The 117,741-nt window shown below is 38.6% G+C and overlaps 6 protein-coding genes and 1 long non-coding RNA gene across 8 annotated transcripts; 5 read left to right on the plus strand and 2 right to left on the minus strand.

Annotated features, from left to right (window-relative positions):
• Positions 1–1,063: 1,063 nt before the first annotated feature.
• LOC121190612 (solute carrier family 22 member 5-like) lies at positions 1,064–6,084 on the minus strand. The gene is made up of 11 exons (XM_041051496.1): positions 5,515–6,084; positions 4,842–5,024; positions 4,558–4,661; positions 4,083–4,237; positions 3,794–3,965; positions 3,400–3,526; positions 3,158–3,264; positions 2,633–2,847; positions 2,218–2,400; positions 1,908–2,043; positions 1,064–1,744 (listed from the first exon to the last, which is right to left on the minus strand). The coding sequence occupies exons 1-11, from the start codon at positions 5,719–5,721 to the stop codon at positions 1,675–1,677; spliced, it is 1,659 nt and encodes a 552-aa protein (XP_040907430.1). The 5' UTR covers positions 5,722–6,084; the 3' UTR covers positions 1,064–1,674.
• A 1,260-nt stretch (positions 6,085–7,344) lies between these two features.
• Positions 7,345–12,376, plus strand: LOC121190614 (sodium-dependent phosphate transport protein 2A-like). The gene is made up of 12 exons (XM_041051497.1): positions 7,345–7,480; positions 7,622–7,765; positions 7,924–8,035; positions 8,121–8,316; positions 8,834–8,929; positions 9,272–9,323; positions 9,643–9,810; positions 9,991–10,107; positions 10,899–11,023; positions 11,361–11,473; positions 11,647–11,930; positions 12,066–12,376. Exons 1-12 carry the CDS (start codon positions 7,345–7,347, stop codon positions 12,374–12,376), a joined length of 1,854 nt encoding a protein of 617 aa, XP_040907431.1.
• Positions 12,377–17,128: 4,752 nt separating this feature from the next.
• On the plus strand, positions 17,129–21,314 carry LOC121191165. 2 transcript variants are annotated; one of them, XM_041052272.1, is made up of 5 exons: positions 17,129–17,205; positions 17,355–17,416; positions 17,757–18,080; positions 18,844–19,119; positions 19,913–21,314. In XM_041052272.1, the coding sequence occupies exons 2-5, from the start codon at positions 17,362–17,364 to the stop codon at positions 20,164–20,166; spliced, it is 909 nt and encodes a 302-aa protein (XP_040908206.1). In that variant the 5' UTR covers positions 17,129–17,205; positions 17,355–17,361; the 3' UTR covers positions 20,167–21,314. The 2 variants fall into 2 exon arrangements, with proteins under 2 accessions (XP_040908206.1, XP_040908207.1); XM_041052273.1 differs by lacking the exon at positions 17,129–17,205 and having other exon boundaries at positions 17,220–17,416; positions 19,913–20,056; positions 20,307–21,307.
• A 3,635-nt stretch (positions 21,315–24,949) lies between these two features.
• Positions 24,950–33,787, plus strand: LOC121191164. Its single transcript, XM_041052271.1, has 5 exons — positions 24,950–25,052; positions 25,344–25,667; positions 32,651–32,989; positions 33,271–33,372; positions 33,627–33,787. The coding sequence occupies exons 1-5, from the start codon at positions 24,965–24,967 to the stop codon at positions 33,689–33,691; spliced, it is 918 nt and encodes a 305-aa protein (XP_040908205.1). The 5' UTR covers positions 24,950–24,964; the 3' UTR covers positions 33,692–33,787.
• Positions 33,788–44,170: 10,383 nt separating this feature from the next.
• LOC121191167 lies at positions 44,171–46,890 on the plus strand. Its single transcript, XR_005895069.1, has 4 exons — positions 44,171–44,227; positions 44,386–44,441; positions 44,827–44,934; positions 45,149–46,890. It is a non-coding gene; the product is annotated as an uncharacterized LOC121191167 (long non-coding RNA).
• Positions 46,891–49,353: 2,463 nt separating this feature from the next.
• On the plus strand, positions 49,354–53,780 carry LOC121191166. The gene is made up of 6 exons (XM_041052275.1): positions 49,354–49,427; positions 49,675–49,732; positions 50,210–50,530; positions 51,347–51,622; positions 52,544–52,687; positions 52,934–53,780. Exons 1-6 carry the CDS (start codon positions 49,416–49,418, stop codon positions 53,023–53,025), a joined length of 903 nt encoding a protein of 300 aa, XP_040908209.1. The 5' UTR covers positions 49,354–49,415; the 3' UTR covers positions 53,026–53,780.
• A 13,653-nt stretch (positions 53,781–67,433) lies between these two features.
• Positions 67,434–111,935, minus strand: pdlim4 (PDZ and LIM domain 4). The gene is made up of 7 exons (XM_041051901.1): positions 111,696–111,935; positions 102,116–102,267; positions 92,147–92,228; positions 80,143–80,402; positions 78,624–78,781; positions 71,781–71,919; positions 67,434–70,050 (listed from the first exon to the last, which is right to left on the minus strand). Exons 1-7 carry the CDS (start codon positions 111,795–111,797, stop codon positions 69,846–69,848), a joined length of 1,098 nt encoding a protein of 365 aa, XP_040907835.1. The 5' UTR covers positions 111,798–111,935; the 3' UTR covers positions 67,434–69,845.
• Positions 111,936–117,741: the final 5,806 nt, after the last annotated feature.

Consider the following 117,741-nt stretch of genomic DNA (forward strand, 5'->3'; position numbering starts at 1 on the left):
ACCCAGTCTATATCTGTTGAATCTGCTCATCCCCCGTTTCCCACTCACGGTCACAGTGACACAGATTTTATCAGTGAATTTGGCACATTGAGCAAGCATAAATACCAAGTAAGAAAGTGTATTAAAATTGTGATGCAACATGCCAACCTTAGGTCAGGTTAACCTCAGGAACCAGGCGGTGGTGACTGGGAATGTCAGTCGGAAGAGTAAACATCAAATCGATTGGGAAAGAATCTGGCACCGAGCAGGAAGAAGACAATCTGCTGGAAACGTCCCTACTGACCCAGGAAAGCTGGGTCATCATAATCCTTCATAGTTTCAAAATCTTGAACTGAGCCCTCCAGTCTTTTATTTTGTAGACAACTTTTTCTACTGCAAAAGAAAAAAAAAGCCATCTGCCATCACAACACCTGCCCTCTATCCACTTCCTGTACCAGATAAAACTATTCCTGAGAAAACATTTCTCATGCAATGCTGCAAAGACCACTTATGACTGCTGTTTACCGCTGTGAACAGGACACAATAGAAACTTGTTTCTGTTCAGAGAGTTCTCAGATTGCCTGTCTTTTATTTTTTATGGTCACTGTCGGGTTAGAGATTCCACAAGTAACAGACAGTTACAATTGGACTCAGCACATATTAAGTATCCACAAACATATGAACACACAGATACTCTGATACTATAATTCATAGTGTGGTAAACACAATATAAAATTTCTTGTGGTGAGTCCAACCGACCACCAGAGGGGGTGGTAGGCTAAGCTAGGCCAGGCAGAAACAAAGCTATTGAGAGCAAAGATAAAAACCATCTGAACTGCCATGGTTGCAAAATAAGTTTCCAAATTTGTGAAGAGAATTTGAGTGAACCAAGTACAAATGAGAAAAACTAAATGCCAAAATACAAGAGCAAACCATCTTGAAATCAAAAGGCCATCTGATGCACCTCAGGATGAATTGTGTGCAGGCAAAAGGGTTCATTGCCCATAAAGTAGTCTACGTTTCTCTTCAGCTTTTATTTATCCATTGACAAGAAACCCTCAAGGTAGGCAGGTAGTTTGTGTGCTGCCTTATCTTTTAAAAAAGCCAAAACAAACAAAAAAGAATTCTGAAAATAAAGCAAAAACAGCAACTATCTAGAATAAATCACACAGAATAAATACAGTAATAGATCATTTCCAGAACACCTTTTAATCATGGTTAGTCCATGCTCCTGTTTTACATGATCTTGTTGCAAACTGAAGACCTGTTTAAAGAAGAGACTTGAGAGAAGAGAATATTTTTCATCTGTTAAAGGAAATAAGACAAATGAACAACTATACAGGTGCAGCGACAGGGGTTCTTGCAGGGATTTAAATAAAATGTAGTTGTAGCGGTAAATAACTACAGTATTTAAATAAATACTACATCCTAAACTCTAATCTCTTTTCTGCAAATGTGCACAGTAAGAGAAAGAACCAGTAACTTCTATTTTTTACTGTCACTGTCAGGTTACAAATTACAGAAATTATAGTAGAGGAAAATTTCACCTAGAACTCAAATTAAATGAGAAAATGGAAAATAAATGATAATACTTTAGTACTTGGGTTTAATTACACGTGAAAAAGTAAGAGTAAGGAAACTGAAAGAAAAATTACACAGTATCAATATGTAATGACTGAGTAATGTGCCTTAGAATCACAGTTGACTTGCGAAAAGCACCACAGGTTTTTGTTTTTCATTTCGAGAGATGCAGGGACAATTCATCCTGTTGTGAAAGACAAAACATAATAAACATTTTTGTTAAGGGTTTACTAACAATTGTAATAGCTGAATCATTCAATCAGATAAAAACGTATCTTTTGATTTTTCAAAAATCATTGGTCTGTAAGAAGATTCAGAGTAGTGGCTTCATGCCCTGAACATCTCACCTTTCTCTCTGATGCATCTGTTGAATAGTTTCAGGTAGAGGTTGCCCAAAACTCTCTGGAAGGAAGAGGATGGCAAGGGCAGACACAACAGCCAGAGTTCCCAGTGTGATATAAGGCAGGTATCTAAAGTATATACCTGCAGGAGGAGGGTAAGGTAAATTAAGATGGATCCTGTCCTAGAATTCTGGCTAGCATGCATGTACTGTATGTACAGACTGTGTGACACCGTAGATGGGTTAGGCTTAGGAAACCCCACCTCCTCAGTTTAAATCAAACACTGGTAAAACCATTTTAAGACCAGTTTACTCACTCAGCTGTAACAAAAAAGGTGCAGTGCAGCTGCCCACTCTGGAAAATGTACAGCACGTGCCTGCTGCTGTGTTCCTGAGCAATGTTGGGTAAAGCTCTGCTGTGTAGGCAAACATCAAGGCTGTACCGGTGGCAAAACCATATTTACCCAACATCTCCAGGGTAATAGACAACTCTGGTAAAGCTGAAGGAGATACAGTCAATATGCAAGAACACATGAATTAAATTAAATTAAATTAAATTAAATTAAATTAAATTAGAAAGATAAATAGATAAGTAGATAGATGGATTAAACAAAGATCAAAATGTTGTATACATGTTAAGACTGTGATATGTTTAACAGTAGACCAAGGAAATCTGCATGTTCTATGATATAATTCTACACATTGCACCAGGTTGTCATACAGCTTTCTTACTTTGAGGCACCAACTGAATGAAGAACAGGGACAGTCCTCCCAGGAGCATTGTACAACTGGCAGACAGTCGTCGTGGAAAGTATCGCAGTGCGAGCCAGCTGGAAATGTAAGATGGTACCTCTATAGCTGCTGAGATGAAACAGCTGATATAGGGGTCCGCACTGAGCCGTGATGTGTTCAGGGACAGGCCAAAATAGCCAGTACTGAGACTGAACCTGGGCAAAGCAAAGATGCAATTCAGACCGTAGGAAACAGAAGAACAGCTGATACTACTGCATGGGTAGAGTAAACAGAATTAAAATATGAATACCCTTCATTACAAAACATACAGCAAAACCGGAGTCCAGTTTCCAAAATACTGTAGACAAACTTCCCAGAAGAGAGGAGGATGTGGTTTTGGAATGAAATGTTCAACAATCAAATATGGGTGTAATGTTCGAGTGTCCACATGCTTTTGGCCATACATGTACTTAACTCTATGTAACATGCAGTGTGAGAAACACTTTAAGAAGTTCTCAGACTCACCACACGAGGCACAGAATGAGTGTTGTGGCTCTAATGTTGCTGGTTCTTATAAGGTCAAAGACAGTGTGGCGTTCTTCATTTTTAGACAGCATCTTTATGTCATCAGCCTGCAAGATGCAAAACCATACTCTCAGCTCGCTGGGTTTTGTTTAACTCATAGGCACATATTCAAGTCCAGCTAAAACAGACTTGAACAATCCTCACTTCTGTGCATTTAGTTTTGGTCCTGCGTGCTAGCTTACACTGTAATCTTCAAAGATGACTTGTGGTGCCTCAACTTTGTTCTTTTCAGCAGCATTTCTCAATATGGCCTCAGCTTCCTCCATTCTTCCCTGAGAGAGCAACCATCGAGGAGACTCTGGGATGAACCTGCCTCAGTATTCGACACAGACAGAAAGGTTCAGATGAGACACAGAAAAAAAAACCTTAAAAGGAAACAACAAAGCGTGGATTTAAACAGTACGAGTATACTCCGAAAAAAAAAAAAGCTGGTAAGTGAATTAGTGAATATTAAAATCAATTATGATCACAAAACTGTGCTAATTTTTATATTCATCCTCTGTTCATTTCAAATCTGTGACTTTCCTGCATCCTATTAAAATTCTACCACAAGTAATATGAATGAGTGTAACCCACCACCAGAGGGGGATGTAGAGCACCCCAGGCAGAGAGACAGCCAGCAGCAGAGACTTCCAGTCCCTTAAGAAGTAAGCAAAGAGAGGCAGCATCATGTAGCCAATGGCAAAGCACAGACACACACCAAGCGATGAGAACAGGACCCGTACATTGCCGGTCAAGATCTCCGTTCCTGCAGGAAGAGAGAGATAAAAAGAGAGGGGCATAAATGAATCAACAGATTAGCAGATATGTTAAATTTAGATCAAATATTGTGGCACTAGTTACGGCAGAAGGTGTTAACATGTACCAAGCACAAAAGCAGCTATGTAGTTGCCTATTTGTCCCAAACCACTGAAGAAGAGGAGGATGGAGAACACCACCCACGAAGGGGAGAAGACTTCAGCAACAGTAAAAATTGTCTGAAGTGCCATGGTTGCGAAAAATACAGGCTTCCGTCCATATCTATATTGAGAAAAGCAATAATAAAAAAGGAGTAATAATTACACAAATTATTTCTATAGAACATATTTCTACTTGTATCCAATTTAAAATATAAAGTAATTTACTGCACATTTACTAAAAATAAGGCATAGGCTTTAAACATCAACAACAGACCGAGACGAGGTCTTTTGTTTCGCCATCTTATTCAGGATGAAAAATGATGTTTGATTTTTGTTCGTTTTCTGAATTAAGTTCCATAAGAGAGTATTATTAGTAATGTTGATTGATCAGATTAGATCAACCATAGCACATTCTATATGCTATGGTTGTGCTTGCACTACCTGTCTGAGAGCTGTCCTGAGAAGAAAGATCCAACAAGAACTCCTAGGAAATAAAGTGTGGTGGTGAATGGCTGCTTCCACTGCTCACCACACACCAGGTCAAACTGGAGTATTCAGCCGTTCAACAGACATTTAGGAAAAACCAAAGAACAGTCAAAACACTCAAAAATCTTTCATACAGTATTGGAAAAAAATTCAATACGCTGACAAGAAGGAATCTGTGTTACTGTTAAGATCCTTATGACAACTATTTAATGTATGCACACAAGCACACACACAATCACCTCAGAGACTATGGTGGATTGATAGATGTCTCTGCTGTAGCTCCATCCGTCCACACAGCCCTCCTGCTCCAGGTCAGTGAGGTTGATGTCTCTGCCAGGAGCGTAGCCCTGAGCAGAGAGATTTCTGACCACATCCAGCCTGTATCTGCTGCATCTGCTCAGCTCCTGTTTCCCATTCACCACCTCACAGTCACAGTGACACAAACAGTGTTGGTGACACTTCGTTTGCAATTTAATTTGTATAATAATAACACAAACAAAGCATGTAATTACAATTTAACGTGGCAATCAGCTCAACGACGGCAGCTCAACACGTGACATGGTTGTAACCTTGTTACCTGCTTTGAACTAACTTGAACAAACAAACTTACAAAAGATACTCTTATGTACCATAACACTTTTTATTTAGAGCTGAATTTAACTATAAAGAAAGTAAGAAGGGAACACTCTTAGGATTGTGTTACCTTATGTCCACAAGTCGTAAATGCCTACAATGATACAGCATTTTAGGGAGTAATAACATCAGTTCAAATTCACTGGTACCAAAGAAATATACCTTTAGGAAATTTGATCAGAATTTTGTAATGATTTCTTGGTCAGGTGGGACAACTGTCATAATGTACTGTATTTGTCCTAAATTCAAAACTGCAGTTGTTTTTGGACGCTGATTTACCTTTATTGGGATGACAGCACTGAGCCATTCTTGAGTCAGGTTAACCTCAGGAATCATGCAGTGGTGACTGGGAATGTCCGCCACAAAGACAATGGATAAAACTCCAGATCCATTGGGGATAGTGCTGACACAGAGCAGGAAGAAGACAATCTGCTGGAAACGTCCCCAGTGGCCCAGGAAAGCTGTAGTTTCTTCATAATCCTTCATAATCCCAGGTTTCTCTTCTTTCTACTACAATCCCATTTAATGGCTCTACAGTCGACTATGCCCTTTGTATTACATAGTAATCGCAGAGAATCTTTTTATGACGATAAGCACGAGGAGTATTTCCTCATGCTGAGTGCACTGATTTCATCAGATGAAAGGAAATTTAATTATTGTGATGATTCCAAAGTTTCAATTAAACAAACAAACAAAAGAAACACCTTCTGAAACAGAAACTCATGTTTCACTACTTATTAACTAGTGGGTTATAACTGCAGTTCTGCTGAGTCAGCAGAGGGGTCACAGGAATTTAACCTCTGTGGGCTGTTCGAGGTCATACAGGTGAGCTTTTATCTGTACTGATAAAGACTTCTCTTTTTTTTCTCAACACCTCATCCCTGTTAACCTACTGCAGTTCATTGGTGCTTACTTTTCCAAAAGCACTGATGAGTTCTGTGGGAATTAAAAAAAAAAGTTAATTAACTTATGTTTACAGCATTAACATAGCTCTCAGTGTCAATGGAAAGATTAAAAGCTTACACAATTTAAAATGTATAAACAATTGCATGATTTGACCTGCAATAGACAGAGGAGATACTGTAGATGTGTGCACGTTAACTAGGTCAATGACTTCTACTTAGACCATGAAAATAATTACATATTTTACATATAATACAAAACATATAATACAGAAAAATACATATATTTTTCACACAAACAGTTGTTTTTTTGAGACCACTTTGCCTTTCGACACACTTGTCAATTAGTGACTTTGACTTTATGCAAGATAAAAACTTTTTTTTTCAGTTCTATGGCAGTCCAATTGGTAAGTAGTAAAGTGAGAATTAAAGTTAAACCATGAAACCATGATATACATAGTTTAGAGATGAGGTCAGAGAGAGGTTGAGAAAGAAAGAATGAAGAGTCTTTGCTTTCCATTATACAATCAGTCATCCATGCTCAGTTAATCTATACTACACAGTAGCGCCTCCCCTTCATTTCCTGCCATGTCTCTCTTTCCATGTCTCATTCTGTCTCTCTAATCCTTTTATTTTACCATATAAAATTAGAGTATGAGGTTATGAATAAAATCCTTTGATTCTTGTCTTTTCTCCTGTTTTTGTTTCTTACTTATTCTTACTTTTTCTCCTGTTTAGTTCTTACTTATTACTATCAGCTGCAGTCTGAGGCATTCACTTTCTGAGGCAAACGCACTATTTCATCAAAACCCAAGGTATGTTAACATGATGTTATTTGTGTAAAAAAAAACAAAAACAACTATATGCTGACTGAACGTAAGCACTGACTGAAAGTCATTTCTTTTATGCAATTAATGTGTTTTGAACATAGTATTGGTTAGGTTAATTTTGTATTACTAATAGCAAATCTTTGCTTTTTGTTACATTGAAATACAGTACATTCACATATAGTAATACTGTTACTGTAGTCTTTCATCAGAGTTCTGTAGTAGTGTTATAAATCTTAAAATAACAAAACAACTATCACAAGTACTTCCACCACTACTAATACTACCACTATTTGAACTACAATTACAGCTCCTGTAAGTTACTGCTAGCACAAATTCTGCTTTAGTTACCCTCAACTGATGACCTCCAGAACCGGAACATGGAAACTCAGCTGCGATCAGAGCAAATGAAGACAGCTGCATCAGCTCTCTGCAAAATCCCACTCCTCTTTCTGCTTCTGTACTTCTTCGTGTGCTCCCTTGACGTATTAAGCTCTGCCTTTCAACTAGCTGGTGGTGAGCACTGACATCCGTCTGTTTTATTTACACTTATACAATATTCTGTGTGTTCAGCTTGATTTTGAATGATATAGCAGTCCTCATTTCTGTCTCTCTTTTTTTTTTTTTTTTTTTTTTTTATCTATCGCTTCCTTCCAGGCAGGGTAGCAGGAGATATCTTCCAGGAAAATGCCATCCTGTCTAACCCAGTGGCAGGGCTGGTGGTGGGGATACTGGTGACAGTGTTAGTCCAAAGCTCCTCCACCTCTACATCCATCATAGTCAGCCTTGTCTCTTCGGGTTGTAAGTTGGTCCTTCAACAATGCTAAATACAGATAATATATGTTTAATGCCAGCACTCTGACAAGACCTGGCAAACTAAATATCACATATTTCTGATAAACTAATTTATCTAAAAACGTATATATACATATTTTATCTAATTATGTCTTTCTGTGTAGTGTTGGATGTTCAGTCAGCCATTCCTATCATCATGGGCTCCAACATTGGAACATCAGTCACCAATACCATCGTTGCTCTAATGCAGGCTGGGGAAAGAGAGGAGTTTGAAAAGTACAGCTGTTGTGTGTGTGAGTGATATATGAAGTATAATTGTATGTTTATTTATAAATAACATCTGAAATTGTGCTTATTCCAGGGCTTTTGCTGGAGCGACAGTCCATGACTGTTTTAACTGGTTGTCAGTTTTGGTGCTTCTCCCTCTGGAAGCTGTGAGTGGTCTGCTGAGGCATCTGTCACAGGCCATGGTTGACGGACTACAGCTCAGTACCGGAGACGAAGCTCCTGAACTTCTTAAAGTCCTCACAGAGCCACTTACTAAACTGATTATCCAGGTACTGCTTAAGCAAAGGAAATATTTTCTTTCACTGCTCTCAGATAGACAGAGGCAAAGCGGGTAAGGAGCAGACACCTGAGAAACAAAAGCTGTGATAACAGTCCATACGAAGCCCTTCAGACTGGGTACTAGAAAACTATGCTGAAAATAGTGCCAATTAATTGATAAAAAGCACAAGTGAAAGCAGAGAAACAGGGAGGAACACAACCTGTTAACCTAAAGATATAAGAAAGAAAATTGGCAAATTAGCAAAATGGCTCTTTAGACACACCTTCTACAGTTAGACATTGTGTGCACCCCATTAAGGGACACAAAGGTCTATTATTTTATAGTTTAAGGTCAGAGGAAACTATCTTGGCCCTGGAGTTTGGAATGAAAAAACTCAAGAGCTGGCAGATAATATTCCCATACCTAAGGTTAATGTATAACCTCTCTGTAGAAAATCAATGGCGGCAGGAAAGTGTAGTTCTCACATAGTGTAATAATCATGTAACACCATGATTCTCCCTTTGTAGCTGGATCGATCAGTAATTACAGCCATCGCTACGGGAGACCAGAACATGAGGAACAAAAGTCTGGTGAAGCAGTGGTGTGAAACCACATCTGTGGAGGTACTGCTACAATAAAATATGTCCCATGTTAATGTGAAATTATTGTCTGTTGCTTCTCACGTCCTATTCCCTGGATAACATATTTGTCTTGCTTAAATTAGAGAAAGTTTAGTGCCAAGAGACACTGTGCTAGTTAAAAACAACAACAACAAAAAAAAAAAAAAACATGACACCTGATTGGTTACGCACGTCACACTGCCTACATGTATGTTCCATTATCTATAATTTAGTGTTGCTTATATACTGAATGTGCAAAACTAGAAGTACATATGTTACATTTTGAAACTCTCCCACCGTCTCTTTGCCTCAGTCTGCACTCTTCCTGTTTATCATTGCTAACAGGACAATGAAACATCCTGGGGAACACACAACCTTTCAGAACATACACAGAAATGTATGCAATTTTGTCACTTTTTAGTGTTTATGTGATTTTAGGTTTTTTTGATGTGTATAGAATAACATATCTCCTATCCTCTCATGCATTTTCCCTTCTGCTTGTGTTTTAATGACTAGATTTAACTTGTGCATCAATCATCAATCATCAACATGCACTGCACTAACACAATGATTACTAAGTTTGAAGTTTTGTCAGTTGTTCCCAAAGAGCAGCTGAATTTCCTTCCTGTACATTTTGGTAGTTTAAATTTTGTTTCTCACTCAAACAATCTCTACATCAAGCCCTCATGATATCATATCTGTGTCTCTCCACTCAGGCAGGCATCTCTTTGTGGATTGCTCTCTGTCAGACTTGGCTATAGGTCTGATCCTCCTGGCTTGCTCCCTGTTGGTGCTGTGCAGCTGTCTGATACTACTGGTTAAACGGCTCAACTCCCTGCTGAAGGGCCAGGTGGCCGGTGCTATTAACAAAGTTATTAACACAGGTAACAGGAATATGACAGCGCTGATCCCAAATGCAATACAGCTAAATCTACAGCTTTTCCAATTATCCTAACCTTAACTTTATCTAGGATTGTCATCTTAATTTTAACAATGACAATGTACAGGAGAATATAGTGCTCACTTTTTGAAGATTCTCCATCTTGTCTTGTCATGTCCTGTAGATTTCCCTTACCCTTTTACCTGGCTGGCAGGTTATCTGGCTCTACTAGTGGGAGCAGGCATGACCTTTTTGGTTCAGAGTAGCTCTGTCTTCACCTCTGCCATCACTCCTCTCATAGGTAATTCATACAAAAAGACAAAAATTAAGGGTAAAAAGAGAAAATATACTTTAAATGAAAATATAATTTAAGTAATTTGTATGCCTGATTTATAATTGGGGTCTCCTAGACATCTGCAATATACTTGCTAAATCGTAATTTAGAACATATACATCAAATGAGCCATTTGTGGCTGGAAGCTGTAGCAACATCTGTTTTGCTATCCACTTCCAACAGTTAATAAATTACCTCCACAGCATTGTTACAGTTCAGCATTAACAGGACTGGCCAGATCATGGTTAAGCACATTTGCTAAAAATCCTCCTCGGGTAGGAGATTTGTTCAGTTGCAGACTTAACCCATATGTCCATTTCCTTAAAGTGTATTAATTAATTGCAGTGCAGAAGAAAAGCCTCACAAAAAGCAGATTGGGATTACTTGCCTTGCACTTGAGTGTATTTTGATTATTTTCTTCCCTCTTACGACTGCAGAGTACTTAGACGTCCTGCGACTGGAGGTCTAATTGGCTATGACTATGCTAAAGCTAAAGGATAACTTAATTTTTGTCTCTGCCCCTGAGACTGTGTATCAGCAGTTTCCTTGAAATTTAAGTTAACCGTTAACAATTTTAAAGATGTACTTCGGCCTTTTATAAAACCAATTACCTTTGGGTTTTACTTGCTCACAGCTCACACAGTTGATGCTTCTTGTGTCTTGCTTTCTTGTTTTGAATCGACCTAAGAGTAGATTTCGTTAAATGCAGAAATGAAGTGATTGTACAGACTATTGCTAAACATACTATGAACCCTCAGGGATTGGTGTAATCAGTATTGAAAGGGCCTATCCTTTAACCCTGGGGTCCAATCTCGGAACCACAACAACAGCTACACTAGCAGCCCTGGCCAGTCCAGGAGATAAGCTAGCAGCTGCGACACAGGTATATGCTAACACACACATACACACAGAGGGGGAAAAAACACAACAAAAAACTACATACATGGCCTTTACAACTTTCCCAGAAGTCAGACCACTCAGAATACCATAGTAACCATATATTAATTATAGCCTTTGTCATCTGATTTATATACATTTCCCTGTGAAGACAGATAGTCTGCGCTGGGTATATGTTCACAGTACCTATTGGATCTCCTGAGCGATTTCTGTCATCTGTTATATATATTTAACCTTTTCTCATCTTCTGACTCCCCGTTTGACTTGCTCTTTTGTAGTGTCAGACTTTTGCAAGCATCTTTTATCCTCCATGTTTGTTTCAGGTTGCTCTATGCCACTTTTTCTTTAACCTCCTTGGTATCCTGCTGTGGTATCCCATACCAGCCAGCCGCTTACCCATCCGTATGGCCTGTGCCCTTGGCAACTGCACTGCCAGGTATGAGAAGCAATAGTTTCTGTTTTTACTCACAACAGACAAAATAGCAAAAGACAGTAACTGGACCTTCAAGTGAAAGCAAAATATCCTATTATTTAAAACCAGAAGTTGTTTTAATTTTGAATTTCCACAGTGGTTGAAAAGATAAACTAACATAACTCACACATGCACAGGTACCGCTGGTTTGCTGTTTTGTACCTCCTCCTCTGCTTTCTCTTACTCCCATCCCTCGTGTTTGCCCTCTCCATGGCTGGCTGGAAGGTGATGACTGGGATTGGAGTGCCAGTCATTGTGGTGATTGTATCTGTTGCAACAGTAAACATGGTCCAGGCACGCAGACCTGAGTGTTTGCCACATACACTGCAAAACTGGGACTTCCTCCCTGTTTGGATGACCTCACTCCAACCCCTGGATAACCTCATCACCAGGATGACCCTGTGGTGCAGGCAAATGAGAGGTAAATATCACAGCTACTATTATGATACAAACTCAACCACTTTATTTTCTGTTGCTGGCATTACAACACTGATTTACCTCTTACTTGTCTCTTGTACCTGACGTTCTTACCCTCTGCTTTGTGTTTTGCTTCTAGGTTGGAGTTGTAAGGGAAATGATGGTCCAGTAACATCACTGGAGGCCGTCACTGTCAACTCTGGGAGAAAAACAAGAGAGGAACGGAAGCAGAACGGGGAAGAACAAGAGACTGATGAGAGCTGGCAGAAGCAAAGAGGACTCAGCAAACCTGGATGTTGTGATCTACAACATAATGAGGAAAACAACAGAGACAACACAACAAACAGCATGTCTTCAGAGAACATTTGTAGTATGGGTGCAGTGTGGTCCATCAAGGACATCACAAGCTCCAACAATCAGGGCACTCAACTGACCAGCACTCACCTGTAGTGCTATTTTCTTGTGTCTAAGGTGCCAGATGTTTTATGAATTTTATGGCCTGTAAAGAACTTGAGAAATGTTTGACAGTCATGAGCTAAAAAAATGTAATTTCCAAGCGATCTGTAACTAGGTGCAATAACTCATTGCACTATGAGGGGAGATACTGTACTGTAAAAGGAAGATGGCATGCATGAGTAAGGCATTCATAGTTAATAAATAACACGTTGGTCTCTTACCACACTACAAAGACACAAGTATTAACAGGCTAGCTTTTATTTAACACAACTGATGCAAGAGGACTTTCTAACTGTGATAACTAACAAAGATATGAACACAGATAGCAAAAGTTAAAAGTCTAACATTGCTTTAATGTTGTTTTCCCCTCATTTAAAAACAAAACAAATATATGTTGGAAAAATGTGATGCTACTGAAGATAATTTTTACATATGAATAAGCATTACTCTACATGGCTAGGCTGGGTGAAAGGAGGAAAAGGAGGAAGATACGACAGCTGGGAATGGAGGAGAGGAGGAGAAGGACATGCAGCATATAAAGCATGTTGCAAATATAATGTTGATTCAGAAAATACATCTTTAAAAAAAACATTAAATACACACTCCAAAGACTTAAAATGGACACCGATTTAATAAAGAAACCCTGGACACCCAGGAAGAAGGCAACCATCTCAGTCCAACACCATGTTTTCAGTACTACAACCATTGCACCTAACTTGCACTCAGTCTCACTGTCTGCTTTTTTGACTCCTGCTGTGAAGAAATGAAAGATGAACAAGGATTAGCTACAGAAGTGGGTTATAGAAGATACAAAAAAGGAAAAGAATTATTTAATTAAAAAAAACTGTACTTGTCTGGACCATCATAGTATCTAATTTCATCTGTATTTTCTTTGTTTTTTTTTTTACAGCTTTCACTATAAACTTCCCTGTTGTGACTGTAGGAGCCGGTGGTATCGTTCTATTTATTTTGGCTCTGTGTCTTGGTGTCTTGTTTAGTTTTCTCTCAACTTTTTCAGGTATTTCCAAAGAAGCCATTCTCTACTCAGAAGTTTTATACAGAATGTAGCACAATCTTCATTTAAAACCATTAATCTTGTAATAGCTCTGGCCTAAGTTCCTGCCTTCATGCATTTGCTTTCCAAATGTGACAGCATTATTTTTCAGTCATTTGCGCTATAATTGTGTCTGGCATTGTGTATGATTTAAGAGAAAGAAAAAAAGAAAGAATCTATTAAAAGATTTACTTGTGCACAGATCAGCAAAATCAACAGATTCCCAAGACACGCCTTTAAAGTAAAATAGAGCTGAGATCAGATCAACCCTTCAGGTTAATACTTCATCATCTCCTTTAAGAACAGCAAGTAAAACACTGTAAAATGTGAACATTTGACAAATCGAATTTGAGTGACATCTCATTATATTTAAAAGAAATAGGACTATTCTCTTCACTATTCAACTCCTCAGCAACAGCACAGAGAACGTGTAGTAACTGTGATTCAAGACTGAGCTGCAAGCATGTTAGTGATCATTACCACGAGGTGGAGCCCAACATCCCCACATGTAAACAGAAAGTGTCACGGTTCTCACATTAGCTCCCATACCCTGCCACACCTGCCTGCACAGTTCTGACTGTGACCTCTCTGTACTGATACCTGTCTGGTTTGTTTGAACATTTCAGTAAAGACTCTTTACCTGTCATCACTGACTCTGTTGTGCTTGTTGATGCTGAGTTTTCTCAAAACATGATAGAAAATAACTACACTACACAAGTACAGTTTTGAGGTACTTGTATTTTGCTTATGTAATTTAACTGAATGCTGCTTTATAGTGCAGCAACAATTCAGAGAAAATTATGCTTTTTACTCCATCACTGCTATAATAGTAATAATAATAAGCCAAAAAACAAAGCATTTGTCCTACACATCACAATGCATGAAACAGCACTTATGTTATATAACAATCAGAGTTACTTACACTGTTACAGCATACCATACTTGGTTTTCCAATATTACCATTATACAGCTGACATAATTACCACTAATATTATATATACTATTTTTGATGCAGCAAAAACAATTTTGGGACAAAAAAATTTGCAAAACCTGCTTCATAAATGTAATGAAATGAGAGGAAAAAGGAGAGAGACTGGGAGGAAATAAGAGAAAGAACGACGGAGTTCAGTCAGAGGCTGGGGTGAAAACAAACACACAAACCCATTCCCACTGAGCATGAGTGGTGCATCAAATGCTAGCAAGCCTGCAACTGAAATACAGTTGGTACGTAGGCTCTTGAAGGCAAATAAACATCAGTGGCCCAGCAGTGAAAAGCTGTGCCAATGATGTGGCACGACACCAGACCAACAATCTTGTAACAACTCCAAACAAACTTAGTACCTAACAAACCTAACACATTAAAAACCACACACTTTGTAATGACTTAGATACCAGCAGGGACACACTAATAACCACCCACTGAGTACTGATTAGTAGTCACACAGAATATTGTATCCACGCTTTCCCAGAAACATAGAACATCATCACAACTACCTAATAACAACCCACTGACAACTTAGTAACTGTAACTGAAAAAGCAGCTACAGTCTGGTAGAAGCCATGTCCATGAATGCCTTTGTGACCATATCACAGTACTTGGTACATTAGCAGTGACAAAAATGTGAAAATGATTTGGTCTTTATTCATTTATATAAGAAAACAAAACTTAAAAAAGCAAGTGCTTGCCAGTCTGCTTTGTTGCAAGTTTGAATGCAAACTAACAGCACATTTATCTCAAGCAAAAACAGCTGTGTCTCTATATGTTTACAGCAGAGACTGAGTCTCACCAAGGCCTGTGAGAGTGAGAGAGATCAAATGAGGTATTGTGGCGATGGCAGCAAGAGAAAGGAAAAAAATGTGGTTTTTAACTGTCTGTCACACTTAGTCTAATTTCACAGCGCCCCCGTTGCCTGTGCCTACCACGTCTTGGATTAAGATGCAGGTTTTGTTTTTTTTTTTTAAATAAAAGCTTGGCTATACAGTACATTAACAGGCAAAAAGGGGTTTATTCCTACATGTGAAATTTGCAGAATACAACCTCCAATTTTCATGTATGTTTGGTCCTTTAAAAAAAAAAATGGAGGAATACTTCTCCCCCTACTTCCTGGACCCTGCACCCATGCTTTTATGAACTGCACTTAAATCCTTTTTTAAAAAAATCATTTTAATGACATCTGAATTGGGATGACAAAAAGTGTCCTACTATTATAAATACTATTTATCAGAGAAGCTGGTATCATTTGCACAAATCAAACTGTACATTGCCTTAGTATACTGTATGAAATTCATACAACATGGTAAGGAAAATAAACTAGTTTACTTTAGAGACTGAGAAGAAATATTCACACCTTGAGGCTTTTGGGGCTGCAGCAACGTCTGCTGCTGAAATGAAAACTCACACCTCAGAGTAAAGACATCTGTCCTCTGACAACTTTGTTCTTGATTCAGAAGAAGTATAGGTATGATGGAGCTTTCCTTTCTTTAGGTCTTTAGTTAAGGTTAAGGCCTCTAAGATGACAGAATTCAGCTGGGTCATTCTCATCAGCAGTGGCCATAGCAAACAAGACTGTAGTACAGGTCCTATGCATATAGCAATATAGATATGATAACCAGAGCCTCTGGTGGAGGAGGTTAGAGCCATAACAAAGAGCCTGTGTCTCTGTTTCTCATGGTTAGTTAGTTATACAAGGTCTCTCTCAGTGGGACAGACGTGACTGCGTTATACAATGTGAGTTAGTGTTTAGGGTTTGTGTGATGCCTGGTGCAAACCACTGTGGACAAATGTGCAAATTTCCCCCCATTTCATCTATTTACTGGCCTATGTGCAACACTGGCCAGCACATGTCGGAAACTTTATGGAGAATTTATTGTTCTTTACATTTCCCTATTTTCACTGACAAGTTCTTTACATGTTCAACTGTCCTGTTCCTCAAGACTCTACACTGAGCTGTCAATGCAGAGAATAATGTAAGAATTATTTGGTATTGGTCTCTGCAACAAAAAAGAAAGCAACAAGACTGAAGTGTTTGACCTCAGTTCTGAGCATCATGTCAAGGCACTGCTTATCACCTGCTCAATACCATCCTGTCTGTGGAGCATGGTGGGGACAGCATCATCCTGTGGGACTGGTTTTCAAATGTATGGACAGGTGGAGCCAAGAACAGAGATATTCCTTAATGAAAACCTGGTCCAGAGAGCACAGGATCTTAGACTGGGCTGAAGGTTCACCTTTCAACAGGATGATGTCCCTGATGCACACAGTCAAGACAATGTAGGAATGGCTTAGGGACAATTCTATGAATGTCCTTGAGTGGCCGAGCAAGAGTCCTGATCGTGATATTACAATTTTTCCATTTAAATAAATTTGCAAAACTCTTTTTACATTGTCATTATAGGATATTAAGTACACATTTGAGGAGAGAAAAAATGAATTTAAATTATTTTAGCACAAGGCTGCTCCATAATAAAATGTTGAAAAAGTGATGAATGGGTCTGAAAACTTTCTGAATGTGCTGGTTTTTAGCAGATTTTATAGGAGTATTGTCATATTTAACATGTTCACTAAGTTCACCATTGCAAAAGAAGTGAATATCTGTGTTCTGTTCACTGGCTCATTGTGGGTGACAACACAGTAACCGCTTCCTTGATTTGCATCACAAAACATAATGACAAAAAGACAAGAGGAGCATAAAGCCCCCATCTGTCAGTGGAAAATTCACAGGTCAGCCTTAAACAGCCACGAAGTCGACATTGCATCAGTGTGAATGTGGTGAGTGACAGTTTTGAATTTGTTGAAGTACACTCGGTGAAGTGAGCATGATTTTATAGTTCTGTAGTTGGAGGTTATAAAATCTGAGTAGCAATAAATTCTTATCTGTAATTTAGCTTTCAAAATGACTGCTGATTGTTTTACAACAGACAAATAATGAATTCCATCTACATGATCATCACCTCTCTGGCAGCAGCAGCTCTGGGAAAAGGTACGTTTCACTGTAAACATATGTTACTGAAGTTAACAGTATGGTGAACAGTCAATAATTCAGTGCAGAAAAAAAGAAAGAAAAATTAAGGCAGAAAAGTTCACAAAGACAAAGGAGTTTAAAAAAGTTTAACATTTATTTAGAGTAAACTTACATGACTTTCACAAGAAATTATAATGATATATAATAGTATGAAAATATAATGATAGCACAATAAAATGTCAGAATGACATTATTTCCTTTTCCTACTGAAATGAATTGCTTTAATAATTGATACCAATTTGTTTTCATTTGTATTTTACATTAAGCATTTAACTGGTTTTGTGTTTGTGGTTTTTAGGGTCGTTTGAATGTAATTTCTCTGAACCTAATGCAAGTCCGCAGTGTTTTGGAGCAGTGGGACAGCCATTGATTTTTCATCTGCCAGATACAGTAGATAAAGATATTAAGTTGACAAAGGACAACAAAAGTCGGATTTTAAAAGCTGCCAAAAATCAGATACAGTCTCTGGATGAGGAATATGTGTATAAGGATTATAACTTCACCAGTGGAACACTCAACCTCAGAAACGCAATGAAGAGACACTCAGGAAATTATGTGTTGGAACAACATGGACCTGATGGTGCTTTGCTGAAAAAAGTTCAAGTTCATCTAGAAATACAAGGTAGGTGAATTATTAATAATAATAATAATAAATGTTTTTCAAAGACTGTTCAGAGCTGATATTGAACACTATCTTTGTTTCAGTTCTATATATGTGTGTATATATGTGTGTATATATGTGTGTGTGTGTATATATATATATATATATGTCTCTGTAATGTAAATCTAATGAGGGTTAAAAATATTGAATTTTTAACAATCTTTCTTTAATAATTTCTATGAATTCAAAATTTATTGAATTACTTATTTTTTTACAGCTACATGCAGGACATTTAATTTCAGGGTTTTACCAGTATATATAGCAAATATATAATAAATGCAAATGTGAAATAAATGGGTTTTTTTTAGATTTTGTAATAAATAAAAATCTAATTTGACAAAACATGTTTGTTGTTTTATGTTTATTATTTTTTCAGGAACATTATGGTTTTAATTAATAGCACAGCACAGCAAAACAGGCCCTGCTGATTTGTCTTATAAGTAGTGACTGGATTTATTTGTTTAAACCTGCTGATGAAAAACAGTGGTAGAGGCAAGCTGATACAACGGCCAAAGTATAATCATTTCACAGGTCATCGTTGTTTCGTCATCATCTATATCAGACTTATGGTGAGCTGACGTTATACATATCTAACACAAAAGATGGTGAAAGTGTGTTGTCGCTATTGGCTTTGAATGTTGAATTCTATAGACTCAGTTACATTGATAGCCCTAAATCATGCAGTGAGAATTATCCAATAACTGTGACTATATTTGTCTTCCAGCTCCAGTGTCAAAACCAGCTGTGTCTCAGATGTGTTTGTCACCAGAAGTGATGAAGGTCAGCTGCTCCTCTGAGGGAGATGGAGTAGAGTTTATTTTGACTTTGGACAGTAACTTACTGATACCAACCGGAGCTCGGAGCACAGATGAACAACACCAGCCCAGTGTTTCAAACGTTACCATCAGCTTACACGGTCAACTGATAGGAAACTTGACGTGTACTGTTCAAAACAATGTCAGCAGAGAAGAAACAGTTATCCACCTTACAAGCTGTAAAGGTAGTGTATTTTAATAAATAATCAATTTTTTTTTTATTTCCTTCCTTGCTTCATATAATCTACTCAATGATATTTTACATTTTTTAAACTCATTTAGTAAGTAAGAAAAAAAAAATGTCCTGTTGGGTGGGGCAGGTTATTTGTTAGCCTCACACACCCATTAAGCCTAAATCCTAAGAACATATCTAGGATTCTGACTTGTGGTTTGTCCTTCAATCTTAGCAGCCTTAAGAATCATCATCTCAACTGTGCCGTAGTCAACCAAAGAAAACCTTGGTCAGCTGAAATCATATTATCTCATCAATAAATCAATTGGTTGTGTGGCAAAAATAAAAAAAATAAAAGAACTACTGAATTGACCACCCTACACTGAGTGCACTCTACCTGGTAAACACAAAAAAGTAGTAGTTGCAGCATAACATAATGTGCCAATTCTGATATGTTCAGACTCAAAGCCTCAAGCGTTCAACACAAAGGTCGACAGAGAATCTAACCACAGACAAATCTCCATTAGGTTGGAAGAGTTCAAAGTTGAAAATAAGAGGTGTGCCCCCTCTACATCCCCCATAAACAGGCGGACTGTCGCTCTCATCACAAAAAATAATGGATTACTTAAGGCTATTGTTGCTGCACTTCTTATGAAAGCAACAATGGCGATTTCCAGCCAGTGAGACTTTGATCGAACGAGAGCATTTTGACCAAACACTCAACCAATCAACCAGTCTGTAGGTCAGCAGGGAAACTACAGCCTTTGATTTCAATATCTAATTTGTATTAATACTTGTATTTTTAGGTTCCACTTCTCACCTCTCTCTTGTGACTGTGGCTGCGATAGCAAGTGCTGCCACGCTGCTTCTGCTTCTCCTTCTCATTCTGCTTTTGTTTTTTGGTATCAAATTTTTAAATAAGAAAGCAAGACCCATGAAGGTTAATAAAGGTAAGAGAAAGATGTTTTCCCAGTTCCCATGTCTTAACCTATCCTCTGTCTCACTGAGGGGTGTACTGATATTTATGAAAAATGTCGCCAAATCACTACATGAAACATAGTACAGTATATATGGCACATTCCTGAAAATAATTTTGCATGAAAGCATGAAAGTCATGTCTATTTTGATAAGTCCTTCCAATTGTGTTGAAGGACAAATGAAAGCTGAAACATTTCAAGCATCTGTTTTTACTCCTTTCAGACAACGCTGAAGATGAAATTGTCTACTCAGAAGTCAAAGTGAGGAAGCTTACAAGAGAAACCAGACCCAAGCCACATCAAAATACAACTTAATTTTCGCCTAAAAAAATATTCATGAATAAGCCTTAGCCTAAAACTTAATCTTACCCTATCAGACCTGGGGTTTTCACAGTCTGATACTGTTCCTCTTGTATGGCAAATTAGCACCAGTTCAAATGAGATATTAGCTGTTCCTGTTTGCAAAGTGCTTGAGCTATTTAATTTTTGTCATGTATTCATGCACTTGCTTCTAAAATGTTATATTCTTGTTTTCATTAGACTTTTTTGTGTGTGACACTGAAGACTTTAAATCAAATTATATTGATGCAATTCATACATTCATGCATACATTTTATGTAACTCTGGAGTTAAAAAATAATAATAACTTGCACTTGCAGACATAACATTGTGTGTGCAATTGAGATAGTTGTTACCACAGCTACACCCAGTGGACATTTTATTTGGTGCACTGTACTGAGAGGTGTTTCAAAATGTTATACTTCCTATTTATATAAATAAGGCATGCTAAATAACAGAAACACCTTTCAAGATAATTAAGTTCAGCTCAACACTATCACTGACTATGGGCTAAATGCTTAAATGTAAATGTATTAACATTTTTATTGGATAGCATTAGAGTGTACAGGTGTACCTAATAAAGTGGCCATTGACAGTATATTGCTCATAGAATGTAATCAGTACATTTTATATGCTCTTGATTTCTGGGTTACCGTGTTAAATTGTGTGTTTTTTAAAGCATTGTTTCACATACAAGTGCTTTTATTTTGTTGTTTTATTTGTTATGGTTTGTTCCATAATTGTGTGACAATAAAACATTTTAAATTTTACACAGATTTTCAAGGAAACTATTTATATGTTGCATGTAATTTCATTATTTTCAGTTTTCTTTCATGTAAATTTTGACCTATCAGATAAATAGAAATTTTCCAGTGAGCTGATCAGTAGCCTGTAGTCGGATCTATAAAGTTACTGTACCCAATAAAAACACTTTCTGTAATCATTTCAAATTAAAAGCCCTCTAGCATTGCACTGACTGACTTGACAGACTGAGCTCTTGATATGCAGCTACTGCCATCTATTGGCATTTCTGCGCTACTATAAACTACACAATTCACCCACATTGATTGAAATACAGTGTGCACAGTTATTAGGCAAATTGTATTACTCAGACTTAATTTTACTGTTTACCAAATACATCACTCTCAACCAATCCAACATGTTATTGAACCTCAAACTTGAATGCTTAAAGGAAAAGTTTTGTCTTTATCAGGGTAACAAACAAGTGTGAAATGCAAAATTATTAGGCATCTATTGGTGTGCATAATTATTAGGAAAATCAACTGCTTATTCAATTTTTTTTAATTAAGTGTAAGAAAACTAATTCAAAATGAAAATTAGATAACATTTTTTCTTTTCAAAATTATTCAACGACCAATATAGCCACTTTTCTTTTCAATAACAGCCACGAGCCTTCCATCCATGCAGTCGCCTTTCGCTGAAGAAACATCCTTCCTAACAATGTTCAAAGAAGTGTAATGTCTTAAATGTGAGATTTATTACATTTAAGAAGGGCCCACATGTTCTCAATAGGATTTAAGTCAGATGAACAAGGGGGCCATGTCATGATTCTGGTATCTTTGAGGCCTTTGCTGGCTAACCAAGCAGTGGAGTACTTGAAAGCACGTGATGGAGCATTGTCCTGCATAATGATCACTGCCTTCTTGAATGCTGCAGACTTCTTCCTGTACCACTGCTTGAAGAAAGAATCATCCAGAAACTGGCAGTAGGTTTGGGAGTTTATATTTAGGCCTTCTTCAACCTGAAAAAGGTCCAACTAGCCCACCCTTCTCCTCACCTCCTCACCCTCCTCCACCTTGCTGGCACCTGACTCCCAGTGGAGATATCCTGTGACTGGAGGTCTTGTTGCTTCTACAGGTTATGCTAAAGGATGGCTTAGTTTTTGTTTCTGCCCAGAGACTGCATATCAACAGTGTTCTTGACATTTAAATTACCCATTAACAATTTTAAAGTTGTACTTTGACCTTTTATAAAGCCTATTACTTACGGGTTTTACTCGTTTGTAGCTTACACAGTTGATGTTTTTTGTGTTTGTGTCTCTGTCCGTGGTGCTGACGAACTCAAAACTCTCCCTTTCTCTCTTACTATAAAATGCAGCTGTCACTTCTGCTACTGCTGATATTAGCATTATTAGTGGTATTTCTATGACTGACTGTGTGTTTTTTGGGGACAGAAAAAAAATTTCTGTGCACCCCAGAGCTTTTTAAACCTGCTTCATGATTGTAAAGAGAGGAAAAAGGACAGAGACTGGGAGGAAATAGGAGAAAGAACTCAAGTTTCTGTTAAGTTCGGAGTTCAGTCGGAGGCTGGGGTGAAAACAAACACACAAACCCATTCCCACTGAGCATGATCAGCCCATCCAAAGCTAGTAAGCCTGCAGCTGAAATACAATTGACATGTAGGCTCTTGAAGGAAAATAAACATCAGTGGTTCAGCAGTCAAAGTCGTGCAGATGATGTGCCACGACACCAGACCAACAATCTTGTAACAACTCCAAACAAACTTAGTACCAAACAAACCTAACACATTAAAAACCACACACTTTGTAATGGCTTAGATACCAGCAGGAACACACTAATAACCACCCACTGAGTACTGATTAGTAGTAGTAGCAACTAAGTATCCACTCTTTGCCAAAAACACAGAACATCATCACAACTACCTAATAAAAAAAAAACCTGTCTGTTCTGAACATAAAACATTGTTTTGGTGTTGTTGAAAAAGTGTGCTACAATAGTTTCTCTTAATTCCTGCTGTTTGTTAATGCTTAATACTACGTTGGTTTCGGCCTCTGATTATCCGTTATAACATTAGATCAAAACATTATCAGCAATTGCCATATCAGTATGCCATGAACACATCATTTGTCTGCAGCTAAAAATTTAAAAATGATTTCGTTCTTTACCGATTTATATGAGCAACAACAAGTGGTTGCCAGTCTGTTTTACTGTAAGTTTGAATGTAAACTAACTGCACATTTATGTCAAGCAAAAATAGCTATGTCTCTACATGTTTACAGTAGAGACTGAGAGTCTCACCAAGGCCTCAGAGAGTGAGTGAGAGATATTGTGGCGACGGCAGCAACAGAAAGAAAAAAACTGTGGTTTTTAAGTGTCAATCTCACACATTGTTTAATTTTACATTTCCCCCATTGCCTGTGAGAAAGTTAAGTGTTACACGTTTCTCATTAAGATGCAGGATTTGTTTTTGTTTTTTTAAATAAAAGCTTGGCTATACAGTACATTAACAGGCAAGAGGGGTTTATTCCTACATGTGGAATTTGGAGAATACTAGACATGTTTTAAAAAATGGAGGACAACTTCTACCCCCTCCCTTGTTTTTGATTCAGATTTCAGTGCGTCACAGAAGTAGAGGTATGAGGGAGTTCTTTCTTCCTTTCTTTCTTGCTTTACATCTTTTGTTAAGGTTAGGCCTGTAAGACTTATCAGTAGACCATAAAAACAACAGTTCATTGCCTTTCTCTAAGATGACAGAATTCAGCTGGGTCATTCTCATCAGCAGTGGCCATTGCAACCAAGACTGTAGTACAGGTACTACGCATTTAGCAGTATAGATATGATAACTAGAGCCTCTGGTGAAGGAGGTCAGAGCCATAACAAACAGCCTGTGTCTCTGTTTCTCATGGTCAGCTACTTATACAAGGTCTCTCTCAGTGGGACAGAAGTGACTGCGTTATACAATGTGAGTTACAATGTGAGTTACAATGTGAGTAACACAAATGTGTTAATTTCCCCCCATTTCCTCTATTTACTGGCCCGTGTGCAACATTGGCCAGCACATGTTGGAAACTTTACAGAGATTTTATTGTTCTTTAGTTAAAGACATTTCCCTATTTTCATTGGCAAGTTCTTTACACGTTCAACTTTCCTGTCCTTCAAGACTCTACACTGAGCTGTCAATGTAGAGAACCATGTAAGGAGTAATGCAGGAGAGGCTTAGGGACAACTGTATGAATGTCCTTGAGTAGCTGAGCAAGAGTGCTGACTTGAGGACTGAATACTTAGATCAATGTGATATTACAGTTTTTCCATTTTAATAAATTTGCAAAAAAATCTATATTATAGAATATTACGTGTAGATTTGAGGAGGGAAAAATGAATTGAAATGATTTCAGCACAAGGCTGCAACATAACAAAATGTTGAAAAAGTGATGAAGGGGTCTGAAAACTTTCTGAATGCACTGGATTTATAGGACTACTGTCAGATATAACATGTTCAGTAAGTTCATCATTGCGAGAGGAGTGAATATCTGTGCTCTGTTCACTGGCTCATTGCGGGTGACAAGACAATAACCGCTTCCTTGATTCGTATGATGAGATAAAGCTGTTGTCTGTCAGTGGAAAATTCACAGGTCAGCCTTAAACAGCCACGTGAATGTGGTGAGTGACAGTTTTGAATTTGAAGTACATTTGGTGAAGTGAGCATGATTTTATAGTTCTGTAGTTGGAGGTTATAAAATCTGAGTAGGAATAAATTCTTATCTGTAATTTAGCTTTCAAAATGACTTTTGTTTTGTTTTACAACAGACAAATAATGATTTCCATCTACATGATCATCACCTCTCTGGCAGCAGCAGCTCTGGGAAAAGGTACGTTTCACTGTAAACATATGTTATTTAAGTTAATAATATGGTGTACAGTCAATAAATCAGTTAAAAAAAAATAAAAAATACAGCAGAAAAGTTCACAAAGACAAAGGATTTTACAATGATATATAATATGAAAATATAATGGTAGCACAATAATACATCGGAATGACCTTGTACAGTATTATTTCCTTTTCCCTACTGAACTGAATTGCTGAACACGAATAATACCAAATTGTTTTCATTTGTATTTTACATTAAGCATTTAACTGGTTTTGTGTTTGTGATTTTTAGGGTCGTTTGAATGTAATTTCTCTGAACCTAATGCAAGTCCGCAGTGTTTTGGAGCAGTGGGACAGCCATTGATTTTTCATCTGCCAAATACAATAGATAAAGATATTAAGTTGACAAAGGACAACAAAAGTCGGATTTTAAAAGCTGCCAAAAATCAGATACAGTCTCTGGATGAGGAATATGTGTATAAGGATTATAACTTCACCAGTGGAACACTCAACCTCACTAATACAATGAAGAGACACTCAGGAAATTATGTGTTGGAACAACATGCACCTGATGGTGCTTTGCTGAAAAAAGTTCATGTTCATCTCAAAATACAAGGTAGGTAAATTATTAATAATAATAAAAATAATGATAATAAATGTTTTTCAAACAAAGACTGTGTTCAGAGCTGATATTGAACACTATCTTTGTTTCAGCTATATATATGTGTGTGTGTGTGTGTGTGTGGTGGTGCATTAAACATTACTACTAATCAGAATAATTATATGTGTGTGTGTGTATTATTTGAAATTGTCACTTTTTGTTAAGGTTTGCAGTTGGCCTCTGTAAATCTAATGAGGGTTAAAAATACAGAATTTTTAACAATTCTTCTAAAATAATTTCTTGTCTTGTAAATATTTCTTGAATTAATTATTTTTTACAGCTATGTGCAGGAAATTTAATTTCATGGTTTTACCAGTATATATAGCAAATACATAATAAATGCAAATGTAAAAAATATTTTAAGATTTCTTATATTTTTTTAGATTTTGTAATAAATAATTTGTTCTAATTTAACAAAACATGTTTGTTATATTTTGTTGTTGTTTTTCCAAGAGCATTATGTCTCTCAAGAGTATTATGTGTCTTAGAAAAGAAAAAAAAAGTAGTGACTGGATTTATTTGTTTAAACATACTGATGAAAAATGGTGGTAGAGGCAAGCTGATACAACGGCCAAAGTATAATCATTTCACAGTTCAATATTTCATCATCATCTACATCTGACTTATGGTGGCCTGACGTTATACATATCTAACACAAAAGATGGTGAAAGTGTGTTGTCGCTATTGGGTTTGAATGTTGAATTCTACAGACTTAGTTCAATTGATAGCCCTAAAATATAAAATGAGAATTATCAAATTACTCAAATCTTTTAAACTGTCTGTCTTTTAAACTGTTTTCAAAGTTACTGCATTTCTCTAAATTGTTTTAGGCCTCAAAATATTTTTGTGCATCTGAAATAGAAACTGGCATAAATATCACGGCTCCATGATTTACAGGGTTGGCAGAGGCACTTAGCATTAAATCATTTATTTGCTGTATATGTGAGTGTACAGTGCGATTATGTTTGTCTTTCAGCTCCAGTGTCAAAACCAGCTGTGTCTCAGATGTGTTTGTCACCAGAAGTGATGAAGGTCAGCTGCTCCTCTGAGGGAGATGGAGCAGAGTTTATTTTGACTTTGGACAGTAACTTACTGATACCGACCAGAGCTCGGAGCACAGATGAACAACACCAGCCCAGTGTTTCAAACGTTACCATCAGCTTACACGGTCAACTGACAGGAAACCTGAAGTGTACTGTTCAAAACAATGTCAGCAGAGAAGAAACAGTTATCCACCTTACAAGCTGTAAAGGTAGTGTATTTTAATAAATAACTTTAATTTTTCTTTCTGTCTTTATTTCTTTCTTTCCTTGGATGATATTTTATGTTTTTTAAACTTTATATTTATCAAAAAAGAAAACTAACTGTCCAGCTGGGATGGGACAGGTTATTCTTTAGATACAGCCTCACATACACATTGACACTAAATCCCAAAAACACATCTAGGATTTTGACTTGTGGTTTGTCCTCAGAACAATCTTAGCAGCCCTAAGAATGACATATTCCCATCGTCTCAATAGGACTGTAGTTAATCAAAGAAAACCTTGGTGAACTGAAATCTTATTTTCTTTTCAACAAATCAACTGGTTGCAGGGCAATAAAAAAATCCACACCTTATCTCTAGATTTACTAAATCGGCCACACTGCACTGAACGCATTCTCTCTAGTAGCAGACTGTAAAGGTACAGTGTTTAAAGAAAGGTCAAGTCCTGTTTTTTTGATTCCCTCTGCCATTTCACTTGTTTTTGTTATATAAATAAATATAAATAAAACCACGTTTAAATCATCATAGTGTCTAATTCCATCTGTATTTTCTTTGTGTTTTACAGCTTTCACTCTTTACTTGCCTGTTGTGACTGTAGCTGTGGGAGCTGGTGTTATCACTCTATTTCTTTCTTTCCTTGGTATCTGCCACTTATGTAACAAAGCAAGACCCATGACTGCTAATGAAGGTAAGAGAATATAATCTCTATGATACCTGGTGTTGCTATTGTCCTACTGATTTTGGCTCTATGTCTTGGTATCTTGTTAAGTTTGCTTTCAACTTTTCCAGGTATTTCCAAAGAAGCCATTCTCTACTCAGAAGTTATATACAGAATGTAGCACAATCTTCATATAAAACCATTAATCTTGTAATAGCTCTGGCCTAAGTTCCTGCCTCCATGCATTTGCTTTCCCAATGTGACAGCGTTACTTTTCAGTGATTTGCTTTATAATTATTTCTGGCATTGTATATGATTTTTTCAAAAATAAACATCTATTGAAAGACTAACCTGTACTCACTGATTAACATAATTAACAGATTGCCTTTTCACTCTAGTGCTGAGTTGTTTCCTGTCTGTGGTTCACCATATAAACACATGTTCAATGTGAATTTGAAGACATCTTTAAAGTGAAATGGAGCTGAGATCAGATCAACCCTTCTGGTCAATACTTTATCATCTCCTCTAAGAACAGCAAGTTAAAACACTGTAAAATGTGAACATGACAAAAGTTAAACTTGTGTGACATCTCATTAAATTTAAAAGAGAGAGAATAGGACTGTTCTCTTAACTATTCAACTCCTCACCAACAGCACAGAGAACATGTAGGAACTGAGATTCAAGTGTGAGCTGAAAGCATGTTAGTGATCATTATTTAACCACAAGGTGGAGCACAACATCCCTACATGTAAAGAGAAAGTGTCATGGGTCTCACTTTAAATTTATGTTCTGTCAGTTCCGAGTTTTGTCTGTTCCTAACTCCCATACCCTGCCACACCTGCCTGCTACACAACAGCTCTGACTGTGACCTCTCAGTACCGTTACCTGTCTGGTTTTATTTGCCATTGTTTGAATATTTCAGTAAAGACTCTTTTGCCGTTGACTCTGTTGTGCTTGTGGATGCTGAGTTTTCTCAAAACATGAGAGAAAATAACTACACTAGACAAGTACAGTTTTGAGGTACTTGTATTTTACTTGTGTAATGAAATGCTGCTTTATACTACAGCAACATTTCAGAGGAAATTATGCTTTTTACTCCATCACAGCTATTTGACAGCTATAGTATAGTATTTGTTCCACACACCACAATGCATGAAACAGCATTTATTAGGTTGAGAAAGGGTTTAGCTAATACTAGTAGCGCTATAATGATAAACCAACACAGACATCACTATAGTGATAAACCAACAGAGACATCAGAGACACTTACAGCTGACATAATTACCACTAATACTATATAACTACAAGCACCACCATGACTACAGCTACTGTCACTACTAAAAATGTTAATAATCACAATTCCATTTATTTTATTTACAGTTATGGATGCTCAGCTTTACACTGAACACAAAAGCACTTTCCCTGCCTATATTTCACTTCCAGGATTATAGTCATTCACCGTGTGTAGCTGGATGGACATACTGCAAATTTAGGTAAAACTAGAAAAGTAAAAATAGAGCTGGATCGACTGCATTCTCTTTGTGTCTCTGTCCGTGGTGCTGATGAACTTACCATGATGATCGCACTATAAAATGTAGCTGTCACTTCTGCTGCTGCTGACATTAACATTATTAGTAGTTTTTCTATGACTAACTGTGTGTTCAGACAGCTTAGATGTGGCAAAAAAAAATATTGGAACAGAAAATTTGCGTGTAGCCCAAGGCTTTATAAATCTGCTTCATAGATGTAAGAGGAAAAAAGGGGTGAAAACAAACACACAAACCCATTCCCACTGAGCATGACTGGTGCATCCAATGCTAGTATGCTTGCAGATGAAATACTGTATAGTTGGTATGTAGGCTGTTTTCTTTCAGCTCAATTACCAATAGAAATAAGGTGACACTCTTTTGAAGAGACAGCTTCTGTTTAACTGTTGTAACATTAGATCAAAACATCATCAGCAATTGTCATATAAAGCAAGTGGTTGCCAGTCTGCTTCAATGTAATGTTGAATGCAAACTAACTGCACAAAGGCAGACATTTATGTCAAGCAAAAATAGCTTGACATAATGTCAAGCTATTTTTATTTTATTATAAACATATAGAGAGCTACGTCTCTATATGTTTATAGCAGAGACTGAGAGTCTCGCCAAGGCCTCAGAGAGCGAGCGAGATCAAATGAGGTATTGTGGCTATGGCAGCAACAGAGAGAAAAAAGCTGTGGTATTTAACTGTCAGTCTCACACATTGTTTAATTTTAAATTGTCCCCATTGCCTGTGAGAAAGTTTAGTGTTACACAGGTCTCTGATTAAGATGCAGGATGTTTTGTTAAATAAAAGCTTGGCTATATGGTACATTAACTGGAAAGATGGGTTTATTGTTTAAAAAATGGAGGACAAGTTCTCCCAAAGTCCTGCACCCATGTCTTTATGAACTGAATATATTTTTTTATGATGTTCAAAATAGGATGATAAGAAGTTTCCTTCAAATCCTAGTTATCACAGAAACTGGTATCTTTTGCACAAAAATGCCCTGAAATACATACAGCTCCCACCTAGATGCTTTTTGGACTGCAGCTACATCTGCACCTGAAATGAAAACTCACATCTGTCCTCTGAGAACTTTCTTTTTGATTCAGCTTTCCATGCTTCGCAGAAGTTTAGGTGTGAGGGAGCTTTTCCTTCGTTAGGCCTTCAGTTAGGATTAGGTTTTTAAGTCTTATCAGAAGGTAGTGGTCATTCCCATCAGCAGAGGCCATAGCAACCAAAGTTGTAGTACAGACCCTCTGCAGTAGTATAGATGTGATAACCAGGGCCTCTGGTGGAGGTTTAAAACAAAATGTGAAAAAGTGACAAAAAAGTCTGAAAACTTTCTGAATGCACTGTATTTCAGCAGAGTCTATATGAGTATTTTTACATTTAACATGTTCAGTAAGTTCATCATTGCAAAAGCAGTGAATATCTGTGTTCTGTTCACTGGCTCATTGTGGGTGACAACACAGTAACCGCTTCCTTGATTTGCATCACATAACATAATGACAAAAAGACAAGAGGAGCATAGAGCCCCCATCTGTCAGTGGAAAATTCACAGGTCAGCCTTAAACAGCCACGAAGTCGACACTTCATCAGTGTGAATGTGGTGAGTGACAGTTTTGAATCTGAAGTACATTCGGTGAAGTGAGCATGATTTTATAGTTTATGTAGTTGGAGGTTATAAAATCTTAGTTGGGATAAATAAATTCTTATCTTTAATTTAGCTTTCAAGAGGACTTGTTTTGTTTTACAACAGACAATGATTTCCATCTACATGATCGTCACCTCTCTGGCAGCAGCAGCTCTGGGAAAAGGTACGTTTCACTGTAAACATGTTACTGAAGTTAACAGTATGGTGAACAGTCAATAATTCAGTGAAAAAAATAATTACGGCAGAAAAGTTCACAAAGACACAGGATTTTACAATGATATATAATATTATGAAAATATAATGGTAGCACAATAATACATCAGAATGACCTTGTACAGTATTATTTCCTTTTTCCTACTGAACTGAATTGCTGAACACGAATAATACCAAATTGTTTTCATTTGTATTTTACATTAAGCATTTATTGTTTTTCTGTTTGTTTTTTAGGGTCTTTTGAATGTAATTTCTCTGAACCTAATCGGCAGTGTTTTGGAGCAGTGGGACAGCCATTGATTTTTCATCTGCCAAATACAATAGATAAAGATATTAAGTTGACAAAGGACAACAAATGTCTGATTTTAAAAGTTGTCAAAAAGCAGATACAGACTCTGGATGAGGAATATGTGTATAAGGATTATAACTTCACCAGTGGAACACTCAACCTCACTAACACAATGAAGAGACACACAGGAGATTATGTGTTGGAACAACATGGACCTAATGGTGGTTTACTGAAAAAAGTTCACGTTCATCTAGAAATACAAGGTAGGTAAATTATTATTATTATTAGTAAATGTTTTTTTTTCAAACAAAGATTGTTTCCAGTATCAGTTGTGTATGAAGAACTGATACTGAACACAATCTTTGTTTTAGCTATATGTTCAGCTATATGTGAATAACAGAAAATATGGTGGTGCATGAAATATTACTGCTAATCAAAATGACAATACATATACCTATACTGCATATATCCATACTTACAGCTTACAGCCACAAAACACCTATAGCTTAAAGATGATCTGTTATCTGAAATTGCTGCTTTCTGTTAAGATTTGCAGTGCAGTGTAAATATAATGAGGACTAAAATATAGAATTTTTTAACAATCTTTCTTTAATAATTTCTTGTCTTGTAAATATTTATTGAATTACTTATTCTCTCTACAGCTACGTGCAGGATACTTAATTTCAGGGTTTTACCAGTACATATAGGAAATATATAATAAATGCAAATGTAACATAAATGTGATCTGATCTTTTAGATCATTAGTTCTAATTTAACAAAACAGATTTTGTAATAAATAATTTGTTCTAATTTGACAAAAACCTGTTTGTTATTTTTTATGTTTATTTTTTTTTTCAGGAGCATTATGGCTTTAATACAGTAGATAGCACATACAGTGAAACAGGCCCTGCTGATATGTGTCTTAGAAAAGAAAAAATTTAAGTAGTGACTTGATTTATTTGTTTAAAGATGCTGATGAAAAACAGTGGTAGAGGCAAGCTGATACAACGGCCAAAGTATAATCATTTCACAGTTCGTTATTTCATCATCATCTACAGCTGACTTATGGTGGGCTGACGTTATACATATCTAACACAAAAGATGGCGAAAGTGTGTTGTCTCTATTGGGTTTGAATGTTGAATTCTATAGACTCAGTTACATTGAGCCTATATAAAATGAGAATTGTCCAATATGATTTTGTACATTTGAAATAGAAACTGGAATAGATAGTTTTGCCCCATAATTAACACCGTTGGCAGAGGCACTTTGCATTAAATCATGTATTTGCTGTATAAGTGCGTGTACAGTGTGACTATGTTTGTCTTTCAGCTCCAGTGTCAAAGCCAGCTGTGTCTCAGATGTGTTTGTCACCAGAAGAGATGAAGGTCAGCTGCTCCTCTGAGGGAGATGGAGTAGAATTTATTTGGACTTTGGACAGTAACTTACTGATACAGACCAAAGACCACAGTCCATCTCCAACTAACTGGACACCAAACATGGAGTCACTGGCTGGGAGAACAGCTAAACAAGACAAACCCAGTGTTTCAAACGTTACCATCAGCTTAGATGGTCAGCTGACAGGAAACCTGGCGTGCAATGTTCGAAACACTGTCAGCAGAGATGAAACAGTTATTAACCTGAAAAGCTGCAAAGCTACAGTGTTACCAGGTCAGTTATTTTCATTTTGTAATATGAACTTTTTGCTGCTATTTCACATTTTAAAACAATAAATAATATTCATTATTTTTCTACTCTCTAATACCATTCATCTCTGCAATCTTGTTGGTGGAAAGTAACCATCTGGAATCTCAAACTGTCTTCTGTCTTGTGATATTGTTTTTAATAATACATTTATATACACTGCTGCTGTAGATATTAAAAGAATGGACAACACTATCATTACAATATTTAATATATTTGTTTGTGTTTGTGTCTCCTACTTATGATAGTGGCTGTGATAGTTGGTGCCTTCACTCTCCCTCTCCTTGTGGCTTTGTGTATCGGAGTAATAAATCTTCGTAACAAATCAAGAACCACAACTGTTAATGAGGGTGAGTGAAACATGAGCTCCATGTCTTCCTCTGCCTCACTAAGGATCATACTGAGTGATGTTAGATTACCATAGTTTTACTGTTTTGCAGTTTTTTCTCCTGCATTGCAGAAAACTATTGCATTACACTGATTTAATGACGTGGAAATAATTTTGTAAAGAGTTGTTTAAGAAAGGTTAAAAAGAGGACATCATGTCCTCTGTGACAAGCTGGTGCTTCAAAGCATGTTTCCCCTTCTCTTTTAATTTTTCCAGGTAACTCTGAAGATGAAGTCGTCTACACAGATGTTATAGTGACAAGTAATCAGAAGAAAACCTGACCTAACTCACGTCACAAAGTACTGTAATTTTGTCCAAAGTTATTAAGTTTCAGCCAGTAAAAAAGGGACACAATTCTATCTGTAAGGGTTTTTTAATGTGTGATTTAGTATACTATTTCTCACATCTACAGTATACTGAACTATGGATCATATTCAGTTAAGAGAATAGTTCTAGTTTCTCTTAATTTATAAAAATCAATTTAAAATTGCAGATTTTTCTAAGCATTTACGCATTTGCTCAAAATAATCTTGATGTTATGTGATTTTATTTGCCTTGTAATTGCTGACACGTGAAACATTTTTAAGTGTTTTATCTTCTGACTTTTACTTGTATTTTCCAAATATATGTAGGGATCATTTTTGTTTTCATAGAAACCATTAGACCAAGGTCAAAATTATTGTTGTAATGTAAACAGTAATTGGTCAATATTGATAAATAAATAGCGTGACTCATGGATACCCATTATTGTCACACGTACTGACAGGAAGAGGCTGGTAAAAGCTGCAAGCAATGTAGTGATCATTTCTGACACAAAATGGAGCTAAAACTTCTCTCCTGTAATTACATGATGGTCATGAAACAATACACATTTAATCTGTCATTTATTTTTACTTTAGTATGGTTGTTTAAAGTAAATACTGGATTAAGACATTAAGGTATAGCACTGTTTCCAACCCAACTGTAAATTCATGTCAGAGCAAGGCGCTGACATAGAGGACTATGCTTAAAAAAAACAAAAAACAAAACGCAGCAGGGCACTACAACATCATGGGGCAATGTAGTGCGTTGGCTGAACAAATGTGATAAATCACACATCAACATTGTCTTCCTGGATCAAATTTCATCTTCTGAGGGCTGCCTGTAGCTATACACCCACCCCAATGTAGCCAGTGTATTTGTTTTTGTGAGTCTCAAACATTACTAGTAATTAGACCTAATGACATAGATAAAGTCATACATCAAGTGTTAAGATAAAGCTAAAATGAAAGCTTGATTTGTTAGTCTCCACTGTGCAGATTCTACTACCGGACGCATCAGTTTACCACAGCAGGACCACATCTCACATCTCACTTTCTATTTTTGCCATCTTGTTTTTCGATCATGTATTCTTTCGTTGCAGTCCCTGAAGCAAATTTATCGGAAGGAAAAAACCTGTGGTTTTTAACTGACGCACTTCTAAATGATGTGCATGTGTTCACAGTCAGGCTTGCAAACCAACCTTGCTTCTTAGAAATTATATTTATATCCTATTCATCTGCAACATCAAATACTTTTCAAGGAAACAATGCACATTACATTTTCTATTAATACAATGATGAAATGTGATGTAATTAATATATTTGCCAGGTTGAAATATGTTGGTAATAAACACATTGGCAAAATACTCACTGACATTATATTTCATTTAACTTCCTACAATATCCACTTGCAGAAACAAAAGAAGGATTAAAATTTTCCATGGTTATGTTAAGGCACATAAAACTCTTGGTTACAGTTTGGTTAATATTGTGATCTTGACTAAATAAGCACAAAAATGACATGAAGCATGAGACACAAACGTCTTTTCCAGTTCTAACTTCATGACGCACAAATGTCCTTAGGTGTCTGATCTTTTAAAGTGGTTAAGATTTCAAACTGATCTAATGTGTTCTCTGTATAAGGTCACTAGTTACACAAAGACTGCGGTTATGATGATGATGATGTTCAAGTCTTTATCTCAGTACTGTCAGAAACTCAGTCGATGTAGATTTACAAGCAGATACATCAGTGGTGCTTAGGTGAACACAGTCTGCTACTTCCTCAACTCTACCCACAGAAAAACAAAGACATCCGGAAATCTAACACCCTATCTGTGAAAATTCACAGGCCAGTCAATAAGCCACAAGGAAGATATATTTATTTTAAAATCTGGGAGTGATAGATTTAAATTGGATAATCTACTAATGTTGACATTAAAAAAAGATGAACCTACCAATGTTTGCATTGGTGGAAGTGTGAAGAAAATGTAGTATTTCACTGATCACTCCTTCTCTAAGCATATTTTTTAAGTTAAACTCAAAGCTAGGTGCAGGTGGTGAATTGCCTACTCTTTTTGTGAAGCTGTACATTGAGAATTACAGGCTTTGTACTTCAGGCTATGTGATTCAACACATTCAGTTTGAAATAAATAATTGATACAGCATTGAAGCGCCATCTTTTAGCTTTAATACGAGTAGGTTTACATCAGATGCCGGATTTGGGTCATGAGCTTCGTATGTGTTAAAAGGGCTGTATCTCCCACACAGTTCTTTCTCTACTGATATAAATGCACTCATATTAAAGCTGAAACTTGACACTTAGTTTCAGCTATCCATTCTTTTATTTCAAATTGAATGTGCTGAAGCTCAGAATCAGATATTTGGTAATGAGACTGTCACCCACACTCTCATAATTATATGAAAAATACATTTAGAGCATCAAATAAATATACTTAAAAAAAAACATTTGCAAGGTGGGTATAATATAAATATAATATGGACCAAAAATTGTATCTGTAATTTTAGACTGAATAGCAAATTATCTCTGTATTTTCTAAAAAGTGGGCTAAATATTCAGTTCCAACTCAAAGCCCCATGGGGAGATGTCACAAGCACTTTTATTAAAACAGACTATGATCAAAATACAAAGACAGGATTTCCTTCCCTCTTTGAGAATATAAAGCTGCAAAACATGTAAATAAATAACTATATGAAACAAATAATCACTCAACTCCACTAACAGAGGAGTCCATTACAAGCGTAACAGTCCACATGGGCTACTGTCACAACTATCACATGCATTAATCACTCATTTCCACACTCACGTATTTGATTATGTTGCCTGAGTCCACAGCGGCAAGATTCTAACTACACTTTTGCAACTGTGAAGTGTAGGTGCTATAAACTTTACTAGAAATGTGTTTTTTATTGTTCACATCAGGGGTAAAGTTTGTTTCTTCGCTCTGCCTTTATAACTAGCTTTGGTCTTTTATTCCATCTCTCTGAGTATAAAAATACACACTGTAGCTGAGCAGTGACACTGAGAACAGAAAAACAGTTGTGGTTTTAAACAGAACCTTACACACCAAGTTACCAAGTCTTTGGTGTTACTTCCTTTTACTTTCCACTAACAAACTTCAATAGTGCAGACTATGGTAAACAAAGTACACTACAATGTTTAAAAATAAATACCATGTGCCAACATGTATAATGATACAATATGACCTTTAGTTTATTCTCCTACAGAGATTCAGGGTAGCACATTTCTATTAGAGGAACAAAGCTGTAACTGCAGATCACATAGTTGATGTTGGCAATAAGGAAAGAAAAATTCACACTAGATGGTAGCATAAATGTGTTACATGTATTTTTAATGATTCATGTGGTCAAGTTCCTCTGACTCTAAAAGGTCTGTAAAGTGACAGTGCAGGTACTAAAGGCTTTCCAGGGGAAACTGTAATTGTAATCTGGTGCGATAACATGATCCAGATGCACTATAACCCAGTATCTCTGAGCTGCTACACTGTAGTATGACAGCACAACATCTGCACATTACAGATTTAAGTACACTTCCATCCTCTCCCTTCACTCTGTTTCCTTATTCCTCAAAGCTCGGATTAATGATCACAGCTTAACTTTGTCTTCCACAGTGTGTCTTTTATCCACAATATGGAATCTTTTCTTGTCGACAGCTGACATCCACCAGTTAGTGTGTTGAGATGAGATGCACTGGGATATCCTGTTTACCAAAATAAAAGCCTGACCTTGTATCCAGCTGACTACATGCACTCAGACCACACCACTACACACATTTTACAATGATACAATCAACTGAGATAATCTTTATGTCTTTCTGTCCTGCATAAATATTCAATGTTGCACAAGCTGTGCAAGTGTCATCTATATAACAGCTCACACAATGAATAATTAAGAAATATGAGGTCAGCAACAACAGCAGAGAATGCCCAATTTCTGCACCAAATACTGCAAAAGCTCAAGTTGAATTTTGAGAAGTTAATATCAGTTTTTATATGAATATTACATGAAACTCAATAACTCTGTAATCAAATTGTGTACAATACAAACTTATTACAAATAAAATGATCACTTTAGTGCTTCAGTAGTACTTGGTGCGAGCAATTAGCCGCCTCCTCAGTTCTCTCCACCAGACCAAAAGGCCAGAAACACACCACCCTGCTGTCAGTGGAAAATTTACAAGGCAGTCAATCAGCCACAAAGAAGACATCCTATGGTAAAAGCGGTGAGTGACAGTTTGTAAACTGCAGTTTGCAGGTAATTCAGTCATATTGTCCAAATGCAATGTTTATTTAAGTATCTTTTCAATTTTAACTGATTTTAACAAAAATATAGTCATAGTCAACTAGAAAAGCCCACCTATGAAAGCAAACAACTTTTGATTTGTTGGGTTTTTTGGGTTTTTTTTGCGCATATATGGTACTGTGAAAGATGTTTACCGTGTTTTAACCAAAATTTGATTGTTACAACAGAAAATGATTTTCATCTGCATGATCATCACAGCTCTATGGAATGCAATTTATCTGAATCTGCTGGAGCTCAGCACTGTTCTGGAGCACTTGGGAAGCCACTGATTTTTTACCTACCCATTAGTACAAATGCAACAACAAGACTCGAAAGGAACACTGATGTCATTATCAGGGTAGCCACTAATACAGCACTGTAAATCAGCAACAAATACCATGATCGCACTGCATTCTACACAAACAGAACATTTAAGCTTGACAATGTGACAAAGACAGACTCTGGAGATTACCTGTTGGAAATACATGGACTCGATGGTAAATTATCACAGAGAATCAACATCCATCTTGAAATACAAGGTAAGAACAAAAAAGCAAAACATTTTAAATTATTTTACTTAATTAAAATATACATGTTCATACACCAATGTAAACGTAAAAATTTTCATATCAGCATTTTTTATACACCTTTATTTACAATTTCCATAAATGCTGGGTGCAGGTGAGCTGCCTACTACATTTTCATTGTAGAAAGCTCCCAGCTAAATTTTACTGTCTCAAGTTTTAATAGTTGACTAAAACCTTTAAACCTTCAAAAGAGCTTCAAAATGCTTCTCTACAATGGAAGTAGAAACAAAAATAGATACATATGTAAAGACGACACAAAATACAGGTTGGTTGATAATTTTGTGGCCTAAGACGAAGGAGATGAGCTACACAACTCGTTACATGCACGTGGTTCAAATATTTGAGTGATTATGATCACTATGACAATTATTATGATAGTAATAACTTTCAAACACGAAAGTTGATTGTGACTATGATATTTGTCTTTCAGCTCCAGTGTCAAAGCCAGCTGTGTCTCAGACGTGTTTGTCACCAGAAGTGATGAAGGTCAGCTGCTCCTCTGAGGGAGATGGAGTAGAGTTTATTTTGACTTTGGACAGTAACTTACTAATACAGACCAGAGCTCAGAGTACAGATGAACAACACCAGCCCAGTGTTTCAAACGTTACCATCAGCTTACACGGTCAACTGACAGGAAACCTGAAGTGTACTGTTCAAAACAACGTCAGCAGCGAAGAAACAGTTATCCACCTTATAGGCTGTAAAGGTAGTGTATTTTAATAATCAAATCTTAATTTATTTAATTCCTTGCTTCATACAATCTCCTCAATGATATTTTATGTTTTTGTTTTTTTTTTTAAGTGATTTAGTAATTAAGAAAAAGGAAGCTGACTGGGTGGGGAAGGTTAACTTATAGATACCATCTCAGACACACATTGACCCTAAATCCCAAGAACACATCTAGGATTCTGACTTGTGGTTTGTCCTTCAGAACAATCTTGGTAGCCCTGAGAATCACCATCTCAATTGTGCTGTAGTCAACCAAAGAAAACCTCTGTCAGCTGAAATCATTCTTTCTCTTCAACAAATCAATTGGGTGTGGGGCAAAAAAAAAAAAAACTACAAAATTGGCCACACTGCACTGAGTGCACTCTACCTTGTAGCCTTACAAGCCTAAATTAATTATATATAAACATAAAAAAGTAGTAGTTACAGCATCACATGTCAATTCTGATATGTTCAGACTCAAATCTTCAAGCATCAAACACGAAAGTTGATGGCGCATCTAACCACAGACAAGTTTGCCTACCATTTTTAGATGATATGCCCTCTAGCGTTGTAGTTGTAGCTTCATTTCTTAACAAGGGTTCTATTGTGAATCATCTGTGGCGATGTGTTGTGGAACACTGACAGACTGAGCTCTTGATATGCAGCTACTGCCATCTACTGGCACTTCTGTGTTACTACAAACTACTATATACACAATTCACCCACAATGAAATACACTGTGTGCACAATTATTAGGCAAATTGTATTGTTCAGACTTAATTTTACTGTTTACGAAATACATCACTCAGCCAGTCCAACATTATTATTACTATCCATTATTATTATTACATTGTAATTGAATCTAAAAACTGAATGCTTAACAAAGGAAAAGTTTTGTCTTTATCAGGTGTTCAAAATTATTGTCTCGTTCACTTGCTACAGTTCTAGGATGTGATTCTGATTCCTCCTTCACTTTTTTTATTCTTAGTCAGCTTTATAACCAAAACTGAAGGCATGGGAAAATAGTATATAACAGTAGCAGTAATAATGACAGTAACAAAAGCATTTTCCTACACATCACAATGCATGAAACAGCGCTTATTTGGGAAAATAAAAAAATACTACCTCTGCAATAATAATAATACTAACACAACAATCAGAGACACTTACACCATTACAGCATACCATACTTGAGTTACCATTATTACCATTACACTGCTGGCATAATTACCACTAATACTATATAACTACACCACCACCGTGACCACAGCTACTGTCACTACTAAAAATGTTAATAATCACAATTCCAAATTGAGAGAGATACTCAGTATGGTAACATATTGTGCATGTAATTAACTGTATGTTTTATTAAAATTTATGAAAGACCGACTTGACACTGAACACAAAAGCACTATTCCTGTCTCCCTCTCCCTTCCAGGATTATCGTCTTTCACCATGTGCAGCTGGATGGACATACTGAGAATCTATGTAAAACCCACCTCCATATAGAGGTGGATCTACTGCATTCTCTTTGTGTCTCTGTCCGTGGTGCTGACGAATTCAAAACCCTCCCTTTCTCTCTTACTATAAAATGTAGCTGTCACTTCTGCTACTGCTGGTATTAACATTATTAGTACTAACTCTTTGACTACTGTGTTAAGGCAGTTTTAATGTGGCAAAAATAATTTGGGGGACAGAAAATTTACATGCACCTCAGGGCTTTATGAACCTGCTTTGTAAATGAAAAGAGGTGAGAAGAAAAAGAAGAGAGACTGGGAGGAAATAAGTGAAAGAACTCAAGTTTCTGTTTAGTTCGGAGTTCAGTCAGAGGCTGGGGTGAACACAAAAACCCATTCCCACTGAGCACGGTCACTGCATCCAATGCTAGCAAGCTCTCAGCTGACATACAGTTGGTACGTAGGATCTTTAAGGCAAATAAACATCAGTGGTCCAGCAGTCAAAGTCGCGCAAATGATTTGACACGACACCAGAACAACAACCTTGTAACAGCTCCAAACAAACTTAGTACCTAACAAACCTAACACATTCAGGTGATCTGTGAAAGAACTGACAAACTGTTTCAAGCTGCTGATTTTAAAGGTACTGCTCTGTTTGTTCTGCACATACATTGTTTTGATTACCCACTGAGTACTGATTAGTAGTCACACACTTTGTAGCAATTATGTATCCACACTTTGCCAAAAACACAAAACATCATCACAACTACCTAATAATTTTACTAAATTTCCATAAGCTGCTTGAGGTGGCTCAAATAACTATAGAAATAACATGACCCCCTTTTGAAGAGACAAAGGAGAAGACTGCAACAAAGGTGCAGTACACAATACACAGATTATCTTATTATCACCCAGCCAGCCAAAACCACACAGAGCTACTCAGTCTACATACTCTCTGAGGTGTCAGGTGACCTGTGAAAGAACTGACAAATTGTTTCAAGCTGCTGATTTGAAAGGTGCTGCTCTTTGTTTGTTCTGCACATACATTGTTTTGATTCCTGCTGTTTGTTAATGCCTAATACCACAATATTTCAGCCTCTGTTTAACCATTGTACCATTAGGTCAAAACATTTCCAGCAACTGTCATATTAGTATGCCATGGACACATCGTTTGTCTTCAGCTAAAAATGTGGAAACGATTTTATTCTTTACAAACAAAAAGCAAGTGCTTGCCAGTCATTCTTTAAATTATTGTGTTATTACAACAACTAATTATTGTGTTGAATGCAAACTAACTGCACATTTATGTCAAGCAAAAACAGCTACGTCTCTATATGTTTACAGCAGAGACTGAGAGTCTCGCCAAGGCCTCAGAGAGCGAGCGAGATCAAATGAGGCATTGTGGCGATGGCAGCAACAGAGAGAAAAAAGCTGTGGTTTTTAACTGTCAGTCTCACCACACGGTTTAATTTCACACTGCCCCCACCACCTGCAAGAAAGTTTAGTGTTACACAGGTCTCTGATTAAGATGCAGGATTTTTTTTTTTTGTTTAAATAAAAGCTTGGCTATACAGTACATCAAGTTGCAAGAAGGGTTTATTCCAACATGCGGAATTTGCAGAATACAACACCCCTATTTTCATGTGTTTGGTCCTTTAAAAAAAAAAAAAAGGAAGAAAAGTTCTCCCAAATCTCCCATGTTTTGTGAAATGCACTTCATTTTCAATCATTTTTAATATAATATTTTATGACATTTGAAATGGGATGATAACGAGTGTCCTTCAAATACTATTTATCAGAGAAACTGGTATCACTTGCACAAATCAAAAGTGAATGCCCTGAAATTTATACAGCTTAGTAAAGAAAATAAACTGTAGCTTATAGAGTGCTAAGAAATATTCACACCTAGAGGCTTTTTTAGACTGCAGCTACGTCTGCAGCTAAAATGAAAACTCACACCTCAGAATAAAGACATCTGTCCTCTGACAACTTTGTTTTTAATTCAGCTGTCAGCGCTTTGCAGAGATATAGGTATGAAGGAGTTTTTCTTTTATTAGGTCTTTAGTTAGGATCAGGCTTTTAAGTCTTATCAGTATAGCAATAGTTCAGTCTTTCTCTAAGATGACAGAATTCAGGTGGCTCACTCCCATCAGTAGTGGCCATAGCAAACAAAGTTGTGGTAAAGACTCTACACACAGCAGTATAGATATGACAGCCAGAGCCTCTGTTGGAGGAGGTCATTGCCATAAGAAACTGCCTGTGTCTCTGTTTCTCATTGTCAGTTATACAAGGTCACTCCCCGTGGGACAGAGGTAACTGTGATATACAACATGAATTAGGTAAAAAGTGAGTTCATGTTTAGGATTTGTATGTTTACGATTTGTGTGATGCCTGATACAAACCACTGTGAACAAATCTGTTCACCCCCGTGCCCCCCTCTTTACATGGTTAACTTGGGCCTGCTGTCTCAACAAGTGTGATCAGAACCCACAACTAAAAGTCCATGCATGATGCTACGCTGAAAAGTTTAACTCTAAAAAGTAGTTTTTTTTGTTTGTCTTGTTTTTTCAACCACCATGGCTCGATTCAAAACAAAACGCCTTATCTCTTCTCTAACATGATTTTAACATAATGATAAGGTGGCAAGGTGTTATCAGGCAACAATTTGGTATCCGTGTCTGCTATAAGTCTGGAAAAAAAAAACCCAAGTCATCAATTCAAGGCAGAGCTCAGAGAGAAGACAGGGTTAAGGCACATATCTGGTGAAGGCTACAAAAAAAATTTCAGCTGCCTGGAAAAACTGAGCATTTGGGGGGCGGGGGGGAGAAGTGCCTTGAAAGAGAGATGACCAAGAACCCAATGGTTCTGAGCTACAGAGCTTCCTTGCAAGAAAGCTCATAAAGGACTCTCAGACTTTGAGGAACACGATTCTCTGGTCTAATGAAAGCAAGATCGAACCGTTTGGCTCTTGAGTGGCCGAGTAAGAGTCCTGACTTGAGGCATATGGGTCTAAATACTTATATCAATGTGCTATTACAGTTTTTCAATTTTAATAAATATGCAAAAATTTCTAAAATTCTCTTTTTGCTTCGTCATTATAGGACATTAAGTGTAGATTTGATGACGTAATTAATGAATTTAAATTATTTTAGCACAAGGCTGAAACAAAAAATGTAAAAAAAAAAAAGTCTGTCTGAATGCCACTGTATTTCAGCAGATTTTTATATGAGTACTGACAAACATAAAAAGTTCATTAAGTTTATAATTGCAAAAGCAGTGAATATCTGTACTCTGTTCACTGGATCATTGTGGGCGACACAATAACCGCTTCCTTGATTCGTATCACACAACAAAATGATAAGGGGAGTATAAAGCAACTGTCAGTGGAAAATTCACAGGTCAGCTTTGAACAGCCACGAAGACAACATCGCATCATTGTGAATGTGGTGAGTGACAGTCTTGAATTTGATGTAGATTAAAGTGAACAGAAAAATAGTAGTTTTTAGTTTTTTTTTCCAGGATTTTATAGTTTATATTTGAGGTTGTACAGAGAGAGATTTTAATTTTTGCATTTAAAATGACTTTTTGATTTGAATTACAACAGACAAACAATGATTTTCATACACCTGATCGCCGTCTCTCTGGTCTCTCCGGGAAAAGGTACATTTCACTGTAAACGTATGTTACTGCAATTAACAGTAGGGTTACCAGTCAATAATTAATTGAAAAAAAAAAAAAAAAAAAAAAAAAAAAAGACCTCTGATGATATTTTTTAAATTAACTGAAACATTTTTACACCAATAAAAATGATTCAATTATTTTTTTATTCTCTGATACTATCCATGTCTAAAATACTGTCAGTGGGAAATAACCGTCTGAAATCTAAAACTGTCTTCTGTTGCAGGATTATGTTCTTAAAAATAAAATTACATCCAGTGCTGCTGTAGATATTACTGTATGTTGACCACATGGTGGAGGACAAAAGAATGGACAACACTATCATTACGATATATAATTTGGTAATATATTTGTTTGTGTCTCCTAGTTCCGATCGTTGTGATAGCTGGTGCTTTCACTCTCCTTCTCCTTGTGGCTTCGTGTTTCGGAGTAATAAATCTTCGTAACAAATCAAGAACCACAACTGTTAATAAGGGTAAGTGAAACATGTTCTCCATGTCTTCATCTCCCTCACTAAGGACCATACTGACTGATGTTAGATTACCATAGTTTTACCATTTTTAAATTTTTACTCCTGCGTTGCACAAGGCTATTGCATTATATGCTTTTAACAACATGGAAATAATTTTGTCCTCTGTGACAAGTTAGTGCTTCAAAACAAATTTCACCTTTGCTTTTAATTTGTCCAGGTAACTCTGAAGATGAAGTGGTCTACACAGATGTTACAGTGATAAGAAATATGAAGAAAACCTGACCTAACTCACGTCACAAAGTACTGTAATTTTGTCCACAGTCATTAAGTTTCAGCCAGTAAAAAAGGGACAAAAAAATCAAATGATTTTCTATCTGTAAATGTTTCTTAAGTGTGATTTAGGATACTATTTCTCAAATCTATAATATACTGAACTACGGATCATACACACAGTTAAGAGAATAGTTTCTCTTCATTTATAAAATCAATTTTAAAATTGCAAATTTGTTTTTATAGGCATCTATGCATTTGCCATAAATATAATTTATTTATGGCAAATGCATTTATTTATTATTTATTTATGGTTATGCGATTTTATTTTCTGTTACTTGCCTTGTAATTGTCTGACATTGTTGACAATTTGTGAAACATTTTTAAGTGTTTTGTCTTTCGACTTTTCCTTGTATTTTTCAACTATACATAGTGATCATGTTTGTTTTCATACAAACCAAAAGACTAAGGTCAAAAAGAATACAAAGAAGATAACTCTGTTTCAGGTTACCATACAACTGATAAAACAAGTAGTATGCTTTATATGTTGCTTTATATGCTTTTGGCCTGTGGTTGTAATTAGTAATTGGCCAATATTGATAGATAAGTGTGACTCATGGGTGACATCTAAAGGATACCCACTGTTCTTGCACTTACTGACAGGAAGAGGCTGGTAAAAGCTGTAAGCATGTAGTGATCATTTCTGACCACAAAACGGAGCTAAAACTCCTCTCCTGTAATTACATGATGGTCATGAGACAATACACGTTTAATCTGTCATTCATTATATTTACACTTTAGTACTGTTAAATCCTGGATTAAGGCATTAAGGTATAGCACTGTTTCCAACCCAACTGTAAATTCATGTCAGAGCAGGGGTGCCGACAAATTTCAGAAAAAAAACACACACACAAAAAAAAAACACAAGGTCTTGCAACATAACATTATGGGGCAATATAGTGCATTGGCCAAACAAATCTAATTTGAGCAAGCACACATTGGTGTTAGATCTCCTTTTAACAGCATGGTGTTAGATCTCAGACAGCATAACTCCACTCAACTTCTTGTCTCATTGTATTACAAACTACTGTGCAGTGTTTTAGCATGTGATAAATCACACATCAATATTGTCTTCCAGGATCGTATTTCATCTTCTGAGGGCTGCCTGTAGCTATACACCCACCCCAATGTAGCCAGTGTATTTGTTTTTGTGTGTCTCAAACATTACTGGTAATTAGACCTAATGACATAGATAAAGTCATGCATCAAGCGTCAAGACAAGGCTAAAATGAAAGCTTGATTTGTTAGTCTCCACTGTGCAGATTCTACTGCCGGACGCATCAGTTTACCACAGCAGGACCACATCTCACATCTCACTTTCTATTTTTGCCATCTTGTTTTTCGATCATGTATTTTTTCTTAGCAGTCCCTGAAGCAAACTTATCGGAAGGAAAAAACCTGTGGTTTTTAACTGACGCACTACTAAATGATGTGCATGTGTTCACAGTCAGGCTTGCAAACCAACCTTGCCCCTTCGAAATTATATTTATATCCTACTCATCTGCAACTTCAAATACTTTTCAATGAAACAATGCACATTACATTTTCTATTAATACAATGATGAAATGCAATGTAATTAATATATTTGCCAAGTTGAAAAATGTTGGTAATGAACACATTGGCAAAATACTCACTGACATTATATTTCATTTACCTTCCTACAATATCTACTTGCAAAAACAAAAGCATGGCTAAATCTTTCCATGGTTATGTTAAGGCGCACAAAACTCTTGGTTACAGTTTGGTTAATATTGTGATCTTGATTAAATATGCATAAAAACGACTTGAAGCATGAGACACAAACATCTTTTCCAGTTCCAACTTCATGAGGCCCAAATGTCCTTAGGTGTCTGATCTTTTAAAGTGGTTAAGAACACACACAAAGACTGCAGTTGTCCATGATGTTCAAGTCTTTATCTCAGTACTGTCAGAAGCTCAGTTGATGTAGATTTACAAGCAGATATGTACATCAGTGGCGCTTAGGTGAACAGTCTGCTACTTCCTCAACTCTACCCACAGAAAAACAAAGACAACCAGAAATCTAACACCCTGCTATCTGTGAAAATTCACAGGCCAGTCAATAAGCCACAAAGAAGAAATCCTATTTTAAAAACTGTGAGTCATAGTTTAAAATTTGATTCTACTAACGCCGACATTAGTTAAACAAAGTTGAACCTACCAATGCTTGCATTAGTGGGAGTGTGAAGAAAATGCAGAATTTGATTATTCATCAGTTGAATGATTTTCATTACTTCTCGAGAAATAATGTGGAACTAAAAACTAGATGCAGGTGATAAGTTGCTTACTCTTTTGGCTAAGCTATGCATTGAGAAACACAGGTTTTGTTCTTCACATAATTCTTTCTCTACTGATGTAAATGTACTCATATTAAAGCTGAGACTTGACACTTGGGTGGGCTAAATGTTCAGGTCCAACTCAAAGCCCCATGGGGAGATGTCACAAGCACTGTTCTTAAAACAGACTGTGATCAAAATAAAATGCAAAGACAGGATTTCCTTCCCTCTTTGAGAATATACAGCTGCAAAACATGTAAATAAAAAAACCTGTATGAATAAATAATTACTCAACTCCGCTAACAGAGGAGTCCATTACAAGCGTAACAGTCCACATGGGCTACTGTCACAACTATCACACGCATTAATGACTCATTTCCACACTCACATATTTGATTATGTTGCCTGAGTCCACAGAGGCAAGATTCTAACTCCACTTTTGCAGCTGTGAAGTGTAGGTGCTATAAACTAGAAAGGTGTTTTTTATTGTTCACATCAGGGGTAAAGCTTGTTTCTTTGCTCTGCCTTTATAACTAGCTTTGGTCTTTTATTCCATCTCTCTGAGTAAACATATACACACTGTAGCTGAGCAGTGACACTGAGAACAGAAAAACAGTTGTGGTTTTAAACAGAACCTAAGACACCAAGTTACCAAGTCTTTGGTGTTACTTCCTTTTACTTTCCACTAACTTCAATTGTGCAGACTACGGTAAACAATGTACACTACATTGTTTGGAAATAAATACCATTTGCCTGCATGTATGATGATACAATATGACCTTTAGTTTATTCTCCCACAGAGATTCAGGTTAGCACATCTCTATTAGAGGAAGAAAGCTGTAACTGAAGATCACATAGTTGATGGCACAATAGAAAGAAAAACTCACACTAGATGGTAGCATAAATGTTTTATCCTTTTAGGATTTTTAAAATAGCAATATCAATGTGTGAAACACATATTTACAACATTAGATACATGTATTTTAATATGATTCATGTGGTCAAGTTCCTCTGACTCTAAAAGGTCTGTAAAGTGACAGTGCAGGTACTAAAGGCTTTCCGGGGGAAACTGTAATTGGAATCTGGTGCGATAACATGATCCAGATACACTATAACCCAGTATCTCTGAGCTGCTACACTGTAGTATGACAGCACAACATCTGCACATTACAGCTTTATGTACACTTCCATCATCTCCCTTCACTCTGTTTCCTTATTCCTCAAAGCTCGGATTAATGATCACAGCTTAACTTTGTCTTCAACTGTGTCTTTTATCCACAATATGGAATATTTTCTTGTCGACAGCTGACATCCACCAGCTATGAGATGCACTGGGATATCCTGTTTACCAAATTAAAAGCCTGACCTTGTATCCAGCTGACTACATGCGCTCAGACCACACCACTACACACATATTTTACATACAATCAACTGAGATAATCTTTATGTCTTTCTGTCCTGCATAAATATTAAATGTTGCACACGCTGTGCAAGTGTCATCTATATAACAGCTCACACAATGAATTATTAAGAAATGTGAAGTCAACAACAGCAGAGAATGCCCAATTTCTGCACCAAATACTGCAAAAGCTCAAAAGTTGAAGTTTGAGAAACCATATTCAAGTTAATATCAGTTTTCATCTGAATATCACATGTAACTCAATAACTCTGTAATCAATTTGTGTACGATACAAACTTATTACAAATAAAATGATCACTTTAGTGCTTCAGTAGTACTTGGTGAGAGCAATTAGCCGCCTCCTCAGTTCTCTCCACCAGACCAAAAGGCCAGAAACACACCACCCTGCTGTCAGTGGAAAATTTACAAGGCAGTCAATCAGCCACAAAGAAGACATCCTATGGTAAAAGCGGTGAGTGACAGTTTGGGTATAAAGAAAAATACTTTGTAAAGTGCAGTTTGCAAGTAATTCAGTCATATTGTACAAATGTAATATTTATTTATCTTTACAATTTTAACTGATTTTAACAAAAACCCACTTCATAGTCAACTAGAAAAGGCCACCTATGAAAGTAAACACCTTTTGATTTGTTGGTTTTTTTTTTCCATCTACTGTGAAAGACGTTTACGTTTAAACCAAATTTTGATTGTTACAACAGAAAATGATTTTCATCTGCATGATCATCACAGCTCTGGCAGCAACAGCTCAAGCAAAAGGTACACTTCAACAATTACGTAGTTAATAGCACTGGTGCATAGATAAAAGTTACTAAAGACTTTAGGATGCAATATATTAACTTATTCGAAGCAACAATTGTATGAAATTATAAGTTTTGATTACTTATTTTGTCAGTTTTGTAAATTCATAAAAATTTGCCAAAACCCGATGTCACCTAATGCAGGGTAATGTGTCACTAACAGCATCACTCAGTCACTCACTCAACATTTACTGATTCAATACTCTGTGATTAAAAAGAGTGATTCTATCACATTACAAGTTTTCCTTGTAATGTAACTTCCTTGTAACAGACATGAGTTAGGTTTAGCACAGTAAGTGAATAGTTGTTGGTCGCACAGGAAAATAATCTACACAGTACTTTTTTTTTTTTCACTTTTCTTTCTACTGAAATGAAATGTTATGGTTCCATTTTCTAGAAAAATGTTTTGATAAGTATTTTGTTTTGTATCTGCCAGGGGCTATGGAATGCAATTTATCTGAATCTACTGGAGCTCAGCACTGTTCTGGAGCACTTGGGAAACCACTAATTTTTTACCTACCCATTAGTACAAATAAAAGGATAACTCTGACAAGGAACGCTGATGTCATTATCAGGGTAGGCAATAATACAGAAACGCAAATCAGCAACAAATACCATGATCGCACTGCATTCATCACAAATGAAACATTTAAGCTTGACAAGGTGACAAAGAGTGATTCTGGATATTACCTGTTGGAAACATATGGACCCGATGGTGCATTATCGCAGAAAATCAACATCCATCTTGAAATACAAGGTAAGAACAAAAAAGCAAAACATTTTAAATTATTTTACTTAATTAAAATATACGTTCATACACCAATGTAGATATGCTGCACTTAAAAGAATACAATTTTAAAGTAAGGACTGCGTAACTGTTCAAATTACAAAGCAAATAAATTATGATTATATAAATCCTAAAAGGTATCTATGCTCAGGAAGTTGTGTCTGTCTCACAAGCTGCAGTTGGGTCTTTAAAAGTTTGCTCATATGTATTCAACATTAAGTCTACATCAGGGTCATGAGTACAAAATGTTCAACTTGTGGTTACTTTTTAAATATTGCTGTAGGTACCTATATGTAGAGATTTGTTAGTATACAAATACTGTATAAAACATCTGTGAAATGTATTACAAATATTTTATGAATTTTTTTACGCAATAAGTCGGGTAAAAGAATACGGAAGTTTTCATATTAGTATTTATTTTTTATACACCTTTTATCAATTAATTTCCATAAATGCTGGGTGCAGGTGAGTTGCCTACTCCATTTTCATTGTAGAAAGCTCCCTGCTAACTTTTACTGTCTCAAGTTTTAATAGTTGACTAAGACCTTTCAATCTTAAAAACAACTTCAAAATGCTTTTCTACAATGGAAGTAGAAACTGAAACAGATACATATGTAAAGACAACATGAAATACAATGGCTGATTGATAAGTTTGTGGTCGAAGGTCGAAGGAGATGAGCTACACAACTCTTGTTACATGCACATGGTTCAACTATTTGAGTGATTATGATTACTATGACGATTATTATGATAATGATTATTGTGACTATGATATTTGTCTTCCAGCTCCAGTGTCAAAACCAGCTGTGTCTCAGATGTGTTTGTCACCAGAAGTGATGAAGGTCAGCTGCTCCTCTGAGGGAGATGGAGCAGAGTTTATTTTGACTTTGGACAGTAACTTACTGATACCAACCAGAGCTCAGAGAACAGATGAACAACACCAGCCCAGTGTTTCAAACGTTACCATCAGCTTACACGGTCAACTGATAGGAAACTTGATGTGTACTGTTCAAAATAATGTCAGCAGAGAAGAAACAGATATCCACCTTACAAGCTGTAAAGGTAGTGTATTTTAATTAATAACGATTTTTTTTTAAATTCTTTGCTTCATACAATCTCCTCAATGATATTTTATGTATTTTTTTTAAAAGTGATTTAGTAATTAAGAAAAAAGAAAACTAACTGTCCTGTTGGGTGGGGAAGGTTAGAAGGTTAGGTAAATCCCAAGAACACATCTAGGATTCTGACTTGTGGTTTGTCCTTCAGAACAATCTTGGCAACCCTCAGAATCACCATCTCAATTGTGCTGTAGTCAAACAAAGAAAACCTCTGTCAACTGAAATCATACTTTGTCTTCAACAAATCAATTGGTCGCGGGGCAAAAAAAAGCTACTAAAACGGCCACACTGCACTGAGTGCACTCTACCTGGAAGCCTTATTAGCTTAAATGAATTACAAGTAAACATAAAAAGGCAGTAGTTGCAGCATAACATAACATGCCAATATGCCAATTCTGATATGTTCAGACTAAAAAGCCTCAAGTGTTCAAAACGAAAGTTGACGGAGCATCTAACCACAGAAAAGATAGCCTACCATTTTTCGATTATTTGCCATGTTGGACATTGATCTAGCTGTAAATTGCTGATGACTTCCTGGACATGGTGTCAATTAATTTGGAGCCAACTTCAAGTAAATCATCAATAAACGCACAGTAAACGTTAAAAAAGTTGGAAAAATTTGTCCTAGCAGTCTCCCCCCATTAACAAGTTGACTGTCCCTCTCACCACAGAAAATAATGGATCAATTAAGACTATTCTTGCTGTACTTTTCTCCTTATGAAAGCATCAATAGCGATTGTCCAACCAATGAGAATTTGATCAGACGAGAGCATTTTGACCAACCAATCAACCAGTCTGTAAGGCAACAGGTAAACTATAAACCTTAATCTTAATATCTAATTTGCATTAATACTTGTATTTCTAGGTTCCACTTCTCACCTCTCTCTTGTGACTGTGGCTGTGATAACAAGTGCTGCCACGCTGCTTCTCCTTCTCCTTCTCCTTCTGCTTTTGTTTCTTGGTATCAAACATTTCATTAAAAAAGCAAGACCCATGACGGTTAATAAAGGTAAGAGAAAGATGTTTTCCCAATTCCCATGTCTTAACCTACCCTCTGTCTCACTGAGGGATGTACTGATATTTATGAAAATTTTTGCCAGGTCACTATGTGAAACATGTTCAGTATGCTTGACATTCATGAAAATAATTTTGCATGAAAGAAGTCATGTCTATTTTGATTGAAGTTATGTCACAATTCTGTGGAAGGACAAATGAAAGCTGAAACATTTTAAGCATCTGTTTTTACTCCTTTCAGACAATGCTGAAGATGAAATTGTCTACTCAGAAGTCAAAACAAAGAAGCTTACAAGAGAAACCAGGCCCAAGCCACATCAAAATGCAACTTAATTTTCTCCTAAAAAATTCTTAATGAACCAGTCTCAGCCTAAACCCTAACCTTACCCTACCAGACCCAGGGTTTCCAAAGTCTACATTTCTAATTAAAAACCGGAACAGTTAATTAGATATTAGCTGCTCCTGTTTTTAAAGTGCCCATGGATATACAGACAACTAACAATGAGACATGTTGATACTCAAGAAAACTTCTGTTCTTGTAATGAGCAGATGTTTTCCAGTGATTTCAAAGTGGATTTACAGACATTCAATCATGACATTGCCTCATGTCTCTCTCTCCATGCCTGCCTTGCCTCCCTCCTGGGGCAGCGTCCCACAGTTTGAATAGTTTCATCAAAACCAAAAAGCACATGTAGGATTTGCCAAGGTCATGAAAAATAACCTCCAAGGCAAAATCCATCATTTTTCCCAGGCCTAAGGATAGCGCTGCTAAATAAATATATGTGACTTAAGTGTTATTAGCTGACCTACAATTGGGGGTCACTGTGTTATTAGGATATTCAACACAGTATTTTGGAATGTATACATTTTGCAACAGTACTTATTTTTATTTAATTTTTGAGCTACTATTTAATTTTTTTTCATGAATTCATGCACTTGCGTCTAAAATGTTATGGTGCCTTTATGTTTTTGTTTTCCTTAGCCTTTTTTTGTGTGTGGCACGGTGAAGACTTTTTAAATCAACATGTATTGATTTAATTCATGCATTCATTTGTCCATACCTTTTATGTAACACTGGAGATTTAAAAAATTAAATCTATTTGCGCTTGCAGACATAACATTTTGTGTGTAATTGAGATAGTTGTTACCACGACCACACTGAGTGGCCAGTTTATTTGGTACATTGTATTGAGACGTGTTTCAAATTTTTTATACTTCCTATTGATAGGGATGCTGAATATTAGAAACATATTAAAAACACATTTCAATATAATGTCAAGCACAACACTATCGCTATTGGCTAAAACATAATTCTAGCATTTCAGTGGATAGAAACACTTCATTTCTTAACAAGGCTTCTATTGAGAATCATCTGCAGTAACTTAGACTGAGCTCTTGATATGCAGCTACTGCCCTCTATTGGCACTTCTGCATTACTACAAACTACACAGTTACCCACAGTCACTGAAACAGGATAATGATGCTTTAGATGAGAAATCCATAATGAAAAGGTTTGAAAATACCATGATTATACTGTTGAACTTATTAAATTAAAGCAGTAGAAATGCACGTTCTGCTTAACTGGCATGCACATTTTATGACAGTCACAAAGACTTTATCCACCCTTCTTTTTTTCCCCAGCCTGAATTTGGGGGCCTGCCTTTATTTGGTCATGCCTACCACGGCCATTGTCAGAGACCTCGCTTGTAACTGACTACTGACTATTCCTTTTTTGAGGAAAAAGCTATAAACACACACACAGCTGTGTCTCCAATACAGTGTTACGACTGGGAACAGGATATTGAGTGTTCTTCTTAACATGCCCACTGGTTTGTAATTAGTAAACGGTCAATGATATAAAAATGAAAATTCATCTTTGCAGTAACTGCAAAAACAGTCATCACCAGAAAGCTTGAAGTTTAAGCTGCAAGTAAATGTAGTGATCATCATTAACCAGATGATGGAGACAAAGGCCATTACAGGTAACCAGGTAATGGTCAAGAAATAAAATCACCATAATCTGTCTTTGGTGACTTCTTGTTCTTTTTAATGTTATTATTTGAATTCATTGGAAATTGTATGTTTTAAAGGCTCATCACCAGTTTATTAAATCATTTTGAATATAATCATTTTTCCAAAATTCTGGGTATAGTTCTTTAACTTCAGGTTTTTATTTTTGAATACTTATTCACATGTTCTTGGCCCTTCAACACATAAGCATTCTTACATTGTCTGTATGTTTGACTGCTGAGACTGTAGTTACCTGTAGGTACCACGTAAACAATATAGTGGTTGTCCACTGTTAAGTTAACAAAAAGCCATGTTTTCCCAGCCTTAACCACAAACACAGTCTCTAACCTTACTTGCAGGCATTTAGTTGCCTAAACTTCAACAGATCTTGACCACAGTAGCATCAGATCAGAAAAGGCTTGTATGAGGTTCTTTTTTTTCAAAGCACAATCACATTGGTCGTGTTAGAATATACAGGGAGTTCAGGGTTTCTTTTATCAGTTATACCAACATTTTGAAGACATTTCATGCCCTCACTGCTTTTACAAGGATTTACCTGGTAAGGGTTCTTATTTAAGAATATTACTAATGTTTTGAAATTCTTGTATGTGTATTGTAACATAAAATCCACTGTACCAAAAAAAAACAGCCCTGAAGACTTGGACAGTTATCTTTCATTCCACCCAGTCATCTCTTTCTGTCTCATATCTGTGGTTGTGTTTCCAAAGGGGGAATCCCATTGCATATTACAATCTTCAGTCCACCATCTGCCTTTGCATAAGCACCATACCACAACATATGTCAAGCCTCATCCACAGGCACAACACTGGAAACTGACTTTACACTTAGGTCATATGGAATAATACTTATGACTTTCCCTGCCACCCTCCCTCTCTGCCCCTCTGTATTTTAATGGGTTGACTGCAGGAAAAAGAAAAAGAGGGCTTCCCCCTCTGCCTGATGCCCCAGCTTTGAGAACATGTGGCATGGGAATAATTGGGTTACAACTGCAGCAGTCCAATGAGTTGGCCTTGATTTAGAGAATGACTCCATTTACTTTTGTCTGACTGCCTGCTGCTTCCACAGCTGCAGCTTTTATCCTCCATTCAGGCTCAGGATTTTACTGTATAGCCCTGGCAGACAGCCAGAAGAGTGAGTGGAACACAATCCAAGCATTAATATACTAACCCATATCCAGTGGGTAAGGTGAGAGAACAGTATTGTTCCCCTTGTGTAGTATAAGACACCCCTCTTATAACGTAAAATCGCCATCTGATTTTTTTTCCACTTTGGCAGCTTTTGTGGACAAAATATAGGACACGTACAACGTGCACTTTATACACCTGGAGGATGTATGAAAACGCACTAATAACATTTAAATGATTGTAATGGTTATTTCCCACAACCTAGCATCTACAAGAAAGCAATGAGGCCTTTTTCACAGGTGTGTCTAATAACACTAATCGTCTCAGCAGGACATGTTAGTCAACCAGCATGCACAATACAAGGGCCTTGCCTTTGTGGCCATGTAAACGCTAATTAATTACACCTGGGATGTGTAAAGTATCCATCAACACTAGCCTTACACTTAGAATGGAGTGATTTTAGTATACATGCTGTCATGATTTGTCACAATGAACGTAACACTCAAAACATGGTTTAATATTTGTAGCTATGCAGCTCAGACCCAACAAGCTAGCTAATTGTGTGAGTCGGTTAAATTAGTAGCATGCTACTTAAGTTAGCATACATGCCATTAGCTTTAACAACAACAACAAGAAGTAACGTTAGCTTGCACTTAGTACAACAATTTTCAAATTCAACAATCACACTTCAGTTAGTTACTAATCCTGGAAACATATACTCCAGCATGTCTTACCGGGAGTCAGGAGGGAGGACCGACCAGATTCAGTAGATTGGCGTTGGCAGGGGGAGGAGGGAGCGGCTAGCATCTTCCAGGAGCAAGCAGTAAATCCAACATTTTACATCAAATCTGAGCCGATTCCTTGCCACCCCTAACTCCTTCGAAACACCGTGGTGTGGTGAGATTATGAGGAGGGTACTTCTGGGGTTTGAGTTTAGAGGGTCCAGTTTAGCAGTTCATAGTCTGTATTTAGCCTTAAAGACTACACATCACTCACGTTACTCACACTATTTTCTCCAACATATCTACAATAAACTATTTTAGTCTTGATAAGGCAGAAAGGAGCACATAATGTACAAGGCGCAGATACAGAGCACACCTGAGGACAAGTCAGGTAAAAAGAAGCGCGCCACTGGACAGCCCTCAAATCTCGCGAGAATACACAACTTGGCGTGTGACGTACCACAATAAAATGTCTTTCACTCGCAAAGCTGTTGTGCAATAACAGTAATGGTATTAATCAAAACTGTTGACATTTTCTGAAAACAAATGTGGTGAGAATAATTCTCACTCGTCTCACACACCATCATCTGTTCAAACCTGCTCCAGAAAAGGAACTCAACAGCCTAGATAACAGAAGGAGAAATGTTCACCAACAATAAATTTTCAGGCTGCTTCTGAAACAATAGTGGATGCACTGGTTAACCTTCCTGCAGTGTCATTAAACTTGAAGATGTTATTTGTCAGGGTCATCCTTGTTGTTTTGTTTTCATGGCAACCTCTCAACAAAGCCTGTCTGCTGATTGGTCCATCACACTCTAATGACATCAGAGGTCAAGGTGCAGCAAGTGGTCACCAGATACCATCTGATTCTTTGCGTGTACTTCATGAGCCAAGGTTGTGGCAAATATTTTCCTAATGCCATCTGTCTTTCTTATCGGAAATTTCTCAGTCCAACCAAACCAGGCCAAACCTCTCCCAGCTCTCCTCCTGCTTTCTACTTGGAACACAGTAGCTGTTGGTTTCTTCTCAGCTGGAAGTAAGATAAAGGAGGTCAAGGTTTGCGAACATTGTTATTAATGTTGCATTATTCATTTTTGGAATGAGCAGTAGACTTGGTCTCAGTCAGGGTCACTCAGACAATGAAGGCTCTTATCTCCTGACAAAGGCTCCTTGGTTCAGTGAAATAGGTGAACACCCTGACACACCCAGCTAAGAGGCACTTAGAGGGGGAAATGCCTGTAAGTACTTCATTTAACAAAATGAATGATAAAAACAACCTTGGAGTCACCACTGACCTTGAATGAAATAAACATAAATAAATCCTGAAATGTAACCTTCATGTAGTTTGTCAAAAACACTGTTTTATAATATACTTCTTAAATGTTTCTACAACCAGCCTCAAAGCTTTGCCACCCATTATAACTTTTCATGGTCATTACCCAGCCTGAATCGCAAACGAATAAAATGGTCAAGTAAGCATTCGTGTCAGCACAGAACACAATAGGTCCAGTGTAGTCTCTCTCCAAAAAGCGAGCCACTTTGATGCACAAACAGAACCTGCCGGAAAGTATTGTGTCACTGGAATTTCAGAGTAACAAGCCAGTGAATGAATTCGCATCCTGAACGGTCTTGTGGTACATGAGAGGAATGAGACATTATGCAGCTCAGTAGTGTCAAATGGGATCACCATGTAGACAATCCCACACAAGCTCGAAAGTGTGTGGACGCATACAAAAAAAATGCCTTCACAAATCCCATGCACACGTCAAACCTCTTTTAAATCCCTGGCCATGGAAACTGTGGAAATGCCAACCAAACAAGTGCTTTCATTTGGCAGGCGGGCAGCTCGCTGGCTCCTGTCTATGGGCCTACTGTACTAAACTGCTGTGTATTGTATGATGGGAAACCATACAGGCCTGACTCAACTATTAAACAACAGCAGGGGTGGTGAGGTAATTGACATGGATACATTTGCCCTAGATTTACTTTACAGTGCTTATTCGAAAAGGAGATTAATGCCACTCAGATCAAAGCATAAGAACAAAACAATTTCCTGCAGCAGCTCACTTTTAAGTTTTGATTCATAAAAATGTTGTTGTATGCTTTTGTGTGGGCTGTGGTGGTGAGCTGTTTTATGTTTTGGTCATGATAAGCCGATAATTAAAGTAAAGAAGAGACCTTACGGATTTTTGGGCTCTAACTGTGTTAGAGCTACATTGTCATTTTCCTAGAAACCCTTATAAATTTTGGCTAGTGATGTTACATGGGAATGTCTGGGTTTAGCATTAGAGGCTAGCAAAATTTCTGTTTTGGATGAATTTGGTCACTCAAATCTATGCTTCCAAAATCCACAGGCTTTAGCAGAACTGTTTTCATGCTGTGTTATCTAAATTTAGTAAACAATGTGCTTACAACATAATAGTGTAAACCAAGACACTTGGCTTGTGTTAAGGAGTTGTAGCATCCATTTCTGTGCTATTTGAAGCACTTTTCTGCCCCATTATGGGCTTCACATTGTTGTTCTGATTGTTTGGTTGTGGCAGTGGAAAATGCTCTGCTTCTCCATAACCAAACCAGCACACAACTGATTTTATTTCCCTGTTCGACTTATTTTCACATAGTTGAGGCAAAGCTTGACTGGATGATTGTGGATAAAAAAATGTGATGGTATAACAATTACACTCTAATTGCCATGTAATGGTGTCAAGATCAGTGGGATTTAGTAAGCTGGATGGTCCATCAGACAGTCCCAACATTACTGGTTTTTGTACTTCTCTCTATTAGATGTCCTACAGCATATAAAAAAGTAAAATTAACTTTATAGCTCCTGGAATATAATAAAAGAGCTTTTTCTATACATGAACGTCAGTGATCAAAAATCTTAAATCATTATTGTTTCTGTCTCTGTGAAAAGTTTTGTCCTTACAACTTATCCAGAAATTTTGATTGAATTGATTGTGGAACACACAGATTTAAAGTTTGTTTCTATTATTATTATTATTATTATTATTATTAGTAGTAGTAGTAGTAGTAGTAGTAGTAGTACTAATAGTAGTAGTGGTGGTAGTAGTAGTAGAAGTAGTAGTTATTTTCAGTTCTACTTTCATAAACAGTGCACAGTGCATGGTCACATCATCCTGTGTCAGTCCTGAGCAAGACGTAGATTGGTAACAGATTCAGTATGTCCACGTGGCAGAGAAGTATGCTGACAGAAAGCAGAATTTATAAACCTGAGATACTCTTGTTCTCAACGAAGAGAGTAGAACACCTGCACCAACAGGTGAAAGGAGGCCTCTTTCAAACTGAATACCAGTCTTGAATCTGTTTGCGTGTATGTGAAAATGCAGGAAAGGTTTCTGTGGAATATCTGTATTCTTTACATGAGTGTCACTGTTGTTTTCATGGAGATCACTTTTTACAGTCACCTGAATTAGTTCAAGAAAACCCATGCACACCATACGTAAAGTTCATATTATAAATTGCCGTATTTTACTGATAAATCACTTTTTGAAGTGAAAATGACTTGAGGGAGAAAGACAGGAAAAAGCTGAGACTTTCAGGGCATCAATCAGCAGCAGAGTGAGTTGGTGCATCTGGATGACAGATCCTGCTCCCATTCAAAGAATCTCACACACATACAGTACCTTCTTGCAATGTCTTTTTTGTAGTTTTTGACAACAGATCTTCTGCAGCCTCTGTCCCTGTGTGAGGGTTGTTTAGTGTTTTCTTTTCATGCATTTCACATAAAGATAAAGTAGATAAACGTGCATTGTCACAACAATTGTTAGCCCTTGTCCCTGTAAGTTAATGTCTAAGCTGTTGTATTACTCATTGTCTTATCCTTATCTAAGCCTAGTTTTGATAAGACCTACAGCTGAACATCTCAAAATATTTCTTATCCTTATGAACCCTCCCCTCTTCTGCCTGATTCCAACACTGAACCCATCGGTACCTTTGTGCAATTTCACCAGAGAAACACGAAACAAATTTCAAGTACTGTGCTTCCTCCAAGATATTTTTCTTGGTGGGGTGTGATGGCCTCTGCAATAACATTTAGATGAGGTAACATTAAACCTCTGCCCTGAAAAGAATCAGTATAAATGAAATTCTATTGGCTGGGCGGCTTCCAGCTCCTCAGGGCAAAACCTACATTGCGAACTCAGTGATAGAAAAACTTTTGAGTCTTGCTGTTTCATTTCGAAAACCTGTGACTTTTTTTACCCAAACATAAGACACATGGGTCGAAATCATTTGCAAATATTCATTTTATTTGTTTCAAATCATAGCATCATGAGAAAGTACTTGAAATTTGATACACGTCTTCATGTTTGACAACCTGTGGGACACAATCTGGGCCTTCATGGTGCAGTGAGACTCACCTACTTTTTACTCCAAGTAGGTTAATGGAGTTTCCCAGCTGCAAATCTCAATTTAATGTGTTAAATTGGAAGAAGAACATGAAATCTTCACCCTTGAATGCACATGAATCAAATTTGAAGCTCCAAGTTTGAGTCACAAGTCTGAATGTGGAGATGAGCTCATGTTTGCTAGTGACATGATGTAGCTGCCTGGTTCCATCCAGGCGGTCTACAGAAAACCCCCGCACATCTGTGGATGGATTGAACATTATGTCATATTAACACAACTATAATTACACAATCCCTATCATTTACACAGGGGTGGATAACTGTAAACTCAGTGTGTGTGAGCAGATAGTTTTGGTGTTCTCAGCCTACTTCTGTTTATGAACTGTTCACATTGTGGTTAGTGACTTTGAAAACCATGTTTTTTTTTGTTTTTTTTTTTAAATCAGGTTTTATGGATTCATTTCGCAAAAGCTCCCACTTCTGGTATAAATCCATCCTGTAGAAATAAAGTCAGTTAAGGCTGATAGAAAGCATGGTTTATGACTCTTTATGAGAAAAACATGGAGACATTTCTTTCTGTATGAAACCTGCAAATTTTTGGCTTCTGAAGTTTCTGAACACCACATTGATATATCATCACCCTTTAAGCTGATATGAGATCTTAGCAAACAGTTACATATTTACTTATCTAGTAGTCATGAAACAAGATTACCATTCATTTGAAGCTGTGTTTCTGGCTGTGTCACAAATGCAGGTCCAGTACTGACTCTCTTTTGGTTCTGTTCTTGGTCTCTACCAATTCACCTGCTGTTCACCAGCTAGTCACTAACTTTGTTGTCTGCTGCTTGGTATTTGGCAGGTAGTGCACAGCCACTACATATAATGAAATATACTGTAGGTTGATCTCATGATTTTTTATCCTTGTGTTGATACTGTGTTCTGTCTAGTTTAATATTGGCTGTTGTTGGTGAAAACTTGAATAAAATATTAGTTTAGATTCCTCTATGGGTTTAAGGGTCCCCCTGTCCAATGCAATACACACAGACCCAAGTACAGTTTGATAAGTTTTAGTTTTATATAAAGCAGCATGAGTTGCTTTTGGAAAGCGATTTAATGTTTGATGCATGTCACTTGGAGAAACCAGTCCACAACTGAAAGATCTCAACGTTCTGTTCTTATGTTCTAAATGAGTATGTTCTAAAAAGAGTTTTACAATTTAATACTCTGGACTGTTGAAGTTAAGAGATGAATTCTGTCCTAGCTGTCAGTGTTTGTGTGATTCATGGTGTACGGCAAAGCCAGCAACACAAATAGCTCCAGTAGACAGGCTTGACCCACCTCTTTCTGTCTCTCAGATGGAATTATGACTCTTCTTGCTCTAAACTTAGCTCCTCAGACAATTGTACCTCTACTCCATCTGCTTCATGAGGCCCAGACTGAGTTGTTTGGAGAAATGAAGGCCTTTTTCACTCAGTTAAAGATGTCTGGGAAGGATGAAAGACACAAAGGGGAGAGAAGAAAAAAAGTAGGGTAGAGAAAGAACTGGCATTTGTCCTATAGTGCCAGTTGCTGTGGAAGTTTTCATACAGTCACTATGGTATCCACTGAAACATGTAGCTGCTTCTTGTTAGGGTATTGTCAGGGCGGAGAGGGGGTATGTAAAGAAAAGAGTGTGGGAATGTGTGTGCTTCAGTTGTGTCATTAAAAAGACAGTAAAAAAGTACAGACAGAAAAAATAGAAAGAGTCAAATGAAGTGTAAAGGAGAATGTCCAATGGCAAGGATGAAGAGATTTCTAACAACATCTGTTTACTGTTCTGGTTGACTTGTTGTGATTGGTTCAGCTTCATTGGTCTTTCCTGTTTCCTGTCCCTATCTCTCTAACTTCGCCTAAATGTTCTAAATTATCAACCCTGACCAGAACCAGGTTTCTTAAAAGTATCTCTGGCTCACTGGAGGTGTACAGAGGTACTTAATCTGAGGTACTGTTAAAGGTTCAAATCCCCTGGTTTACCAGCACAGTTTTCCTGCAAATGTAATAAAAATTGGTATTGTTAACGAGCAGCAGCTATCAAACCACTGTGCAGGTGAATATTGTTCATATCAGTGGTTAATGTGAAAGTCTTTTTCAGTGAGAAAATGAGCAAAGTGCCATAGCTTACGTCAAAGTCCATGCCTTGTTTTTATATTTCGCCACTTTCTGTTCAGTTCACCTGATCCAGAGCCAGGCCTTAGTGAGCCATCTGTTTGGTTTTTAATCCACATTTATTTAAACAGGCTTGCAAAGGCTGAGATGTGTTGCATGTGTCTGAAAACCAGTGACAGGGAGATTGGAAAGATAAGAGGATTTCTTGTTTGTCCATCTTAAGCAGTGTGGATTCTGTCACAGTCTGATAAAACTGATTAAAAAGACAAAACAACAACACAAATGACAATTGTTGCTGAAACTGTTTCCAAGAGCAATGTATTTCTTCACACCACAGTGAAACTGTTAGCCTAAGGTTCAGTAAGCAGGGTGGGCTCAAGCTTTTTTATTTGATAGGGTTAGGCAGCTAACCTATACCAGAAATTACTTATAAATTAGAGAGTGCATACCTATGTCAAGGCTGCACAAACAACATAAATGTGTCATCACTCTATTTTAATATTAGGAAATATTTTGACATGTTTAATCTGTATTTGGGTCTGCATCAAAATAATGATGGTCACCAGTACAATACATGCGCCAAATAGGTTTCATTCAATGATAAAATAATAAAAGTGTTCAAAAGAGAATTACTTGTTCCCTGGCCCATGATCTTACATTCCACCACATTTTATTGATTCTGTCAACACAGTTTTAAGACATCCTAGTAAATCAGACCAATAAAGAGGACTGCAAATATAACCTCCTCTGTGACCATAAAAATAAGCTCAAGTTAAATTAGCTTGTGCTGTCGTAAAACACTTTCACTTAAAAAAAAATAATTGAGCTGTGTGTCTGAAAATTTGTGGGCAATCAAAATGGGTATAACCACAGATGAAGGCAAAATTAAGCTACCGGTCAGACCCTTACTTGTTTTAACTTGTCTCTTTCCTTTATTCATTCTGGGATCAATGTATTCTTCCATTTTATTCTAATTTTTATATGTTGGACAGTGAAGCCCTTATTCTAGCAGTATCAGTGCCATCATCTTTCCACCAACCTCTTCAGGTCCACCTGCTGATTTTCCTCACCAGAATTTATTTATTGCTCATCTGAGAGCTGAGCAACTCTGTGATCATCCTGTGGGTGTCTCAAGACCAGTCACTGTCTCTTTCCAAATCCCCTTTTAATGAGAATCAAAGCAAAACTCAATCAGAGCTTCATCCCTTCACAAGGCCAACCAAAACATTAGGAGGATCAAGGGGCTTCCAGTTATATACACAAAAATCCTTGCAAACAAACCATGAAGGTGCTCTTTATACACAAACTGCATACCTTTTCATCCTTGTGTGTAGATTTTGTCCTCATTGAAAAAGAATACACACACATGTGCAACCATAAATATAGACAAAACACAACCCCCTTTCAGACCTAAGTTCATTAAAGCTTTGCCAATTTTTTAATGAAAGAAACATGAATCAGGAAGAAGCCACTCCTGCAATCAGCGAACAGTATGTAGGACCTAGTAATATTTCCACAATGTTTCAGAATTTCAACAATATTTCTGGGTTACTTGTGATGATTTTGTATATATGTGTCCAAACAATCACAAGAAACAAGTAAAATGGCACTTTAAATGCTGCTTCTTCATCACAAAACTGATTCTGAAGCAGCAGGTTTCACTTTGAGGAAACATCCGCAAGCTGCACAAACACAGTACATTTGTAAAAATGTCCAGAAACTGGAAATAAGACAAATGCTTACACTTTGTACTGAGGACAAGATAACAAAACCCTGTTGTGCCTTTGTGCGTCACTAAGTTTTGTGCCAAATATTGTGATAGACAAAACAGATATACAAACCCAGAATATTACACACCCCATGGTGGTTACAGAGTTGTTGGCCCTTTAATATACACTAAACTCCCAGTGTTATTATAAAGCTAAACAGAAGATTATCTCCAGACTCTTTCATCATCAACCAAGCGCTCTTCTAACAGAGCTCCACAGTATACCTTCTAAGAACCTTTACTATAAATCAAGGATTCGTGTGTTGCTTATAAGGTTCTTTTGAGTTACTGTACATGTTTTCAATTTATGTCTGTGGAGGAATGGCTAGAATGTTGCTCTGCTATATGTACAGGCTCTTATACCCAGGTATAGCCGGCACTCATCCAGTAAGACTCAACAAATCACGGCTGTCACAGGCCACAGGTTGGTACCGTATGGAGCCACAAACCTGGAATGAACAGTATGCTCCATAAAGATAGAAGAAAGAGAGAAAAGAGAGAAAAAAAAGAGATTAGGTATTTTTTGTCATTAAACATATATTTATAGTTTAAAAGATTTTTTTCAACCAATTAGTTTGTTATGGAGATGTTACTGTAATACAAATTGCGGCAGAAGAGGAGACAGCTGAATGAGAGTGAAAGAAAGCAGGAAAAAAGTGATGAGAATGAGGAATGGCAGCCTGGTGTAAGCAGTGGATCACACGTGATGGTTAGCTATGTCAACAGACAGAGCTGTCAGTCATCCAGATCAAGTCCTGGACAAGCATACACAGAGTCAGCATTCTTACCAAAGGGAATACAGAGAACAAACCATACAGGCAGTGCTGAAAGGTTGTCTGCCTACTTCTATCTTGAGGCCTTTTTAAGTAGAGGTGGCATTGAAGCCTGCAGAAGTATAAAGTTATATGGGATAAATGTGGTTGATAAAAAACACATCTTTTATGACAACTTATATAAAATCAAAAGCATATGATGAACAATGAACGGTATGTGGAGATAAATCAGAGAAAGACCAAGAAATACAGTTAAACTATTCCATACAGGCCACTGTGAAGAATTTCTCTCTGGTTAGCTTGGTTAGTAGAGTCGGAAGAAAGCTGAAAGAAACAGCTTAGTCAGTGTTCACAGAAGTAATGGACACTGCTCTAGTTGGTTAAGCGGTGATGCTGCAGCCTGCAGAGCAAAGCAAGCTCTGTTTCTGTGCAACGTGAAGTGTTTATCTTTAAAATGGACTAAATGTTTATAGATGTGAGAGAGGCCGAATTCTTTCCATGTAGCAAAGCCACAGTTTCTCTCCCTGTATCTCTTGTTGCCTCTGTTTTGCTTACTCTTCACTGTGTGGGTCTGTTAAGTGGAGTTCTACCACAACAGACTTTTTAGGTCATTTCATATTTACTTCACAAAAGTAAACTAAAGCACAATGAATGATGTTCCTTTTCCAGAAGTTTTTTTTTTTCCTCCTGTTGGTACACAAGGTATGCTGACTTCTGTTTCGTCGAAAATGAAATATTCCAAGAAATAGAAGGTACACAGATACACACAACTTGAGTAAACTGAATTTTGCCTGTAGCTCCAATTTTAAAGAAAATTCCTGCATGAGCTGCCTAACTACATTAAGTTAAGTTTGGGACTGACAGAACACTGTGAGTGTTCTGCATGCGGGAAACATTAGCAAATGTTTCCCACATGCAAATGCTGATTACTCAAAACCCTTCAGAGGAGTAACTAACTGTCAGTCCAGACACTAGTGCTTTGTTTACTTCTCCCTCTCTCGCCTTCTTTTCATGAGGCGTGTCTGTTTATCTCACCCTGATTTCCCTCACACTTCACTTAAAATCTGCCCACATTCACTATGGGTGTTGAATAAGCTATTACTGGAGGCAGTCATTTAATGGGGTATGAAGTGACTTCTCGCCTCTTGGTTTTGATCACAAGAATTCCCTTGGACCTGTGCCATGCAGCGTAACTGTGTGTCTTACAGATATGCCACCCTGCTGATGCACATATGGGAACACAAAGATCCAGAAACGAGAGGAACATCAACACATTTGCAGTGCTATAAAGCAGCAAAAAAAATTGTGAATACTTCAACCCCACTGGCCTATTTCCCACAGATCTTTTTGTTTATGAATTTTTACTGTTTTATCAGTTTCTACTCCTCTGATTTCATCATATGTTGGGCTTTTTATAATCACAGGTGACTGGAAAGGCAGGAAGGTTTGGATTACTGCAGGGTCTGAAATGAAAGGACAGTTAGTGAACGTGTCAAAGGCAGGCAGAGAACGAATGAATAACTGAACGAATCTAAAGGAACTGTGACGAGCCACTTTTAAAACAAGAATTATCTATTTTTAAGACCTACTCCTGACCTAATTCATATTCTGTCCAGAAACAGGCCGATTTGTTGTTGTTTAATGAACAGAGACAGACTTTGTGTGTATTACCTTACACTCTGAAAAAAAAAACAAAAAAAAAAACTCTACAACACCACGAAACCGGGCCCTTCTGTTTTGTCCTTGAACATATTTTTTTTGTGGTGGGGAAATCCTGCAGTTAAGACCAGTAAACAATCATGTCATGGTAATGCGCTTCTCATTTTATTTATATCCTAGAAAAAAAAAGCAAATAAGATCCAGGACAAAAACCATGTGCTAGAAGAGCAATAAGTTAAACAAGAGAAGAGGATTTGTGTCAAAGAAATCATTTAAAGACACAGGCTACGCAAAGGCATGTGAGTGACATGTTATATATATGTTAAAGCAATCACGATAAAACAAATATTTACAATACCAAAGAAACAATGTGGTAGCAATATCATTTTCACATAATTTACAAGAAAACTAGCACAGATGGCATATCAACATCCACAACTTTGTTGATATCTATAAAAAAAGGATATCAGCACTGCAAAATGTATTTTCTCATTCTCATTTCAAATTACAAAAGTAGTTTTGTTAGAAGCCTTTTTTAAAAATTAAGAATAAAATCACTCTTCTCCACCCAGTTTACTTCACCATTCACAATAAGCCAAGACAGATGGCCACATATTGCAGTCATAATGGCACGTTTCTTTCTTCCTGCAGAGAGAATGTCTGTCAAGAGAAGAAAATCCATGCCGTCTCCTCATTTCTCTTTCTCACTCCCTCCTTACTCCCTCCCTTTCTGTTCCCCTCTCTCAGAGGAAATGTAGAAATATATTTCATTTGTTTCATGGACTTGGCTGTGACCAGAAATCTGAATTCATTGTAGGAAGGGAGTAAAACTATGCATACTTCCAACTTCTTTTTCCGTCTTCCAAAGAGGAACTGTAATGTATCTATGTAGTGGGTCCAAAAATCTAAACAAAGTGAATATTACTCCCACATGTTGTAGACTGTGGAGTCCCAGTTTATGAGTTTCTTACAATTTTCTGTGGCCGCATCTCCTGTATCAAATGCACATGACCATTTATAAAAGCTGTCAGGAAGGGCGGAGCGCATATTGGTGTTAACCTGGGGTGTTTTTAATAAACACAGCCAGTGAACTTCTTCAGTGTGAGAGTTGAAATTCCTCTCTCAGTCAGGTGCATGAGCCAGAAGCACTTTATCTTCTTCTTTCAAAATGTCATCATTGCTTGCATTCACTGCACTGGACTAAGTTATTTCACTGTTTCATTGTTTTTGCAATTTGGTGAATATTGAGGTTGTTGTGAGCAGATCTGGGAGAAATTCTTTACACTGATTCTCACCAAGTTCTAGAGTTTCTCCCAGAGCTTTGAGAATGTCTCCTGCAGGGTTTTATTTACATTGCAGAAGGTGGTGCTTGCATAGCTGCATACGGAGGCTTTCATTATAGGTTACAGTTCAGTAAACCCACACCCCAAAGCATACTGACGCACATTCCAGACACTCACAATTATACCTGTACCTGATCCACTTATAATGAATTATTGCTTATTTTTTCCACATAATTGAAATGTGTGCATAAAAAGTGGCAATAAAATAGTGATGCTCCCCAGTTTTGTAACATAGAAAGTCCAAAAAACCTAAGCCTTAAAGTCTGAAAGGTAAATCGTATACATGTAATTTACAAATGCAAAAGTCCATCCGCAACAGGAGTATAATGTGTAACTGTAACATAAAAAAAAGACACAGAAACCTTTAAACCCATTAACCAAAACTTAAATATATCCCTATACTTTAGATTACTTTCCAAAACAAAGACACGTTTGTAGTGTAGTATGCTGCATGGGAAACTATCTTTCTAATGGCTAAAGGCAAAATTGGTCAGAAGGCAGAAAAACCTCCAACATCTCTGCACACTTCATCACAGCAAACAAACCAATCAGCTCAAAAAATCTCTTGTGGTAACGCATTTCATGCACACACTCGTGCTTAACAGTTAAGGCCTAAGAGAGGGTTGTCATGGGACACTGGATATTATGCTGGTGATAAACTGATATGCTGATTGTTAGAAAAACATAGGTGGCTGCTGGTGTATTCATTTCAGACTGGATCTCCAGCATCTCCATTCTATTTACTTTTGACTTTTGCATCTGTCTTGTTTTCTTGTTGATTACAGGGAATACTCTGGAATGCTGTGGTTGTGATATGGATATGAACACAGTTTTGTTAATATGAGCTTAACTGGTTCTCTTGTATCTAGGAATCAATGTAAACACGCAGATTGAGAGATGAGGGCTGTCAGATTGGGACATAACATACAATGTCAGCTTGTTAATGGGTTGAAGTTATGAGATTCTCCTCAGACTCGAGCCTTATTCTCAACATATTTCCTCAATATACATAGCATTTATTAGGTCTGTCAGTGTAGAAATGCTGATATTGGATCAGTGAAACATACATTTCATTGGACTCTCCCAAAGACAAAAGTGATCCAAGATCGACATTCCTGCCTGACAGAACCTAGCAAATCCAGGCTAGGATACTCAGTAGCCCCATTCTCCCATATCTTGGTTTCCCAGTTATATTACAGTATGACCAGCTGCATCTCCATCTCAGACAAGCTCCACCTTGGAGTTGGGGTACACTGCAACAACGTCATAGCCCTCTGGGGGCTGGACGCGTGCCTTGGCGTGGGTCTCACAGTACAGATTGTCCTCGATGAAGAAGTAGCCTCTCTGCTTGAGGTTGACGCCACAGTCGTCGCACATAAAGCACTCGGGGTGGTAAAGCTTGTCTCTGGCCTTCACAATGGTGCCACTGGATAGAGACATGAAAGCAGACACAATGTTTGACTTATGAAGGCGTCAAAGCCACGGTGCATATACTGAATGTAGGCTAACAAATGTAGAGACCCGGGAGATGCAGAAGAGGATGACTGCTCAATGAAAAACAATCCAAAGGGAAAAAGCTGAGGGTGATGGTCGCCAGTGTTGACCAACATCTAGTTCTTCTTTTTGTGGCTTTTTGGTATGTGTTTTTGGAATGTGTTTTATTAACAGTGTACAGAAAGAACACAGCCTTATATGTAGTGTATGGGAAAAACCAAACAAAAATAGCTCAACGTCATAGGGCTGTACCACTGGGAAGGATGAAAATGGATGAATGCTTAGTAGGAAAATGATGCACTGATGAACGAACTGCAAAATGCAGAGGGCCTTAAAAGGCTAACTGCAAGTCTCATCATTGATGCAGAGGACAGAACATTAAGCAGAACCCTTTAAAAGGAAGTAAGCAGTGATAAACTGTTATTGACTGAACTCCCTATCTATGCAAATCAACAATTATCATACTTTACAGCTACTGTAACCAAGCAAGCATTTGAATATGTCTAATCATATGTCATATTTCAGCGGCATTTCCAAAAAAGGTTACACACATTCATACTGTCACACCTGGGAGCTGAATAGTACATATTTACTCTGCTGGCTGGCCACTGATCAACCCTAGTTCATTTAGAGGTTCACTGCTTTGCTCAGTCACACAGTGACAGCAGTTGTTAAGGGCGTTGTTCATTCACTGCTCCCAGTAAGATTTTCCTTTCTGGACTGGGGACGCGGGCCAGAGACCATTCAGTTATAAGCCTGCTTCTTTTTTTAACTGCTTTCCCCATCTAACCACACCACTCGCAGGATAAACTCTTGACACAGTGCTCTATACTTGTTTAAAAAGCTGTAAAATGCTCCCAGGTCATAACAGCCTTATTATGCCATGCGAGCTCCTACAATGCGCTCTTGTTCAAGAGTAAAGCAAGCCGATGACATCACTGCTTACCTGCAGCTGCTTTTATAGAGGGGGGATTACCGGTGCATGCGGTTACTTTGGCAGAAAGGTGTGTGCATGTGCATGCGCTTAATGCTTAGAGTAAGTTTGTGTATATGCACCTGTGTGCAGGCAAGAATATATATATGCAGCATGTGTGTGTGTGGGAAAGGGTGTGGAGAATGGCTTGGTTTAATCATTAAAATGATAAATGGGAATAGATTTTTCTTGACATTAGACTTGTGAAAGGCCTGTCGGTGCAGATCGACCTGCACAAGTTAACCTCTTTGTTTAAGGGAAGAACCTTGACTCATATCACGTAGTTCAACCTTTTAACTTTATGACCACAAGTGGCATCATAAAAGAAGCAGGAGAAATATCCTTTCCAGATGGCGATTAAAACAGCTTTAACAGCAAATCTACGCATAAATCATTCATATTTTCAGCATCATCTTTACTGGATCTTCAGCAAGTCTGTAATTGTAGACCATGGTAACCATAGTTTTTATACCATTCAGTTTTACACTGTGATACTTTAGATAGAAAAAATAACATTTCCCTCAGTTTTGAAATGAAAAATAAAGTGAAACTTGAAAAAGGAATCGTAGGCTTCTCACCATTAAGACGCAATTACATACTTACTCTATGGGTTGTTTTATTTATGGTGGTAAAGAGTCCCTTTTTTAATGTTTACTTAAAAATTAAAGCAGGATCTGTACAATACTTACACAATGCCATTGCAGCAGCGTGTGCACTGGGGTAGCTTCTGAAGACCAAACATAGGGCTGGGGATCGGGCTTCCCATTTTGGGGATTGGAGACCTGACGGGCGACTTTAAGCTTCTCATTCTCTCTGTTGGGGACACACCTAGAAATAACAAAATAACCACAGAATAAACATAAGAACTTTGGAAACTGATCAGACATTAAAAATAAGCCTGCTAATGTGTGTGTGTATGTTTTCTAGGGCCATTCAGTTCCAAGTACTGCCAATCTGGTATTTCAGGGGAAAAAACCATACAGGTTCATGAGTATTGTGTATTTGCACTCTGCAGGAAATCCCCCTTTGAGTTCCAGGCAGTAAGATGAGAGCATGGTGATACAGAGATGGATAAATATTTTGCACGACACCTTCGAAGGAGGCATCGTGGGTCAGTTTGTTTCCCACTGAGCTTTTTCTCACTATTTCTGGCTCTCCTTCCAGATGTGTGTTAATCTGCTGGCATAAAGGCACGGTACAGGTTTCCATGTGAGGTATTGTTACAAACTAGTTTGCTCGTTGGGCAACTACTATTATCTTGCATATTATCTGTCACTTCTTGATATATTACTTTTCCAACTGTTTTTGGCACAACATAAACATAATGGTTTATGTTATAATAAACATAACCGCTTTTAATGGTCATCAATCATACAGTCTTCACACGATTTGTGATAAAAACATGATTCATGCTGCCAGTTTTACTTTATTAGGTACCCCCAGCTAAAAGTAATACATTCTAATACAACAGTCCTTCAAAACTGTTTTAGAGAGAGGAGTAATTTAACTTTATGATCATTTATGTTATTTAGCCTACTCCCACTGAAATAAAAGGGGTGGACAAAATAGTAAAAGCTACCTACCTGTCAGATTTAATTCAGGATTATTGTATAAGACTGAATTAGTTGCAGCTAGGTGTTTCCAATAAACTGGCAACTGAGTGTAGTAAAGGTTCAGTGATGTGAACATGCTAAACAAGCAAACAAGCACAAGTGTCAGAAGAAAATTTCAGTGTCAACTCATCAGGATGTATTTTTCTTTTTCCTTGTCCGCCTCCACCTCTGTTTGACCTCGCCGTGTCTCTCACTCCTTCCTGTGCACTTCATTCAAGTGTCAGAGTCTGTGGTGGCATTTCCTTGTACAAATTCACCAGTAAACCTCGCTAAAAATCTGCCATGGAGAACATCCAGAGCCCAGTTTTAACCATCACACCAATATGCTACAATCACACGATATCTGTGAACAATACGAGGTTGTTTGTTTCATTTAACTGGAAAAACTCTTAGATACACCTTCTTTGTTAATTTAAATATCTGGTCAAACATTACAGGAAAAGACGACACCTCTAAAAGATTTTCATTCAAATTTAAGATAATCATTGTTTTTAGACAGTTTCAGTATGTAATGCTCACTTGTTGTTACTGAGGCTTGTAATGATGGATGCTGTCTTCCCACGGATAGAGTTTTTCATTAAGAGTGATCATCTCCAACCATCAAGCATTTAGTTATGCCTCACTGGAATGCATGAGAGGGTATACTTATCACTGGATGTCTGGAGCTACTCCACTGGTTCCAAGTGCAACAGGATAGATCAGTGGGGCCGTGTATGACTTCCCTTCACTGATGATGTGCCAGGAGAAGCAGTTCAGGCCAACAGGCCACCTATCACTGCCACAAGCACAGTCTAATTACCTTGCATCTGGCACCTGACTCAAAGGACTTTCCATCTCTCAGTAGCAGTTAGCCTCTAACTGATCCATGGTGTGTTTAAGAGCTGGCTATGTTATTTCTAGGATTAATGTCTCTACTACCTAATGATGCACTCTAATGGAAAACCTTTTATGTGTGACATTTTCACAGAGGGGAAAGTTGTCTAATAGAAGTTTTCAGACCAAAAAAAAAAGCAGGATGAATAAGTACTTGTTTAGTTTTGCTTCTACATTTTAAAATAGCCAGACTACCCAAGGCCCGTGTATTTTGTTGCCAAATGCAGAGAGACACCATATTTAAACTGACAGACAGTGACAAGTTGGCAGGTTACAACACGTAGCCTGTTTCACCCCACGCAACATTCATGGTGCAAAGTGTGTCCCACACTGTGACTAATATCAACCAGACATATTGTAAAACGGTCACACACAAGTTAGCCCACATCTGACTCAAACCTGTCAAGTGCAGAGTGTGAAGCCTGAGGGAATTTAAGGCAAAGCCAACTGCAATTTAAAGATAAATAAACAGCTGTAATAATACAAGTTTATACAGCTGCTGTGGGACATTGTTATATCCACAACTTTTCAGGGAAGTCAGAAAAAAGCCTTGATTTGTTCCTAACCATATGCACTGCAGGTTTCAATTTATGCAAGAGTTTTAAAAGGGTTTTTTTTTGATAATATGACAGGAAATATAATCGGAAAATGGACACAACCTCTGGGGCCACATGTGCAATCAGAGAGGGAAAAACCATTGTCATGAGAGAAAGAAAAATACTGGAAAATATGGTAGAAAGTGCTGGAATGACAGTGGTTTAAACAATCAATCAATGACAATGAATTATCGTGAAGTAAAACCAAATGTTTCTCAAATGTTGCAGTTTCCAAAAACTAAGAATTTCTTTTTTTTTTTGGTTTTGTTTGTTTCGTGTCACTGTAATCTGAGTGCTTCAGTGATGTTAAGACAAATACAGTGATGACTTGGGAACCGAGAGCTAATGAAGGGCTTTTGTTCTATTTCATTTTAATTTGTTCTTTCGTTTTAATATGAAAGAATATCAAGCGTGTCTCATTGCAGACGTGCAGTGCTGTGAAAAAACAGTTCCCCTGTGCCATCATACAGTTGAAGGGTTAACCCCCTCACCATTGGAATCACATGTTTTTAGTCCCACTGGATCAGAAATCTTACCAGGGCTTTAAATCTTGTATCTTTTCAGGTCTGTCTTAATCCCTGTGGAGTAACTGAATGGAATGTTCCCCTCTCCTTTTCTTTGAAACTTTGCCTTAAAACTTGACATCCAGAATTAAATTTCTCTGCCGTGGGTTTAAAGGAGAACATTACTGATGTGATGTTTATCTCCATCACCTTACCGATATGAGTTGTGGTCACGACTACAGACAGTTTCTAATCACATTCAGGCTGGTCCACTGGGGGTAATTCCATTTAACTTCCCATATGGTGCTTGTGACAAAGTAACCTAAAAGTAACAGCTCTTATTACATGTGAGAATTTCAAGTTTTACATGTCATAATTTAGGCAATCAAAACTCAGACAAGTGTTATATTTTTAAAGTCTAACATTTCCTTCACTGCACAGCAGAGATGCTGATGGATGTCTTAATTCACAGAGGCCTTATTCCAAGAAAGGACACAGCCTGTTTCCCTTCTGTTTCCCTTCTTTCTATGTACTGCAACTGGGTTTTGTGGTCATCATTCATCACTATTGTGACGAGCTATCTGCTGAAAAAACAACATGCAGCAGCTGATGGAAAGTCATTTTTCTGGAAATAAACAGTGCGAGGTATAAAATATGATATTTTTCCAGAACTTTCTTTAAACAAATAACCTTGGACTTTGGGGAAGGTGTGAGGTTTCAGAGAGGTCAGTGGCACCAATGTTTATTTTTCCAAATGTTAAAGAAACACATACTCCTGTCTCATGTGTGTCTTCCCCTTAAATTCACCTCAACGTTTCATTAATAAAGGTGGAAATTGTAAAGTGTCATCTGCAGTAGAGCAAAGTGTTCACATTCACCAGGAAACAGTTTTGATTTCTGTTCACTTCTTTAAAACAGACAGAAATTGTTCTGTTCCATCTCGGGTAACACCCTAACTTAACACCAGAATTTAAAAGTCAGTCCACACCTCTTCTATCGCCATTGCTATCCCATCATGGCGAAGCCTGTGGAATTCTGGGTAAACTGACACTCTTGTTTGCTTTAACTTTAAAAGCCCCTGAAAGTCAACATGGCCTCTACAGGGGACTCCTTCAAAAGGGGGACCAACTGTGGTGATTTAAAAGCCTGACAGCAAGGTATGCATTCAAAAACAGGACGATTTTACTCGATTTTACAACCTGAGCGTCAAATTTGTTCAGTTGTTAATTTGACTTGTTACTTCTTTGATGTGCAATTAAAACGCAACAACCAAGGGACAGTTTTTGGCAACATCTGCGGCAGGATTTCATACCCTCTCATGGATTAAGTGGCCGCGCCAAGCATGAACACAAAGACAGGTAGCTTTTAAAATGTTCCCAATGTAAACCTGAGGTTTTCAAGTTCGTTTCATCACAGACTTAGCCTGTCAATCAACCCGTCAGTCTCCAAAGCTGACAGACCACTGACAGCAGACAAACACAGTTTCCTTTTAATCTCTTTAATCCATCAGTGGTGCTACTTACTCTCTCCCCCTCCAACCCCCTTTCGTCTGTCATTAGCATCTGTCTTTTTCTGTAACTCTCACACTCTCTCATTGCTTTGAGCGTAATATTAAGCGCTAAATTAAGTTTGAAAACGTCTGGCAGCACTCCAGGCCGCACTGCAGGAGCAGTCAGCGCCGTTCCTTGTGCTGTGGATTATCCTGTCGGTTCTCACATCAAAGGCTGACCCAGAGGTGTGATAACACAGAGGGAAGTTTTCACTCTTGGCCAGGGATAGTAATTTTCTACAGGGAAAGAAAATCAATCTTTGCTTTGTCTTAAAATATGATAAACATATAAATGGGGTTTCAGATCAGAGATATAAGTTTATTTTCTCAATAATGTTTTTTCTGTTTCATACACTGTCAAAAGTAAATAACAGAAGCCTGTTTCAGAAAAGCAATTTGCGAGCACTGCTTACACGGAAATGGTACCAGCATGCCCATTTGCCCCGCACTGATTGCAAGTATGGTGTTTCTTTATGCATAAAAGTGTCAAAATTAAAGCAGTGAAGAAAACAATCTCAAGTTGCAAGAGGCAGCTTGCATGTTGCAAATCTGGTGAAATAGGCCCCCAGGAGGACGCATTAACTACAGTGTTTTATTGTTTTGTTGCATGAAAATATTCAGATTACTAACAAGTATTAGCCATCATTAGGTTCTCTAACAAAAACATCTGTACCACCACTGGCATCCAAAACCCACATCAGCATGTGAACTCTCTCAGAGCACATAAAAGCCATTGCTAAGTCTAAGACGAGGATTCTTTAATTTAAGTGAGAATTAAGAGTTTACATAGATGACTGCATGACAAAATACATACATTACAATAAATTAAAACTAGACTATCAGTAGAAATTGTTAGCGAGCATTAATGCTGACTTTGACACTGCAGATTCATGCATTCACAGCTGGTAACACTCCAGTAACAGTAACAAGGGTTAAAGGACTTTTTTCAAGGACACCTCAGTGTTAGCCATGCTAACAGGTCATAAGCCCACTTCTCTGAGGTCCATGCTATTTCCGCTTATAATTACTACTTTCACAACTTTTGGCCTGCTTTAGTGATAAACAAGGAACCTGAAGAGAAGGTTTTAGTTCCAGAGATTATCCCTGCTCTGCTCCTGTCAGCATCACATGACTCCTCCTCAAGAGTTGGAAAGCTAAGCGGTCAGAAGGCAGACAGGAAAACCATATTTCTCACTTTATTGTCCTTCGCGAAGTTGTTTTTGCAGTAAATTGCCTTAACAAAACTTCCCTCCCGTGTTCATCCCTGCATGAGCTATTTAAAGTACTTCATCTTTCTCCTACTCCCTCCCTCTCTTGTTTTCTCTCATTCTGACTTTCTTCCTCCCTCTCTCTCTCTCTCTCTCTCTCACTCTTCCTCTCTAACCCTATCCCCGCTGTCTGTGTCTTTCTATATAAGGAAAACTATGCCAGTTAGACAGAAGAGTTCAAAACACGCAGTGAGAAACTGCCTGAGAAAGACGTTTCCTTTGGCTGGAGTCAGCCTCATCTGCATAGGAGGAAATGTTTACTCAGAAATTTTCACTGTACACGTATACTGCATAAACAACGTGACTTTACAAAACACTTGGTGTGAATTGCACAAATGCACACAGGCATAGCCAGGGGCTTTCCACATTATAATTAACTGTCTCATACCTGCTCAACAGTGTTAATAATTTCAGTAGTCTTTGAAAACATGATTTTGTTGGTGATGTATTAAATTTTTCTTGCTTAGTTTGCCCTCTATTTAAATAAAATTATTCATGCAGGCAGCATTTGGGCTAATCAGTGAAAAGATGCAGCCTTACACAGAACTCTAAATTCAATCAAAAGAATATAGTGGTACTGTTTTTATGGCCTTATATTTATGGACAACTACTACTACTTTGGTTAATTAGTATAATTTTGTCAACATGACTCCACAGCAGCAAAATGTGTCCTCTCTCCATATGCACTGAAAAACCATCAGTGGATACACATTCCTCAGTTCATCTCTATTAGAGTGTATACGAATCACTTCAAACTTCAAAGTTCTGTCACCATCAATCCAGAATAGTTTGAGATATCATCTAATATATGTTTCTGTAAATGACAGATCAAAAGGGACAATCCCACCAAGAGTGAAAACAGAAACAATAGATGGCAATCAGTGCTGGTAATATTACAGATGTTAAAAACAGCTCAGACAAATTAAGATTTTGTATTATTTAAAATTGAAGGTATGTATTTGTCTATGTACTATTTATGTACCTATCAGTTATGGTAGTTTCCCTGTTCCTGAGAAAAGAAGCATGATGTGCATGATTTAAAGCTTGCAGTGGAACCACAAGCTTTTTTTTTTTTTACCCTCCAGGCTTTATATAAGCACATGAACACACCCAAACACAGAAATCCTTACCGCCATCCTCAGCCTCCAGGATTCCCTGGAGATATTTGAAGGATCCAGACTGTTTGGGTTCAGAGACGGGCTCCTCGTAGTCCTGCAGCATCTTGTAGACATCTGACTGAGTGTCGAAACCATTACGGCTCACAGGGGATTGCATGGGAGGCTCTGGGCTGAAGGAGACAAGAGATGCAAAATAAAGTATTGCAATGCAATCTGATTAATGATGACTAGATGACAGGTGGCAAGAAACATCGATTTCATTTAGTAACCAGTTAAGACAACACTGGAATAATGTGAATTTGTGTCCTTTGTGGTATCTACATCTTCTGGCTACTACATTTTTAACAGGTGGCGCCATGATGTTTGAAGAAGGAAAGAATGAAAGGAGCTGAAGTAGCCTAAACAAAAAGATAAAAGAACAGATGACAGTTTCCAGACAATTTCACAGAGAAAAGAAAACTTGACGGAAAGACAGCTAAAAAAAACACCATGGAAGAAATACATTTTTCTTTCTTTAAACAGGCTGTGTAGAGCACATCGTATAGATTTTTCTTTTTCTGAGACAGCAGGGATGGATGCACAGAGGGGAAAACAGAGATGTATGCTTTACACTCTACCATGTGATTCCACAGGCGTGAAGTCTTAATCACAACCGTTCTGCGCTATGGTTCTGCACGTTCATCCATCCATCAAGTCATTCCCAAACCTCACAGGATGGATCACGTTCATTTGATACATTCAAACCTCTGGGAGATGAGCAGGGCTGCTGACAGATGTGCTCAAATCCTGACACACTTAACGGCATGTTTGTCTCCAGACTCCCCTCCAGGAGTCTGAAGGAAGTGCTTCACTGCAGCCTGAGTGTGTGTGTGTGTGTGTATGAGTGTCTGTGAGAGAGAAGGCCTGCGTTAGCGAAAGTGAGACTGAGTGAGAGACAGGGAGGAAGAAAGACAGGAGATGAGCACTGTTAAGATGGTGTTTATAGGTGTCCTTGTCTGTGTCTTTGTGTGTCTGTGGGACGGGGGCTAGTCAGGATTAACAGTCCAGTCAAGGGGAGTGCTGGAGAGGATGTTAACTGGGAGACTAAACACATGCATTTATTGCCCACTTGAGGGGATGCACAACAACAAATAGCTTTTCCAGATCACACGGTCATGTAGGTGTATTTTGACATAAAAATAGACCTGGTGATGCTTTAACAGCTGAAAGGTTGATGGATTTTAGAGGCAGTTCATTGAGACTTACTACTATTTCCTTGTTTCTCACAGTAATGGTGGGCAGTGAGGCCTTGTTTTATTTAATAATAATAAGTAAGTAAAGTTAAGTTAGTAATATAAAATAAAAACAGACAGTATAATCAGTATGTCCTTATTGTATTTCCAGATTTTCCTTTAGGGCAAAGAGAAAATCTGAAAACAATAAGCCTTATATTGAGTATAGACTTATCAAAACTATGAAATGTGTCTAGTAAGATCCGTTTATGTTTTACTCTCTGTTCACTCCTGTACAACACACAGTTTTTCTGTCTCACCTGTGTGTGGCGCTAAGGCTGAGGCCCCCCATCTTGCTTGGCAGAGATCTGTCTCCGTTGCTGCCAGCATAAAGTCCCGAAGGGTTGTTGTACTGAGCGTGCCCGGTTCCGTTTCCGTATCCATAGCTGTGGCCGTTGTTGGGTCTGGAGTGTCCGTTATTCAGGTGAGGGGGCTGGGTGGCCTGCGGGGACTGGGGTTCAGGGGTGTATGAAGGTTTACGGCTGGAACTGCCATATCCACAGGTGATGGGACGGAAATTCTAAAAAGGCAGAAAGAAAAAACAAAGATATATTTATAAGAAAGAAAAAACAGGAAGAAATAGAAGACAGCAAAACAGGAAAATACCACATTTTATGGTTTAATCAGAGAAACAGGGATGCGATGGTAAAGTTATATTAGAGGAAGACTGTTAGGAGGAGAAAGAAAAAAGAGTAATGGATTTATTACAGAATGCACCATTACGTTTTGGTTCAGGAAATGAGCGTAAAAAGAGCAAAGGAACGTGAAAACAAGCCCAGTGGTGCCCTGACGAGAAAACCACAATTCTTCAGAGGCAAAAAGAGTGGTTGTTCCCAAATGAGGCTTTGCAAGGGTGAGGTTTTAAGAGAAAAAGCTTTTTCCACTTCATTTCTGTGTTCCCCTCTTTAATAGTAAGGCTTATTAAGAAGGAGCTTGCATTAGATTTCCTGCAGATGTTTCTGTCAAAACAAATTAACTTGTGTGGTGTAAATATTGAAAAAGTGTTTTGTTTTGTTTTGTTTTTTTCTCTGGCTGCTTCTTCTATGAATTGAATAGTTTATAGAAACTGACAGTGCTGATATACTGTACAAGATTAAATTATTATCTTTTTGACACGCTGTAGCAGACTTTCCACATTCTTGCCACATAGTTGCTCTGCTGGAACTGTTTAGAAGAACCTGCCGGACTAATGCAGGACAGATGCAAGGACACCTACACTTACACCACTGTATACTCAAGTGAGTGTGTTTGTTCTTAGGTCAACGCCCTTTTCATGCATTTGCAAAAACTCTAGTGACATCATCGAGCAGCTCAGTGTTTACCACAGCTATCAGCAATCTTGAGTGATAACGTTAAGTGCCAGCCCGTCTCGTCTGTCTCAGAGGCCGAACTTTCCAGATAAAGTTTTATTGCATGGCTTGCAGTGATGTCACCACCTCTGATAGCGTTTCAGTGCTTTGAATTTTCAGAGATAGCCGACGGTTTTGAACGATGAAACGTGGCTGCACATGATCATAAGTTTAAACTATAAACATTTTAGCTGAAATGAAGTGACTTGTTTACAAGTTAAGCAATGCAGAGGGATGAGAATGGAGTCATTCTCGGTCAGACTGTTGTAACTATAAGCCACTGGAATGAGTGTGCGTGCATGCACGTGTGCTGAGAGTGTGTGCGGCTGTGTGTTTTGGGCTGGTTTAAAGTGCCTTAGCCGCAGGAGGTGGAGGTTCACAGCCTCTCCAGACAGGACCCCTGTCATTTCAACAGATGGGTCTGCTGGATGTCATCCTGTCCTCGGCCCCCGCCTGGACCACACACACATGCACCGGCACACATGCACCGACTCTTCTATAATCAGCACTTTTCAGCATGCTAGAGACCTCCTCTTCATCTACACCAACAAGCCCACATCTTGAACTTGAAAAAATGCCCTGTCATTGTTCTGCTTCCTGCTGTTAAGACAGATGACTTTCAAGAAATTCAAAACCACCTCTTCCTACTGCAGTCAAGATGGATGAATCCAGAAAGCCTTGGGAACAAAATACTAGCAGAGCACCTCAAGAGCCAAACCCTGTTTGGGCAGGATGTCAGAAACACCCAGCTCTCTGTGGCTTCCTATCCAAGTAAACCAGACACTCTGAAGCCTGGTTTTCACCACAGGACCAAACAGGCCAAACCAGAACCTACTTGTTATCTTGAAACCTATTTGCACAGATGGTGGATCTCATGTGATTTTGATTTAAAATTCCCTCAGCTACCGTGTTTTGTGAAAAATACTGAATTTGCAAGGAATAACATTTCACTTCTGATTACTAGCATTGATTATGGGTCGAGTGCAAGGTCAGCTAAAGCACCCTGATTCTCTGGACCTGGGACATCCGCTTTAATGATTATCTCACATCCTGCTTTCCCATCTCACTGCTCATAACACTTCCTCCATAGGAATATTTTATCTAGTTTCTTAAACCATTTCAATTTCAGATGAGATGTTTTGCTGTTTGCTCTCTGTAAAGTGGCCTTTTGAACCTAGTTCTCCTTTATTTCACTGCTGATTCATCTACTTCTTTCAGTTCTCTGAGAACATGCCCAGAACTGGAAGTGAAGTTCCTCAGAACAAATCACTGTCCCTACACGACTCTTTAGTCTTAATGAAAATCCATTATTCATTTGTCATATTTAGACAAGGGCTAAATCTGCAGATACCAATCATACAATAACTGTATCACCGTCAGGCAAGCTTATTCATGTCTGTGTTTAGAGAATAAAGGGCAAAGTGGATAAAGGTAAGTGGAGGAAAACCCCTGAGGGTGTATTATGTTACGCGCTCCTGCAGTGGCATGACAGTAAACGTAAAGTAGACATTACATTTATGACTCCTAATCTGTACAAACAAGACATATGAAGGAGGACAAGTAATCACACGCTAACATATATGGTGATATATTTAAAAGAGCAATAAACCACGGAGAAAAAAAAACATTCTGATCTTGTTTTATTGACTGGAGGGGAAATGACTCTGAAGAAGACATCGAGTTAGTTTCATTTGCATAGTGCCAAATCACAAATTTGTCACAGATGGTGCTCAACGATCTGAATGGCACAGGACACCCTCTAAAACTGCACAGACAAAACCCTTTAACAGGAAGAAAAGGATATGATCATATGGAAGTGTTAGAAGAGTTAGAAGTGAGATCTGCTTGAGGCTAGAGGCTCAAAGCTACATTAGCTGCTACTGACACAAAAATCTCTGACCAAACTGTCAGGTGTTGAGTTGTACTGTCGGTAATCTAAGTGCCGGGTTTTACTGTCCAATACTGTACTATAGTGTATTTGTATGGTTTTATAGTGTATATCGTTTTTGGTTTGGATATGCTATGTGGATATAGATTAGTTTGAATGAATTATGTGCCAGTTTGAATTCGTTCAAATTGGATTTTTTGATAATGTGACAGCTCTAATTCTTCAAAAACAGATAAAATAAATCAATTTTAAAAGAGGCAGGATGATAAATTCCTTCAATCTCCCCACTCATAATTCCACTGAATGAAAGACTGTTAACTGGCATGCCCATACTTGTATCCTGCAAAGACAAATGTAGCCTTAAAAGTGTAAAAATTAGGATTTTTGTGCACCCGAATACCACTGCTTTAGGTAGATTTCCCTGTTGGCAGCAGTGAGCACATGTTCACCCATTTTCACCCTCACACTCCTGCCTGAAATGGTGTGATTCCTTCTGTTTCCCCCCCCTCCCCAACCATTCCTTTTGTCTTTCTTTCTCATAACACTCTTTCCTCTCTGGCCTTGCATGTCTGTTGCCCAGATATTTGCTTTGGGTGGATGGCAGATTTATAAGGCAGCACATCTGGTGCTTGCCTTATAAAAATGCCAATTTGGTAACATTCAGGACCTGTAAGTGCTTTCAAGTTGCTTGAAAGGTATGGTGGCTTAGATTCTTTTTATTATGAAAATCAGCTGTAAGCCAACTGTCTCATTAAAATGATTTATTTTACCTATTCTTGTCTGGACTACATAGAGGTTTAATAGAGATTCTGTGTTAAGGTGACAGTCAAGCTGATCTGGTAAATGCCTTATCACCCCAATTCCCCTGGTAACCTTATCTTGTTTTCCCAGTGTAGTCAAAACAGTTTAAAATTAATATGAGCAGCTTCAGTCTATCTCCAACAGAAACTCAACATAACAAGACTGTTGAAAAAGGCCATCTGTGAGATCATCTATTTCCTAATTTCTCTCTCTTGAGAATGGCTACTCTTTCATTTTCTCCCAAAATCTTGACTGCATTCCTTCTGGCTCAGAGGAAGAGAAACTTTGAAATGGGGAAAAAAAAAAGACAGAAAAAGAAGGATAAAGAGAATCAAAAGCAGTAACTAGAGTATTTATGAGGACCAGCATCGTCTGCCGCTGTATGCTCATAAATTCAGGCTGCCATCTGATTTCACTGACCTGTATTACAACGGTAACCAAGCATGGCTAATGGTTCAGGATGACTGACTATGTATGTATGTATGTGTGTGCCAAAGAAGGAAAGAAAGACACAAAGAAAGAAAGATAAATGGAACAAAAGTTTATTTTTTCATGTATATTCACCTCTGCATGTGCTCATGGACTTTTGTCACACTGAACTGAGGTACCTTCAGCCAAAAGGAACCAAGTTCCTCCATTCATCAACCTGACTAAAAGTCACACTGATTAATAAGAGCTTGCATGGGAGAAGACTTCAGCTCCGGTGCCTCAGTCCACAACCACAGTTTGGTCGGAGGAGGGTAGATAGACGAGAGGAGGAGGGGCTAAGAAGGAGAAAACGGTGGAGGACCCTAATTGAAATCATATGCCTGTCTTTAACAGAGGACCGAGACCTCAGCCCGCCTGCCTGCCTCACCGGAGACACAAATTCATGATAACACACACACACACACACACACCGCCTCGTTCTCCTCTGCCTCCTGCATGGTTTAATCCCTCTGGACCTCTGAAATTAAGCTTTTCACATGGCGCTCTGCACCACTAACCAAACACAAACCAGCCCTTTATGGCTCCCTGGGCCTGGTCCTGGGTGCCTCGCTGGGAGGAGAGACAGACAGGCTGGAAAGGAGGTGGCTGAAAGCAGACGTGGAGTGGGGGGGCTCTGGGGAAGATTAATGTTGCAGTAGAATCCAGGGTTCTAATGTATGAAAATGTGTTGTATTTTATGAATTTCCACTTTTAAACTATTAGAGAAGCAGTAGCAATAATTGCAGAGGAAGCCACCTCAGTTAGTTCAGTATGAAGCAGAGCAAAAAATAAAATACCATTGTTGATTGTACATGATTTAGTTAGTTGGCAGGACATTGCTTGATGATTACACAACTCCAGAGATGGTCTAATCAGCTGTAGGAGTTGTTTGCCTCAATACATAAATAATGTTGAGTGGAGGATATTAATTGCAGTTAATTGTCAGTTAATCCAAAAGACATATTAGTGCCATCAACTCCTGTTTCATAATTGTTTAAAAACCATGTGTCTTTTTGTGGAGCAGTTTATAGTCCGACAGTGGAGAGTTAAAGAAAAGTGGATAGTGAAACACAGTCATTAAGCTCCAAGACTTTCTCTCTCTCCGCTTCCTGAAAGTCCAGTGCCGTTCAGATGGTTTGTCATTGGTTCAAAAAGCTGAACTCAGCGTGAAAGCTTTACATGGATTTACACAGTGGCAAACTCTAAACTACAGTAAATATAATGGGTAAGAGTTGAAACAGACGCAACTCAGCAAAATGCAGTGGATACTTCAGCTAAGTAATTCCATACTTAGCCTTAATTTTGTGGTTTCCCTGTGCTTTCTTTTGCTCCTCTCACAACCGCACATCTCAGCAAATTCAGTTCTCGATTTAGCTGGTTAATAAGGATGAGCAAAACTTTACGAGCCAGTTTATACACAGTTCCTTGTTGTTTTCAGGGTTTAGGGATCTGTGTCTCTAAGCCAGCTCCCACTGCGACACAGACCCAGAAAAACAGCTGAAAGCAAATGGGTGGATGGAGGTTTAAACCAGAAATCTTCCTTTAATCCCTGAAAACCTTGTTGAGGGAAGGTTGTCCCAAATCTGAATAAGCCTGGACGTTTGCAGTCTCCGTGAACCTTTTTACCCCTGCAGTAAGTGCTCTCAGTGACCCCGTCCACTCCCCAGCATGCTGACAGCCAAGCAGAGCGGGGAAGGCTCCATTAGGAAAACCCAAAGACTGATTTGGACATTTCTGGGATTACTGGCTGATTAGTGAACACAAACAACCAAATAAGTGGGGTCACAGGTCTGTGATCTAAAAGCCCTGCTGTGTGAATGAATGTGGAGCTGCTAAAAAGACTTTCCAGCAATGCTCCACTGGTCTGAGATTTCCTGGCAGGGGATTAAGTAGCAGTGGACCCAGTAAACATATTTTGGCATCCTACAAGAATACTCTAAACCCTTTAATGGCCCCATATTGTTAAGACCTATTCAGGGTCTCTATGACATAAATGTTTATCCACTTTTTGCAAAAAACTTGGTCTGGTTCACTATTTATTATTCCTTAGTGTAAATATGCATCTTTGACAAATTAGGTTTACAACTCTTAAGCTCTATTAAGTTTTTAACTTATTACTGTCATGTGTTTTTAACAGGCATATTATTCTTAATGACAGATATTTGAAAGCAGCTGCTTTGTTCCATTCCTAAACCAAATTCGTATCATGCACACATTTTTTTTTTTTTTCAGAAGCAAAATTCAATTCCAAGCAGTAAAGGAATTACTGTGTCTGTAAGTCATGCAAGGACTCTGTCTGTCAGCTTCTATTAATGTTAGCTTAGAGAATTCACCCTCAGCTGCCAGCTCCTGGGCTGAGACTGGAAGCCTCAGTGACGTGTGATCCAGACCTCTCAGCTTCCGCATTGTGAAGCCTCATTCTTTCCACACGGCCATAGTGCTCGGCCACAATAGCTATTGCTTTAATAACAGGGTAGCCGCCAGGAACGGCATTCTGATATTGCTTGGCAAAAAGTCCTGTTTGACTTTAACACTGACCAACAGGCAATTCCCACCTACTTGAAGCTGCCACTGTGTAATTGAATGGAAAGAATTTTGAAAGCCTGAAATGTCAGTCACTGGTGGTATTACTTTACTGGTGCATAAAACTGTTGCAAGAGTGAAACTGACAACCAAAAGGCTAAAACGCAGATGTAAGATGAGATAACCATTTACAAGCCGGAGAAGCAGTTTCTCTCTAAAACTGTCTTTCTCATTAGAAAAAGGTTCAGATTTAAAATATGTTGCTTGTCACTGCACTCAGAACTATGGGCATACTGTCCTTAAACTAAAACAAATTCCAAGAAATGAACTTTACTAATTTACTGAAAGTACTGTTTTCCAAGACCACTAGTCACTGTATTTTCAAAGGACATCTCACAAAGCCTGCTGTAATCTTCCATCTTGAAAACAGAAAAATCTGATAATTTGCTCACAATCGACGACTTCTGATGAAAACCAGGGCATGAAAACTCCACAGTTTTTGTCCAAAAGAGTAGATGGGACAGTTATGAACCACACTGCGGTTTCAAAAGATTTCTGTCAGTTCAGTACAAAGACTTATCCTCACCAACAATGTCCAGCAGTTTCATTTTTTTCAACTCTGCAATCACATCTGTCCAAATGCACATCAGTAAGCGATTGCATCCCATCACTGACTGACTGTCTCCAGTTCAGGGTTCGATTAAAAGTAAAGCTGGTCTCTACTTGACGCAAAGGATTAACAGCACCCACTATTGATGCAGGGATAAACAGAGGGGAAGAATGTAGAGTGCATCTTAAGCTGAGTGAATCTGATTCATGAATACAAGAACATGAAAAACAACCAAGAGTTCTCTGATGCTGGTGAGGGTATCAAGATTTGGCATAGCAGGGTTTATTTAGACAGAAAAACAATGCTGAACACAGGACAGGCTTCTTATCTGAATGAAGTTCAACTTAACAGGTTTTTGTCACTTTTTTCCCCCAATGCAGTTAATGTCCGATAAAATAAATAAATCAGTATATTCAAAGGGCATTCATTTTTTTCCACCTCCAATTATGGACATGACAGAAAAAAGACCAAGAACCAACGCCGAAGCTCATGCCTTTCGGGCTACAGATAATTCAGAGCACTTTTGTTTTGGCTTGATGTTGCCTTTACATCCTCTTTCTCAAGTACACCCTATTCTTTTGTATGAAACTTGAAAACTGTGCAGAGCATCTGACTACAACTCATTTGTCTTCCAGAACTACACAGTCAAAATTTGGTTGTCAAAACTATACCTGCACCTCATGCTGTTCTACTTATGACACCTCATCATTATCTCATCTCTGCCACCCCTCTTTATGAAATAATTTCTATTTCAGGAAGTTGAGTATGACGTCTGGTAGGTCTGTGGACAGTCTAGCCAAGACATGAGCACAGTTCCTTGGAAACACATCATACAAGTCCCACCAAATTCCCCAAAGAGATAAAACAAACACTCCAAAAGTTTATGTAAAAACACTCACATCAGCTGTATCAAATCACGCACTTACTGTATATCCAAAAATACAACATTTCCTCATCGGCTTTTATGACAATATCCCGTGTTCCCAAGGTGAAAGGAAACACCTCATAGCTTCCATGTGTCACTTCCTGCTCAGTAGCTAATTCCCACAAGTGAGACTGGAATTTCTAACTAAGCCAGTTGGTCAAGAACAAGAAGCTTATGATGAAAAATGGAAATGTTAAATCCAGAAAGTCCTGAAGAATGATGTCATTAGATGTGTAACTATTCGGGCACTTTTTTATGAGGCTCAAGTGGTTAAATTTCTGAAAGACAAAAAAAAAAAAAGCCTTCTGATCCTCCTTGCGTTATAAAAACACCAATGAATGCCTAAGCAGGCTGGAAAAATGTGCGGTCATTTCCAGAGGAATTTGTTTACACGAAAACTGAAGTGTCCTGGTGTGCCTGTTTGGTTTCAGTCCTCACCCTGCTAGCCAAAACGTACTGCTTCAGCATGAGTCCTAATGTTGTAGGTCACGTCACATAGCGGTAGGTAAGTTATGGATGACAAACACGTTGCTTCAGATCTTTCCCTGCACAATCGAACACTGTGCTGTCATCCTCATCCAGTGATTCGATTCAGTTAATTTCCGCTCATGCTGTCTAACCTGGCTCATCAGTGGAGGAACTGTGTATCACATAGCTCAGTTTGGATTTGGTTCAGCCGGTGTTAAGAGAGGCCCCCGGTGCATTTATTGTTTCCAAGGTGTCTGAGGAACAGTCATTGTTATATGTCAGCACAGCCCTTCAAGCTGTATCTGCAGGAAACAAAGAAAGAGAGAGACTGGTGTTTTTTTTATGTGACCCCAGGGAGCGGACGTTTCCCCTTTTCATGCAAAGAGGAATTCACCTGAGCGTGAAGCTAAAGTGGCCCTGACTTAGGAGTTTCCAGGCATCCAGGTTCACTTCATTAAATGAGACGCCAGGGAACATTTTTAGGCTTCAGCGAGGGGGAGAGGAAGAACTGGATAAGATGTGACAGAGATACAGAAAGAAGCAAAAAGGGAGGCTCGGAGAGAAAAGAGCATGAGAGAGGTGGATTTGCTACTCTCGTATTACCCCACACGCAAAGCCGTGCTCTCATGCATGTCCGTGTTTGTATAAACTGTTGTAGCTGACGGTTCCTCTCACTCAGGTTTGGTATTTCCTCATGTTAATCAAAGCAAGACACAAGCTGGTGCTGAGACTGTGAGATCAAGACTGTTGCAGCACAGCTCTGCCCATTTGATGACCACAGAAGGCTTGCTTACAGCCTGTAAAATCTAGACATAATATATACCTTATATATGGAAGACATGGTAGGCTGTGATCATGTGTTTTGTGAAGTTCATTTGTAGCTAATTAACTACAGGTTAGGTTTGTTTTAGTGAGAGTTTAGACTTAGAACAGTGGCTGAACTTTTATACTTTTTAAATGGACACCTGATCAGAAACAAGGGGACATGGTTTAAAATACACTAAAATGCATGTAAGACTTAAGTGTCATTTGGGTTTACAACAAATTCAAAAGACCACAAATTCAGCAGAACTACAAATCAATTTACTGATTAATCATTTCAGATTAAAAGTCCCCTGGGAAGTTCCTAGTATACCAACAGTTGGAAAGAAAAATCATTTTCTGAGAATTCTGGTCCCACGACCGCAAACCACCCTGATTAATTACATATGCTAAAGCCTCTTTCACTTTTGTCTCTGCCACTGAAAACAATACTTTCCTGTAAGGTGTCAGACTCCCATTGATGAGTGGATGGATAGATTTCAGGTCTTTGTGTGACTGTTCCACCCTTTTTTCAGAAAAGAATACCCTGCCTCAGCGAGGCCTGAGAGACCCACACATCAGTCCTGACTCCACAACTGCCACAGCACAATACTTGACAAACGGACATCTCTCACATGTCTGAGCCACAATATGCTCATTGTCTGTCTGTTTCACTCACACACTCTCCATACTTACAGCATATGTGCGAGCATTCACACACACACTCACACACAACTCCTATTCTCTCCCAGCTCAGAAACCTGTTGGCCTGCCAGCACTGGAAAACTTGGAAAAGATCATCTGTTCATCATGCCTTGAATATCCGTTTGGCAGCTTGTACAATTGGAGAACAATCAAGATACTATTTCAAAACCATTCCAGTGAACAGTGGGAAGCATTATCTCATTCATAATCATGTGAATGATAGTGTACATGCAATTTTCAGATCGAGTGTTGTGCCTGTTTCCATGGATTCATGTTTATGGTATAAACAGACTGAGAAGACTTGGGTCTCACACCCAGTGAACTGTCCTTATTAAGTTATGATCCCAAATGTGAATTAGCGTGTGGCTGATGTGGTGAGTAGTGAAGGACCCTTGTCCAAAGCAATAGATTTCAAAGTACAAGGTTCCAGTCTAAACCCAGTCTGACATAAATCGGACCAGAAGAATGTTCTGCTGAATCTGCACCACCAATCAATTGGCCAACTGGAGTCTGGTAGGGGAGTTTGTCTACTACATTATATATATATATATATATATATATATATATATATATATATATATATATATATATATAGCTAAGTCATAGATTTAGATTTGAATGTAAATATTGTAGCTGGGGTCTCATTCAGGGTTACTGAACACTCAATGACCTAGGTTTAAAGGGTCATTTCTTCTAAATCAGAAAACAACTTTTACCAAATGTGGTGTCTAACCATGCAGATAGTTTTGTTTTAATGTGTTGTGGTTTTGAGACATCTGTCTCTGAGATTCACAGAGAGGTTTCACTGGGAATGTTCACAGTGAAGTCTGTGGATCACCCTGAGCAATCAGGGAATTATTTGAAAAGTCCGTTTTTGAATGCTTTCCGATATATTAATCAAATTACATTATCTTTCATTGTTTTGGCACGATAGCCATCTAATTGGTGGACATCCCACAGTTTTTGGACATAGTAAAAGTCCCATTCATTTTTCCCACAGACAATGTTACGTGACTCACAGTTGGATCATTTCTAGGACTTGGATGGATGTGAAACTCTCCCTTTGGAGTCTTCAGTTAAAAATAAACAGCTGTGTAAGAAAATGCCTGGTTCAATCACGGCCTTACAGCTGTGTTATGTGTGCCACTAACTTAAAATAATCTGCAGCTTAAATCAGTTCACTTTTGGATTCTGGGTTAGTTTTGGATAACTTGTGTTTGCTGTGTTTTGCTCACAAATTCAACAACAAAACATTTTGAATTTGCTACTGCTCTGATTCGTGCCTCTGGCTGGTTTCTTCTCAACAGCGATTTGAGCCAAGGCTCATGGATACTGTAGTAAATAGACCGGTCTGCCACGGCACACGGATGGACAAAATACAATTTCTCACATTTGGGATTATTAGAGTATCTGGGAGACTGTTTTTGTAACGTTGGGGATGTTGTTTAAAGTAAAAATTTGACATGGGAACACAGAATGGAAAAAAATCCTTTTCATATCACTGATTACTTTCTTCTCTTATTTGTGGGATAGTGAGTATATATTTTTTTTTATTTAAGTGTTTTTACACCCAAGTCTGACCACAACCCGAGAAGAGAAACTCTCTTTTGTAAGCATGAGAAATTCAGGCAGATCACTCCTGACAGCATCGCAGCGTGTGTGAATTTAACTCTAAAGAAACGCCTGCGATTGGTGTTTCGGTAAATCCAGAGTAAACAGTGGTTACCTGTGAATCAGGCTCCGTGTAAGGGCTTGTCTTTCCATCTTCACTAACAGTTGGCGACCAAACTCTATCTCCTGATCCCGACCTGAAAGACAATACCCATAAGAGAAAGAGAGAGAGTCTCAGATAAATCTTGTGCCATGGAACACTCAAGGACTGAAGCATGCAGTCATTTCTGCTGAGAAGCACAAATTCTTCTTTCCACAGAGAATCCCGTGCGTAAAGTGTAATTATTTCTCAGTATGAATACTGAAAAGAGTGAAAGACATTATTTACTTTAATCCTTTTAGAATTACTGTAAGCTGGGAAAGCGATATCCCATAATTCTTGTCCAATATTAGCAGCAGAAGTCCCCTGTGTGTGTCAAAACAATAACATACATAGTAGCTACAGTCAACAAATCATTTATTGTACTCATAGCTATGTGTGAGTCTATGTATGTGGATGTGGATTTGTATATTTTGGCAGGTTTTCACATTAGGAATAGGATAAAGCTACGTTCTGGGCTCTTCCCACTGGTACAAAGATAAAGTCATCATCACATCATAACTCCATCAGATGAAGTATCCAGTCTTTGGAAGAACACACTGCAGTCTTGGCCACAAACTTTTTTTTTAAAAAAACAGTGATAACTGAATTACTGGTATTTGAGATCCCCCCCCCCTCATGCTGAGATTACTTGTAATTGACTCCAGTTGCATATACTTAAAAAAAAAAAAAAAAAGTACATGACTTACTGACTGGAGGAAATGATAAAATACATTATTTACAGCACTGCTGAATGGGCCTACTGTGCATTCATAAGCAGGGGCTCACGTAATATATTTTGTTCGCTTTAAAAGGCAGAGAATTTAATGCTTTGGTGAACAACTGGTGCCTCCTCATTGTGATTCATCCCCAACGACATCCCTAACAATTCACATGCATTGTTGTTTCACTTTCAAGTTACATGCTGAAGCTGTGGTGGTTTGCATGCCACATAAAAAGATCTGAGGAGGCGTCTTTGGTTTTTCAAGTTTTTGTTGCCACGGAGCAGGCTGCTAAGTGGGAAAGCATCCAGCTGCCAAAAGGGTAGCACCAGGACACCGCGCACTGAGTAACTACAGGACTGTGTGTGTCTTTGTGTGTGTGTACTTCTCTTCAACCAGTTACCCTCTATGCATTCACGCCTCTTTCCACAGAGAGATAAAAACTATTAACTGCGAGTGTTTGTTGCGTGTGTGGATTTGTCAACCCCACGGGGTGGACAGTTGACGTCTACAGAGGTGAGGTCATCAGGCTGCAGCTGGCACAGCGTTGGCTGAGCTGAGGCAATGCTTCAGATATGAACCACGGAGGTGTTGCTATCAAAGATGGTCTTATGAGGCGCCAAGTGTCTGGCAGACAAGCAACAGCTACTGCGTAGGATGACCCCCCCCCCCCCCCCCCCCCCTCCAACCTCCCTCCTCCCTTTCGCCAATTCCTCCACGATGCTGGGACAAAAAGCCTTCATGTTTTCAGATTGTTTGGTTTCAATGGTTACCGCACAAACAGCCTATTGAAACGAGTGAAAGTTCAGTGTGAAGTGGCCGATTTGAATTGACATTTTGGAAGTGCAAGATAGAAAGACGGAATTTACCGTGCATCCCTCACAGTGGAGTTATGAACACGAAGGCGTGAGTGGAAACTGAGACACAGACCAACTTGGGATTTACAGTGTTATACTCATTATATTGAAGGTCAGTCTGGAGAGGGACGTCAGTTACAGGCTCGAAATCTGAAAAACATTCCACTTGAAAAATGACTGTTGTAAGCACTGTTGGCTGTTATCTGAGTTATTAGGCTTCATGCTTACAACTACATGTAATCTCACACTTCAGATATTGAGCAATGGACATAATCTAGTTGTATTGTTCTGTCAGAAAGAAGACGGTTTTTGGAGTATCTCAAACTTAACACAATATAAACGGCCACAGCAGACTGAAACAATCTGCTGCACACACTTTTGATCCAGGAAGATGAACTGGACTGTTACTTTATGTTTGCCAGTATCGGGTCAGTGTGTGAGGAATAACCCTGGGACCTTTTCAAAGGAGGGAATCAGGATCCTACATCATATCAACTACTGTTACACATTCTCAACCTGTTGATTGTCTCCATAACTGTTGGACTTTTGCTGACTTTTCTTTGTCTCCCTGTTTCACGTCTTGTTTTTCTTTTGCCTAGAGGCTTTCTTCTGCCTCAGGCTAGATCCAAGGATGAATCTAGGTAAAAACCAGTGAACCTGTATTAACCAGAATGCCATGATCTGCAAGGCTGTAGGAAACTAGATTGTAAACTCGAGTTGTAGGTTTAGCTTTATCTTGTTTTACTACTACCTCCTCTAAATAATAACAAAAAGTTTTCTGGGAAGACTGATCGTCACAGCAGCACTGAGCAGCACAATGACAAATGGGACTGAGGTAAATAGTCCCAAGCTCATTCCTAAGGTGTCGTCTCTGATTTCCACGCACCAGCTCCCCCTCTGCTTTTAACTGTATACATCAGTGTCACACAAGATTGAATACAGACAAACTGAAAGTTAAAAAAAAGGAAAAGGAAAAGAGACAACACATGGGGAGCTTATGTCTGATGTCCACATGTTTTCATTTTGGTAACCAATATTTTGTTGTCAAATGACCACAATTTGTTTGATAATTCTCATTCATAAAACCCTTTACAAAGCCAGAGAATTACAAAAATTACATATAATAGTGACAGGAAAAGCAATAAATGTATTGTAGCCTATGAATTTTGAAAGGAAGAACAAGAGGGAAAAAAACATCATATTTAGCCACAGAAGACTGAATGCAAAGGGGTCCATAACAAAAACATATAAAAGTTCAAAAAAAAAAAAAAAAAAAGGACAACGCATACAGAAAGTAGCACAGAGAAAAGAAACTCTCAGGTCATCAAAACGACTTTTCTATTTTTTTTCCTTTGGTCATATTTTCCCTCGCCTGACCTCCCCTTGCCAGGTTTAATTTCCTGATTAGGGAGATCTGGTTTTTGGAGCAGTGGATGAGTTTACTTTGGCTGTGCAGGATCACCATGTTCGAGGAGGAGCATGAGACAGGCGGCTGAAAAATGAGTGCCCTCAAATTAAGATGCGGCTGATCACGGAACATTTCAGGGTTCACTTAAGAGTCTTGCCTCGCTTCATCAAACCCATCTGAACAAGGACGGTTTTCAGCCCTATCATACATCAGACACCACTGGATCTGCTCCTATGTTATTTTGTAATGTGAGAAGAGTTTAAATGCTTTCTCCACAGCAAGTAAAAGGAGACAGTCACCGTTTAAAGAGAAGTTATGGAACTCGTGTCAGCAGGCCTGAGGGGGTCACTTGGAAAAATCTGCATCTGGGTGATGACAAGATCAATGCAAGAGGGAAAAAAGGAGGGAGGATTGTGGTCCCCCCTCCTCTCTCCTTCTTCCCTCTCTGCAACACAGGCTCTTAAACCCCATTGATGCCGCGTTTATAACCACCACAAAAAAGAGACCTTGGGAGAGCGTGAGAGGAATGACGAGTTGAAGGGATGAAGGAGAAGAAGGCAGCCGTGCTGGTAGCGGTGGGGCATGTGTGAGAGTTGGTTCCTTTGGAGGTTTCTTTTTGTCTTTGGCTCAGCTGGAGCCCTGTGCTCCTTTGGTCGCATGCAGCCTCGTGCATAATTCCTCAGCTGTGAGTCACAGGTCACAGAGTCAAAACGAGACAGCGGGGGCAAATCCTGCACCGGAGCGCTCGGGCTCCGTGTCTTTTCTCTGCCTATTTTCTCCAGATTCCTCATGAATCCTCCGCCCTGTGTTTTGTTTTGATTTTACTCTCCAGATCGTGATCAGACTTGTATTTCTCCCCCAACAGGATTCATATAAGCAATCATATTACATGCATTACACATCACCTAAACCCCCAATCCTAGCCTTGCCCCTCAGTACAGCATGTCTAACATTAACCCTAACCTACACAGAAAACCAAATCCAACCTACTGGACAAATAGTCCTTTAAGCAAGCAAATACAGCTTGTCTTTGTTATCATCATTTCTCACTGTGACATTCTTATCGGTGCTTTATAATCTGCATTTCTACAGTGTGACAAAATAGTCTCAACTCAAAGGTCCACTTACTAGCTTTTTCTGAGCTTTTAATCAGTCTGTGAATGGCTGGAGAAAGATCAAGGAGGCCGTTACCATTCAACACCAAGCACTGTCTTTGAAGTGAGATCTCATATCACCACTTCTTATCAGGTAACCCAGGGCTTACACTTGTGTAAGCAAAGTGTAAAACACTCAGTCAGCTTCAGTCACTGATGAAGACTGTGAGACGTGGCTAAAAGCTCTTAAAAAGCAAGTAAGTGAACCTTTGGATGTATGTGTTACTCTAAATGACTACCAGTGTTGTCACATTTACTCTTCTGGTTAACTCATGGTAAAAAAAAAAAAAAGAACAAACTACAAGTTTTGAACTACAAGATGAAACACACACACACATTTGTAAGTCTGCTTTTAAGACCTTCCACTGACGTCACACTTTCCAAGAAAAAAAAACTGTTTTTTTTTTTAAGTTATGGCTCGTGGTTAGCCCGATAGTTTTAATGTGCCTAGGCTTTGAGAATATCTACTTCTTAACATTCTGTTGCCATCCCCATAAAATGGAGATGAATCCAGTGAAAACTCTTTATGGTCAGGTCTCTGGATTATCCTGACTAACCAGGACAAATTAATTTCCATTCAGCCGCATGAAACTAAAAAAACAGGTCAAATGACAAAACTGAAATTATATGCATGTTAAGTCTTTGTGTCATTTGGATGAACTGACCCTTTAAGCTCTAAATCATCTGCAAGTCAAGCTTCATTCCAGCCTGGACCTAACTGTGAATTTTCTTTTCTACAGTAAGTGAAAGCAAAACAGCGGGATGTCCCTATATTTCACAAGACTTTTTTTTTTTTTTTTTTTTTAGAACAAGAACAAGAAACAGTCAGAGCAACAAACACAGCTCAGGCACCATGACTCATTTTTCAGCACATTTAACTTGCCACCCCAGCAGGACTCTTTCCGAACAGCTCGACCAGCGGTGGAAACACACATCCCAACCGCCATCATCTGTTTGTCAGGCCTGTGCAACCACATGGCTTTCTCCAAGAAGCTCTGGCAGATGGAGGGAAACAGCAGGGAGGCGAGGTCAGGGTGGAAGAGATGGGGAGGAGAGAAAGATGAAGAGGAGATGTATAAAAAGAAGAAACAGAGTGGGATGAGTGGTGCGGGATTTTAGGCTTGGAGAGGGAGACGGCAGAACTGCACATGGAGGTCAGGGACGAGAGAGGTAACGGATGAAGAGGCTGAAAAGAAGAGGAGGAGAGAGGAGAAAGTTTCCTCCACAGCTGGTTCGTGTAGTCCCAGATTCACATATACAGGCCGAGCAAAGCAGACATGACACACACCCATACGGGCCCATTGTGTCTGTCCAGGTTCTCTGACATTACAGTGAACCTGACAGCGTGCACATTTGAGGAAGGGGTGGCAGCCATTTACGCTCCCCGGCGAGACGACACAGCTCAATTTGATCACCGATGCCAGGAACTAAGAGAAACTAGCGAGAGTGTTTCTTCTCACAGTGGAGCGCTGACAGGCCTGCATGGGTTGGGAGGCCTGATGGAAAACTGGAAAGCTGTGTTAAAGCAGTGACCTCAGAGTACTCCTTTTCTGTTTCCTTGTCCTTGTCTTGCCCCCTTTCCTTCTTAATTTTCTCTTTCAATCTTTCCTTTTTTCTCAGCAAATGATCCGTTTCCTTTGTTCTGTCATCTTTCTCCTTAATTTCTGTTTGGACAAACACAAATCCAGCCAAGTGCACAGGGAAACTCAATTACTAGTAATATACTGTCCATTTCTGTGTCCATCTTCTTCTTTGGTGGTATATATGTGCACAGATGGGTGACAAAAAAAAGTCTGAATAAGTAATTAAGTATGTAGTCTCCCTACTCTCAGTTTACCAGAATGTAATGCAGCTGTAAGATGTATTTTGATTAAGTGTACGGCATAAAATCACAACAAAAATAAATCCTGGACTGTGCAGCTTAATTACATCTAACATATAGTGTTTGAAGGTTGTATTTTGCTTTAATGACAGCATAAAAAATTCCACACAAACAACTGCAGCTGCCGGTTCAATTTTCAAGATGCTTCTTTACTTCTTATTCAGCTTTCATGAGCTTCCCGGGACATCTAACCAGAAACCCTCCGATGCAGAGCGCTTTTAAAAACGCTCCATAATACGAATTATGAAAAATGGGGGTTATGAAAGTAATAAATGCGGAGACATTACAAAGAAACATTCTTGCGTTAGACAAGACCTCAAGCTCAGATGCATCCAGTGTACTGTAATTTTGGTTCACAGCAGACGTGTAGACTCATATATTTGTCCATCGGCAGCAACACAAAATTACAGGTCTCCTGTTTCCCCATCTATGACTCTGTGACTGCTTGGAGTATTTTATGGCGTAGTCTTTTAATGAGGCCTGAGAGCTGTTGTCCTCTAAAATATTATTTTCTAGTGAGTCAGCATGGGTTGTCCAAGTCACTCCCAATTTTTTTTTTTTTTTTTTTTTGGACTCCAGAATCAATGGTTGCAACTGAATAATCCTCAGTTATTTTTGTAGCCCACAGCTGAGGAGTGTTTCCAATCAACTGAACATCCCATATTTCAAATCTCCTTTAGTATACGACTATAATAAGTAGTCATCCTTTATATATGAATGTGACATCCCCATTGTCTGCATAATTAATAACACAGGGTCTAGACCAACCAGAGAACAAACCACTACGTGGCTGCTTTTTTCACAGCACATCGAATTTCTGGGGAAAGTTTTTTTTAAGGTTTTAAAGATTTTGATACCGGCCCAATGTTTACCATTTAAACATCTCTGGGTTTCTTGGTGGTTAATTTGAAGAACCCAAAACTGTGACCTCTCTTTTTTTTCCCCCACTGATGAATTTGAGCTTTTACAAATGGCTCTATTTTGTTTGTCTGCTCCGTCATAGTGACCGTTGCTGTTTACTCACACATGACTTCCTGCGCACTTTTCCTGGGAAAACATTACCGCACACTAGGTGTTTATAGGACACTGAAAGCAATGCTTTAATCACCTGGCTATTGGCTGAAAGCGATTGCTTTGGAAAACATGGGTATGACGCTCCCATACACAGCTTTGAATCTGATGTGGGGAATGCGTCAAAAAGGTTGTGTCCTATCATTTCCTTTCTCCAGCAGGAATATGTAAACATTAGTTCAAAACTTGTGGATGACTTATGTCCTCTATCTGAGGGAGAGAAACTCAGCTTTGGGCTTCACTGCGTTGTATGCGTAATTGCATTTCCAGCAATACACGAAGCAGAAAACGCTGGCTGTAAAACAGCATTCTAGGCAGAGAAGGGCCGATGTGGATTTCTCACTCGGTCTCTCTGATTCACCGCTCCTCTACTTGGCTTCAGTTTCCCTCTCTCTGCCGTACTCTCTCTCTCTCTCTCTCTCTCTCTCTCTCTCTCTCTCTCTCTCTCTCTCTCTCTCTCTCTCCATCGTTTCTCTTTTTCCTCTTTCTCATATTTCCCACTATCTTTCGGCCACTCCCTTCTCTTTCAACACTTCTTCTTGTCTTGTCTTTCTGACCACATAACCCAAAACTTTCGTATCCATTTTTAAAACTGTCTTGCTCTGTCTTCCCCCTCCTTCGCCACCACTTCATTTCAGCTCTGTGCACTGGAGCCAAAGGTGCATGCCTACATATCTCTCAGACATGACTTACCCTCCTCCTGTTCAGCAGCAGAGCAATTCACACTGTAATTATTCAGCCAATATACTGAGGGAAGGTCACATACCAGCAGCTAGCCTTGCTCTGCCTGTTCTGATATATGACCCTGCATCCAACCGCTATCTTGTCAGTTTAAATGGGAAATTTAGGAATTTAGGAGGATTGATGAACAGCACGACTGTGTCTGGTGGTTTACTTGTGGTTTTAGAATTTAGAGGAATACTTTTTAGTCAAATGAGGTGGTTAAAAGACCTTATTGGGTGCCTAATGCATGCATATCCATTGCTCAAATTATTCTTATGCTCTCTATTTTGTTAAATAACTTTGTGTACTTGAGGAAAAATTCAAGTTGAATTTGGGAACATTAGAATACAAGTGGTTAAGTGTGGGAGCACTCTTTTTTGTGCTCCTGCAGCTGTAGAGGAGCTCCCCTGGTCTTTGCGCTGAAAACTGCTTTATGTATCCTTAAATAGGTTTACTATTCCTATGTGGACGAGCCACTGAATTCTGAGTCATTCAGCTTGAAATATGGATGGATGGGTTCTACTACAGGCTGAGACGGGGGGCAGGGGGGCTGCTGCATGCTAGAGTGCATACTGTAAAACACAAATACATTGCAGAGAAAGAACAAAAAGGGATTTTCTGTTTGCCTGTCTGTCTTGGAGTGTCTGCCTGTGTGAATCTTTGTTTATCTGAAGGGTCAGATTACTCCAGGAGTGATTTTTATTTCCACTGCATCTGCAGGTCAACTTCATGCTCCAAACCATTAGGGGAGAGAAAGACTGCGTTGTCTGTGGCCCTAAAAGGAGAGAGCTGAAGTACTAGCTGGCAGTTGTCACTTGTAACTGAGGCTGAAACCACAGTGTTCTTCATCTGAGAAGACGGGGTTCAGAGGTTGCCAGATTCGCTCTGCACTTTCCAGTGCTCTGGCAACCCAAAGCAACCATCTAATAGAAATGTGGGAAGCGACTGACATTTCAGTTTTTCCTTGGTTATCCCCCATCTCCTCCCTCCCTCTCTGTCATTAACTGTTTACAGGGATGATTTCCATTCTGCTATGCTCACAGAAAAATGTTGCTCCTGTCTTCCGCTTAAGGTCAAATCATCCATCCTCAGATACTAGGTCTAAAAATGATGCACCAGTCTGATGAGTGGAAGATAATTTTTCACTTCATGAAGTGGTAAAATGCGCAATATCGACCTTTGAGGTCCATTTGAAAAGGTCACTGTCTGACTCACTGTATGCACAGGCCTCATTGACTTTGACGGTGCTCTATAGGAACAGCGAGTCGATCATTTAAACTGTCGTAAACCTGTCATCTATCCCTGTGACTCTACTGTGCCAAGCTGAATAGACCCGCTTGAAATAGAAACAATATGTGTTCCTGGAGCAGAGGCAGTAAATGACCTTGTCGTAAAAATCAGTCAAGTTTTTCAACTCAATTCACTTAATGAGCCTCAGAGCAAAAACCATAAGCAGCCTCTGCTGAGGGTCAGAGCGGTGATGACTGATTAGCAAGTGACTAATGTTCAAACATTTCCTGATATCCAATTATTCTGAACATCATAATTCCCATCAGTCATCCGGGGTGGAAAATGGGCTGAACAGCATCTTCTTGAGTCTCTAGCCTCAAGCAGAGATGATGAGGGGAGGCTTCTGAGCTCTGGTAAGCTCAGTTTTTTTTTGTTTTATAAAACTCCACACCCCCATATTGTTTTCATTTTCAAAACTGTAGTCTTTAGACCCAACCACATGACATCACTTGAGGCGGTTTATCAGACTTCACATAGCTCTGTACAGATGTTTTCACATGTGCAGCAGTACTGCCCCAAGACCTATAAACAGACTTTGATGTGTACAATCAGTAGAATTCCCTTTTAAAACAACTATAACTAATTAGTTTAGGTTAGGCAAAGATCTTGATCTCGATAAAGAAACCAACACTGACCACAGACCAGCGTCTCAGATGTAAAAGCCAGATACTTTGTGCACCTGACGATCCTTCCTGATCTCCTCCGTAAGTGGGTTTGTGGTGCTACAGCTACAATCATGCATAACCACAAGAGGTCACGTATCGTGAAAATGTAAACAGACTGAAGGTCACTTTAAAGGTTTGACCAATGACGGGTGTTGTTTTTCTTGTTTTCATACCTGCTGATGCTGAGTGTGAGCTGCTGAGTGCAGGTTTTGATCTTGTTCTGAGCCTCCATGTGTGTCATGTTCTCTGTGCTGTCGCCATTGATAGCCAGGATGGTGTCGCCTGGACACAGGTCGCCTTGGGCCGCCTTGCTTCCGGCTGTTACCTGAAGATGAAATTCACACACACATACCGATCCAAGCACACCCAAGAAAAGAAAAGAAGACAAAAGAAAGAGCTGTTATAAGTGGTGTCAAAGTGTGAGTGAGAAAGAACGACAAAAGTAAAGGGGAAAAAAAAGAGTATTAGTGTGGCAGTGTCAAAACAGAGGCCAAATTCAACAAAAGCAGCTCGCTTTTGATTTATGTGATATTGCCTTGGGCAGCGCTCTCGGTTTACATTTTCAAAAGCCAGTAACAATGGCACTGAGAAGTGAGAAGCCACTCAGGGTTTTGAAGGTGGTGAAATATTTAGAAAGAAGTGGAACACTGTTATACACATGGCCTTTTGAAACTCAATAAAATTCAATAAAAATTATATGTGTGTGTGTGTGTCACAACTACATCAGACTAAACCCTCAGTGAATGATCTCAAGCCCAGGAGTAAGTTACATTAACAGAGTCTGCAGATGAACCTTGAACCTTAACAACTGTCTCTGTGTAATGTTAGATTCATTTGCAAGCATCTGCTCAATATATTCCTCTAGCTTTTTTTTTTTGAATTTGTCACTTGGTCTGTTTTGGTCCTGTAAAACATATGTCCACATCGCTTTAATTTTGAAGATTATCTTTCAGCCGCAGTGAGCAGGTTCCTCTCTGTGATCCTTCATTCCAGAAACATGCTGGTCTGTGGACATTTGAGCCCCACAGGGAGACAGAGGGGGAGAGCGGGAGTCCCAGTGGGTATGTTTCACCTTCACAGACACACTAAGTAACATATGATAACAATTTTCCATTATTACACACACACACACTTCCACACACATGTCCCTGCTATTTCTAGGCCTGCCTCTGACTGGTCGCATTGTTTTGGCAAACATTAATAAGAAGAAACTACCAATCAAATCCTTCATCATCAAAACAAGACATCCACAGTAAAATGGTCACTATCATATGGCAGCAAGCTGCAGAGGAAAAAGCTCTTTACAAGCAATGAAACAAAAATGTAATGAAATGTGAACAATTGTCATCATGTCTCCGGTCTTCTTTGCACGATCCATGTGCTATCAAGCCGTGACATGTATGACTATTGTATTTTTCCAACCATTAAATGTGAGGATTTTCTGCAGCTGGATTCAATTCCTATAGTGACACTGTTTTCGGAGGAATTTAAAGCATTAATCTGTGACGTTTTCGCCTAAATAACAGCAGGATTTGCTACTCTCTCCAGAGATGAAAAAGCATAATAGAGATTCAATCAGTATTAATTTACTGGTCTAAACACGCTGCCAACTGTTAATTTTGTATAAATAGAAGAGGATCTTTTGTAATGAGCACAAATAACTATAACTGAAGATGCAAATTAAAGAGCACCACCTAGATATGCGGCTAACGATAATTTTTATTATTTCATTTTCATGATTAATCAATTGTTTTGTTGATATAATGTTAGAAAATGGCTTAACATTTCCATTACAGTTTCCAAGAACCTATGGTGGCGTCTTCAAATTGTTTGTTTTGTCCAACCAGTAGTCCAGCACCCACAGAAGAAGTTCAAACATGAACCAGGTTGGAATTCAGACTCCAGCACTTTGTCATGACTGAGAGCTAAAACGCTAAAATGACTACGTGTATCTATAAATACCTAGGGGACACAAGATTTAGGACGACTTTCCTGTTAATGAACCCCTTGTATGTCAAGTGTGGGTCATTAATCTTTGTCCTGTCGTCTAAGTTTTTAAGTGGCTACCTCTCCTTGAGCTCATTCATCTCCATACCAGAGGGCTCACTAACTGACCCCACAATGTCTCGTAATACCCATTACCTTGACAGCTGCACATTAAGATGTATTGTGTTTGGATCAGTGATACCTTATGCTGAAATAACACTTACCTCACTAACAGATATTAATAATCTAATCCAAGACAACTTTGGATATGATGGAATAATGAACATAAGAGAGAGGAGCTGCTTGCGCGTGAGGAACAGACCCACAAACTGGGAGGAGCGTTTTAAGAGCAAAGGCACACAAGTTCACGCTCCATGAAGCACTAACAGCTAAGTCGTGTGGTTCAGATGTGGAATTCCTAATTTACAGCTTCTGACCGCCCCAGTCGGTCCCTGACTCAGTTCCGGTAAGCTCAGAGGTCAGCAGCACTGTGAGAAATGTGTGCGTGAGTTGTGTGTGTGTGAGTCGAAGGGAAAGGAAAAGCCATCGAAAATCACTTTATTCTTCACATATTTTTGCAGAAATCTGACATAACTGAGTATAATCTCAGAGAAATAGATTAAAGATCAAGACTTTTAAAGGAGAAAAAGCAAGAAGGAAAAGCCTGTTTTTTAGGGGATATGAGAACTGTGACAGATGCTTGTTTGTAAGTGCATCTGTTGATAGACACTAACTAGAGGTTATACTTTACCTACGTCATTTAGCACAACCTCTGTGGCGAGAATGCCTTTTAAATGTTTGTGTGTCTGTGTCTTGGGTTTGTGCCTGGGCTGTGTCGTAGTGGACTGAACCCCCCAGCGCACACTAAGTGAGTAATAAGACTTCAGGGTCAGGCCATGAATAGTAGCGCATGAATCACGTACACACAAACACACACACAGCGGTATGCCAAGTGCCACAATGGCATGACTGAGGTCGTCACCAGAGGACAAACATTCCCGAAACGTAAGGAGGGTGCATGTTATATGGTTCAGACGTATATCATCATAATTTGCTATATTTACACTGCGGATGTAGTGATGTAATAATGATTTCAAACTATGGAGCTTTCAAGATGAATGTAATTTTCTAATTACTCCACTCTCCCAGACAAGGAGCTTTGAAGCCTAAACCTAACTATTTTTGTCTTCTCACTCACATGAAACCACTGGTAGTAACAAAAGCTAAGAGATCAGCTTCCACTTGCTCCATTTGTTGGCAGGAAAAAGACAAAATTTACTCAAAAATGAGATGTGGCACTTTTCTGAAAACTAACAGGGCATGTGAACGCAGATAATAAAGTGTTATCTTGGATTAGGCAGTGGATGGAATTAGAGTTATTGTGAACGATCACAAGTGGTTTCTAGGGGCAGAAAAGACAATAAATTGAATAAAATTATCCAGCTTTGCTAAAAGTAGTAACTTAGTGTCATATGGTATGAATTTGATCCCATTTTCACCCAGTAAACCTACTTTCTGTTCCAGGATTTTAGGCGATAATCTCATAAAAAGCCTGTGAAATTCTGAAGGGACCTTCAAATTGTATAAATTGCATTCATAGTTGATATCTTATAACTATAACTGCTCAGATAATCTGATTTTCTTTCATTTATTTAACATCAACTGCTTTTGCTGCTGACAGATGAATTACACCACATGATGTGCTTGGAAGAATCTGCTTGAGAGACTGTTAAGACTGGCAATCGCTCTAACAATATAAAAAGTATGTTAAAAAAAGTATGTGGCATTATGTCGATTGCACAAGCAGCCATCATAGATCTGAGGCAACACTGACGGTGCAGAGAGCAACGTCACCGGTTGTTGGGCAATCTAAACAGTCACATCACAAACAGTGACACCGTTCATTGCTAACAGATGGAGCGGTTAGCAAATGACAGCGCCATGTCACATAGAGTCATCGTGTGGCACGCTGAGGCCTGATGAGTGTGTGCTGGAGTGTGGTTTCACTGTGGGAATGTCTCTCTGTGTGTTTGAGTGTGACACAGACAGAGGCAGAGAACGCAGGTGGACTGTACACGTGTACTGTGTGTAATAAAGCTGCATCTGCACTTGATGTGGATGGTCCGTTGAGGCCGACATCAGTCTCAGGGCAAAGTTTTCTGTCATGTCATCATTGTTTATGTCTGTGTGTACTGTCTCTGTGTTTTATCTACAGTGAGAGAACCATGACATTTAAAGTGATCTTCTTGGTTCTCTCGTTTTAGGAGCAGCTTCTGTTCTGCATGTTAAGGAAAATTTAGATTTGCGCACAAACTTTAATATTAGATCAATAGAAATTCCTGTAGTTGTAGAATTAGTCAGCACTGACTTAATTCAGTGGAATCACTTTCTGTCTCTCTCTTCAGGATATGGACCGACAAACATACAGCCTTCTGTAAGCACTGTATACTGTATGATTTATAGTAGAGGTCAGAGAGCAAGTTTGCATGTCTGATATCTAGATGTTTAGGTTAAAACTGGTCTAAATTTGACTGAAAATTAAAGGTTTTAGAGGGTTAGGTTATAATACTGTTGTTTTCCCCAACTTTTCCCTGACTATATTATAATGTATAGTTTGGAACAGACTCACATTGAAATATAGCCATTTAAATACTACCTAAACAACAGCTATGTGTGACGGATACATCTAAAGAAACATCTAAATGCCTCCTGACCTGTAAATCACCAAATCAGCAGTTTGGGGTTGGTTATTTCTAAGCTTTATGACAGAAGAACCTGTCATTTTAAATGTTTTTCCTCATGTTTGAATTCCACAGAGACACTTTCTGCTGGGTGGGGGCGCTGAGTCGCACGTCTCCACGACACAGGGAATAATTCCTGGCAATATGTCAGACGCCTTTGTTTGCTTGTTGGCCCTGTGATAGGAACCATGGTTATGACCTTGGTGACGCTTTGGAGAGACATTACATAGCCTGGGGGTGTGAGGTTCTGACTGGTGTGTGATTATCACACTCAAACAAAGAGACTGAATCTGCCAAGACCAATAAGCAACACTGTTGCTTATGATTAAACATGTGAGGTTAGGCTTTAATGAGAATACAAGGAACAGGGAGAGTCGCTTAAACTTAATGGCAGTCTGTAATGCATTTGTGTAAAATGTACAATCACCATGGCATTACTCACCAATATTACTCATCAACAAGAGTGTAGAAACACTTGTAAATCTGATTCATAATGAGATTATTAATCATTCTGACTGGGTTTTGCTCTTAGGATCAGCTTTCCCTGAAGGGTTTCCCATACTTTTCTCTCACCATGTGATGCTCCAAAATGTTGCGCATGATCATAGTGGCATGATGAGAATCGTGTTTTAGGTACTTGCCAATCTTTGCGGCAAACGCATCGAAACAAAAACACGCTTGTGGTGATACAAGTTGACTAAGATAAGGAAAAGATGAGAAGTCAGGAGTAATTGCACATAACTCAAACCTTACTTCATGACCTGAGAGAAGATCTAGAGCTGAACTGCAGCCTGCTTTATTAAATGTAATAAATATACAAGCAGCAAGAAGTTTTCATTATGGCCTCTTATTAAAGCAGGAAATGCTCAGCGACAACCCAAGGACTCGCTTTGTTCCCCCCTGCCTAACTGTTTCAGGAACTGCACAGCTTCGCTGACAACAGGAAATTCTTCGAGAGTACCATCTGTTATCTTTTGTTCAGTTTGTGGTGGAGATGCAGCTCGTAGCATCCATAATTCTAGCCTGGAGAAAAGAGCTGCCAGAGAGCAGCCTAAAGCTGACTATAACAACCAGCGGTGTCAGAGAAACAACCAGTGTGGCTTTCGGTCACATGCTCTGTCTCTGGTATGCAGCAGAGAGCTAGACAGATGTACACCGAGAGATTAAAGGGTACCAAGGACGCTGACTTCATCTAATGTGTAACTGCTAATACACAAGCCCTTTCTCTTAACTCTATTAAATTCCAGAAATTCCATAACCAGAAGGAAATGCTGATAAGTGGGAGCTTACAGGTAGAGTATGCCTGACGACAAGGAATGTGCAGATACGACATGACTCTGACTTTCTCTTTCTCTCTGTCTCATTTCTACCTTAAAAGATAGGTTCACAATATTTGAAGGTTGTCTTTAAACAGTAGTCACATCTTTCATGTTTGGACTGTTTGGACAACACAATCATTCCGAAGACACCATGTTGGAATTTGGGAAACTGGGATGGACACGGTTTATTCAAATAAGCAAAAAACAATCCACAAACTACAAATACAGTTTCAAGAACCTGTGCAAAACAAAACCTCTAAATGCATTTTGAATTGTCTGAAATCTGCTCTGACACACTCTTTGACACACACTTATCTGTAAATTCCTGTTCAGTGCACGACTGTTTGCCAGTTGGCAGGACTGACGAGCGTCCTGCGTCACCTTCTGCATAGACACTGGTTTACAAAAGGGCTTATACCTCTGCTGCCATATTCAACGTATCCCCTCTAAATGCTTCTGCAGTTACACAAGTGATTTTATACATTTCTGTATCTGCCACTCATTCTCTCTCTCACACACACACACACACACACACACACACACACACACACACACACACACACACACACACACACACACAGGGCAAATGTTTCCAGAGTCAAGGAGACACACCATTAACTGGCTGGAGTCCTAATGGACTGGCAGGGGACTAATGAGCTTATCCTGGGAATCCTGGGACATTATCACCTTAAGCAAAGAACCAGCTGCTGCCATCAGAGCTTGTTTTCTGGTATTTACAACTTTCACTGTCTCCAAGTGCAGGTGTTTCATGGCATTCACTTTTACACATGCAGAAAGACAAGGAGGAAGAAGGGAGGAGATCTGTCAGTCATAAAAGGTTAGAGGTATGATTGGAGGGATTGCGTAAAATTCTGTAAAACTCAAACGCAACAAAGCTTTTAGGTCTTAGATCTTAAGGCTTCTCTTTTCTTGTATTGACCAGGTTTTTAGAGAGTGAACACCGCAGACTGCTGTGTTACACCCTTCAGAATGCTCTGGCTTGTACGAACCTCACATGATACAAAAATGCCCCCCAAAGAGGCATTTTGGATCCTGTAAGACATAAAGTATCCTGCTCTGGATCACTCTCACAAATACAATCTTCATCCCCCTCCATGCATCTCTTTCTGTGTCACCATTCAACACACCGTAATTGCCGTCTTGGGCATGCACTACACAGCAAGAATCCAACAAGCATATGATGAATTAGTGAGTTTAGGAGATACTCCAGTACATCAGCAGCGATGAATCACATCGTGCTTCAAACTCAGAATGCGACCAGCTCCCACGAGGTGAGGCCAGAGGATTCCTTTCTCATCGCTTGCAATTGTTGATCAGAATATAAGACACCAGGATAAAACAATTACCAATAAAAACACATTTTGTGTTGTCAGCTGATGTTTCAGAGCATGTGACGTCAATTGGACACTGAACTGCTCTGTAACGGCTGGTAGAAAGCAAAAACAAAAAAAAAAAAAAGTCTTCAAGAGGTAGTGTAATGCTGGGACTGCTGCCAAAAGACTGTGTGTATTTATGCCTCTGACATTACATATTTTGCTAAATATGCTTGCATCTCAACAGCTGCTTCCTTCTCTAATTTTCAAGCCAAGATTTTGGAATTAGTCAAAACTCCCTTATTTATTCTTGCAAATAGCTTTTCCATGTGAGCGCTGGTTTTTATTGCCACCTTTGCTATGTAACTGTCAGCAAAGCGAAACCTGTAATTAATTTCACTTATGCCATCACTGAATTACGCAATGTTCACAATGCAAAAGACTTCCCTGTGCATGCCATGGTTTTCATATTGGCAGCCATGCAAATATGCACAGATTAAACTGGTGGGAAGTGTGAACTCTTTTTTAAACTTAGCACCATATTCTTTATTTATTATTCTTTAGTTGATTATTTGACTATTTTTATATTTTTTTCTCAAGTGCACCGTGTGGAATGCTCCAATTCCGTTGTGCAGTCTACGTGTACAATGACAGTGAAGATGATTCTATTCTATTCTAAATTGTGAGACTGGTTATATTGAAACCACAACTTGCCTGTTGCACAAATTACTACAGAAGTTAGGAAGGTAAGCATCACAAACCCTGAGGTGGCCTGAAACTGCACAAGGCAACATCTGGACTTTGAAGTAAGCATTAAACGCACAAGAGCTGAGGCCAAAGTGTAGATTTTCCTGTTTTCTTCCAAATTAATTCTGGTGTTGGGCAAAGTCTCTGCTGGAAACTTTCATCCACACACATAGATACTAACTGATACATGAGGATCAAGCATACAGTGTGTGATCTGTCCAATAATATTTGAACCCCTAGCACAATAAGACATTTAGGTACAAGGACTGTGGTGTGTACTGACGTATTGATACCACTGATGTCAGGTACCTTTCACTGCGATTTGGAGAAGCGAAGGCACAAAGTTCGAAAGTGTGTCTACAAGCCTGCAGATATACAACTGTCAAGGCTTTGCACACACAGTGAGTCAAAGTCTACCCATTGCATCACAACTCTTTTATAAGGATATAGCAGGCAGGTTTCAAAACAGAGAACACTTCAGGTGACCTTCAGAGGTCCGTCTGCTTCTCTAAGAGTCGTTAATCGTCCGCCGTAAATCTAAAAATTACACCTCTAGTTCGAAGTGCTAGGCCCTGTAGTTAAAGGGTCGGTTTGGGGCTAGTGATACAGCTGAGCACAACACCTGGAATCCCTCAGCGGCACCAATGAGCTCTGATGAAAAACAAATGTCAGCACTCCCACCCTCCCGTCCCCCTTCTGCAAGCCCTGCAGCAGGACCGGGCTGTGTTTACCCTGGCTGGGATAAACTATAGGCTACTGCCAGATCCACTGCCAGCACACTGACTCTTGACCCATATTCTGAGGGTCAGGAAAGTTCATGAAGGTTTGAGAATAGCACTACCACTACTTCAACAACAAATATTCTCAACAGCGTTAACAATGATTAAAGAACACATGCAACAATATAGTGACAGTAATAATAATGCAATTTCCAGATTTAGCAGCAGTTTAAGAAGCCCTACAGTCTGCTTCGCTGCAATCTGGAGCCACTTACTGACAGGTGGTCAAAATCTGGAAAAAATTACTTTAAATTATATTATTTATACCCTAAGCATCAATTTCAATTACTCAAATTCTACTTCAAAATTAAGAATAAACTCCAGTTTGATTTTTTTTTTTTATTCAAATGATGAAAAACTCTTAAATATGCTCTCAAAATATCTTTTATAAATATAATTTGTTTTTTTTTTCCCCCCATTCTATTCTATTGACGCTGATGATATTCAGAAAACTTTACATTACAGTGACTCACTAAATTGCACTGGCAGCTTCAGCTGCCAGGAATTAGACGCCACCATCTGTCAGCTTTTAGAGTAAAGCTCCTGTTCATACACTTAAAATTACTGCTGTTCGGGCTAACGGACCTTGGCGACCTCTCATTTAAGACTAATTCATTGGACAGGTTGACTCATCTCCAGCTTTCCGAATCACCTAGTGTAAGCGGTCTGTCACTGAAATGGTTGTAATCAGGGGGATCATTCAAATTTTCGTACGCAGAATTAAGGAAATCTAAACTTTATTGACAAGTTGCGGTGCTGATGAGTCCCTCAGGCGACGCGTCCTTTTGCGCACGGCTCAATGAATGGAAGCACATCGAGACAAACAGACAGCGAGGTTACTACCTACCCTGGAGATGGTTAAGGGTGTGCTGAAATCCCGTCCTCCCACCAGTCGAAAACCCCAAGGAGAGGGTCCTTTTAATGTCACGGTCTGGGGCATGTTTGGCATAGAGACTGCGAGAGGGAAACAGACAGATGACAGGCAGGCTGAGGAGGGAAATGTCCGACGGTTCCTTGAATATACTGAGTAAAAAACAAAGACAACGTGATCTAGCCTGAGTCCTCTGCCTAGCTGCTAGGCAACGCTGTCCCGACTGTGAAAACTTTCCTCCCCGCTTGATTCAAGTTTAAGTAACGAAGCCGCCTGTGACGTGGGATGACGGGCTGTCCTGCCCCCCTTCACCCGGTCTGTGCGGGAGTGGGAGGGGACGGAGCTGCCGCAGTCACGATGATCAGCTCTTTTTTGTTCAGCACTACAAGTATAAATGCAACTGGACTCAGCACACTGCATATTCCATCATCATTTGAATAGATGGGTGCTGTGTGTGTTTTCTATTTATTCTCCTTCTCTCTTCATTCATTCATTCATTCATTTTCTTCCAACTTTCAACCTGTTGCTCTCCCAGCAATGAACACAGGGGTAAGTTTTGATCCATCACCGACTTTCATGGGTAATTTGGGTAATTAACCAACCAACTGTTAAGAGCCTGTTTTGTAACTTAGATTTTCTTTAATTGGATAAGGCATTTAAACAGCTAAAGAGTTTATCTTCTAAATGATAATAATGATAATAACAGATTTGCTGTAATCTTCAGCAGCATCAGAAAACATAGATTTAATTGTTTTCAATCAGACTGCATGTTAAAAGACCTATATGTTAAAAATTGACATATTTTCCTGTTGCTAACTAGCACTAAAGACAAACAACCGCTGAGACCGATGGGAAAGCCATTAGTTTTGCAGATATTTGGTCGTAAACCAGAGTACTGGACAAATAAAAAATTTAACCTGATGAAGGTGCTGGAGGAAAAGTCAGGGGATCACCAAAGCTATTGCAGTTCATTCTGTGGGAGACATGAGTGTTTGTAGCCTACTAAATTTCATGGCCATCCAGCCAACAGTTGCTGAGACATTTCACAAAAAAAAGACCCCAAAAGACCATTGTTGCCATCCACAGAGCCACTGGCAGCGTGACTAAAAAGAAATGAAAACATAGACGGGGGCTCACAAACTATGCTGGCCTTTAGGTCCCTGGGGGATAATCTGGGCATCCACTTAAAACTAAGGCCCGTCAATAACTCACTGATCAGGGTCTTAACCAAAAAACCATAAGGCCTGAAGTTCATCTTCAACAATGAAGATGTTGTGCTGAATTTTGGATGCCTCACTGGCAGAAAAAAACCTCTCCCATTTGTCAGTGGATATCCCAGTATCCTCTCTGCCCCACTTCTTCATTCTTTAATTTCCCCAGCCAATTACAGAGTGAGTCGCTGAGCTAGAGTAGAATTTTTCAACTGCAGAGGGGATGATCTCATAGACATTCCTGGGCATCTGTCTTTCAGACAACTACAGGCATGAGGGGCTCTGTCTGAAGATCTGACTCAGTTTGAGTCAGACGCTTACCCATCCCAGACTTCCGCGTCTGAAAAAGTGGCACTGATGTCAAAGAGACTGGTTCTAAACATCAGGTTTTGCCATCCTTGCATCATGAGCGACGCAGTTGTCTTGTATAAACTTTGCACAATGGACTGCTGTGATGCAACAGCTGAAAATTGATGTACACAGTAATGATCCAGGATGTGAGATTGCTTTAACAAAACAAACAGGAGAGAGAATGTGAGTCAGATGATGTCCCTCCAAAGTTACTGAGGTGAAATCACAGTACACAAACTCACAAATCTCTTCTCAGGACTTTGGACTCAGACAAACTCAAAATATCTAACAAATAATCAATCATATGCTGAACCTATTAATTTTCAATTGTTAGACATACTGCTGGAAAATAAGTACTTTCCTGTACCATAATCCCCCGATCAGAATTTCTCATCAAACGTTCAGGAAAATGTTTAAGAGTTAAAAACATGTTCATATAGTAGTTTGTATAGACATGTAAACAAAGCCAATAATCATATTTCAGCAAGTGTCACCAAGAAATATTTACAGACTGCTCCTTTACTTGTTAGACCAAGAGTACATCAAAGGATGACTAACCAGGGAACAAGCGGGATGAGAGGGTTGTAGTCTGCACGGAAGATTTACTGAGCAGATGAACAGGCTGACATTTCGGATATGTATCTTCTTCAAAGCCTTCTGCTAATAAATCTGAGTCAAACTACAGAGAGCTCTCATCTCTCTGTTCTTTTCCCCTGGACAGTCATCATTCGACATACCCTTGGCAGCATCTAAGAAGTCCTTTTAAATGCCTACAAATCTATTTACTGTCTGATTTTGCCCCTGTGTTACGTAGCCAAGAAGAACCTGAGGGAAGCAGGTGAGACAAGCAGTGTTGTAATCATGAGCTGTCCGCCTCCGTCTGGTTTATCTCTGCTGTCGGGGAGAATGATGTCATCTAAGCTGCTGCACAAATGTTGATTCCTCAGCTTCTTCACCGGTAGTAAATAGTCTGATAATTATTACTGTTGTCAAACAATACCCAATAATATCCAATAAACTTATTCCCATGAGATGAGCTAGAATTTTACTGACAGAATTTTTTGGCTCAAAGGCCCTTAAAACTTTAAAACTTTCAGTGTTGTGCCAATGTTTTTCCTTTTCCTAATTGGTGCACACACTACATAAAAAGAATATAAAATATGTATTGTGTTAATGACAGCTGAAAACCTAAAGGATTTACAAGGCAAAGATCTGAGTTAAAAGCACTAAATATGTCATTGAAAAAGCTCTGATAAACCCACTGTATGTCACCTGCACAGCACCAAACAACAACAATTAGCGACTAGCTGGTTAGCACAGGAGAGAATTTAGCGGCTAAAGAGCCAGATGGTTTCTTCCGAGGACCAAAAAAGAGCCAACACAAGAGAGAAACATAGATTTAGATCTGCTGCAGGCAAATCTAGCAGCAAATATAGCTCCTGATTGGCAACATATTTGCAGCATTAACAGAAAAAACTTAGCTTCCTTACTCTGTTTTCCACAGAGCCAGTTGGTGGCTCTATGTCCCTTGCACTGAAAATGGTTAATTCTTCGGAATGACGCAGCCGGGAAACAGTGGTGCCAGTTAACAGTGCTGTGCCTGGAGCGCCCCATGGGGAAGAAAATTGTTGTAGGGAAATCATGAAGCTTAATTTATGTGGTTGCAATATTGCTGAGTCAGAAATGAAAAACAGATGATTTCATAGCGTAAGACCACCGCAGGCCCAAAGCTATCTCATAAGAATGCTGAAGACTTACACATGTGCCATTAGCAAGTTGATGTGATTATAAATAATTGATGGAGAAGAGAACAGTTGATACTGGAGGAAATACAAATCTTTATCTGAAGAGTATGTGTCCACTTCTTTCACATGTACTCCTAAATCTGAACATTAAACGTTCCAGTCAAGCTGGATGAAGTACTATGGTTAAAAAGCTTCTGAATGCTCGCTAAATGTCAGACTGGAAGTAAGAATAAAGGTACTCAAATTTATTCATTTCACATATCAGACCAACGTAACTGCTGCATAAAAGCTGTGATCTTAGTTTGCCAAGCTGGTTAGAGAACTGTTAAAAGAACAAAAGTCGACTTTTACACGGCTATCCATCTTTGGACACTTAGATGAACGGCTGTTTCCTGGCCACACACACGGGCACACACACACACACACTGACCAGATGCTAGCAATCAATATTTAATATAGTGCTGCAGTTACTGTTGTTGGAATAACAAACAGATGTGAATGGATCTTCAAGTGCAGTCCATCAATATGAGATATAATTGAACAAGGATAAAATATTCACTCACTTTTGAGACAATGCTCTGACATGGAATATGACATTGTATTTTATGAACTGTTTGTTACCATATGCTTTGATGCCTGAATGTAAAGTAATTTACATGTAAAATACAAGTAATTGATTTGAATTGGCTGAATTAGCACTTATTGCACATGCATGTACCCATAGTTTAACTGTCAGTGTGTCGCTGTTCTTGCAAAGCAGATGTCAACAGACTGAAAAGTTGTCATAGCTGCAGCTTGAGTGTTAGTAGGGCACAACTGGGTGTCACAAGTAACTGTAAAACAATCAAAGACATATGGAGGAGCAGGAACTAGAGCTGCTTGTTAAACACTTCCTATAACACTCCTGCAGAATAACTTTTTTCCATGCACATGCTTTTCATCAAGAAGCGTGAATACGTACAGTAAGTAGTATGTGGATGTGTGTTCCAGAGTTGTTTGCAAGTGTCTAAAACATGATATTATGTAGTTTTTGCTACACAACACATCTCACCAGGGGCCCAACATTCCTGTGGCAGACCTGTTTACATTATGTATATATTTAACCTTTAAGACATGTTTGTGACTCACCAGTGTGACTTGCAGTCAGTGCAACCACTGACTGCTTGATTTCTTTGTAAAAGAAATATAGAGATACCGACACATTTTCTGTTGCACTGGCTCTATATTTCACTTGATTGTTTTTACAATTAAAACAGTGACTGAAGTTTGATTGCTGACTTTGGCCAGTGTATTTGAACAAAGAATAGTTGCCCTTTTTTATGAGACTGTCCTTAAAAGAAATATGACAGCATCAGTTGTGTCAGCACATGCCCCAAAACAACATATATTTACATTTAAGTGGCAGAGGCTGTCAACTCTTCAAAGTGAGTAGTGTTGTCATAGAGTCACATACAAGAAGTTGGGCTTAAACCCAGGAGGCAGCTTTTTTGTCTCTTGTTTCGTACTGGCAGTTAACACTGGTTCCTTTCAACCATGTCGTTTCCCTACTTTGACCAAGTGGTTATGCTGCAACCATGACAACAAAGGCCACATAACCTTAATGAAGTAGTCATTTTAACCCAAACCATGATTTTTTTTTTCCATAAACCTAACCAAGTAAAATTTTGTGCCTAAACCAAACCTTAACCATAGAGTTGTCACATCATAAAATGGATTTCTTTTTCCAACTGGGATTTGTAATGGTTTTAGGAGGCTTTAGCAAACATTGTTATCTGATCGGGGCGTCAGATCAGTAAAAGCTTCTAGAGGACATGGAGTAGTTATGTATTTTGTCCTTTAATTTGGAGAAACTAAGTCTCTTTATACATGGTCCTCAAACCTAACCTGTACTTACTGACCGATATTCAGTGAGACAATTTGCAGCTCACATTTTGCATCTTAATTCACCTCAAATACATCCTGATTATGTTGTGATTATATTTATATTACTTATATTTTATTTTATCTGCAGGGAGACTTCTGTCTTTTCTCACATTTTTCCTCCTTCCTCCCTTTCTCTCCCTTTCTCACACACACACTGTCTCTTTCTAATCCCTTCTCTCACACAGAGCATCTAATTAAGCTCACCAGAATGAATCATCAAACCATTTCCACCAAACCATCCACTTAAACCTATATGAGCTATAGATAACTCCTCTCCAGTATCACATACAAAAACCCTAAATGACACCATGCCCCCTCATTATACCAGAGTGAGCCAATCAGATGCTGTGACCAAAGATTCAAACCAGTACACAGACACTGCTGTGCTCTCATGGAAACAATCCACGTAAAAAGCATAATTATCGAGCAGGCCCACAGCAACAGGAGTGGCACGAGAAGCTTGTTGAACAACAGGTTGTTAGACTCATGGATGACATTTGCTGGAAATTGCTCAAACCACAACAATTAGTCACAATGATGGGTAATGGTTATGATGACTCCAGATTTGCATAAGAACAAGTTGACGGGATGAATAAGGGAATAAGTCTTTTTCTGAAGAGCTATAATAAATATATTTCTGGATCAGAGAAAATCATAATAATGTTAAATAGAATCATGATAATAAATATGACTGGCTCTGAATAATGCCATTTTTATTTTCATTTCTGCTATTCTTGTTGTTTTTTGTTAGTTGAGTGGCTAAAAGCAGTTGGTTGGGTCTGAATTTAGCAA

Source organism: Toxotes jaculatrix, chromosome 12 (genome assembly GCF_017976425.1).
Source record: "Toxotes jaculatrix isolate fToxJac2 chromosome 12, fToxJac2.pri, whole genome shotgun sequence".
In the NCBI taxonomy this organism is placed as follows: domain Eukaryota; kingdom Metazoa; phylum Chordata; class Actinopteri; family Toxotidae; genus Toxotes; species Toxotes jaculatrix.

What these genes read in the sequence shown, in the direction of transcription:
- LOC121190612 (XM_041051496.1), bottom strand. Translation starts at nt 5,721, where the DNA reads ATGAAGGATTATGAAGAAACTACAGCTTTCCTGGGCCACTGGGGACGT. An exon ending in TCAGGACAGCTCTCAGACAG is followed by an intron (nt 4,238 to 4,557) that starts GTAGTGCAAGCA and finishes TTCTCAATATAG; the next exon opens with ATATGGACGGAAGCCTGTAT. An exon ending in CATAGCTGCTTTTGTGCTTG is followed by an intron (nt 3,966 to 4,082) that starts GTACATGTTAAC and finishes CTCTTCCTGCAG; the next exon opens with GAACGGAGATCTTGACCGGC.
- LOC121190614 (XM_041051497.1), top strand. Translation starts at nt 7,345, where the DNA reads ATGGAAACTCAGCTGCGATCAGAGCAAATGAAGACAGCTGCATCAGCT. An exon ending in TGCCATCACTCCTCTCATAG is followed by an intron (nt 10,108 to 10,898) that starts GTAATTCATACA and finishes ATGAACCCTCAG; the next exon opens with GGATTGGTGTAATCAGTATT. An exon ending in GTGGTGCAGGCAAATGAGAG is followed by an intron (nt 11,931 to 12,065) that starts GTAAATATCACA and finishes TTTTGCTTCTAG; the next exon opens with GTTGGAGTTGTAAGGGAAAT.
- LOC121191165 (XM_041052272.1), top strand. Translation starts at nt 17,362, where the DNA reads ATGAATTCCATCTACATGATCATCACCTCTCTGGCAGCAGCAGCTCTG. An exon ending in AGCAGCAGCTCTGGGAAAAG is followed by an intron (nt 17,417 to 17,756) that starts GTACGTTTCACT and finishes TGTGGTTTTTAG; the next exon opens with GGTCGTTTGAATGTAATTTC. An exon ending in CCACCTTACAAGCTGTAAAG is followed by an intron (nt 19,120 to 19,912) that starts GTAGTGTATTTT and finishes TTGTATTTTTAG; the next exon opens with GTTCCACTTCTCACCTCTCT.
- LOC121191164 (XM_041052271.1), top strand. Translation starts at nt 24,965, where the DNA reads ATGACTTTTGTTTTGTTTTACAACAGACAAATAATGATTTCCATCTAC. An exon ending in TGTTCATCTCAAAATACAAG is followed by an intron (nt 25,668 to 32,650) that starts GTAGGTAAATTA and finishes TTTGTCTTTCAG; the next exon opens with CTCCAGTGTCAAAGCCAGCT. An exon ending in AACCACAACTGTTAATGAGG is followed by an intron (nt 33,373 to 33,626) that starts GTGAGTGAAACA and finishes TAATTTTTCCAG; the next exon opens with GTAACTCTGAAGATGAAGTC.
- LOC121191166 (XM_041052275.1), top strand. An exon ending in CATCCATCTTGAAATACAAG is followed by an intron (nt 50,531 to 51,346) that starts GTAAGAACAAAA and finishes TTTGTCTTCCAG; the next exon opens with CTCCAGTGTCAAAACCAGCT. An exon ending in ACCCATGACGGTTAATAAAG is followed by an intron (nt 52,688 to 52,933) that starts GTAAGAGAAAGA and finishes TACTCCTTTCAG; the next exon opens with ACAATGCTGAAGATGAAATT.
- pdlim4 (XM_041051901.1), bottom strand. Translation starts at nt 111,797, where the DNA reads ATGCCAAACATGCCCCAGACCGTGACATTAAAAGGACCCTCTCCTTGG. An exon ending in AGCCTTAGCGCCACACACAG is followed by an intron (nt 78,782 to 80,142) that starts GTGAGACAGAAA and finishes TGTCTCCTTCAG; the next exon opens with CCCAGAGCCTCCCATGCAAT. An exon ending in CGCTGCTGCAATGGCATTGT is followed by an intron (nt 70,051 to 71,780) that starts GTAAGTATTGTA and finishes GTCTCTATCCAG; the next exon opens with TGGCACCATTGTGAAGGCCA.